The sequence below is a fragment of the Prunus mume genome, linkage group LG7 (assembly GCF_029339155.1).
Source record: "Prunus mume cultivar Tortuosa linkage group LG7, ASM2933915v1, whole genome shotgun sequence".
Classification (NCBI taxonomy): Eukaryota; Viridiplantae; Streptophyta; class Magnoliopsida; order Rosales; family Rosaceae; genus Prunus; species Prunus mume.
In genome coordinates, this window is record NC_142704.1 from 17,081,917 (window position 1) to 17,220,688 (window position 138,772).

The 138,772-nt window shown below is 36.3% G+C and overlaps 17 protein-coding genes, 1 long non-coding RNA gene, 1 other non-coding gene and 2 pseudogenes across 31 annotated transcripts; 8 read left to right on the top strand and 13 right to left on the bottom strand.

Annotated features, from left to right (window-relative positions):
* Positions 1-9,355: 9,355 nt before the first annotated feature.
* On the bottom strand, positions 9,356-13,403 carry LOC103337019 (transcription factor IIIB). 2 transcript variants are annotated; one of them, XM_089041992.1, is made up of 5 exons: positions 13,236-13,403; positions 12,861-13,037; positions 11,151-11,261; positions 10,452-10,693; positions 9,356-9,814 (listed from the first exon to the last, which is right to left on the bottom strand). In XM_089041992.1, the coding sequence occupies exons 2-4, from the start codon at positions 12,975-12,977 to the stop codon at positions 10,460-10,462; spliced, it is 462 nt and encodes a 153-aa protein (XP_088898118.1). In that variant the 5' UTR covers positions 12,978-13,037; positions 13,236-13,403; the 3' UTR covers positions 9,356-9,814; positions 10,452-10,459. The 2 variants fall into 2 exon arrangements, with proteins under 2 accessions (XP_088898118.1, XP_008238377.1); XM_008240155.3 differs by having other exon boundaries at positions 9,356-9,822; positions 13,236-13,401.
* A 935-nt stretch (positions 13,404-14,338) lies between these two features.
* On the bottom strand, positions 14,339-17,320 carry LOC103337020 (bax inhibitor 1). The gene is made up of 6 exons (XM_008240158.2): positions 17,039-17,320; positions 15,754-15,897; positions 15,549-15,640; positions 15,074-15,260; positions 14,787-14,942; positions 14,339-14,654 (listed from the first exon to the last, which is right to left on the bottom strand). Exons 1-6 carry the CDS (start codon positions 17,153-17,155, stop codon positions 14,604-14,606), a joined length of 747 nt encoding a protein of 248 aa, XP_008238380.2. The 5' UTR covers positions 17,156-17,320; the 3' UTR covers positions 14,339-14,603.
* A 2,195-nt stretch (positions 17,321-19,515) lies between these two features.
* LOC103337095 (Protein kinase superfamily protein) lies at positions 19,516-25,490 on the bottom strand. Its single transcript, XM_089042003.1, has 15 exons — positions 25,008-25,490; positions 24,862-24,911; positions 23,697-24,461; positions 23,529-23,595; positions 23,376-23,438; positions 22,894-22,957; positions 22,710-22,803; positions 22,545-22,628; positions 22,371-22,460; positions 22,219-22,246; positions 21,362-21,886; positions 21,193-21,254; positions 20,677-20,786; positions 20,495-20,582; positions 19,516-20,014 (listed from the first exon to the last, which is right to left on the bottom strand). Exons 1-15 carry the CDS (start codon positions 25,390-25,392, stop codon positions 19,778-19,780), a joined length of 2,712 nt encoding a protein of 903 aa, XP_088898129.1. The 5' UTR covers positions 25,393-25,490; the 3' UTR covers positions 19,516-19,777.
* Positions 25,491-27,030: 1,540 nt separating this feature from the next.
* Positions 27,031-31,432, bottom strand: LOC103337021 (Plant VAMP (vesicle-associated membrane protein) family protein). Of its 4 annotated transcripts, none has more exons than XM_008240159.3 (8): positions 31,147-31,432; positions 30,763-30,905; positions 29,316-29,386; positions 29,101-29,182; positions 28,654-28,769; positions 28,420-28,551; positions 27,853-27,927; positions 27,031-27,339 (listed from the first exon to the last, which is right to left on the bottom strand). In XM_008240159.3, exons 2-8 carry the CDS (start codon positions 30,821-30,823, stop codon positions 27,205-27,207), a joined length of 672 nt encoding a protein of 223 aa, XP_008238381.1. In that variant the 5' UTR covers positions 30,824-30,905; positions 31,147-31,432; the 3' UTR covers positions 27,031-27,204. The 4 variants fall into 4 exon arrangements, with proteins under 4 accessions (XP_008238381.1, XP_008238382.1, XP_088897477.1 ...); XM_008240160.3 differs by having other exon boundaries at positions 31,131-31,431; XM_089041351.1 differs by having other exon boundaries at positions 30,685-30,905; positions 31,147-31,287.
* A 4,175-nt stretch (positions 31,433-35,607) lies between these two features.
* On the bottom strand, positions 35,608-37,731 carry LOC103337022 (large ribosomal subunit protein bL19c). Its single transcript, XM_008240161.2, has 5 exons — positions 37,566-37,731; positions 37,128-37,472; positions 36,694-36,780; positions 36,471-36,604; positions 35,608-35,834 (listed from the first exon to the last, which is right to left on the bottom strand). The coding sequence occupies exons 1-5, from the start codon at positions 37,587-37,589 to the stop codon at positions 35,726-35,728; spliced, it is 699 nt and encodes a 232-aa protein (XP_008238383.2). The 5' UTR covers positions 37,590-37,731; the 3' UTR covers positions 35,608-35,725.
* Positions 37,732-47,777: 10,046 nt separating this feature from the next.
* Positions 47,778-48,494, top strand: LOC148915618 (uncharacterized). The gene has a single exon (XM_089041965.1). The coding sequence runs from the start codon at positions 47,778-47,780 to the stop codon at positions 48,492-48,494; it is 717 nt and encodes a 238-aa protein (XP_088898091.1).
* Positions 48,495-49,984: 1,490 nt separating this feature from the next.
* On the top strand, positions 49,985-54,884 carry LOC103337023 (Transducin/WD40 repeat-like superfamily protein). 3 transcript variants are annotated; one of them, XM_008240162.3, is made up of 6 exons: positions 49,985-50,250; positions 50,401-50,499; positions 51,068-52,158; positions 52,230-52,491; positions 53,150-53,223; positions 54,197-54,884. In XM_008240162.3, exons 1-5 carry the CDS (start codon positions 50,232-50,234, stop codon positions 53,218-53,220), a joined length of 1,542 nt encoding a protein of 513 aa, XP_008238384.3. In that variant the 5' UTR covers positions 49,985-50,231; the 3' UTR covers positions 53,221-53,223; positions 54,197-54,884. The 3 variants fall into 3 exon arrangements, with proteins under 3 accessions (XP_008238384.3, XP_088897205.1, XP_088897206.1); XM_089041079.1 differs by having other exon boundaries at positions 49,993-50,250; positions 54,115-54,884; XM_089041080.1 differs by having other exon boundaries at positions 49,993-50,250; positions 54,237-54,884.
* Positions 54,885-55,778: 894 nt separating this feature from the next.
* G3PP4 (Major facilitator superfamily protein) lies at positions 55,779-58,431 on the top strand. Its single transcript, XM_008240163.3, has 3 exons — positions 55,779-56,956; positions 57,320-57,865; positions 58,245-58,431. Exons 1-3 carry the CDS (start codon positions 55,921-55,923, stop codon positions 58,280-58,282), a joined length of 1,620 nt encoding a protein of 539 aa, XP_008238385.2. The 5' UTR covers positions 55,779-55,920; the 3' UTR covers positions 58,283-58,431.
* A 4,470-nt stretch (positions 58,432-62,901) lies between these two features.
* On the top strand, positions 62,902-63,928 carry LOC148915619 (uncharacterized). Its single transcript, XM_089055631.1, has one exon. The coding sequence runs from the start codon at positions 63,024-63,026 to the stop codon at positions 63,627-63,629; it is 606 nt and encodes a 201-aa protein (XP_088911757.1). The 5' UTR covers positions 62,902-63,023; the 3' UTR covers positions 63,630-63,928.
* A 3,958-nt stretch (positions 63,929-67,886) lies between these two features.
* LOC103337027 (dynamin) lies at positions 67,887-72,133 on the bottom strand. 3 transcript variants are annotated; one of them, XM_008240165.3, is made up of 7 exons: positions 71,444-72,106; positions 70,576-70,664; positions 70,364-70,439; positions 69,615-69,664; positions 69,199-69,540; positions 68,705-68,743; positions 67,887-68,445 (listed from the first exon to the last, which is right to left on the bottom strand). In XM_008240165.3, exons 1-7 carry the CDS (start codon positions 71,619-71,621, stop codon positions 68,269-68,271), a joined length of 951 nt encoding a protein of 316 aa, XP_008238387.2. In that variant the 5' UTR covers positions 71,622-72,106; the 3' UTR covers positions 67,887-68,268. The 3 variants fall into 3 exon arrangements, with proteins under 3 accessions (XP_008238387.2, XP_008238388.2, XP_088897988.1); XM_008240166.2 differs by lacking the exon at positions 71,444-72,106 and adding an exon at positions 71,299-71,435; XM_089041862.1 differs by lacking the exons at positions 67,887-68,445; positions 68,705-68,743 and adding an exon at positions 68,942-69,090 and having other exon boundaries at positions 71,444-72,133.
* A 4,583-nt stretch (positions 72,134-76,716) lies between these two features.
* LOC103337028 (HXXXD-type acyl-transferase family protein) lies at positions 76,717-78,097 on the bottom strand. The gene is made up of 2 exons (XM_008240167.2): positions 77,598-78,097; positions 76,717-77,498 (listed from the first exon to the last, which is right to left on the bottom strand). The coding sequence occupies exons 1-2, from the start codon at positions 78,057-78,059 to the stop codon at positions 76,860-76,862; spliced, it is 1,101 nt and encodes a 366-aa protein (XP_008238389.2). The 5' UTR covers positions 78,060-78,097; the 3' UTR covers positions 76,717-76,859.
* A 7,388-nt stretch (positions 78,098-85,485) lies between these two features.
* On the bottom strand, positions 85,486-87,479 carry LOC103337029 (2-oxoglutarate-dependent dioxygenase 21, chloroplastic-like; annotated as a pseudogene). The gene is made up of 3 exons (XR_016122314.1): positions 87,215-87,479; positions 86,849-87,090; positions 85,486-86,257 (listed from the first exon to the last, which is right to left on the bottom strand). The product of XR_016122314.1 is annotated as a 2-oxoglutarate-dependent dioxygenase 21, chloroplastic-like (transcript).
* Positions 87,480-90,005: 2,526 nt separating this feature from the next.
* On the bottom strand, positions 90,006-91,450 carry LOC103337096 (uncharacterized). Of its 3 annotated transcripts, none has more exons than XR_016128474.1 (3): positions 91,394-91,450; positions 90,693-90,934; positions 90,006-90,602 (listed from the first exon to the last, which is right to left on the bottom strand). It is a non-coding gene; the product is annotated as an uncharacterized LOC103337096 (long non-coding RNA). The 3 variants fall into 3 exon arrangements; XR_016128473.1 differs by lacking the exon at positions 91,394-91,450 and adding an exon at positions 91,027-91,323; XR_016128472.1 differs by lacking the exon at positions 91,394-91,450 and adding an exon at positions 91,078-91,321.
* A 1,918-nt stretch (positions 91,451-93,368) lies between these two features.
* CTF2A (FAD/NAD(P)-binding oxidoreductase family protein) lies at positions 93,369-95,970 on the top strand. Its single transcript, XM_008240171.3, has 6 exons — positions 93,369-93,703; positions 94,189-94,335; positions 94,473-94,538; positions 94,648-94,810; positions 94,978-95,206; positions 95,323-95,970. The coding sequence occupies exons 1-6, from the start codon at positions 93,462-93,464 to the stop codon at positions 95,841-95,843; spliced, it is 1,368 nt and encodes a 455-aa protein (XP_008238393.2). The 5' UTR covers positions 93,369-93,461; the 3' UTR covers positions 95,844-95,970.
* Positions 95,971-96,006: 36 nt separating this feature from the next.
* LOC103337030 (uncharacterized) lies at positions 96,007-97,474 on the bottom strand. Its single transcript, XM_008240170.3, has 2 exons — positions 97,049-97,474; positions 96,007-96,358 (listed from the first exon to the last, which is right to left on the bottom strand). The coding sequence occupies exons 1-2, from the start codon at positions 97,305-97,307 to the stop codon at positions 96,336-96,338; spliced, it is 282 nt and encodes a 93-aa protein (XP_008238392.2). The 5' UTR covers positions 97,308-97,474; the 3' UTR covers positions 96,007-96,335.
* An 11,464-nt stretch (positions 97,475-108,938) lies between these two features.
* Positions 108,939-111,442, top strand: LOC107881602 (increased DNA methylation 1-like). The gene is made up of 5 exons (XM_016795732.2): positions 108,939-109,006; positions 110,143-110,229; positions 110,319-110,418; positions 110,520-110,720; positions 110,835-111,442. Exons 1-5 carry the CDS (start codon positions 108,984-108,986, stop codon positions 110,916-110,918), a joined length of 495 nt encoding a protein of 164 aa, XP_016651218.2. The 5' UTR covers positions 108,939-108,983; the 3' UTR covers positions 110,919-111,442.
* Positions 111,443-114,824: 3,382 nt separating this feature from the next.
* On the top strand, positions 114,825-116,899 carry RAB1C (RAB GTPase homolog 1C). Its single transcript, XM_008240173.3, has 8 exons — positions 114,825-115,017; positions 115,384-115,456; positions 115,575-115,622; positions 115,708-115,755; positions 115,944-116,015; positions 116,115-116,270; positions 116,357-116,460; positions 116,559-116,899. The coding sequence occupies exons 1-8, from the start codon at positions 115,004-115,006 to the stop codon at positions 116,650-116,652; spliced, it is 609 nt and encodes a 202-aa protein (XP_008238395.1). The 5' UTR covers positions 114,825-115,003; the 3' UTR covers positions 116,653-116,899.
* Positions 116,900-117,122: 223 nt separating this feature from the next.
* LOC103337033 (Tetratricopeptide repeat (TPR)-like superfamily protein) lies at positions 117,123-119,514 on the bottom strand. Its single transcript, XM_008240174.3, has one exon. It carries the CDS (start codon positions 119,383-119,385, stop codon positions 117,334-117,336), a length of 2,052 nt encoding a protein of 683 aa, XP_008238396.2. The 5' UTR covers positions 119,386-119,514; the 3' UTR covers positions 117,123-117,333.
* Positions 119,515-119,550: 36 nt separating this feature from the next.
* TRNAE-CUC (transfer RNA glutamic acid (anticodon CUC)) lies at positions 119,551-119,623 on the bottom strand. The gene has a single exon. It is a non-coding gene; the product is annotated as a tRNA-Glu (tRNA).
* Positions 119,624-123,477: 3,854 nt separating this feature from the next.
* Positions 123,478-126,543, bottom strand: LOC103337034 (Hyaluronan / mRNA binding family). 2 transcript variants are annotated; one of them, XM_008240176.3, is made up of 7 exons: positions 126,176-126,543; positions 125,096-125,408; positions 124,921-124,983; positions 124,674-124,806; positions 124,393-124,551; positions 124,255-124,311; positions 123,478-123,915 (listed from the first exon to the last, which is right to left on the bottom strand). In XM_008240176.3, the coding sequence occupies exons 1-7, from the start codon at positions 126,348-126,350 to the stop codon at positions 123,736-123,738; spliced, it is 1,080 nt and encodes a 359-aa protein (XP_008238398.1). In that variant the 5' UTR covers positions 126,351-126,543; the 3' UTR covers positions 123,478-123,735. The 2 variants fall into 2 exon arrangements, with proteins under 2 accessions (XP_008238398.1, XP_008238397.1); XM_008240175.3 differs by having other exon boundaries at positions 124,921-124,986.
* Positions 126,544-138,134: 11,591 nt separating this feature from the next.
* LOC148915620 (uncharacterized) overlaps positions 138,135-138,772 on the top strand; it is a 1,422-nt pseudogene continuing 784 nt past the window's right edge.

The following is a 138,772-nucleotide window of genomic DNA, read 5'->3' on the forward strand; positions in this document are numbered from 1 at the left end:
ATATATATATATATATAAACCAAAAATTCACATTTTCAAATTATGCCGGAATTTTTATTATTCCCAATATATAATGCTCATTTCATGCCCTAAACCAAACAAGCCACGTTTAAATGTTCTGCATTGGTGTAAGTGCTGTCATTAAGGAGAGATTTTGCATTAATTTTATGCACATTTGTACATCAAATCCTTTTTTTAAAGAGTTAACCATATTGCATTTCAGTGCCCAAATTCCTAATGGGGTTTCCCCACGTGTTTTCTAATGGAACTTAACGAATAGCCAAAGTTGGGCTACATTAAAATATACAGAAGATAATAGCTTGCAAGATCAACTCCAAAACAATACACAACACACACTTTCTTAACTTATCAAGAACAATTTGGCATGCTCAAGCACTTACGCAAAAGTGTAACGGCAAATGCTCTTAACAACTTTACTTACAAATTTATTATAATATGAATTTTAAACCTTAGAAAAAGGGTATAGCAAAATTTTGTTTCATTAAGTTTGGGTGAGAGTTGACAAAACTTGGATAATAACATTAATCAGATGTGCAAGAAGAGATCAGTTGGTGGGATCTCCTCAAATGTAGTGTTGTGAGCTAAATTATAGTGACAAAGGAAAGTCCATATACTATTAGCTGGTTAGATGTATCTTGCAGCCTTGTTTTTTGGCTTCACTGTAGTCATTTTTATTAATCTTGTGTCATTGTTTTATAATACCTACATTTAATATCTTACAGTTATTTTCATTAGAAATATATATAGATTTTTTTTAAAAAAAATTATAGATAATTATATTCAATAATTGGGCACAAAAACCAAATATCCATACAAAGATAGGATGCACAGTAAGGGTTAATCCAGATATAGGAGGATACACGGGCAACATCACACCGCTTGTATCTTCACTAATAGTCCTAAAAGAACAAATACATTTCAACGTAACTGTCACATTAGAAATATTTTTTAGTAATTAACTTACAATTCATTTTAGGGCATGTATATTGTCTTCAAAAGTTTAATTGTACTATCCTTTATAAAGAACTCATATTTAAATGAGAAGCGATAGTTATTTACACTGGTATATTTCTTACCATGTTGTGAGTTTACCCAATCCCCTTTCTTAGCTTTGGCAACAACAAAAAATGTTTTCACATGACCTCATTCATATTTTATTTATAAAAAATCATAATAGTTAAATACATAAATATTTGCTAAATGAAATAGGTAATCTTTTTCTAAAGCATCACAGTTAATTAAATAAAAAAATTTAGATATCGAAGATATTGCTAGATCAAATTTTCATATCTAAACATGTTGTTTGTGATTTAAAAGTGGGTTTTTTCAAATCCTTTATCACTTCTCTCACTTTCTCAACAACCAAACAATGACACAACCTTCAACCACATTTTACTCCCCATAAAAACACTTATGGTGCATTTGGATGGGGAAATAAACTTGGGATTTGGGCAAAAGTGAAAATTTCTAAATTGACATACACCAATTCATGTTTCGATAAAAAAGACATAGAAATGTAGACATTTCACGTGGAAAAAAAACATGGAATTTTAAGGTCATGAATCCCAACTTTAAATTATATCTAAATAGTTGTCATTTCTAAAATTTAAAGAGGGTGGAAGTTTTAAAATATTAAATTTCATGTTTAAATCATTAGCCAAACAAGAAACTTTACAAATTCTCACTCCTTTTAAAGATATTGCAAGTTTGATAGAAGTGGTTGGAGTTATTCAATTTCGTGATGTTTATCGTGAACAAAAATACTGTAGCTATAGCTAATGAATTAGCAAAGCGAGGGACATGATCATAGATCAAATCTTTGTATTTGGTATTCTAATTTTTTGTAATTAAAAAATATATAAATTATGCTAAAAAAAAGTTGGAATATTGATATATCAAACTACAAAAAGTGTTTTCATGCCTTAAATATAGAATTTATAAAATAAAATAAAAAATTAGCTTTCTGCTAGCTAGATAGTGGAAGCAAAGCCATTTGAGATACATTTTCTTACCTCCAATTGTATTAAAAAGATGCACTATATAAAGGGTTGTTCGTCAAGGAAATGATAGTCGATATTCTTACCAAAAAATATATATAGTAATATATTAAAGTACAAAAGTTGAATCTCTCTTCCGTGGGTATATGCCTACCCTTTTTTTAAAAAACTTTATTTCAAATAAAGAAGTTCCATTTCTAGTTTTGATTTTGTCGTTTATATTTTAGTAATTTTTTGGGTTACATTGGAGGAAAGAAACTCCACTGAGTTCGATGTGTGTTCGTATCTTTTTATTTTCAATAGGGAATAATAATTTTTCTTTATTTATATAAAACCCATGTAACTGTATCTCTATAACTATATAAAGTTCGTATAAAAAAAACTATATAATAATATAAAGTTAATATTTAGAGTGTGTAACTTTTTTTTTTGGGTCTAAGCATAGATTGGTCGGTTTGTGCAAAGTAAAATAGATATGATTCAAAATGTAAGTTTCAAAACATACACATTGACATGATCTTAAGTTAATCCATCAATGCAAAGGACCAATTAGTGTAGTGATTTGGAGCAATTGCTCTCCTCAAAAAAAGGTCTTGGATTGGAAGCTATTCTAACAAATGGAATTGGCTGCATTGTGTTAGTAAAGGAATCATTACATCGAAACTTCCAAAAGGATGAAGGATAAACTTATATGCATACGTATAGTACTGTGATGGGAGGAATGTATATAGAGTTTTGGTGTGGAAAGTGAAGAATATTACTAGGTATTTATGAAGAAAAAAAATCTGAAAAATCTTCTTTCTTTTTTTTCAAATTTGTTGTTATTTAAATTGGTTGCTGATGTCCAATGACTTCAACATTAAGTCATCTTGTCTTGGGCCTTGCCCAAACTGGTGGAGCCCATTACTTGCCCTGGCAAGCCTTTGCCTAAGGAGCCACTTGCCCGGACTAGCCCCTCCCGCTGGAAATGCTTTAATATCCATATAATGTGTTTGAGTTTAGTCTATGGTACCTCTCAACAGGAAAGTTCCTTAAAAAACAAGTTTAACCTATCTGTTAGTGATTTGAACCTCTACATTTTTCCCCCAATAGCAAAAGTTTCTGCATCCACCAGTGGTCCCAGGTAAATAAATAAATATCCGAAGTTTAAAAATTTCACTTTTGAATTTTGATTGAAATCTAATTTCCTCGTACGTTTTTTATTTATTATAATAAATGTAGGTATAAAACTATTAGGTAAAAGACCTGTGCGCACTAGAAGCCGACCTACTTTTTTTTATCTTTTCCTTTTCCCAGAACTAAAACCAGTAAGGAAGTATCTTTTTACTGTTTCAATCAAGTGGGCTCGTGACTCAAACTGATAGCTTTAGGGTTCAAAGTCCACACACACAGCGGTCGCTGGCTCACTCATGCATGAGTGCTTTTACGCTATCCACTGCTAATCCCGAAAGATATGGCACGTGGCAGGTGATAATTGGTTTAGGAGGACTAATTTTTCTGAGATATTGAGCCACTAGATGCCAACCCACCCCCTTCAGATGACTAAAGGCCCCATTGATAGCGCCTGGTTGCATCATGGTTCATGCCAGTCCACACCTACCCATGAGCATGGGCAACCCCAAACTCCATAGTTTATTCAAAGTAATAATGTTTGTTTAAATTAATGCAACTATATAACAACTGGTGGTCAGGTATAGATAGATATAATTAATTAATAAGTTGCGTTTGGATTTGTCACTAATGCTAGAGTGATCGACTTCTAATCGTTGATGCATGTAAAGTTCTTATCATACCATATTAATGACCGGAAGTCCTCTACATGCTCATGAGAATTTGCTCTTAGCATTAACTACCCAAGCCTAGTGCATGTTTACTTATTATAAATAAGAGAAGTCATGAATCAGGAAATTTATAAAGAGGGGAATTTAAAGAATTGAAATCAGATCAACTACTCCCCTTAGCTAATACAATTCATGGTTTTGAAGGTATGAGTTACAAATTTTAATGTGGAACTCAAATAATTTTTTATTCATTATGTGTTAGTGAACACGGGAAACATGAATTGAACTAAATCAAATACTCATTCATAATAAATAAACATGTTATGAATAGAAAATTATGGTTTTGTTTAGCTATGGACCGAACACTAGAACAAGAAAGGTTCAATGAAACTTTAAGCACTTTATGGAAAAGAAAAAGAGGTTATATTTGGTCAATATTGTTTGTATATATTGAAGGGTTAGGAAAAATTATACGTCTAATAACTGTCAAGAGCAAAATGCAAATTCAAAATGTGCCGTCTTTATCAATAGTGTAGAGAAGCCTAAAGTAAATTTATGTATGCCTTTGATGACTTCATCATCCATTCTTGATTTTTTTTTCCATATGGAGGGTCAAAGACTCAAAGCTAGCTTTTTTATTTTTTAAAGCATCTCCAATTAATATGTTAAATTGCCACATGGACATGAAATGACAAAAATTGAAGGTTAAAGTTGCTCCAATCGAGTAGTTAAATTCTACATGAATTTAAAGACTAGAAGAGATATATCAAAAATAATATATCAAATATTTTTTTAATATTTTTTTAGTCATGAACCCCACTATCATTTACTATCCTTTAAAACTTTATACATCATATAGGCTCCATTTGCTTTTAAAAATAAAAAAATAAAAAAATGACATTTGGCGTTTCGGGTGGAGTTAATTTTTTTCTTCAAAGTGTCAAATTGCCACATAAACCATCAAATTCAAATTTAACATTTTGCATTTAACATCTCCCTTGAAGTTGCTCTTAAATGCAAAATTTTGACATAATGTTTTATGATTTTTATCTGAATTTGAACCCAACCTTCTACCAAAAATATGAGGCCTAGGATTCTAGAATTTGCAAAATCACTGAAAACCTGGCTTCAATTATTACACCAGGGGTTAGATTTCCTTGATCAGCTCTTTGCCTTTTCTATAGGTCTATTTGCATTTTCTTTCCTCCTCTCTACGTCTGGCCCTGGTTTCATGTTCTGCAATTTTACTACTTTGAGAAAAATTAAATCAATCATTTATTATTTATACTTTATATTTTATTATTATTTATTATTTCATACAAAGGACCTCACCAGTCATGAAAATCTCAAAATTGTACAAAATATAATTTATAACTCTATCATTGAATAGCACGTATATGTGGGGTTGAGTTTCACTTGTCTTTGACGCTGTCTTTGTTGTCATACTTAAGAAAAATTCCAAGAAGAACAATCTTTGTTGGAAAATACTTACCTCCTTATAAGGTAAGTAGAAGTTCTACATTCCTGTCAATAGCATTGTGACATGTGTGCAGAAGTTTTTGTTTTTGTATTTTTGATGAATTATTTTTGCATATGTGTCAAACTGTGATTCACAGGAAGGAGGAGTATCTCCTTATCGTTAAGTAGCATCCATCTTTGTTGGCCTTTTATGCAATGTGATCTTTGTGTTAATTAAGAAAAATTCTTAAAGATTTGGTCTAGCTTTTTAAGGAAATATTTTATTTTTCTTTTGAGGTAATGCGGGCGAGTACTCTATGTTTTTTTTTTGTCCATGTTGTTGCTTAAATATGAAATTAGTTTCGCCAATAGGGTATAACTCAGTAGAAAAGAGTATTGACTTGCATATCAGTAGATTTGAAAAGGGATTAAACTTCTATTTTAATTTATACTATGAAAAAAGTTTTGAATTCTTTTTAGAAATTTGTTATGATTGTAGAAAGGTCAATATCAAAGAGACCCAATTTTAATTTTGTACAAGCCCACTACTATGTTGTAAAGAGGCCCAAACAATTTTTATTTTGAAAAGACCTGCTTTATTGTATTGTACCCATCATTTTCACAAGTCAAAGTAAATTGAGTGTTTCCAGTTCATTCAACCCAACATTTCTCTTTTTTACCTCAATATTTCTCTTATTATTCCTTGGAAAAGAAATTAAAGTGAAGTTTTAGTGGTGATGAGAGAGTGCGTGTTCCTTTAGAGATTGTGAAAAAATGACATGATTTGATTGGTCATTCTTACCACGCATTATGGTGAGGTGGCAGGAGATCTCCATTTCGTGGGAGTATATATAAAATAGAACATTATTATATAGAGGCTTCCAAGAAGGATGTGCGTATTATAATGAAATTAAGGCTTAATTGTAGTAATGGTCTCTGAATTATACCGTAGTTATATTTTCATACCTCAGTTCTAAAAATAATTGTAGAGGTCCAAGGGAGGAGAAGCAATCAAGTTGTCTTTTTTTTCCTTTTCTTTATTTAGTTTTAGTTTTATTTAATTATTTTTTGTTATTTCGTTTTTATAAATATTTGGAATGAATTTCCAAGTTTACCTATGGATTTAACGGAAAAATAGATAGACTTGATGAAAATGACCAGTAGTGCAACACGATACATAATTGAGAGACCTCTGCAACTAATTTTGGAGTTGAGGGATGAAAATTTAACTATGGATATAGTTTAGGGACCATTGCTACAATAAAGCCTTACATTAATGATATTTTCTTTATGAGATATGATCTAATGATAATTTAGGTTTTTTTTTTTTTTTTTCAAATATTGTTCATGCAAAAAATCAGATAAATCATAATTGCTTTAGCCATTTATTGTTCACATTTCTTATTTCAAATTTTATCTAACGAATTGTGTTTTTTTTACTAACCTTACAACTTCTGTTTTTTTTTTTTTTCAAAAATAACCTTAAAGAATGACCTAAAATATAAATGATTAAAATCGTTGAAATATATTGTGGAGGTAGCCTAGGAAGGATGTGTGCAATAAGAGTATCCTTAACATAGAAAAACTACTTACATAGAACTAATAGATCTTTTTTATGACCCTTATTTTCCACAAAAAACTTCAGATAACAAAGTGAAACACGGACCGAAAGCATAATTTTTCACAAAGTATCAAAACCATTCTATCCTTTCTATTCGTAGGAGGATTAATTATGCTATGCTAATCTTCCATTGAATTTATAATTCATATAAAAGAAAAATAAAGAGGGAAAAGATTTATGAAATAATATATTTACACTTTTCCAAGAGAATACATACAGACAATATAGCAATTTATATAATAATCGATGAAAATCAAACAAGTTCTAAATGTTTTTTTAATACAAGCGATAGTCTAAACTATAAGCCGAGGGGATTTCTCACATATACCACGGTGCCATGATGATTTGAACTTAAGATCATTAATCTACAAGTTAATGCTCTTTTCATTGAATTAGACCCCATTGGCAATAGTTCCTAACCTTTCGAATAAGTTCAAACTGAATACATACAAGATCAAGCTAAACATCCATTAGCCCCAAATGCGTGGTGATTAAGTCAGATCACAATGGCCCTGCTTATTAAAAAAATATATGAGTATGATCACTAGAATAATAAAATAAAATAAAAAGTAAAAAGGATGGTGGGCTCTTATCAGGATTTGCAGATTGATGAGACGCATGGTATATGGGGACAAAGCATATATTAGGATTGCAATCTTTCACAAAGAAATGGATCTTCCTGGCTTTAGAATCAATGCACAAATCTGGAAATTAGGAAGCCCCTTGTTTTGGACAGTCCTAATTCGAATACATTTTGGGAAAGAAAGAAAAGCCAAGCCAACAATTTCATATTTTTGCTACTTTTTGCACAATTTAGCTACCGCTAAAAAGCAGAAAAGTTACATGCATGCAATGGAACATTGATAGTAGCAAAGATCCCTAGCCCTCGGTGAATATTTGAGTGCGTGAACTTATCAAATCTTTGTTCAGATCGAGGCATCAAACGACATACACACAAAACAAACGTATAGAGAAGTATAAGAATCTTTTTTTATCGAGTCATCGAAAGAAGCATAATCTACAAACCAAACCTATAGAGAAGTATAAGAACCTTTTATATCGTAAAATAAAACCCTTGTAGGATTGCGGACCAAAATAATATTTACTTAAATGTTGTAGACATGTATGCAAAAATAGTTACCGGCCATATTTCAACAATCCCAACCTTTGAATGGTGATGAATACAAGGTATGAAAAGGATGAGTGGGATTGTTTTTGGAGTAAATACGATTTGGTATGACTTTAAACGAAAGTGACGGATTCATACCCCTTCTTTATCTAGCTAAGTTTTCCTCCAATTTCATACAATACGTCGTTTCCATAAAGCTCCTAAGCATGAGCTATTCTTTATTTTCAGTACTACGCAAAAATATAAACAATTACAAATGGATATATTTGTAATTTTCTTAATCCAAAAAAAAAAAAAAAGGGTTGGTTGTAACTTGTAAACTATATGGTATGTGTGGCACTAATCACCAAGTAATATTAGTTAAACCCAAATGTTGTCAAAGGAAAAAACTTCAAATTAATATGAGGGACCCCATCTGCTTATTTGAATGGCATTTGGGATGGATCCAATCCAACACCCAATAGGATAAAAACATGATGATGATGTACCCCTTCACTTACATGTTGGACAAAGTCCAGTGAAGAGACTCCATCAAATTCAATTGATAAGACTTCTCCTGGATACTTAGTGCAGGGGATGTAATTATTATTTTATCTTACTTTTGAAAGATGAAATACATATTGAATAATTAAATTGCTTCTGGAGTTGGCCTTTTGTGTTGAATGTGGATAATCTTTACATAAATTAAATTGACTTTATCAATTATGATGATGGTGCACAGTAGCACCAAGGCCAACAATACCAAATAAAGTTTGGTAAATAGCCTTGGTCTTCGTTCTTTGAAAGAGTCTTGACTCAGTGAAAAAGCGTCTTTAACTTAATGGAGAACTTAATGAAAAAACGTCTTAACTTACAGATCAATTGTCTCAGTTTGAACTTTTATGAAATCTTTTGTAATGTGTAGGTGATAAACCCCTCTCCCGCTATCACTTGTATTCAAAAAAGAAATATAGTACTTTGCCAGTAAGGGAAAAATAATAATCTTCGACATTATTAACTGGAGGTCTCTATTAACTGTGAGCTTAGCAGAAGGTGGTCGACAAAATATGTATAACAGGGCCTTGGAGCTTTCATAGTGGTGGACAAAATATGTATACGAATAATTTTTGGTTTGTTACGCCATCTCCAGTAATGGAGAGCTAAACATAGTCCACCCACAAAATATAACTCACTATTTATAGTTTTTTAAGAAATAGTAATGGGCAACATTTTTATCGTCTCCAACAGTAGAGGGCTAAATCGTAGCTCTCTCAATATTTTATTAATTTGTAGTATATTCTTTAAATATATTGGTTAATTTAATTAACAAATAAACATCAACCCAAAAACAATAACTAAAACATTAATCTAAAAACAACAACTAAAACATTAATTTAAAAACAAGAACAATACATTTATTTAAATAAAAAAACAAAAAAAAAAACAAAAAAAGGATGAAAAGGAAGCATGAAAAGAACGTAGAAAATTAAATTAAATTTAGGATTTTTTGGAAGAACAAAAAAGCTAGAGCTTGTTGGAGATAGCTTCTATGGTAAGGGCTTTATTTATGGCCCTTAGGTATGATCCTATCTCTTAACTGTTGAATCAGGCTAACTAATTTGATCCAACGATTAAGAGATAGGGCCTCATCTAAGGCCATATATAAGGCCCTCTCACTATAGAATTCTTGTACGTTGGGCATGAGCATATGTGTAGTGGGTCTTGGAAGAAAACACCAAGGCTCTGTTTTGCCTATAAAGCTGCAAACTCCAGCAGAGCCCGTTTCCCTGTTGGTTCAACGCAGCTCACCAACCCCTGCCTTAGTTGACTTTTGTCCTTTCAAAATGAAGGTTGAGTAGAAAACATGTGAGCCCAAATAGAAAGAAGAAAATGGACAATGTATTGGAACCACAGCTTACATTCACCCAAACCAAGGTAAATTCCTTTGTTTTTTGTTTTTTTTTGGACAGAATGATACTTCATTAAAAGACCCAAAGCACAGGTCAAGCAGAAAATACAGAAGCAACAATAAACAGGAAGATTACAAAACACCCTCAGCTTAGTGGAATAAGAAGCAACTCTTCCAAACAAACAAATTACAAAACAGGCAAATTCCTTCATTCATTTATAGTTATGTCAACAATGCACATCGTTAGGGCCAACACAAAGACAAGGCAAGGTAAGGTAAGATAAGTGCTCGTAAAATGTGGCGGGGCGAAGTAAACAATCAAATACTTCATAGCCAAGTCAATGCAGTAGAACTTGTAGTACACTAAAGGCGAAGTAAACAATCAAATACTTCATAGCCAATTCAATGCAGTAGAACTTGTAGTACACTAAGCACTTCTTTTTATATTCATATCAAAGCACGGTTAATGAAACAGCCAAAACTGATAATGCTCTTACAGGAATAATCCAGGAATAATCCTAAAGCTACATTATTACTTATTAAAAAATCATCTCACCTAAGCTTTCATGGGGGCGGTGGCAGATGTTGGGTCTTGGGTCTTGAGTCTTGGTTCTTCTGGTTTGTTTCCAAATTTTGTGCTGCTGCTGTTTTCTCCGCTTCAGCTTTCTCAAGCAAAGCCTGTTGATGCATGGCTTTCATCATCTCCTTCATTGTCCTCTCCTCTCCTTCAAGTTGTGTTTTCATTATCATCTCAGCCTCTTTGTCAATCGGCTTGAAGTACTCGTCAATAGCAGCTTCCTTCATGTAAAGAAACTTTGATACATTAGTAAATACAAAGACATAAAAATAAATTAAATTGACACAACACAACAATTCATATTGCAGCCATTAGTCTGATTAAACTAAACAGTAAGGGCAATATGGGGCACTTTTATTTTTTTTGATACCGTGTGATATTTCTGTGAATATTCATTCATTTGTTTGACACTTGTTATTCTTGGTGTTAGAAATTTTCAGCAGGTTTAATTCTTTCCTTGTAGAAAGGTGGTAAAAATGCCAGATAGATGCAGTTGGCTGGTTGAGTAATCCTCAAATTTGAAAATGGATATGTGTCGTTATCATGAGAGAGAGAGAGAGAGAGAGAGAGAGAGAGAGAGAGAGAGCATATATCCCAAAACTCCCACTTATGCTAATTTGAATCACAGTAAGTAAAATTTTTGAAGTTCTACTTATTGAGCACCACAATAAAACCCACCGTTTCTTCCAGCTTCCTATTTAAAGTTTTCATCTCCTCAACCATACGACGAACCTCCGACAAAATTGTTTGCTCAGGGATCTTTCTTATGGCTAACTTCCGCTCATTTGCCTGGAGAGAGAGAGAGAGAGAGAGAGAGAGAGTCAATCACTTTTAATAAAGGAAATGGGAAAAAGAAACCAGTACTCAAAGTATTAAGGCAAGGAATACCACAGATCATGTGTAAATCCTGTTAACTATAGGTAGTGAATTGGTAAAACCGAATAAGATAAAAGCAACTTGCCAGAGAAATGAAGATACGAATCAAAGTCAGTATCCATTACCAGCTATTTCAAGCTTATCAATGTAAGACATCCAAATATAAGCTACTGCATGCTGCTTTTGCATCTATTGCATGTATTTGAAAGCTCAAAAAGAAAAGAAAAATCATTCTGTTGCTGAAAGTAATCAAGTTGCCTTTGAATAATTGATGAGACAAACACTTTCTTCAATTGCATTCCAACTTACTCAGAATCATTCAACATGAAAGAGTTGGATTTTCCTAGTTGGTGTACAGAATAGTGTTCCATTTGCTCCTCTATGATTAAAATCCCCCTCATTATGCTGTAACATTTTCTTACACCAAGACGCAGACAGTAGAGAAGGCAACTAGAGAGTTAAAAAAAGGAAGCAGGATCAATGAGTCAAGGGAGCAGTTTATACAATTAAACAAATTCTGATAGAAACATTTTGGGGTGAATTTTTCTTGTCTGTCTCTCACCCCATCCTTCTGATGGCAACATTGAGGACATACAAGCCCTTGGAGAAGTTCTCAGGGTTCGTGAAAGTACTTGAACAAGGCAAGCCTATGATGCGATTCCCATATGAAATAATGCCTATGCATTTTCACTTTCGTCATTAACCTCTACATTTAAGAGTTCTTTGACACCGCTAAAGTTAGTCTATCTTATTAAACACTGTCCAGAATAAGAAGCCAAGAACACTCCCTGCCGCGCCAACCCCCTTAAAAGCACTAATAGTAAACTAATACAAAAAAATGGTGGCACTATTTCAGAAAATAAAGAAGTTTAAATGAAGAAAACCACATCACGCATGCATTCCCATGATATAACAAGATAACAGCAGGTACATAAAAAATCTGGCATGTCACCATCTACACTTGTCCAACACAGTTTTGAATACGTACGAAATGCATCTGCAATAATTGTCTCAAGAAATGATCACTGTATTGGGTGCATCAAATATAGAACTGATCTAATAAGGACCTATGCTTAAGGCCTAAGGTAAGTACGTGACTGTCAGCCATTTACAGACGGCTGAGATGCATGCTCATTCCATTATCTGGTTGCCAAAAAAGAAAAATAAAAGATCAGGCAAATGCCCATTCTCCAAAATGATAAAACCAATTCCACTCCCTACCAACTTTCAACTCTTCCTGCTCTATCCTCTCACTCTCTCCACATTCCATTCTTATTTTAAGCGATCATCAACAATACTAAAAACAGAAGCGAACAATACGAACTTTAACTAAAATTTGCACAAAGATTAACATCGTCATTCATCTCAGGCTAACACTGTGTCCATCATTTCATGCCACTATTGAACAAAAACTGCATTTCTCCAAAAGCACCTAACTTTTGACTAACAAGAGCAACAAAATATTAAAACGATGAACTTTAAAAAGAGAAATAGGAAAAAGAAAAGGCTAACCTCTTTCAGACGCTTTTCAACCTCCAACCGAAACGATCGGATTCTCCGTTCTTCGTAGCCCGAAAGAACCCTCGCATAGAATAGAGCTTTCCTTCCAAATTCAATCAGCTTGTTCATTCTTTCTCACGTTCTCATCCACCTTGAAACGCTTCGATTTCAGCTAAAACGCTCCGTTTTCTACCAAATCAGATTATAGTATTCTCAGCAGCCAACCGAGGATAAATTGAGAATTAGAAAAGTACTTTTCGAATCAGAGAAAACACAAAAACAGGCTTGGAAATTCAATTGGACAACTAGAACTTAAAACCCTGGAATTCCGATCCCTAAGAAGTAAGGAGTGTGTGCGAGAGTGAGTGTGGCGTGAAGTTTTCTTACCTCTACACGCGGGAACAATCAACAATGGCTTGCTTCGATGGAAATGTTGGCTGCTTGAGCCGGTTGGGGCTGGGATTGACAGTGAACCGAGTGGGGCTTTGTTTGGCCGTCTATGGAAAGATGTTCTGCTGTGGATTGTATCACGTATCAGCGCTATGCAGATCGGGGTTGGGTAGGCATGTATATCCAAACAACTCCTTTTAATTTTCGGGAGTTTTCATTTTAATAGATTGGTCATATTTTGAAGGCAAAACTTATTATAGTTTGTTTTTTTTCCAAATTATTCATTAGTTTACTAATCTATTAGTCTCTCCGCAAGTGATTTCGTGCCTACAAATGGCTTTTTTTAAAAAAATTTAAATTTATTTTAGAATTAAAAAAAAAATATGTAATTATGTTCAATAAAAATAAGATTCATTAAATGAATTTTCTTTTAATTTTAATTTTTTTAATATGAAAAAGCTGTGAGAGGCTTTTAAAAATAATAATAATTTATTTTAGAATTAAAAAAGAGAATGAGTAGTTGTGTTTTTATAAAAATAAAATCCTTGATTTGATTTTTCCTTTTAATTTTAATTTTTTTAAAATATAAAAAAATATATAAAATTATTATATTATTCTCATTTAATTAATAATTTCAATTCTTAATATTTACATTAATTAAGAATATTTTCTAATATTTTAAATGTTTTATCATTTTTAACTTTTGCTTATTTAATAATTATTCCCATTTTTACCTTTTATTAACAAATGATAATTAACAAAAGATCCAATAATATAGTAATTGCTCTAATGTGATTTAGAGCAATTGCACTCTCCAGTCCAACTTAAGTAACCCAATGTAGCCCATCTCATTACAAAAAGTCCTCAAATAGAAAACAAAAACTAATGGTAGTCAATGAAATTTTGTAAGTTCTAATATTTAATAATTAAGTAAAGGCATATTCCCTCCATTTATATTGAAGATTATTTTATTGAGCTGTATCTTTTCTTTTGGGTCAGAATTTTATTGAGCTGTATATTACCATATCATTTGGTAAATAAGTTCCTAATCCCGTTGCATGAATTTCTTCTCCGGAAATGGGAGATAGCAAAAGTAAAAATAGGAAAAGAAAGACAAGAAAATGTCATCCAAATTCCAAAACATGTTTTCAAAGTAACATATCAACAAGAACTAGACAACACTATCAGTCTACTACCACCTCCCACAAAAGAGTAGGGGGAATATATCTCAAAACAGTTTGTTTTAAAGGTCAGATATGGAAAACTCTATAGACAAAGTGATTTGATTTTTTTTGCATTGCATTCATTGCGTTGTTACTGGAGGAGAAGATGGATCAACCCTTTTCATCATTGGCCTGCAAATGCTCAATCCCTCCTCTTCTTCTTCTTCTCATTCTTCTCAAGTGAGTTCTTCAACTGCATAAAACAAAGAAAATTTAGCATCTCAGAAGCAACAGTCTAGTCTAATATATGATTACGAACAAGTCTGGTCTAATATATGATTACGAACAAGAAGTCCAGGCTAATAAAACACTTAGGAAAACTTACCATGATGATGAGTACGCGCACAAAAACAGCAATGAAGTCACTGAAAAGGGTCATGGCATGCTTCACATAGTCCAGGTCACCATTGTGTGCCTTCTCAATCATTTCTTGCGTGTCAACTACCATGTACCCCACGAAAATCAGAAGCCCGAAGTACAACTGCAATTCAATGAAACACAACAGCCTAAGTTAAAATGCAAATAGCTCCCCTCATTTCAGCTTTAACGAACCAGAGTAAAAGATGACATTGCCATTTTGTTCCTATTACTAACTGATAAATAATTCCTCACCTCAAACTTATACATAGCTGCTGAACCCCCAAAGATAGAAGAAGCAAATTGCAACCAGAGTAGCATGGACAGTCCAGAAGAAACCAAGCCCCCCAGGTAAAGGTATTCTCTGCGCTTTGCCAACATGGCTGCTGCTGAGAAACAACCAAAGGCCAGAGCAGTTCCCCCAAATGCACTGATCAGGACACTGGCCCAAAGGGAAAAAAAAAAGAAAAAGAAAAGAAAAAGTCAGCATGCTGTTCAAGTCTAATTGGCCAAACAGAGAACACAATGCATTCCCTGGAGGGGAAAAGGAAGCAGTTATGAAACCTAAACATGTTATTGCAAATCACTTAAGGTATATAAATACATATACCGCACATGACGGGAAAAGAAGGAACTGCTGCAGTTGAAAGAGACCTAAGTTCCATAATTTATCGTGTAGTCTCATGTTTACTGAACTTGAAAGCTAACACTTAATAACAGGAATATGTACCTTGGATTAATCGAAATGGCCAGATCAATCAAAGGACCAAGAGTAGCTCCCTCAAGGAGACCAGCAGCCATAAGTAGAGAAACCCTCTTTTTCTGCTCAACAAATACACAACAATTCAATACAGGAAAATACATTACAACAGCTGGGACAACACAACATACATATGGGTGCATAATCTAAAGAATGATCTTTCAATAAACTCTACCTCTTCATAATGAGGGGTGGCGAGTACCCAGATCATACATCCTAAGCAGCCAAGTAAAGTTACAAGGCCTCCAATGTTCCATAGGATATGCAGGTAAGCTCCAGCAGCTGAAGCGATGAGAGTACAGCATAAGGTGAGGTAGACCTGCAAAATTAAGAAATTAAACAGTAAATCAATCGTCACAGAACCCTTAGTTTGAACCCGGAAATCACATGAGCCAACCCACAACTACATCAATCGAGGTTCAACCAAGATTAAGCAAAAACATAACAAGAACAAACCACTCAACCAGAAAATTCAGCAAAGAAAGTTAAATTAAGAAAAAAGATATAGAAATTCACACTTCTTACTCTGTTATCCGAGTAGCCAATGAAATCAAAAAAGCCAAGAAAAGAGAGACGGGAGATAGAAACAAGAAAGACGAGAGAGAGGTGTTCTTTCTGATTTATCGTCCATCTCCTCCATCTCTTCTCCGTAAATTTTTTAATTCCCCTCTTTCTTTAAATTAAAAAGGAAAAAAATTACAAACAGACTATGACAACATTCACTAATTGCAACAACACCACAACAGCATATGAATCTATCCATTTCTCTTCCTTTCTTTTGATTTTCTTTTTTTTAAACATCAAAATTCTCGGTAACCAAAACAAATGAAAATCCACTGAGAGTTTTAAGATACAGAGAATTGAACATAAACGAAGCCCTAAATATCAAAACCAATACATCCAGCACGATTTTTTTGGCAAAAAAATTATCATCAAGAAAAACGAAACGAAGGCGGACAAAAACCCGAGCAACTCTCACACCTTGCGAAATACGTTAATTACTCAGTCTAATACACAAAACGGGCAAGAAATTGATCAAAATGAACAAGATCATAAGCAAATTCTCTCTTCTTCCTAAATTTTCCCGGTAGCCAAACAAAGCCTAAAACGATAGTACAATTCACTTCCGAGGAATAGTGTTCGCGAAATACGTAAATTGCCGAGCATAATACACAAAACAGACAAGAAAATGATCAAAATGAACAAAATCAGAATCAAATTCTCTCTTCTTCCTAAATTTTCCCGCTAACCAAACAAAGCCTAAAACGAGAGTAAAATTCACTTCCGAGAAATAATGTTCGCGAAATACGTAAATTGCCGAGTAGAATACACAAAACAGACAAGAAAATGATCAAAATGAACAAAATCTTAATAAAATTCTCTATTCATCCTAAATTTTCCCGGTAACCAAACAAAGCCTAAAACGAGAGTGAAATTCACTTCCGAGAACGAGCGTTCACCAGCTTGAGATGATTCTGAACAACAGGAGAGATCTGACGGAAGTTCTTGAGAGACTCGAAGTTCCAGCGGTTTCTTGAAGACGTTTGGGAATCGAAGAATGATGTGAACGCGTCCATATTGCTTCGTTACAAGAAAATGCGAGAGAATTTGCTGAGAAAGTGAAAACTGAAAAGGGGTTGTGAGGTGGGATCTGGAATTTATAGGGGCCGAAGGTCTTCGGTTTCGTGGAAACTTCTAGCTGTTTTATGATTTTTTTTTTTTTGGGGTCAAGAAGCTGTTTTGTGATTTTATTACCGAAATGAGACTAATTAATGGAGAATGGACTCATTTACCTTTTTACCCTTGTGGTATTGTGATGAGATCCAGAAACTTTTGCCCCGGAGTCGGATCCGAAAACTTGGCGACTCTTTGCAATGTAGTTTTTTTTTCCTTAATTTTAATTTTAACTTTAAAATAAAGAATTAAAGAGATATTAATTTGTGTTTAATTTCTCAATCCATATACTTAGATATGATTTTTTTTTTCAAGGAAGTCTCGACGGTATATGGGAGAACTTTATTAATCAATAACTAACAAAATAAAGGAGAGGATTTAAAGCCTGACTCCTATTATAAGCATCTAAGAAAAGTGCATCTAGTATAATATCTGATGATTCCTTAAATCACTCTACTTATACTTGATACGATTTATAATCATAATTTATTTGTATTAGTATTATGCACAAAATTTGAGTTTAAATGATGTAGCATGTGCACATCATGAATATTTAATAAATCAATTTTTAGTTTGGATTATGATTATTTAATTAATTTATTTTAGGAGAAAAATAAAATAAAAAACTTTGCAGCTTTAGTTTTCATAAAATAAAAACCTCGCAACTAGCTCTAAACTGTCAAACTTATCGTCATCCAATCATATTTTTTATTTATAACATTGTGTGTTTACGTTAATGATCATTACTATGCAGAGATCAAAATGTGTCAATAACACTTCATCCAAGCACCATATAACAATTTTTTTCTTATAAAAACATAAAATAATATCATGTTAACATCACCTTAATTTTGGCATTTTCTTAACGTTTTCATTGCACATATCTTATTGATTACATTATATTATATAAAATTTGTGTTCTTTTATGACTTTAAGAAATGGAATAAAGTATATACTTTTCTTTTTGTTTTCAAGTAATAAAGATGGGGAATTTTAAGGAGGCCAGTAATATGTTGTATTTTAATATTTTCGAAAAGATCATTTAGGATAGTGACAAGAACCATGGGTTTGGGTTTTCGGGTCAGGTGAATGCCATCTTAGCAATTACATGCCTCATATAGGGGCATTTAGGGAAATAAGAACAGATGGTTCTGGAGGGTTCTCGTTTGGCGGTTGACTGATTTTTAGGCAACTTGAATTGATATCGCTTTCTCACTAAGCAAAATTATCAAACAAACAATTGGAAAATTCTACTGTAATCCAAAAGCCCCCGTGAAAGGGTACACAAGCTGACACGTCCTCTCGCCAATTAAACCTTGCCGCATCAGCAACTTGACATGTATTGTTCTCATTTGTCCAAGTTCATGTTCAATTTCGTTTGTTTTTTTCATTTTTATTTTCTTTACCATAAAACAAATATCTATAGAAACCAAAAAAAAAAAAAAAAAAAAAAGAAGAAGTAAACTCTGCCTTTTCTAAAAACAAAGTGACGATGTTTGACGTCTCAAAAATTCCGTTAGTTGTTGACATGGCTCTTATGTGGCAAAAAAAATTAGAGGAGTTACGAAGAAGTTACACAATTGATTTTGACAAAGTTATTGACGGACTTAATAATGGGGATCTAAGTTATGATAAAAAAAACTATATGAAGGAAACAAAGTGGATTACAACTTTCGGAGGACAATGTAAGAAACATGTTATGAAACTAGTATAATTAATTCTTGTTTTCTTATGGAACTCTGACCCCATATTCCCCTTATTTAAGAAAAAAAAAATTTCAATGTAAAATATTAATATTAAAACTTAAAAATTTTAAAAATGAAAAGATATTTAATCATATACCAATTCTTAGCACTAATATCATAGATAAACCCTACACCATTTAATTTTTATAAACAAACCAAAAAAAAAAAAAACTTAAAAAATGACAGTTTACCCTATTAAATTTAATTTTGATTATTAAATTACTTTGATGCTCTATTGAGTGTTTTGGGCCTTTTTATGAGGTTTTAGGGTTGGGTTTGTTTCAAAAAATCAATGGCAATTTTGTAATTTAAAAAAAATTAAAAGCTTTTTTGTTATGTTGTAAATGAGCTTTAGGTGTGTTTCTAAAATCTATTTTATTTATGGTTTTATTTATTTATTTATAATTTGGCTCCTATATTAGGTATAATAATGAATCTCCCAAAAAAAAGGAAACAAGAGTCTATGTCCAACAATAATTATCTATGAATACGAATAGGGAAAAAAAAAAAAAAACCTATTTCATGTACATAATTTTCTGATTTTTATATTATAGAATCCAAATGGGTATGTTTTAGAAGGTATAGAAAGAATAAAGTAAAAGTGCACCAGACAACAAGGCTGCAACTATACAACATTTTTAATCAGTGCAAATTAACAAAGACATTAGGAGCGGGAGATTATGGTACAACTTTGTCTAAAAGGCTAAAACCCTAATGAGATTTATTAGCCCTAATGATGTTTTATCCATGTGAAAGAGGAACCTTTTCTTGAGTTCCAAGTTATAACACCTGCCTCTGGAGCCTTTGCTTTCTCAGCACTTCATGGCATGGGGCAAAAAATTCATGTCTAAGGGCTTCCTCTGCACTTACCCTAACCCTAGGGTTCACTGTCAAGCATTTATCCACTAGATCGAAAAGGGGTCTAGGGATTTCCTTAAAGAAGTCTGGTCTCTTTGTGCTCCTTCTACACCAATCCTGTAGTTTAATAGATGGCAAAGACTCTGTACTATAGAGGTCCTGTGACAACATAATACCTCACAATTCAATCTATGTGCATATTAAAATATCATGGCCAAATTGCACGAATCATTCGTGTGGTGTGGGTCATATGTCAATGTTATTCTTGTGGTGGAAATTTTTCAATAATATTCTTAAGGTTGAGCCCGTTACCAGTCTCAGTCCAATTCAAAATTTCCATCCAATTGTGCGTATTTTACCTCAAATGCTTGGGTAAAAAAGTCCTTTCAAGAAATGGACACCCATTTTTTTACCCTTAAGTCAAGCTTGAAACGACCTTTTTATCCTTACACGCGACAGGCACATCGGTAAAATTAGACGGATATTTCGATTTGGACCTTGGTAACAAGTTTAAGCACAAGGATATTATTCAAAGTTTTCTCATCACATGAGTAACATTGAAGTGGACCTACACAAGGATGATTCGTGCAATTTAGCCAAATATCATTTACTAGATCAAAGTTATGGAATGATCAATACCGCTGGAAATGAAGATTCACGGTCGTGTAGCTTGGCAACTTCCCATAATTCTTCACTGCCCCTCAACTTTGCTATGTCCTTTATGTTCCTGATAATGACCATATGGTTGGCAAGACGAAATGTGAGAATAAAGAATCTGAAGAGTAAACATAAACCTTTTGGATCAAAGCAAGGATATTTACTGTTCAGGATCTCCAAAAAAGGGTGTTCTGCCAATTATTAAGTAGAGTAATGTGACCCCAACAGACCAGATATCAACCTTGGGGCCTTGATGTGGGGATCTCAAGAGAACCTGCATAGACCACACATCCAAACAAAGGATCATGACCAAATATAAAAATATGAGTCAAGAAACGAAGAACATAATACATGCTATAATGTTAGGAGTGAACTTAAAAGACTAATTTCTGTGCTTGGCTGCAACAATCTTCAGAAAGTTTTAACTTTGAGTTACATGAATAATGATATTTTGCAAGCAACAAACTGCATCTCTCTTTAATCCTCAGATTCTCACCATTCATGGCTGTCACACTCACAAGTAATATGTTGGTTACTACTTGGCGAATCAGTATAACTCCGATCATACAGGAAATTGAAACAACTTTATGGAGTGTAAACCAGCACCAAATTGAGATATAGGGATTAAAAGTAAGATAATTATATAAAACTAAAAGTTAACAATAGTTATGAATCCTCACCTCTGGAGCCCGGAAGCCTTTAGTTCCAGCACAAGGACCTTCTTTCTTCTGCTTTCCACCCCCTAAGATAAAAAATAAAAAATAAAAAAAAATAAAAAAATCTTGGCAAACACAAGTAAAGAAATTTGCTGGTCAAACCACATTGTCCAAATCACAAGAAGGAACAAACCTCTGTTTCTAATCAAGCCTGCACCACCTATATCATTGCCAGTTGAGTGCAGAGGCATAGGAGTGATATAGAAAAGCTTGCCATCCTCATTTCCAGGAGGGGCGGGAACCCTCTTTCTCATAGGAGCTGAAACACCTGATGCTTCATGATTTGGACTCTGCCTTGCTTCCTGTACTAGGCTGATGAGCTCTTTCCTTCCTTGGCATGGCAAAGGTTCCCTCAGCCTTTCTGCTGGAGGAGTCCTGGCACTTGTCACATCCTTTGCTGACGTTATGCCTGAGCCATCTGCACCTTGACTTTTCATAACACTCCAACTACCTGAATCATTATAGGCCTTCACTTGACTGAAAGCCTTCTTTTTCAAGTCCTTCGGACCAAAAGTGGGTTTGAGACCTTTTTTGGTCTCTCCATTGGCCTTTATTGAAGATTTAACAGTTGACATCCTAACCGTGGTTCGAGGAATAGATTTCGCATTGGTAAGTTTCTCATCAAGGCTGTTTACATCATATCCAACTTTTGATTTGCCTGTGAAATATTGGTTTCGTCATTTCCCAATCTTTTTATTTCATAATAGTAAGACCAAAAAATTCAGACAAAGCCATTTAGCATTTATAGGGAGAAACTATTATTATTGTTGTTTAATTTTTTTTTATTCTCCAAGTATATTGGTCTGCAATGAGAGAGGATTTGAACAAAGAAAGTTTACTGAAAAAAACAAAAAAATTGTACCTAGGCGAGCAATAGATTGAACTAAAATATCATGCAATACTTATTAACACTAATCAGTATCACAACAAAACCGAGGTTCAATAACTAAAATCAGAAAATCCAGTGAGACAGAAGAGATGAAAACTTACCACTTGTTCCATACTTCTGATGCAAATCCTGTCAAACATAGAAAAAAAAAACCAGTCATGGACTAACAAATTGCAATATGTTAAAAAAAAGATAAATAAATGAGTGAAACAGTCTAAAAAGAAAATAAAAAACTGGGACAAGTATAACCAACCGTGGCAAGATTGAAATCAATGAGGTAACCCTTGCTGGCCTTACAAGAGAAAAGGAAGTTACCAGGTTTAACATCTCTGTGCACTATACCCTGTGAATGTTGAAACAAATATTTTAGAACCTTTTATGAGATGCTCTTGAATCCTAATATAATATACATAGCACATAGGCCTACCTGTTTATGAAGGCTTGCCAGCGCTTTAAACAAGCAATACCCATACCATTGGAGATGAAAAACATCTATCTCTTTCTTTAAAACCTAAAGGTAAAATCAACATTAAATAAAAGGCTCAAAAGGAAGAGAAGAAAAAAGGAAGCTAGAGAAATGTCCAATAATCACCTCAGGCCTATCATGCTCAACGTGCTGCAATACAAAGCAATTTGAATTTCCATTCGTGATACAGCCTTCATATTTTATCACGAAGTTTTTGCCCCTAAATTACAAAATTCACTGGGATGTAAAATTTCACCACTTCGTGTCTCTAAAGCACAAAATTTCTTTAAGTGAAACTTAAAACACTTACCCAAACCTTTCCAGCATCCTTAACTCATTGTTAACATGATGCTTATGAGCATTAGCATGCGGGCCTGCAGAGCCGTTAAAGCAATATGAGATCAGGAACTTCATTTTGGGTTCAACTCAAAGGGGTTCGAGTAACACAATTCATAATTTACAGAGTTGCATTCTACCTAAAAATATAAGGAAACTAGTCTACGCATGTTTATATTGACAGGACAGTTTAAGCCCAAATGGTTCCCGACTTATGCCAATTAAAATATTAAGCAAAAAATTATCAATAATAAACCAAGACCTTAGTTACATTCTATCCATGACAACAAAGTTTTAGATTTTAGTTTTCGTTCATTAACTTTTTATAGGTAGAAGGTAGCACATATTTACATTGCACAGGTAAGTAGATTTGGTCATCAGAAGAGGCAACAGTCTGACCCTGACATAAAATTCTTTTATAGGACAGCTGACAAATAAAAATTATGTGTTACTTACATTTAATAGCAACCTTTGTCCCGTCATTCTTGCTTTGTGCCCTGTAAACAGTGCCATAACCTCCTACCAGTTTGGGAAACAAACAAAATCCACAATGACAAACAGGTTGATGGGGATGTGAAAAATCCAATATATAATCAAAGCTTTACATACCTGAACCTTCTTCTTCGTCTACAATGTAAGATTCAAAAATAGGAAGTTCTTTTTTCTCTGGTTGATCCTACAAAGCGTCACATGCTTAATAAATATAAGATTGTCAATTAAAGCATACTTGCACACATTGAAACTTATAGGCATTAATTATTCATATGTGTAGCATACCTTAGGAGAAATAGAGTTATGGCGTCTCTTTCTTTCATTAATATGCTTGTCATCATAATTCTGCTTTGATTTCTGTGCCATGCTGATTGGCTTTTGATATATTTTCTGGTGCTGGTTCTCTTTTGGAGTGGCAACAGCCTGATCATGCTCTAAGTAGTGTGATTGCAGTCTTGGAGCCATCTTATCCTTGTGAATGGCCTTGATTTTGGCAGAGGGCTTCAACAATTGCTTTCGAGCAGCAGAGAATTCAGTAGCCGGACATATGGTAGAGCTCTCATGTCTTGTTGTTTGATTTTTATTCGAAGGCATCATATCTTTACAATTTGCATTTTTCAGTCTGGAGTCACTTTCAGGCAGCATATCAGAAAGAGCAGTACATGGCTGAAATAAATTTCCTATTTCTCCATTACGGCTGGAAGGATCTACTAACAACTGTTCGTCCTCACCTCCCACAATTCTTTCATCTTCAACAATTCTAAGATTTGTAACTTTACATCTGCCAATAATATTCACATCCACCTCTGCTGATATATTGCTTTGTTCAACTTTCTCTAGGAAATTTGTTCCCGTGCAGTCTAACTCATGTAAGTTAGCTCCTTTGTAAAGGACCAAAGCATCGGACATGCTAATGGGATTAGCTGGTTCTGCATCAGCTTGACATGCCATTATTGTTTTGTTAACATTCGTTTGCACAATTATATTCGGTCTCATTTCATCTAACATGTTTATGTTTCTGCTGACGTAGTCAGTCATGCGGCAATGTATCTGCAAAACTGACTTGATTTAAAAGCTGTCCAGAAAAGTGATTTGTTTGGTTGCACTTCACTTATACAACACAAAAATGCTTTTGAAATGAAATAGAGAAACCTCGAGGGGGTAGTATTCAAAGAAAAGGGAATATATGAAAAATGCCAAGTGTACATTTCTAAGTCTCAGAAAACAAATAGGTATCTTAGGATGTCAAATTCCATGATCAATTTATTTTACAAACTAAATAAATGAGATAAAGGGAACCCCCAAAATTAACAGAGATCAAATTTGCTTTAAAACCTAACATTAAGTCCAACATTTCTGGTTTGAACACTAATATTGAAGAATAAAACATCAGAAAAAGCAACCAAATTTATAGAACAACAAACTCTATACAACTTTAATTCAATCATACCTTGGGAGCACTATATCCAACTGATTTCGGCGCTCCAATTTCGTCATTCACTGCAATTCATCACCACAATCACCAACCAAACAAATTAAATCCCCCAAATAAAAACAGAACCATAAAAAAAAAATTCTTTTTGAAGCAAACATTACAATTTCCAAAATCCACAATCAATCTCCGCTTGGCCAGAGGCCCGAATCCGCAATCCACAACGAACCGCTTTCGCTTCCCCAAGTAGCTTCTCAGTGCATCACCAGCACCGCCACACGAAACGGACTCGACGAAAGCTTCAAAGGAAGCCAGAGACGGCGTGACGCAGAGAGATTCCGATAAGGCGAGAGGCGAGCCGGGAACGGAGCAGAGGTATTGGACCAGGCGAGGCGACGCCGGGAACAGCGTGCATCGGGAGGCGAGCTCGGAGAGGTGAGTTGGGCGGCCTAGTGACAAGAGGAGGGCCAGGAGGTGCCAGGCCTTCTCTGAGTCGGAGATGGCTGTGGCAACGAGAGCTGAGTCGGTGGGGCGAGTCGCCATTTCCATCTCTGATGAGAATTGGATCGGAGAGAGAGATAGATAGAAGAGGGGGAAAAGAGAAGCGCCAATTTCGCACGTGTAGGGTTTGAGATTCACCTGACGAGTTCCCGCCAAATGTTTCCCCTCTCTTTTTTTCTTAAAAAAGAATTTGAAAGCATAAAATATGTGGATGAGGTTTGGGCCTGTCAAGTTCAAATGAGTTTTGCGGCCCAGGTCCAGATTCAGATGGTGAGATCTAATATATGGCCCTTAGTTGAGACCTTATTTCTAAACTATTGGATCAAACTGGTTAATCGTTGGATCAAATTAGTTAGCTTAATTCAATAATTAAGAGATAGGGTCTCATCAAGGACCATATATAAGGCCCTCGCTATAAAATTCATGTTGCTTTGATTTGAGCCTTCAAAAGGTAAGTACAACGCGTTAGCCGCTCCTGTACACATCATCGAACTCAGGCATAAAAAGATGAGCATGCTGTTTTGGTCAATTGGCTTAATCCACATCTACTAATTTAGTATAACTTTGCAGTAGTTCATGTTGTTAATCACTATAATTATTCATCGGGTACAATGATTGTTTGAAATTTCAATCATATCTCGACATTTATGTTTTTATCGTGTACGGATATTAGATGTAATATTTTTCCAAAAATCTCATTTGGTACGTTGTACTTACATGTCGTTTATAAAAATTTTCAATGTCGATAAATTGTTGATATTGTCATTAATATTTTTCTGATATTTTCTTGTAATACATTGTACATGAATTTCTTTGGAATTCGATATCAACATTTTTGTTGATATTTTTGTATTTTCATACCGCAATATATTTTCTTTAGAAAAATGCTAGGAAAATCAAATTTATAGACGAGACCAACTTGTATACGCCACCAATCTAATAGCATTTACTCTTCCGTTTAACATTGATATTTAATTGCGAGAGAAGTTGGTGGAAAGTTTCCTTCCAAAAGTCTATGGTACTGAATTGACCTCTCTTGTAGATGTATATAACAAAGCTCCATATATAAGATAAGAATAAGACACATACACAAGCATGCTTGACTCTCCAAATACCATTAATGACCAACTTAAATCCTCTTAACTCAGTCTGAATTTCTAGCAACGGAGTGTTAGTTGAATTGACCCACGCTTTTGGTGTGCTCTCAAATAATCCTGAGTTCAAATCTCAATGATACCCTTGTGTGTGAATTTTCCCATTCCCCTTCCTAACTTTAGCCAAAAAACCTGAATATGAATTTTCGTTGAATTTTTGCTTGAATTACTTCCTTCAAGCCTTCACTGGTATTAGCCCCCACTATTTCCACGCCCAACTTCGAATTACCCTCATAAATTTGAGGGCATTGTAAAACTAGAAAGGAATAGGCCATTCGCGTGGGTGCACGATGCTTTATCAGCCAGTGAGGTGTGTGTGGCCTATGCGGGTCGCACTGACTCTCACACTAGAAAGCTTCATGCACCCTCGCGAAACTGATGCTAGATAGGACCCCTCAAAGTAGACGAGGTGCTTTCAAGCTGCAAACGAATTTGCCAGACGGGAAGCAGCTCCCCAGAAATGTCAGAAATGTTGCACCATTTAAAATTTGAATATAATAGAATTCGTAGGCACAGTAAGGATAGAACAAGATGGTGAAATAGAAACATATTCAATAAATCAACTAATCACGATGCAAATTTGCAACAATCATCATCAATATACAAAAAAAGGAAGTTAAGTAAACTTTCCATCAAACAGAAGATAAAGAAATTATACAATGAATTTGTCAAGAAAATATTTCCTGATGTCCTGAATAAACGTCAATCATTCTGTAGATGGTGAAGATAATGAAAGGTTCAAGAGGAAGCCAACCATGAGTCCAATGAGTCCCACAAAAATTGCAAAGGTGAAGGAGAAGCCTGGGTCCCCTTTCCGAAATCTTCGCCTCTTCAGTATATCCTGTGGTGAAAAAAAAAAAAAAAAACCAGAGAATGTCAGTTGGTGAGAGATGTAAGAAGTTAGTGCATCCACAACGGAGGCTCTAAATGCCCTGTTGAAAATAGGAAAAAAAGAACAGTCGAACTCCCAATACAGAGGAGAGTATGTTATTTCAGATACCAAGTCCTTAACTTCTAGTAATGTTGTAATGTTGTACTGTTCTGTCATTTAATTAGCCACAAAAAACTCCCATTCAATTTTTTCCAGAAACTCCTGAGGTCACCTAATAAAAGTCCTTTTCTTCCTGCTTTATATGGTGGTGACAAATTTTTCTGAATGTTGGATTACATATGTGTATAGCTAATTGTGGATCCTTACATCCAAGATTATAACATTTCCATGGTAAGGATTAAAGCACTAACTTTAAATATCAGAAAAAGAGCAAACGATCTAGGATAAGCTAATTAAGTTAACTACTTGAGTCTTTTTGTATGTGTGAGTGTAGAGAAAGCAGAAGAACAACCATACACTGACCAGTTCCTGTTGAAGTTGCTGTGTTTGTCTAACAGCTGCATCTCTTTCATCCTTCAGGCGCTGGAAAGCCTGATTCTACATGTAAAAGAAATATCAAAGAGTAAGAACATGACAAGAATTCAAATATACAATGAATTACTGTAATGAGCCTACCAAGACATGTTATAATGGACTTTTACAAGTTTTCAGTATGCATGAAAGAAGGAAAACTAAACAAATGGAAACACACCGCTGGGTTCTGGCAATTGGAGTCTCTTCCTAGAATCCTTTTGTTATCTTATTATGATTCTAAATACACGTTCAAATAGTACACATGATTTCTATCTAAATCACTCGCTATATTCATAGACCACTATTAATCAAAGTCCCAAACTGGTGTTTCTAATTACGCATTCTATTGCAGAATGTAACACACAATACATTCTTGGATCAAGTTTGTGAAGTAGTGGAATGAATAACTACCCTCAGAAAACCAGAACTATAACATGCACAAGCATGATTGCATTGTTACACAAAAAGACAAACACGTTCTAGAAAACACCACAAGGAAAGTAAAACAACACTCACAGAATTAGTATCAAGACCGCGCATGGAGCTCCTTAAAGCTTCATCTTCTGAGTTTCCTTGAGCTAAACCAGGAGTCATATACACAACTCTAAGCTTGCACTCCTCTAATGCCCTTCCACTTTCCTTGGTGAACTGGATGAAACATTAAAGTGCTTTTCCAATGTCATTGTTATTTCAAAATGATAAATTAAGCAAGTCAAACAGAGAGAATAGTGCCCAATTTAAAACTCTTACAGTATCTTGCGGGAGGTCATCAACATCAGTATTTGGAGGCACTGTTGTACTCTGTAGGAGAAATTTATCTTTGCACTGCATATCTGGAGGATATTCTCGTTGGGCTTGAAGGGTGACTGCAGACCCAGCAGTTAGTTGGAAGCCATTATTACAAAAGCTTTTAAAGAAATAAGGGAGAATATAATAAAACTAATAGAGAATGTACAAACAATTACATTCTTATGATTGGCCAAAGCCAGAGAGTACAGCTCTTAGATTCAAAACTTGCCATTTGAAAATAAATATATTGCCTAAGAATCCACAAATCACCACTAGCTAATTTGCTCATTAAAAAGTAAGATAAAGCACCGGGAGATAGGACGGCTCAAAAGTTTCGTACAATTGAGGTGGTGATAATAAGATTAGAACAATAAAAATGAAAATTTGTAATAACGTAATGAGTAGCACCTCTGATGACACATGAGTCCCAAGCCTGTATAACACCAGTGTTGGGTCGTACAAAGTACTTCTTAGGTGAAGTGGTTTTAACCTAGAAAAAAGAGAATTAAAAAGAAAATGAAAATTGGAACAAGAACATGCACTAGCAATTTCCAGATTGGACAAAAGAAAAATACACGCTCAGCAACAAAAATCATAAATACATTCACCAACAGAATTGGTACCTTAAAAGCAACATGGTGTTCTGTGTTGTTGACAACTTTTAGATCACAAAAGCTTTGCTTCTCCAGCTCAACTGAACAATGAATGTCATAATTATAAGTCCAGTAGTACTTTATCTAACGATATTATACACGGAAAGAAGAAACTTTTAAGCCAGACTTTGAAAAGAACCTGACTGGATGTGGCACTACAATCAAAATCATGTGATGACCCAATGTGTTTATCAGATTACACCCCTATTAGTCAGAATTCTTTGAATTTTAACCATTCCAAAGACCAACCAGAGAAGTGTTGGCACCAATTATCATATGCATTTGGTGTAGGTATAAGCATGTCTTTTCTCTACATATACATGCACACGCAAAAGATAAGTTTGAAAACTCGGGTCAAGCAAATGGGTTCATGTTGTCCAATGCTAGCACTAGTAATTCAAGTTGTTTATAGTGTATTCATCACAATGTGTATTTACACTTGTTTTTAACAATTCCCTACTCAGCTATTCTTATATGGCTTCCAAATTTAACAAGAACTCTTAGTGATATAATCACTAGTTGCCATTACATATATTACCTATTCTGAATAACTACACCATAGCCCAGAGACCTAAAGGAGTACAACTGCTAAGGCGACCATGGAGTCCAGAGACTTGAGGGAGTAATCCCACTCTTTATACATAGTAACCTTCAAAAGCTTTCTATAAGCAAGAGAAACAAATACCCAATAAACCAAGATTCCCACCAAAATCTAGGTTGTATCGTGGAGGTGATATAAAGCCATTCAGCAATTATTAATAAAATTTCACTTAGCTTAAAGAGCGTGGATGTGAATTAAGAAAAGGTTACCAAGTGGAGCTCAAAAACCTAAACGATACAAATCCAGAGGCCCTGGAGTACCCAACAAGAGAAGCAAAATAAAATTAAATACAAAAGAACGAGTGTCTGATTTGAAGTCATAAACACATCTATATTATAGCAGTTAAACTAATCCTCCCTCAACTTTGAACTTAATACACGTTTGACTTCAATATGTTTCGTATGCAATCATCTTTGATCACATTCCACCTTGCCTTGGCACCCACCCCCATCAATATAAGACAATCATTTCAACCACATATCTACCATCAATATAAGATATAAGAAATTATATGTGGCCTAATTAGCTTTGCTTCTAGATCATAAACCTTGCTGAGCTATTAAACTAGTCGAATAATTTAATTTGAACTTCAAAAAAAAAAGTAACAATGATGGTTTCTTCCCTTCAATTCACTAAAAACAAAAAATCATTATCAAAGAAATTCCTACTTTTCCTTGACTATCCTCAAATTCTCCAAAAAACAATCTCTATAATCATTTTTCAAGAACAATTTCGCACCATAATTCAACTGCATCCCCTTTTGGTTACCCAAAGCCTGTGTGTGCAAAGAGATAAGGGGAGAGAGAGAGAGAATACATTGGAATTTGAGCTCATCCGGAACAACAGAGATCATCTGATTACCACCACCAGCACTCATGATGGCCCACCGCCAAAGATGCAACAATTTCCTTTCTTTTCTTTTTCTTTTTTCCCAAAAATTCACCAAACAATCTCAAACCCTGCCATTCACATTACCAGAACAAACCCTAGCTCAGAAAAACGTAGAGATAGAAACACAGAATTAACGCCTCTGCTAGTACATGACTCACAAAGAGAGAGAGAGAGAGAGAGAGAGAGAGAGAAGAAGAAGAAGAAGAGAGAAGGTGCAAATTAATTGAATTGTGAAAGAAAATGTGTTTGTGTTCGTGAGAGAAAGAAAGAGAGAAATTGAATTGGAGACTAACACATGGTAGAACGTACGTAGAGGAGGAGGTACGGATTGCTCGGTCCAATTGCCAACCTTCTCTGCTTCGAAGATTCAGCCACCAAGATCGGGTTCGGGTCCGAGCGATCTTCAAGACCAACCGAAGAAGAAAGAAACCACACTCCACCTCCTAATTTAAGCTTCGAATTTCAACGAGAGGGACAGAGGTGGAGAGAGAGAGAGAGAGAGAGAGAGAGAGAGAGAGACAGAGAGTGAAGGACATGTGTCAGTAGGAAGGAAGTGGTGACGCCCGCTTCAAAAGTGAGAGAGACGACGACGCTGAGAGGGAGAGGACAGGCAGGAGAAGCTTTTTAGTGAGGGAGTGCGCAGCATAACCTGTCTCTACCTGGATGTGGGACCCTCTGACGTGTCACTCAAAATGATAAAAATGGTGGGTTGACGTGTCACTTAATTTAAGGTCGGACCAAAAATCTACAAGAAAAGAAGACAAAAATCTATCCCGCCAACATCATATATTGAATGCGAATGCAAATGCGAATGGGGTAGTAGCTCATTGGTAGGAAAAAACTTAGGTGTTATCGAATATGGATATTTAGTCATATATTTATTCTTAGTATTAAAATTATAAATAAATTTTATATTATTTAATTTTTATAAAAAAAAAAATGACAGCTGACTCTATTAAATTTAATTTTGATTATTAAATTATTTTGATGCCATTTTAATTGTTTTGGGTTTTTTTTATGAGGTTTTGGGGTTGAGTTTGTTTTAAGAAATCAATGACAGTTTTGTAATTTAAAATAAGTTAAAAACCTTTTTGTTATGTTGTAAATGAGTTTTAGGTGTGTTTTAAAGTCCATTTCATATAAGTTTTTTTATTTATAATTTGGGCTTCTATAATAATGAATCTCCCTACAGAATAACACAATTTTATTATTTTCAGTTAATAATATTATGTCACGTGAAAAAGTTATTATGTATGTCATAATGTTATTGAGAGTAATGCTACACTTACCATATTTTTATCCCACATTTCTATACCACATATGTGACATGTCTATATTATATGCCACATCAATTAAATTAATGAAGTGTATTTTAATTAAGACAATTAGAAAAACAAATACTAGAATAAATCATAAAAGAAAAGAAAATATTAAATAATTTTAATTGACGTGGCATACCTCAAACATAAGATGGTATAAGGATGTATACAAATGTGGTAAGAGTAGCATTATTTTATTATTAATTGGGAGTAATAAAACAATAGTATCCCATTTCATGCAAGTGATTCTTTATTGGTAAAACCGTTGGTATGCAAGTTAGTGAATTGCGGTTGAATCTCCTATTGCATTGTGTATGTCTGAATACCCTTCCCCCTTATTAAATATGGTGAAAAAAAAATATTGATGTTGAATGCACACCGTCTTAATTTGTCGAATTTTTTTACTTTGATTCATGTGATTTCCATTAGTAATTAGACTTACTTAGTTTGATAGTCATCTTAATTTAACGAGACATTCAAATTTTCGTCCAATTACATGATGAAGTAAGCACGTGTGCCTCTCATGATGAGGTATTTTCGGCAAACTTTAAATTTATCTTTAAATTGCGATAGATATCAAACTACACAAATCAAATCACCAAAATTTAAATCACATGAATCAAAATGGAAAAATCTTGTTAAAAATAACTAAATTGAAACTTATTTAGTCATTTAATTACTATCAACACGATTTGTAATAGGTGATGCTTCTACTTTATCTTAATTATTTTTTTAGTTTTGCTCGTGGGTTAAATGTCTCTATACCTTGAAGTTTCAGATAAAAAGTTGGGTTGTCCCTTGTATGCAAAACAATTTCTACCATCTGAGTGTAATTAAAGCGTAGGTAAGGTAGGAAACTGATAACCCTTTTGGACCTATTCTGACCTTATTATTATTATTATTTTAAAATCAGGTAAATGCTTACCTTCTATTGTTGATAAGAGAAGAGAACAAATTAAACACGAATATAAAAGAATTATAAAATTTATCATGGAAATAGGGCAAATTCACATTTACGTATAATAATACTTTACTATTGATCGATCACAAAAGTTCAACAAGAATAAACAATAAATAACAAGTGGTTGTGCCATAAAAAATGAGTGCCCTAGTTGCCTGTACTGGGGAAGAAAAATGAAAAAGAAAAAAAAAACCTGTATTGTTACGATTGATTTTAAAAAACGCGCATTTTAGTGAGTTTTTCAAATGTGTACGAGAACAGTATATTTGAATGAATCTTTTATACGCACGTGTATAATACAGGAAAATGCTTTATTTTATTATAATTTTGAAGATTAGTGATGAAATGATTCTTAAGGTAAGGGAGATTGGTATAATTTATTGAGTACTTTTTTTTTTCTTTCCCTAATATGTATTGTACCTAACTTATATGAAAATGACACTCCAGATTGTGAAGCGATTTAATTTCTTGTCTTGGAAGACAACCAAAAAACAACAGTAGGCTGATCTAATCTAATCAGCTGACAAGAATCAATATAGTAATGCATGTGTTTGTAGCTATATAAGGAAAGAATCAGAAACTAATTGACCAGTGCAGAATCATAAACCAATAATGCGGCTCAACAAATATATTTACCAAATGATACTGTTGTATACATCTAACTGTTTTACATGTTAGAAATAAGCCAAATTTGAATAAATAACACATGTGACAGATACAAATTTATTAGTGTGGTAATGCTTGTTATAATATACGTGGGCTTTTATAATGAGGGGGCTATGTTGAGGGGTTCAATCTGACTGTTAAGGACCCTCTCATTATAACACCTCATTACAATATCTCTGATATAAGTACTATTATGATATACGCATTTGGTGGCCTAAACAAGACATAAATTTCTAACCAATATAACAGGAGACGGGACTCATTAAATTGGACAGTAGTCGTACTTTTAAAACAAAACAACTCTAAATCTCTAACCATTAGTTTAAATCCCTAAGCCCTAACTTTGAAAATAACTCAAAATTTAGCTCAAAGTTGGGAATTTAAGAGGAGAAATTGACAATTCCCTTGTTTGGCAACTTAAGCGTAGAATTTATTAAATGAAGCGCAGAAAAAATCGTGGAAATTGGGACATCAAATTCCCGAGTTTAATTTTGACCAAAATATGTGTCATTTCACAATTTTCATAGTGCCATTTACAAAATTCGACATACATAAATCCAAACACTGAAATCTTCAATTGTCATAAATTGAAATCATAGAAATCTAAATTTCATTATTTTAGAATTCTATGCAATCTTCAATTCCTTCATCCAAACGGAGGATAAGGGTTTGTTTGGTTCAGGGTTTATGAGATTGGGAATTAGTTTGAAATTTCATTCCCATGTTTGGTACGCGCAATCTTGGGAGTGCAATTTAGAACTCATGGATATGAACTCCCATGTAGGGGGAATTTCATACACTTGGCTGAGATTGAGAATTTTTTCCCCTCACTTGGAAAAACATTCAATGTAAAATTTTATGACTAACATACCCCTGTTCTATTTTTAAAATACCATGTTTTACCCTTAAAAAACCCTTTGTATTTCTCTCTTTTTAATAAAAAAGTTAAGGGAGTCTGAAAACTGAACAATTTTTCAATCCTAATACTGCACAAACCAAACATGGGTATGAGATAAATGTCATTTCCTGTTCCTCATTTCCCAACGGTTCCAAATATGAGAATGAACATCCACTATTCCTATGTCAATTAGATTAGATGTGGGAAGTTCATTTCCAAGAAGTTCAATCCGCGAACCAAACGGGCCTTAAGTGTGAGACTTTATGGGACATTATCCAAAGCCCAATTCAGTATTGCCCAGGGTGATCCACCAATTTTGGGCTTGTAAACACCTCCAGAAATCTCTCTAAGGCAATATTTTTATTTTATTTTATAGGAATCATTTCATCCCAACCTATATAAAATATACAAATTTATAAATAAACCCAATCCTATACATGTATTTATAAAAAAATCCAAGCACTATTTAAACATAGGAACACACCCAAAATCAACCCCAAAGTCAACTTTTTGGGTGTGTTTATAAATGGGTTTTGAGTGTGTAATAATGGGTTTTGGGTGTGTTTATATGTTTCAATAGTGCTTGGGTTTTTTTATAATTTCAACCCCCATTTTGGGTGTTTTAGTGAAACTCCCTATAAAATATGAAGTTATAATGCTTCCCATGATTAAACAGAAAGAATGAAGCAACTTCCTGGTGAAATGATGCTTTACCATGAAATTTGGGAACCCTGCCCTAAAAAATGATATAAAGTTCCGGGGGGGTTTTGTTTACCTAATAGGGAAAGAAATCCCTCGGGGAAGGAAACATAAAATACAAGCATTACTGGAAGCTTGATGTCGCAGTTGTTGGAATTTTTTTTTTCCTAATTAATTATGAACTGAAACAACAGAAAAGAAGAAAAAAATATAGATACAACAAAAAATTGGAGAGAACTGATACGCCTATCAGATTAATGGATTCCAGGGTACATATAGTTCTTACAATGTGAGTATTCCGGGGACTCCTCTGACAGTGAAAACAACCAAACAAGGTACTATTTCTCATTTGAAAGTTGAGAACCTTGGAAGCTTGTCTCTCAAATAGTACAGCCTTGCCCTCCTAACCTTCCTGTGGCTCAGTACCTTTAGCTCCTTAATGTTTGGTGAGTACCTGAAATAATGAGTAAAGAAGATATCAAATATTCTTTGCCTTTCAAACTTGAAGGAAGGCTTTAGGGGGAGAAATAACCAGTAAGCTTAAGGACTTTAATTGGAGCCTGAGCATCATTATCAAAAATCAAACACAGTAAGAAAACTGAATTCTACACATTCTGCTGGAGAATTTTCTTTTCCCGTTTCTTTTACTAAATACGAAATACAATAAAAATAAACCATTTTGGGGTGGTTGTGGATGGGAGGAATCCAATCACACAATTAGTGTAAGTTTGCTTGCTCAACATCATCCCAGCTCATACATGCTTCTATAATGCTTTTATCATCTATATAAATGTTAAAAGAAACAATGCATCGAATTACAAATATAGAACAAGTTGTTTACATTTCGAAGAATGCAATATGTTTGCAATGTATCCTAGACTTAAGAAAGTCCTAATAAATAACCATGGGTGAATATTAATATCTCAGATAGATTCTCCATGTTAAGTTCATCAGAGTCATGTCATCAGAATCAAGGGAATCACATAAAGCCCAACTATTTATTTGTGAAGGGTTATTGAACCACAACATGATAAATATATATGTTCTAGCAAAATCAAGCTGAACTAGTAATACACAAAAGAAAACTTACAGTGGGAACACAATCTCAACCCCTATTCCAGCAATAATCCTCCGAATGCGAATGGTTGTGTGAATGCCAGCATTTTGTCTTGAAATGACAATGCCTTTATAAACAGACAACCTACGCTTATTTTCAGGAACTTCCTGTAAGTCACACAGAAAAAGAATCACAAAAGATTCACTTCCGAATGGTATTAAAATCTGCAAGAGAAAGTTAGCAGAAACACTATTACCAGTTTGATTTGCACAACGTCTCCAGTTCTAATGTCCGGAACTGGCCTTTCTTGCACTGCTGCCTCAACTGCCCTCTTGTTTAATATCTAACCAAGCAGAAGAATTCTGATCAAAATTAAATTTCAATTTTAACAATCACTTATCATAGGATTGAATGACGAAAAAACAAGTGACAAGCAAATTAAGAAAGGTTTATTTCAGCTTAAGTCAGAGTAGCCTGTTTAATCCTACATTCCAGCTCAGATAAGCCAGTGAAAAATGCATATTTTGACATCCCACTTTATTTATTTATGTATTTTCTGAAACTACATTCCTAGTAATCTTCTGAGAGAGAACAGAACTCAACACAACTTTGATGTCATTCTTATTTCCTGCATTTTCTCACCAGCCAAACAAGGCTTAGGCAGCAAAAGAGAGAAAAGAAATAACGTACCCCCATTATGTCTCCAAGCTTAACCCGAGACTTTCTGGGCGTCTTCGGCTCTTCAGGCTCAGACTCCACAACTGGTCCAGCTTCAGCTTCTACGATGGCCTCCGAGGCCTCTTCACTTCCAACTGCTTCAGCTTCACCTTCAGTGCTCGAATCTGCTCTCACAACAAAGTCCAGTCTCGACATTGCAGCGACGATGGGACAGAAGCTGGACCCAAATGAGCTCGACGAAACCCTAGAGAGCGAGACCCGGGCGGAATTAGAAGAAGAACGACGAGAGAAGGAAGCGGAAAACCCAAGCATTACCGGCGGGTGATGGGTAGGGTTTCTTGGCATTGTTATCAGAGCCTGCAAACCACAAATTCATCAATTTTCACTCCAGACATTGCTAAAACACACACACAAACACACGCAACATACGCGTTGAGACAGAGAGAATACCTGAGGCAGGGCTTTGGAGGCCATGATTTGGGAATTAGGGTTCTGGGAAATGAAGATTGAGAGAGAGAGTAGAGGTAATGGAAGTGTGGATGGATGATGGATGATGGATGATGGATTGGTGGATAGGACGACGACAGAGGTAGCCTCATCTGTTTTATCTTTTTCTCACGTGCGCACGTGATACAATCATGCCCTTATCTTAGCTTGTACATGGCGAGGTCTTCGCTAGGATTCGATTCAGATGAGTCAAGTATGAAGGACATAAAACGGGTGTGGAGATGGGTATAGGGAATTTTTTGGGTATGATGTTTGGGGAAAGACGGGAATGGTATTTTAATCCTCAACCTGAATTATATATATATAAATATACAAATTTATAAATAAACCCAATAATAGACATGTATTTATAAAAAAATCAAACACTATTTAAACATAGAAATACACCCAAAATCAACAATTGTATATTTTTTGGGTGTGTTTATAAATGAGTTTTGAGTGTGTGTAATGATGTGTTTTGGGTGTGTTTATAAAGTGTTTTGGGTGTTGAGTTTTTTTTTATAATTTTAGTCCTTATTTTGGGTGTTTTAGTGAAACTCTCATATAAATATGGAGAAATTATAGAATAATCTGATATCATGCGTCAATGATACTTCCATTCAAAATTTGCCACGTGTATTCTTTTTATAAGAAATTAAACTTTTTGTTCTAGCTAGATTTGAAACTCCAATTTTACCCTTTAAAATAAAATTAAAACAATTGATAGAAATACATGGAAAGTGAAAACAACCCTTTACCATCGCGATGCCGCCATCATCCGCCGCCCCCTCTCTGTCTTTCCATTACAAGATGTTCATTTAAATGTCACAGTAGGGTTTAGGGTTTACTCGACAGATCCCACAACGAAGGCATAAAGCCTCACATAAGTACCTGAAAGGCACACCAATACACCACAAAGTCGAGAAGGAAAGGAAAATTCCTCACGAAATCCAGAAAACAGCAGGTGCTTCTTCTTGGGTTCAATATTTCTTTATTGGAGCAAATTGTCAAACACATAGTGTGCCACTTGCATATAAGCTAGGTTGAAAGCTTCAAATTTCGAATCCCAAAGTTCCAAGCCCATCTTCCTTCCTCTTGACCAACAAAACAAAAGGAGAAAGGTTGTCTGGTTTGGTTTGGGATGCCGCTCGGCCGCGGGAAACAGAGGGCCAGGAGTCCTAGGAGGCTCACACGAAAAAGCCGCAAAGGACTCACAATGAAATTTATACACTAGAGGGAGGGGAGGGGAGGTTCAAAGCCAAGATTGGAAAGGGAAGAGCTTATATATGGAGATGAGATGAATCTAGGGCTGTTTGAGGTTGCAAGGAAGAAAAAAAAGGGTTGATGGTATCGGGTGGGAAACAGAGGCTGCGGATGAAGGGAAAGGATATGGGTGGTTGCGGGATTGAGTAAATTGCCATGCACGTTGTAAACAAATTGAAATGGAATTTGGGTCTTCTTCACCTTATAGTTTGTGGAAGAAAAGGGCTTGCTTTGGCACAATTGGAGAAAAGGGCAATGATAAGATGTGATCTGATTGCAAATATACAGAGACAAAGGAATGGAATAAGACGAAGGGGCGGCAGCCATGGGAGGTAGAGCGACGGCAGAGGATTGAGTGCGAGCGATTGTTGCTGGGACAATTTCTCTGCTAACTATTTTTAATTTCAAAGGGTAAAATTGGAGTTTCAAATCTAGCTAGAACAAAAAGTTTAATTTCTTATAAAAAGAATACACGTGGCAAATTTTGAATGGAAGTATCACCAGCTGACGTGGTGATAACCGTACTATTCTATAATTTCTCATAAATATGCTATTAAAGTGATTGTATTGACTAAGTTTTATATTTTATATTATTATATTATATATTTATATAATAATATAATTTATATAATTTATACAAATCTTAAGCCACGTTACTTCCAGTCCATATATAAACATTCTTATATTTTCTTATAAGTATATATATTCATTATTTTGCCTTAAAACTTTTTTTCTTCTTCAACGAAGTAGTTATATATTTATTTTTTCTTTTGTAATGGGGTGGGTCGGAGAATCTATTCCCCAACGAAGGTGGGGATGGGAATCCCCGATATGAATATTGTGGGTATGAAGGTGAGGATGGAGGAAAAAAGCTTAACGGGGATGGGGATGAGAATGGCATACCCACCCCAATTCGACCAATTACCATCCCTAGCTCGTAGTTCACCATGTTGTAGTCATTTATAAATTATATCGACGCATATTTTGTCACACCTTTATTCTCAACATGCCGCAATATTTATTTAATGTGTTGTTGTTATTCATATTCAGAAGTTTATTAGAAATTTCTTCTAGGGAACTTCTTCTAAATTCATCCTCTCTCTTGGAAAACAATTTGTAACCCCAAAAATTTGGAGGTTTAGGTCTATGTAATTAAATTTTTGTTAATAATGCCTTTCTAGCCAAATTAGCTTGGAAACTAATTAAGACTAAATGTAGTCCATGACTATAATTTTATCCTTTCAAAATATTAATTTTTTAAAGAATAGTGTAAGGCTAAATTTTTCTCTCTCCATACATGACTATATTTTAGGGCCTTCCGTATTTTATTATTATTTTAAAAAAAATATATGGTACAACGCTCATACATTCCATTATTATGTATTGTTTTAACCAATTGTCATAGTCGGTAGCTTTTTTTAAGCAAAAGAAGGTGCAAAGAAAATGAATTTGCAATGATCGGAGCTATCCAATAAAGATGAACCATAGAAGACAGAGAAGTAGGAGAAAGTGGTTTGACAACATTGAACCACTCCAAAGCATACTGAAAAATGAATTGATGCAGTTCACTAGGCATGACACAATTCTGCTCACACACACCTTTTTATCTCCATTTCCATGTAAACCACAATCATATAATAAAAACCAACGGCCAAGGCAAACCATTATATTCCTTCCTTTTAGCTTGCAAATTTCTTAACAACCATTCTTCGAAAGCCATCCTATCAGGGATAAACCTATCCTTAACTCGAAAACCATTCCAAATGGCCAGAGAGAGAGAGAGAGAGAGAGAGAGAGAGAGAGAGAGAGACAATCCTTAAATATGTGACCAATATTTTCCATAGGATAAGCACATCTAGGGCATGAAGAATTCTGAGTGACTCCTCTTTTCTTCATTTGTACATTAGTAAGTAACTTTTGATGGCAAAGAATCCGAAGGAAAATTTTAACCTTGGGAGGGAGGAGCAAATTCCAAATAAACTGCCAATCCCATTTAGCTACAACCTCATTTAGAAGAAAAGAGCTATATGTTGACTTAACAGAAAATGAACCATTAGGCATGAACTGCCAAATACATCTATCCACCTCACTGCTAGGAAAACCAACATGAACATTGAAAATCAACTAAATAATATGATCATGGAGACATTCTCTTAAACAATTTAGATCCCAGACCAATCCTCCAAAAAATCACCAACATTCAATTGATGCATTTCCTTAGAGAGATCAATGAGAGCATAATGAAACAAAGGGCCAAAGTCATCAAAATAATATTTTTAAAGTTTGAAAAAGCTTTTTGGAGAATGAGAGAAGATGATGAAGGCCCATATATTTCTTGGTTTGGTGAAGATGAACCGGATCTTGAAGATGGGGTGGTTATGTCTCATTACTCTAAAAAAAGGGAAGTGTCACCAACTAATGAGAATTGGAACAATGCTCGTCCCTTTGTGAATTTTTTAAAAGTATTTTATGATACTACATTGAAGATGAGTGTCACTTTGCATCCCGCTTCCCACACCACATTTCATTACTTGATTGCAATGGAAGAAGAAATTAAGGACTTGTTGATGGAAGATGAGGAAATATTAAGTGAAACCCAAACCTCCAAGGTTTTGAAGGACATGACACTTAACATGAAGATGAAATTTAAAAAGTATTGGGGTGACCTTGATGAATTGAACCAAATTTTGATGGTTGCTCTTGTTCTTGACCATCGATACAAATTGGGGAACTTGGAGTTTATCTTGAAGAGCTTGTTTGAAAATCCGGAAGATGCAGTTAAGAAGAAGAATGAGATCAAAGAGATTTTAAATAAGCTTTATGAGGAGTATGCCATGCCACCACCACCACCACCACCACCATCCACTTAAAATAGTAGTTATTATTATAGTGATACTACTACCATGAACACAAGTAGTAGCGTAATCCGAATGGGAAAGGAACGAAGGCAAATGACTGAAAATTGAAGAAAAGAGACTCAAGCAAATGATGTTGTGATATTGAAGCATGAGATTGATAGGTACATCACTGACCCTATTGAAGATGTAGTTGACGAATTCAATGTTTTGAAGTGGTGGAAATTGAATGGGGTTAAGTATCTGGGTTTGGCACTTATTGCAAAGGATGTGATTGCTATCCCGGTATCAACGGTGACTTCGGAATCATGCTTTAGCACGGGTGGTTAGGTAGTTAATTCATTTCGTGCTTCTTTGACTCCTAAGATTATGGAGGCCTTAATTTGCTTTCAAAATCGGTTAAGGTCGGATGCCATATCCTCTTTACAATATGAGCCAACAATTCAAGAGATGAAGTTCTATGAATCTATTGAATTAGGTATTTCTTTGTAATTTTATGTGCTTTATAAATGCATTATATAATTTATATGTTTGACTAATGTTTTAATGAGTTTATGTTTTTTTATGTAGATATTATGAGTTCAGCCACACCTACCAAGTATGCTCCATTTACTTTTCAATGTTAAAAGGAATTTAATGAAGTTGGATTGAATTTGGGTTGTAATTTATTTTGGAACTTATTTTGCTGAAGTTAGATCGAATTTGGGTTGTAATTTATATGTTGCTGAAGTTGGATTGAATTTGGATTGTTATTTATATTTTGCTGAAGTTTGATTCATTTTGATGTGTTAAAAACTTGTTTGAAGTTCAAATTTGGGTTAAGTAAGTAATATAATAACATTTTGGGCAGGTCTGTAAAAAAATTATATAATAAAATTTTGGGCTTAGGCCCAAACCGAAAACCGCAAGAATCGAATTGGAATTGGACAAGTTCGGGTTGGTTCGGATTTACCTATGGATTTTTAGCAAAACGGATCCAAATCGAACCGGTCTTCATTTTCTGTTCAGGTTCTATTTTTTGGAGAAAACCAGTCCAAACTGGACCATGCCCATCCCTACTCCAAACTCTATAAATACTCACCCATTTCTCAAATAATCTACCAAAAATATTTTTTTTTTCTATTTCTCAATTTATTTTTCCTTTGTCAATTTCATCAATCTCCTTTCATTCTTGTTGAAGATGTCCACAAAATCTATTTGAGTACCATTGGTTGTTAAACACATAATCTTCTTCATTCTTTTTCATATGAATTCAAACTTTCAATGGATAATTGTGGCAAGACCATCTTTTCCTTTATGTTTGATGATGATTCAGATTATGAGGAACATCATCAGAGAGTGATACAACCCATTGTCCACCATACTTCACTAGAGAATGAAGCCGATTACCTCCCCAAACATGGTGGGTTGGTAGTGGGTCGTGAATACAAGAACTGTGAGAGGGAAGATCTCCATCGCAATCTCATGTCCGACTACTTCGTTGAAAGACCAAAGTTTAATACTGAGGACTTTTGTAGGCAGTTCTGAATGCGGAAAGAGTTGTTTTACCGCATCTTGAAAGATGTTATCAACCACGAGTCATACTTTCACTAGAAAAAAGACAGGCTCGGCCGACAAGGGCTATCCCATAAGCAGAAGTTAACCGTTGTCTTTCGTTTGACGTGAGTGAAGAGTACTGTAGATTGAGTTAAAGCACAACTCTTTAATTACTATGTAAGTTTTCTTCCACTGTTGAAGCCGTGTATGGATAATGGTACCTCAGGTCTCCAAATCCAGCTGACTTTTATAGGCTCTTGCACAAAGTGAGCCGTCGAGGCTTCCTAAGCATTTTACGAAGTCTTGACTACATGCACTGGGAATGGAAGAATTGGCCATTTGCTTGGGCAAGCCAGTTTAGCGGTCACAAAAAAGAAAAAGAAAAAAAAGGCCACTGTTGTGCTAAAGGTTGTGGCCCCATACAATGATATCAAAATTTTGGCTCATTCCCCATTATTCAATGATGTGGTGCATCGAGTGGCTCCTCATGTTGAATATATTGTCATTGGAAATCAATGTCATTTGGGCTACTATTTGGCAAATAAGACCCCTATTGGGCTACTTTGGTGAAGACCATATCTTCTCCTAATAACCCAAATAAGAGATTTTTTACACAAATGCAAGAATCATAAATGAAGGATGTTGAAAGAGCATTTATAATAGGCTTGATGGGCTATTGTTTGGGGTCTTGCACTTACGTGGTGCAAGGATAACCTTGACTTAATCATGATGATGTGTATAATTTTGCACAACATGATTGTGGAGGATGAGTATGAATATGTTGAAGAGGAATATGATGATGATGATATGTGTCGGCAACGATCCAGGAGGGCCAGAGCAAGACAATATGAGATAGAGGCAATCATTACATATGAGTACCACCAAGATATGCGGACTCTCTATGATTATATGATTCGTCATAGTAGAGTTCGATCCCCACATGTGCATCAGAGTCTCCGACATGATTTCATCAATTACCTTTAGAGGAGTTTTGGAGATAGTGAATAAGGTAGACAATTGTTTTAATCCTCCTTTTGTGTTTTAATTATGTTGTGTGTTTTCTATTGGAATAAAATTATATTTGTGAAATTTCAAATTTTTTTTTAAATATTTTATGAAGTTATTTAAAAATTGTTTGGGCCAAAATTCTACACACCCAGCCCAGGACCTGTCAAACCACGAGAATAAACTTGGGCTTTTAGAGAGAAGAAATCAACCCAAGCCCAAGTCTGATTTCTTAGGTTACTAAGAATAGACCCAAGATTGGAAGAAAGCCCAGTACATGTGATTTGCTCGGCCCACAGTCCCAAAACTCAACCTGGACTTGGCATGATCAAATGAAGAGAGAAAAGCCCAAAATAGAAACAAACCCACGTGACTTTCTGACTTTGAAAAGTCAGCAATTTCAGCTGGGTTGATAATGAGTTAATGAAAGCAGGTCCTAAACAGGCAAAATTCTCCAGCCGTTTTAGTCGAAAGAAGATCAAAATCCATTTTCTATATTCAGAGAAATTTCTACTCCAGAGCAGGCACCATTTCCAAGAGATAAACATGCTGTATTTTCTAAAAAGATAAGTAGGAAGCAGAGAGTTGTTCATCTAGAAGATCAAACTAACCATCACGGCAGATTGTACTCTTACAAAGAGCAGTTTAAAAAAATGAAGAAGGATAAGGTTTTCTTTCAAGAAAAGCAAGGAAGTGATTGCCTTAGAACTGACTGTTGATAGTTTATTTGCCAGAATAGATAACTTCCCTTTTTCTTTGACTTTAAAAAAATAAAAGATCTTGTTTTTAAGAAAATCTGCCGCCCATTTTAAAGATTAAAAAATCTCACTCCTGCATTTCCTATAAATATGAGAGAAGTTGAACAGATCAAGAGGCAGCCAAAAAATAAATCAAAAAACAAAAATTCAAAATAATCATTTGATCTCAAAAACCTTCAAAACATTGAAGTAACCAAAAGCTCATTGAGCCACAAGAAACAAGTCAGCTATAACCCAGAATCTCTAAACTTCAGTTTTGTTTCAGAGAAATAGTCATTCAAAGCGAGATCTCTCTCGTTACAAATTTGGTTCAGCATAAGCTAAGTCAAGCAGAGTTCGAGTTTTACAAATATGAAAACCTCAACAAATTTATGGAGAGCCCGATTAAGCGAGCAGTACTACGATGCAGTTCCTCGGTAATCATCAAGTCCGGCCACTTATGCCCTTTCCAAACCGAAAAGATCCCAATCGCGATTCAAAAAGCCTTCGGGGCTTGAAATAGATTAAAGCTCGCCAAACTCGAATGTTGGTATCGATTTACTGATTGAAACTTGACAATTGAAGGTGTTGTGATCCGATCCATCACGAAATGTCCAATCCAGGATCGAAGCATTTATCCAGGTAGAAATTGAAGTCCAAAAGCTCTTTTTGTCTTTTTAGAGTTGGTCTTCCTTTTGAGCTTTGTAAAGGCGATTCGCCCAAAACAGTTCATTTTCCTATCATTTGTTCTGCTAGAACTACTAGTTTTGTACTGTAAAAAATTGTGAAGTCCTCACTAGCCTGAGGCAAGAAAAGAACTTACTTGGGAGATATTCCTCACCCAAATTCACAATCGTTTGTTTAGAAATCAGTAAATTGGGGCGCAAATTATCTATTTTTAAGAAGTCTGCTAGGATTTTCATTGCTAGCAGTGGCATGCTCGCATACCAAAAAAGTTGATTTGTTGATCAGTCAATGGTTTTCAAGATAATGGGGAACTTTATCATACTATCCAGGGGCGGTCCTACCCTAAGGGCAGGGTAGGCACTTGCCTACTCAACTTTTGGCCAAATAAAAAATTACCCAATACTTAATACCATAAAATATCTTCTACCTACTCAACAAAAACAAAAGCCCGTTTACTCAACTTTTGACCAAATAAAAAATTACCTAATACTTGATACTATAAAATATCTTCTGCCTACTCAACAAAAACAAAAGCCCAGCCCAAAAGCAATATCAGCTCCTCTGCTCCAGCCGACATTCCCCTACCCCATGGGCCATGCCCACTTATATTATACATGAAAAAAAACAGAGGAGCACAACAAACCCTATTGCTATCAAGTGACGTTCCCCACTTCTTTTCCCCTTGAACAAATTGGCTGGCTGCAACCTAACGGTCCCTACTCTTCTCTCCTTAGCAGCAAGATCTTCTTAGCAGCTTCTTCTCTTTTCTTGGCAACAAGTATTTCTCATTCTCTCCTATTTAATTATCTGCTCTTTTTGGGGTTTTCCTAAAATACATGTATGATGTATGCATCTTAATTTTAATTTTAATTTGAAATTGAGTATTCTAGGGTTTAATTATAAATTAATTATAATTTGGGGATTTTGTTGAAATTAATTAGGTCTATGAAATTAAGTATTGCCTCCTCTTTGTTGAGATGTTTGATTTGATGGTTGGTATTATTGAGAAGTTTGATTTGTTGTTAGTATGTTATTGTTTGATTAAAGACATTGATGCTATTATGAGAATTTGTTTGATTTTTAATTGTGATGTTTGATTAAATAGGTTATCTTTCATTATGTCGGATCACAATCGGAACCCTAAGAAAACAAAGAATTTGTTCTCTTTTTTTAAGAAAAAGAATGATGGCTCATCATCTAGTACAATGCCTCCCCTTTGTGATGAGCAAAATCTTCTCGGCTCTCCCATTTTCGAGCCTCAAGTTGAAAGAGTTGAGACCCAAAGAGTTGATAGTGGTCAAGATTTTAATATCAATTATCTTGAGCGTGATCCAGGATTACATATTCAAATATGCCAATATTCGGTGAATGAACAAGATAATGTGCGAAAATGATATATTATTTTAGGACCATGTCAACCGGAGTTAGAAGATTATCCAAGCCATTTAGAAGGGCGAGACTTACGTCGATTTAATAAAACGTGGTTTAGTAAATTCTCTTGGCTTGAGTATTCAATTACTAAAGATATGGCATTTTGTTTTCCTTGCTTCCTATTTGACATGAATCACTCACATGCAACCTTTACTATTCATGGATTTCAAAATTGGAAGAGAATTGGTGGCAATCAATGTGTATCTCAACGTCATGTAGACAAGCTAAATTCACCACATCATCTTGCTATGCAAAAATGGGTTAGCTTAAAAAACTCATCTCTTCATATTGAAACAGTGGTAGATAAGCAATCAAAGCAACAAGTGATGGACAATCGGTTGCGACTTACAACTACAATAGAGGGCATTAGGTATCTAGTAAATCAAGCAATGGCTTTTCGAGGTCACGATGAATCCGTTGACTCATCTAACTGGGGAAATTTCATTGAAATCTTAAAGTCTTTTGCAAGAATGAATATAGAAGTTGAGAAGGTTGTCCTAAATAATGCTCCTCATAATGCTCAGTATATTACTCATGACATACAAAAACAGATCTAGCATATTTTTGCTACCAAGGTGAAGAAGAAAATTTGTAGCGAACTTGGGAAGAACAAATATTGTATTCTTGTTGATAAATCACTTGATGAATTAGGTAAGGAACAAATGGCTATTATTCTAAGATTTGTTGATTGTGATGGATTTATTCGTGAACGCTTTTTCGATATTGTGAGTGTTGTAGACACTAATGCCTTAACTCTTAAACAAGAAATATGCAAAGTGCTTGATAATAACGGCATTCTAGTGAAAAACATGTGTGGCCAATGGTATAATGGTGCTAGTAATATGCGTGGTTCATGGAATGGATTACAAGTATTGTTTCTTCAAGATTGTCCATATGCATATTATGTGCATTGCTTTGCTCATCGCTTGCAATTAGCGTTAAATGGTGCGGCTAAAGATGTGAAGGTTGTATGGAGATTTTTTTCAATGTTGACTAACATTGTGAATTTTGTTAGTGCTTCTGCTAAGCGCCGTAATGAGTTAAATCTAATTCGAAAAGCCGAACACAAAGAGTTGTTGGATTCTAGGGAACTTGAGACAGGTAGAGGACTTAATCAATGTCGTAGTTTGAAACGAGCTAGAGCCACTCGTTGGGGATCTCACTATGCTTTTATTACAAGTTTAATGAGTTTGTTTAAAGAGACTAAAATACTTCTTCAGGAAATCAGTGATTATGGACCTAATCAACAATTTCGTGGCGATGCAGAAAGTAATTATATTGCTATGATGTCTTTTGAGTTTGTGTTTGCATTGCCTTTGATGGATAAAATTATGGGATTGACCAACTTTCTTTGTCAAGTGTTTCAGAGAAAAGCTTAAGATATTGTAAGTGCTTTAAACTTTGTTGAAAACACAAAATCACAGTTCCAAGATATGAGGGTACATGGTTGGGATGATTTATTCATGAGTGTGGTATCATTTTGTGAACAACATGGCATTGATGTTCCTGATATAAGTGCTCGTTATATGATGGGCACATGTCATTCTTGTCAACAAAAAGATTTTATTACAATTGAACATTACTATCACTTTGATGTATTTAATGATGTGATAGATTGCATGTTGAGGAAGTTAAATGACAGATTTCCAGAGTAAACAGTTGAACTTCTTATTCTTAACTCAACATTGGATCCTCGTAATTCCTTCAAATTATTCAATATTGGGCATCTATGTAAACTTGTTGAGAAATTCTATCATGCTGACTTCAGTTCAAGTGATTTGAAAGCTTTAGAAATTGAGTTGAAGTATTTTCAAAATGATATGCATCGCCTTCCCTGCTTTAAGGACCTCACCACTCTTCCTCAGTTATGTCAACAATTGGTGGAAACAACTTTGGCAAAAAACTACCATTTGCTTTACATGTTGATTCAGTTGGTGATGACTCTTTCTGTTTCTACAGTAACAACAGAATGAGCTTTTTCATGTATAAGAATTATTAAGAATAGAGTTCGGAGCACCATAACTGATGAATTTCTTGCTGATTGCATGATTCTCCACATTGAAAGAGTTTTGCTAATAATATCGATAATGAAGAGATAATTGAGGAATTTAAGATTTCTAAGCCTCATAGGGTAAAGTTTTAGATTAAAATAGTTTAGTTTTGTGTTGCATTGCATTTACTTCTTGTTTTTTTGTTAAGCTTTTATTTATGTATAAATATGCATATTTAAGGGTAAGGCTCATTACGTCCCCCCTGACTAGGTGTATCTTTTAATTTTTATGAATAAAATTCACTCGTACCGTCTAGTTTTTAAAGTAAGTTTCGCCTACTTGACTTTTGAATCCTGGATCCGCCACTGCTACCATCACAGGAACAAATCCAAAACGGGTGAACAAAAATATTAAATGAAGAAAAATTATCCATGAAAAAAAAATTAGACTTATATTATTCTTAAACAATTTAATAAAGTTGCAGAGTCTGGAGGGTTGGGAAAAAACAATTTGAGTACAGAGCAAAATCTAAATAATTACTTTTTGAAGAATAATACTAGTCTTACCACATTTTTTATACCACATGATGTGGCGGCTGATGTGTGCATACCACATCATGTAAAATATTAGTTTCTGTTTTTCTAATTTTTTTTATTAAAATACACTTCATTAATTTAATTGATATAACATATGATATAGACATGCTATATTATGTGGTATAGAAATATGGGATAATAATGTGATAAGTGTAGCATTACTCATTTTTTAAAGGAGAAAATTTGGATTTATGACTAAATGGGTTGGAGAACTCTTTACCAAGGGCATTTTTGGGAATTTAATGTTTTACTGTCCATCCAACCAAAATCCTTTCCACTTTTTAGGTTGAAATTATTTCATCAACCAACTCCATCCAGCCGCTCATTCCTCTTTCAAAAACAAACGCATCCTACTCATCCTGCAGTCGACGGCCTTGTCTCCTGATTAAGGTGCACTCCTTAATCCTACTGCACGCTTCTTCTTTCAAAATCTCCACCAAGTCCCAGATCTCCAACCGACCCGACCCGACCGGAGGAGGGCATCTTGACCCGGCAGAGGAGGACCTGGTTGTGTAAACTCATAAAGGCGATGAACGCTTCGATAATCGGTAAGCCTCTCTTTCTTTCTCGCTCTCCAGAGTTCACTTTTAATTGAAAGATTTGCCTTTTCTTTTTCTTTTTCCTTGAATGGGTTTTGGAACAAAGTAAAAAAATAAGTGTGTAATTAATTAATTAATTGTAATTCGTATTTTGTGAAGACCCATTGCAAGGAGATTTCCCAGAAGTGATAGAGGAGTATTTGGAGCATGGGGTTATGAAATGCATCGCCTTTAATCGCCGTGGTACCCTTCTTGCTGGTAAAGTTTCTACCTTTCTGCATCCCCTTCGTATTTTTTTTAAAACTTTTTTCATTAGAATGTAAGTGCTTTGGGCAATGTGGCAATGTGGGTATTTCAAAAAATCTGATTTTCTGTTTGTATTCTTTTAGTTTTGTCCTGCTGTTTGTGGGTTCGTTTTTGTTTAAGAAATGGCTTATTCATAAATAAGAAGAAGGCTGTAACTTTGGTTGCACATTGGGTGGAGAAACACCATTGTCAGTTTATACGCCGCTCACTTCTTCTTCTTCGTCCACAATTTGTACTTTTGAAACGAATATAAGGAGTTGAATCCACAATTTGTGACAAAGTAGAATTGCTAGCTATCCAATTTAAGGATCAAGCGGATGCATTATGGAACCAGAATTTCTTTAGGTGTTGATGCCTTTTAGTGTCAAATTTTGTAGGCTGTAATTTCAGGAAATCTTCAAATTAAATTTATTCTTTGCATTCATTACATTCCTCTTGGCATTTGGTGCACTCAAATCTTTACGGAAGATATTCCAACTATTCTGCTGTGCTGATGCTTCATTTTGATATTCTTGATCAGCTGGGTGCTCTGATGGAAATTGCGTCATATGGGATTTTGAGACCAGGGGTATTGCTAAGGAGCTTCGTGATAAAGACTGTGTTGCTGCCATAACTAGTGTATGTTGGTCAAAGTATGGCCATCGCATTCTCGTGTCTGCTGCTGACAAGTCGTTGACACTATGGGATGTTGTCAGTGGTGAGAAAATCACTAGAACGATACTCCAACAAACCCCTCTACAAGCTCGGCTACATCCTGGTTCCTCTACTCCATCTCTCTGCTTGGCATGCCCCCTCTCATCTGCTCCCATCATTGTTGACTTGAATGCAGGAAGCACAACTGTTCTTCCAGTTTCCATTCCTGACGTTAACCCAGGACTTGCCCCTTCGTCACGGAACAAAATTTCTGATGGCACTCCTCCTTTTTCTCCTACTGCCGCTTGCTTTAATAAGTATGGGGATCTGGTTTATGCGGGGAACTCGAAAGGTGAAATACTTTTAATAGATTACAAAAGTGTCCAAGTGCGTGCCATGGTTCCTGTTTCTGGAGGTTCTGTGATTAAGAACATAGTGTTTAGCAGGAATGGACAGTATCTGCTTACAAATTCAAACGATAGAACAATCAGGATCTATGAGAACCTTCTCCCCTCGAAAGATGGACTTAAAGCCCTAGGTGACCTAAATGTGACCCATGATGGGATTGATGATAGTGTTGAGAAGTTGAAAGCAGTTGGATCGAAATGCTTAACCCTTTTCCGTGAGTTCCAAGATGCCATCACAAAGATGCATTGGAAAGCACCTTGTTTCAGTGGTGATGGTGAGTGGGTGATTGGCGGTTCTGCAAGCAAAGGAGAACACAAGATTTACATATGGGATAGGGCTGGGCATCTTGTGAAAATTCTGGAAGGGCCAAAGGAAGCCTTGATAGATTTAGTATGGCATCCTGTTCACCCCATTGTTGTCTCTGTTTCACTGACTGGTTTGGTTTATATCTGGGCCAAAGATTACACTGAGAACTGGAGTGCATTTGCTCCTGATTTCAAAGAGCTTGAGGAAAATGAGGAATACGTAGAAAGAGAAGATGAATTTGATCTGATCCCTGAAACTGAAAAGGTGAGAAGAAATTAAAATCTGGGCAGATTTTTTGTTTATTTATGTTGTGTAATATAAAATTATTTTTTCAGGTGAAAGAATCTGATGTTAATGAAGATGATGAAGTTGATATTGTGACAGTGGAGAAGGATTCAGCTTTCAGTGATTCAGATATGTCACAGGAGGAGCTATGCTTTTTACCTGCAATTCCTTATCCTGATGTTCCTGAGCAGCAAGATAAGTGCATAGAAAGTTCATCGAAGTTGGTGGATAGCAATAATTCTGGCTCCCCTATTTCAGAAGAGGGCCGACCAAATGGACGTACAAATAATCATGCATCAAGTCCACTTGAAGGTAAGCTTATGCATTGCATGCATATTTGTGTTTTTTGAGTTTGGTTTTTTTCAATGGCTTAAATTCAAATTCACAACCCCACAACTCACTCTTTTCTTTTAGTTTTCTGTAAAAAAAAAAAAAGCAATTTTTTTAATGAATATGTGAAACAGTACAATGAAGCTAAACCAGTAGTGCGTCTATCAGGCATAAAATTAACATGCCAATAGGGTGATAACAAACACTAACATTTGGGTTTCACCTTTAAATAATAGATGGTCAAGATTCTTGCGTCCGTTTTTCTCATCACACACAAATGAGGTAACAACCAACATTACACGCAAATGAGGTAACAACCAAAATTAGGCCTTCTCCTTTGAATAATATCACTAAATCAAACCCCACTAGTCAGCTTAATCTATGAGGTTTTGGCGTTGCTTAAAAAAAGAAGCAAAACACTGAGTTCAAAACTCTGATCTTGAGTTTGAAACCCTTGATTACTAATGTGATCCTGTCAACCGAACATATAAAGCTCTCGTGATGATTTAACTACACATTGAGCTTGTAATTTGATTTTAACTGTTCTTTTTTCTCCCGTGTTTTATCGGATAAATTGGCTCTTATCCAACAATATATGTCTCGTGTTTTCCTCCCATATATTTATGTGTCTCTTTTACAGAGGATGCTGGTGCGACACGGTTGAAAAGAAAACGGAAGCCTTCTGAGAAGGGGATGGAGTTTCAGGCTTAGAAGGTAAGGAAACCCTTTAAAATCTTCTGTTAGATCATCATAACTTGAACATAAGCCTGTAGTCAGGGTTGTTGTAATAATATTCGTGGGGATGATGTAACCAGTAGATTATAGGTTGTTAAAATTTTCTTTTGTATTTTTCTATTTTCTTCAAAGTTAATTACAATCATGTCATTATGAAATTAGGATCTGGTTAAAAGATTTCTAAATTGTAAACCAAAATATATTGGACAACTTTTCTTTTTTGACTCATCAAGTACTAGAATTTTTTCTTTTGGATGCATCAGTGGTTTCTGGGGTACTTAATTTTCATTCAAAATTTCTACATCTTAACAAGTTTTTGTGGATTCCATAAATTTTTATGATATATTCACCATTCTACTACTTGTTTATGTAAATCCAGACTAAAGATGTTTTCTTAAATCTGGACTGCCGCTATATCTAACAATAAAATTTTAACCTAGACGATGGTGCATCACTGCTGTCATCGCTTTTCTTTCTTTCAAAAAATAAAAATAAAACCTTGCTTACTGTATGAACTTCATTTGAAACTATATGTGCTGGTATTCTAATTTTCATAGATTTGGTTCTGCCATCTGTGTTAGTGATTGTTAGTTTTCTCAAATTTCTGCACACCATGAACTTCATGGTAAGTGGTGAAACTCTTTGTTTACAATCTTCATGCTTACTCTTTTAACAGTAAAGCTTTTCTGGTTCTATAGGGTTCTAAATTGTTTGTATCTTGATAGTGTGGATTGTAACCCAAAGAAAAAAAAAACATTTGAGTAGATTTTAGCAACATATAGGAAGAACAAGACCTGGGAAAAAAAATTAAGCAACACAAAAAGTTCCAATTATAGATAGGGTCCTTATTGTGGTATTGTACCTTGACAGGTGGCACTTTTATTTATATATCCTTCCCAAAGGAAAGGGACCTGTGTTTTATTGGTGTCTGTCTTATTTTTATGTTCTGCAGTCTTCAACAACAGCAAAATGACCACAATTAATGTTACAAGGTATGACAATCTCTTGCATCTCCAAACTTGGTACCTATTACAGTGGCAAGGACAAAATGTTGTGATGACTCACGGGCCAAGCATTACATTGCTCCAGCAAATCAATGTTGAATTCAATCAACTGGCGCTCTCGAGTATTCTGCTCTCTCTTTCCACCGATTGGCACCTCGCTCTGTTTTACAGGGAATTTTAAGCTCCCATGAATATAGTACTTTTTGGAACAAGCATAGTGCCAGGGAAGAGGCTCAGTCTCAGAGTTACTTGTGCCGTGGTACTGCGATTACTTGGACCAGAAGCTTATGAGCTCTTTTGTTCCAAAGAAAATGTCAAGCATACCTGTATCTTCACCTCCGTAGCACCCCGTGGACAAATTCCTATTTGGAAAAGTCGATTCGGATTTTGAGCTTTGCAGGCATTTTCTTACAGAATTTAGGGTGATTAGAAGAGCTCTAGATTATTTTTGTGTATGTTGTATGATTAAATCATCTGTGTTTGACAAAGCAGCTTACATAAGCTTAGTTCAGTAAAAATGACCAAATTTGATCTTCATAGTATGGGTGTATTTCCATTAGGGTTTAGGGTTTTATCTATCGTATCCTTGTACATAAGCTTAGTTCAGTAAATAATTCGCCAATTTGTTGGAGTTTATTTTGGTTTGGTTTTCAATTAGGTCTCTCTGCCTTAATGACCCACATGCGCCTAGTTTGACTAATTGATGGATTCTTTAATCATTTCTTATTAGAAAAATGCTAGGCTTATTATATTTTTATACTACGTTGTGTACCACCTTTGCAATAGAGATGAGTCCTCATTATATTAGTGGGCTCCATCTCCATTAGAAATTTGGTATAAAAATGTGGTAAGTCTAACATTACCTTTCTTATTAATCGTCTTTGTGTAAGTCAATGAGATAAAACATTTCTGATTTGTTTATACGATTTGAATAATATGGATTGCTCAGTGTTAATAGCATTTGCGTGCACGTCAATGGACTTAAGTTTAAAATCCAAAACACTTCCCCTACCCATTCCAATCTTTGACACAAAAATGCAAAAAAATTGAATTGCTATTTGAAGGGTTTTTTTTTAAATATTTTTTTTAATAAAAACACCCATACTCTTTTCTTTTTTTTTTGGGTCGAATTTAACCCATACTCTTCGATATGTGTGTCTGTAACAACGAAGTTGGCAGAGTGCCGTACTCTGCTGCGACGTTCTGTATCTGCAGTTTTGTTTTTGTACGCATGCGTGATTACGCACACACTATTCGATAAGCGATCATCCAACGTTGCACAATTGTCAACATGGTAAATAGCGTGGCGCCAAAGCACAGTAGAACGAGTTCGAATACTCACGCTTCGCCACGTATACTCCCTCTTGCTCATGCTCTGTCCCCCGTCCTGTACGCTTTCCCTCTGATCCTCTCGACGATGCAAACCAGTGAAATTTTGGCTCTTAATAGCTTTCACCATGGTTCTTCAATTCAATAAGATCACGTTTTCTCTCTCTGAACCTTCGTTCTGATATTTCGAAGTATGAAATTTGCGATTTTGCATTGTGGGTTTTCTTGGATTTGAAAGATGAATGTGATATGAAGGTGGTGGCGCAGGGTTTGTGAAAGGAAATTTTTGTTCCCTTTGGTTTTGGTTTTGGTTTTTTCTTGCTTTTTGTGGGGTTTTGACAGGATGTCTCATAGTTCTGATACAAGGAGAGAAATCCCACCTGGGATTTTGCTTATTAGAAGCATTAGAGGCAAAGATTGGAGTCTTTCTACATATAGATATGTGATTTTGCTTGTTACTTTCATAGCTTATGCATGTTACCATGCTTCAAGAAAACCCAGTAGTATAGTGAAAAGTGTTTTGTATCCTGATCCCAACAAAGGCACAGGCTTAGGCTTGGACCCCTTGTTTGGCAGGGTTTTTGTTAAGGAAGAGTTTGGAGGAAATGGGAATTATAGGTTGAAAGAGAAAGGTTGGGCTCCGTTTAATGGAACCGACGGGACGTCGAAGTTGGGAGAGATTGATGTTGCATTTCTTGCATGTTACTCTTTGGGAATGTATGCTGCTGGGCATTTGGGAGATACATTGGACCTCCGGTTGTTCTTGACAGCCGGGATGATTGGGAGTGGCATTTTTGTTGCACTATTTGGGATGGGATACTTCTGGAATGTTCATGTGTTTGGTTTTTATCTTGGGATGCAAATGGTTGCTGGGTTATTCCAAGCAACTGGGTGGCCTTCGGTTGTTGCTGTGATTGGTAATTGGTTTGGAAAAGGGAAGAGGGGTTTGATTATGGGTATATGGAATGCACATACTTCCATTGGGAATATTAGTGGCTCACTTCTTGCTGCTAGTGTTCTGGACTATGGGTGGGGTTGGTGTTTTATAGTTCCAGGTGCTTTTATTGCAGTGGGAGGTGTAATGGTTTTCTTCTTCTTGGCTCCATATCCTGAGGACATTGGATTTTCTTTCCCACAAGGTTCACCTTCTGATTTGGAGGCAAACCCTAAGGACGAAGAAGCTAATGTAAGAAAAGAAACTACAGAGGAAGATGAAACACAAACTATTAACCGAGCTGGGTCTGTGAGCAGGACAAGTGTTGGGCTTCTTGAAGCTTGTCTAATACCAGGAGTTATACCCTTTGCGCTGTGCCTCTTCTTCTCAAAGCTTGTGGCCTACACGTTTCTGTACTGGCTGCCATTTTACTTAAGTCAGACAGGTAATTTATCCCTCATAGATTTTATAGACAATCTTGATTGACTGGTATGATTTAAAACTGTAAGATTTTGAAATGCTGTCTGGATTGCCAGATAGCTTCAGCTTTTTTCTTTACTATTTAATTTAGAATAAGAAGATTCAAGACATTGCAAGTACTATCGGTTGTGTGTCCAATTGTCTGTTCGAAACTTGCTTGAATTGAATGTCATTGTCCTCCATAAGTGTTGTTCTTTTCCATACATTGCTATTGGCAATTGATCACTTCCAGGCAACACCAGTCACATCTTGTTTTTTGAGGTATTATTTAAAATCTTCATGCATCTAATATAAGGTTCCCATCTTGTTCTCTCTTTTGCTTTTGCAGAAATAGGAGGAGAATATGTTTCTGTAAAATCTGCTGGAAACCTCTCCACTTTGTTCGATGTAGGGGGCATAGTTGGTGGAATCCTTGCTGGCTACATATCTGATAAACTTAATGCTCGAGCGACCACAGCAGCCAGCTTCATGTGTGCTGCAATTCCAGCAATGCTTTTATATCGCAGATATGGCAGTATTTCACACAATATCAACATTGTGCTTATGATGGTTGCTGGCTTGTTTATTAATGGGCCCTATGCACTTATCACCACTGCGGTATCTGCAGACCTTGGTACGCACAGTTCGCTTAGAGGGGATTCTCGAGCACTGGCAACAGTTACTGCCATAATTGATGGTACTGGATCAGTTGGTGCAGCTTTTGGCCCTCTTCTTACTGGTTTCCTTTCAACAAAGGGATGGGATGCAGTATTTGTGATGTTAATGATTTGTGCTCTTATTGCGGCACTTCTTTTATCACGTTTGGTTATGGCTGAAATTGCTGAGAAGACTTGCAAACAAGTTCCTGTATCCGGTGGGCGACAAAGTTCCGGAGGTAATACTTATTGTATTGTTCGCTTTATAAACAACTTCCTTCCCACCTCATCTCCAGCCACACTGATGATACAAACGTCTGGATGGTCAGTGTAACCAATTCTATCTATTTTCAAAAACCTTATTTTGAGAAATGGACCAGATCATGATTATTACAAAAAAAAACTTTTTGACTCTAGATAATCTCTTAGTAACCTTAGAGTTTTAATGGTATTTAGCGGTAAGAGTCTCTTAAATGATAGAACCATCCTGGTCAGTGGGGATAGTGTTCAACAAGTAGTGGATTACAATGATAAATAATTTTCAGTTCACAGAACAAAATTTTCACTATTTGGATGACAATGCTGATTTTAAACTACTGGTATTCTTTTCTTCTGCAGCTCCTGCATCCCAACCACTTCTAAGTGATCGACGATGATACTAAGGGATGCCCTCAAGAAGCTTCATCATATGCCGGAAATCATGAAAAACAAGCTTCATTATGTTGATAAATTCAAGCACAACTTGTAGGTGATAATTTGTGGTCTTGAGAAACAAATTTCTTTGGCCATATTACAAAACGAAACATAAGCATCAGTTTACGTCAAAGCTGAAAGGCTTCAGAAGTAGAGCTTTTTAAGCACCCATTTTGGTGTTCATTTTCTGTAATATATGCAAAATAATAAGCAGTTTTAGATTTTGCTTACTTTGGGTAATTGCTGTCCAATCTGGGTGAATTTTGTTTACAGATAATGCTGAAGATAGAATTCAATGTTTTCCATATTTTCTTTGAACTTAGCCTTCTGGGTGACAATCCTTTATTTAGCTTTTAGAAACCAAACTTGGCGGCAGTGATGCTGTTTGGTTTTCTGTCAAGCTCAAAGCATTTATATTTGTAGGGTTAAAACTTTGCTTTTTATACCAGTCAACATTTTCTTCAAGCTCAATTGTCATTTCTACATATTAATTGAGGTTTGGAAGTAATTGTTTGACAAACCTCATTAACTCCTTCTATTGAGTTCTTTTTTATGTTTTTTTTTTGTTGGGAATACAAGCGATGTCTAAATTACAAGGAGGAAGGATTTTTCACACACACTACTAAGGTGCCATGAGGGTTCGAACATGAAACCGTTGGTTTGCAAGTCAATGTCTCTTTTCCTTGGCTAGACCCCGTTGACTCATTTTGATGTTTAAGTAACAAGTAAGTTGCTGTTGAAAATTGACTGTAAAAAAGTTGTTAATTGTGTTACACTTTCAGAGTGATAATGAAAACAAATAGTAATGGGATTAACAATCATGGATCAATTCCCATAAGTCAAGTCAATTGAAAACTTACCTCCCACATTTACTCTGAGAGTTTTTGATACTTTACTAAATAAAACAAAAAGAAGAGAACAGAAAAGAGAACTAATGTTTACTGAATTAATTTGCAAGCTGTGAAACTAAACGAACACTTTAATAGCAATCATGGAACTTAAAAAAGAAAGAACTTCTGCAATAAAATCACATAAGTAAAGCTTAGCTCTGTTTAGGAGACTGAAACTTTATTAAAAATCTAAAGATGGGGGCATAAAAAACCAGACAGAGCTCAATCACGATTAATCATATCGTTTTCTGTGGCAAGTAATATTCCTCTTCTTCCCCTTTCAATTCATGAATATGTTCTCTAATCTGTGGTCCTACCATTTTGATGACACCTCATAAAAATGCTACAAACCCTACATTTGGCTCAAAATAATGGGCAGCATAAAAGTTCTTATTCCAACCCAAAGACAAGAGATATAAGCATATCTTTGTTCACCCAAAAAAATTCTTAGGATGGTGAAGATACTGTGAAATGCAGATAAATATACAATCTCTAAGTGCAGATGCTCGGGATTATGTCTATGATGTCGATATTGCAGATGCTGTCAATATTGTCGACTTTCTACAGTAATAGTTCCTGTTTGAGAACACTCTTGTAGCTTCTATTGAAGAAATTTTTTAACTTTCCCCTAAATTTGAACAATTAATATTGGCCGTCGTCGGAAAGTTGGGTGTGCCATAATAAAAATCTAAAAACAAGATGCCATTTGTGGGGCCTAGTAGCTACTAGCTAGGACTTGATTTGGTGTAAAGTTTTGTGTTGGATCTTGTCTTAGTCAAGTAAAGCATTTTAGTGCTCTTTCATATGCCAAATAGTTAAAGAGTATTTCACTCATATCCCGTGCCCGTAGGCTGTAGCAATAGAGAAACCATGTCCTTTTGAAAGCTTCATCTCAGACATAGCCATCAATCCCTATCATGAATGTTGGAGATTAAAATAAATAAATAAACAAATCATCCCCTTTTTTCCATCATTGTATACAATTATTGGTTTTTAAAAATCATTATTTTATAAACTTAACTATGTAGACATTATCCCATCTTTCACAAATAGTAATCTTTATAAAACTTTACATGAATAAGGAAATTTGCATCTTCGTGGGGATGTGCCAAATCCAAGTTACCAAAAAAAACGTTACGATGAAGTGGAGACATGTCGCCATGCAGACTGTGTGAGGTCATGCAATTGTCTACTTATTACCGGTTGGCATGCCTCTCACAGTATGTCGTCACTTTCTTCTTATTAAGAAGAAAAGAGAAAACTATATTATATATTTTAATTTACTTCAAGATTGCTAGATTCAAGCTCATGTTGATCATGTACATGAATAAACGGGACGATGACTGTTCTTGATAGAAAGTAGATAAAATGTCAGGATGAAGGCATGGAATTGTTTTGCAGGCTGCAGTGCTTTCCTTTTCTATCCACTCACTCCTTGCAAAGAGCTAAGGCTAGATATCCATCGAATTTCCATATATGCAAATCAAAATCCAAAGCACAAATTTTAATTTTTCCTCAACACCTCCACATGAAAATTTCATTTGGAAATTTTATACCATTGTCTAGTTAAAACATAATATACTAAGATGGCAAATATTTTATGTTAACTGAACAGTAACTATGGCGCATTGGCACATCGCAAGAAAGTCCCCACTCAATTTTTTCTACGGTTGACAACACAAACAAACACAGGACACATGCTGGCTAGCTGCATTGCATCCCCAGGGTCTATGGCCATTAGAATCTGATGACTGAGGCCTTGGGGCAAAAATTGTGGCCACATATCACTGTACTTGCATCCTCCTTCTCCAGCTTTCTTAGCACAACATTGTCAAAACTAGAGCAAAGGTAGAACAAGTGGACTGGTATGGGTGTAAAGGTGACTATGCTCTCATGGTAATCATTGAAAAGCAAACTTTACAAACATGTGAATATTATATATACACAAATAAACTTATTTGTTGAATACCTTTGTAGGGCTCACCACATGTTGTTTTTTAATGATCCGAACAGTCAAATTTTTAGATATTCCTTCAAATATCATATTTGCAAAAAATCACTTGAAGCCAAAAAATTTTGATCACTCAATTAGATTATTGTTAGTTTTAGTCTTTTCTTGAAACACCGTGTTTATCTATTTTGTTGCTAGCAATTAGATACCTTGGCAATTTTCAATTTTTCTGATTTTTGCAAAGATGGCCTATGAATGAAGACTTGAAAAATAGATGGTTTGCATTGTCAAAAATAATTCGTAAGGTACCCTAAATGGTGTCCCTCAATAGAAGGGGACTCTATATAATGAAATGTTGAGTAATGCTATCTTGTCACATACTTCCGTCATGAAATCGTAAAACCTAATACATTTTTATATGAATCGACGATCTTAATTAATTCATAATCTGACAACATAATCACTGGCAAAACACTATGGGCTACAACCCATTGAGGTTTTTGGGGAAAAAAATAAAACTTATATTTTGACTTGTTTTATATATGACTTAGCATGTATTAACTTATTAAGGTTCAAAAAAGTCCAATTCTTTATAAATTTAGTTGTAGGGCAACAATAAAAATAGGTACACTTTCAATTCTAGTTGAAAATATTTTTATTTTGAAAATATATTTTTTGGTTGCATTTATTATATTTTGTTTATATAATTTAATGTATACTTTTATTTCTAAAAAGATTATAAAAACTGTAAGTAAAAGAATAAAGATTTCCGTAGAAAAATTCATGGTTCTGCCCCTTCTGCATAATATCTACTTCAAGACTACATATCAGAACAGAAAAAGAAAACTGATGAAGCAATTAATGATTTATTATATGCCTGAATGAATACTTGCAAGCTCATTGATGTGAGTTATACCAAAATGTAGGGTTCCTCAAATTATTGTATGTTGGTGGCTGCTTTTGTCACTGTGATTCCCGTGCAAGTTTGGTGGGACAAAGTTACCCAGAAAGTCTCTGTGGTGTGTGCCCATAACACAATGCGCAAGACGAAGTCCCCAAATGACTTTTATAATTTACAGAGTCCCCAACAACAAGTGAGTGGACACATTAAAAAGAAAGAAAAAGAAAAAGAAAAATTATACAATCAATCAATGTCCACCACAATTTTGCGCAGCTTCCTCTCTGTCTCTCTTTATTCTGTGATGGGAAATTGCTTTTGGGACGGGTTGGTTCATGGCAGTTTCATGCTTTTAAGTTAATGTCTGTGGGAAAATAAAATATTTTCTTGTTGGGTAAATGATGCATGCCAAAGTCATACACCTATATGTTGATAATGAACACATAGGTCCATTCTTTTGCTGTGCAAATTTTGTATCGATATAGTCTCGCTATCATAAAGACAGTCCATCCTTTAATAATGAACGAATATCATGTCTGAAAAAGAATTGATATTTTTAATAAAATATCGCTACATTTACGATTATAGTTATAATCTCATTAATATCTCTATATTTACTATTAGAATTCGACTCTCGTCATCTCTTATTTTGTAAACTAGTGTTATCAAAATAATTTGTACAATATTGACAAAACCAAAAAAGGTCATTCTCAATGCATAGGTGTCAACCAGCTGCCCTTGTGCTATGAAATTCCAAGCACTCAAATGTTTGCCACAATAAAGATTCTGTACTCCTTTACTCTACAGAGTCTATATATCAACCTCACCTCTCCAACCCCTATTCCTCACATAATTCTCACTCTCTCTCTCTCTCTCTCTCTCTCTCTCACTCACTCACTGTGTCTCAGCTCTTGCGCTATCCAACCTTATTTTCCGTTTCTGTGGCACTCCAGTTTCACAGAGCCATGGCTCTCACACGTGCCATGCTCACCCTCACAATGTTACTAGCTCTTGTAGCATTATCCATGGCTCAAGGCCCAGCCTCGGCACCAAAATATTTTACCCCCTCCAAGCCAAAGCCGCCGCCGACCGCCGCCCCACCGATGACCACTGCCTCTCCACCGACATATATGGCGGCACCACCTCCATCAACCACCGCATCGCCGCCACCTAGTACCGTTGGAGCTACTCCTCCCACCACCTCAGCCACCCCACCAACCACCGCAACGCCCCCGTCCACGGTGGCTACACCACCAACTGCTGCCACCCCACCTATGGAACCAAGTAGCCCAACAAGCCCAGGCCCAACCAGCCCAAGCCCAACAAGCCCAGGCCCAACCAGCCCAAGCCCAACAAGCCCAGGCCCAGTAAGCCCAGGCCCAGTAAGTCCAGGCCCAGAAAGTAACACACCACCTGCACCAGCTGTACCGGGACCCGGCTCACCTCCAGGATCCTCCATTGCACAGACACCAGCCCCAGTCGCATCCAGTCCAGACTCAGGTGCTTTTGTTCATGGGATTAGCATGGCCTTGGTGGCATTCTTGGGTGGAGTTGCGCTAGTCCTTGCTTAGAACACAGGCTGTCCTTTGAAATTAATTTATGTAGATTTAGATTAATTAGTATATCTGTGTATTCTTTGTTTTCCTAAAATTTATTGTTACCCTTCTTCTTTTCTTTTTTAAATTTTCTTTTGGGTTTGGGTTGGTTTTGTTGATGGTTTTTGGTAGCTCCATTGTGATTTATGAGAGGAGGGTGCAGGGTGCAGGGTGTTTGGACACATTTGTTGGATCTACTTAATAGCTCTTCTTTTGTTGCATTTTCATGATGACTAGTCGAATAATAAGAGAGATCCATGATTCTTGTTTGTGTTTCCTAAGTTTTAATTAACTCTACATTTATAAATCCGGTTATACATACATAATTCCGATTCACAGTCTAACAATATAACATATTTAATTAATAGTTGGATTCACGATCTAACGAAAAAAACATTAATTTTAATCTTGTGTTGCCACACAATACTAAGCAGGCTTTAGAATCTAATCCAAGTTTACCCAAATCATTCTTCTTCCTATGTATTTTATTTTTATCATTATTAAGGGTTTTTTTTTTTTTCATGTCACAAAAAGATGTTTTTGGACTCCTGGCTCTAGTAGTTGGATGGATATCATGGATTCTTATTGAATTGTAATGTATCTTTTGCATAAGACCATTTGATACATACACTGATACACATAATCATACACAAACTGTGAGATAAAGGTGCATGGGAGAATATACCAAACAGCTTTAAAAAAACTCAACCAATTAATTACAAAAGGAAAAAAAAAAGGAGGAAAAAGAAAAAGATATTTTAGATGCCCTAGTAAAAAGGGTAGTTGGCTTGCTGGAATTGGTAGATGGAGAAGTGATGAATTGGTGCAAATGGTGTCATTGTTGTGTAGTGGAATTGGTGGGGAAGGAATGAGGGAGGAAAAGTTTTTATTTTTATTATTTTTCCATATTTTTTTTCTTGGGTTTCTTGAGGGAGGAAAAGGGTTAGGTGGTAGGATTATGTGGAAGAAATGGGATGGTGAAATGCTTTTGGGGATAGGACTTTGGATTATTATTTTTCAATTTTTGTTATTGTGGGTTAGAAGGGTTAAAGGAGAATGGGCCTCCGGTGATGAAAGCACAGGGAATGAATGGTTATTGAAGGTGGGGCTAAGTATGCATGTGACATAAGAACATGAATTGGAAAGTGATGTGCACATGGTTTTTTAGCCCCACAAACATGAGAGAGAGAGAGAGAGAGAGAGAGAGAGAGAGAGAGAGAGAGAGAGTTTCCCAGTTCTAGCTCACATGGCTTGTAAATCGATTCAATACAGCTTGATGTTGTACTGTTTTGGGATTTAGTTGTTGTGCATTTTGGTGTATTTATGGAAAATAATTGCCTTTTTCTCTGTAGGAACTCTTATTTTTTTGTCAATCCGAGTTTGATATGTGTGTAGAAATTTTTCTTTTTGTGCTTTTTATGAATTATTTTTGCATATGTATTAAACTGTAATTTGCAGAAAGTTGGAAAATGCCTCCTTCCCAAGCAATGTCCTTTCATCAATACAACTTAAGATCATGTGTCTAGTTCATCTCTTCTTAAGAATTTGAGGTTCTATTGGGACCTCAAAATTCCGACCTAGAGACTCCAAATCCTAAATTTAAACCATAGCTCGAAACCTCAAATATGATTAGATCTTGTGTTTGAATTCCCAATATAAATATAAATATATATATATATATATACAGAGGGTTAAATACGATTTTGGATCACTAGGTTGTACTTTCACGATTGAAAACACAATTCAATTTGGTCTATTGTGGATTTTCCAAAGTGTAATATATATATATATATATATGGTTAAATACATTTTGTTTCATCTTGTGTTTTCCAAAGTTAAGTGCAATTTTTATTTTTATTTTTTTAGGAAGTAGGTTCAATATTCTTCCTCTAACTCAATGAGTTAGGGTATGTTGTGCTATTAAGGTTTAATAAATTGGGGGAAAACTTGGGTTCAAATCAAAATTGTGAGGTATAAGGTCACAGATTGGATGCTATATTGAAGCCTGAATCAATTGAGCGAGAACCGTATTGTGACTTTGGATGGCAAGGAGATGTAATGAAGGTGATATAGCACCAAAATATATTGTTAAGTTGTTGATTTCATTTTAATTTGGTTTGGCTTTTTTATTTTTCCTTACATACATCACAATTTTGATTTCAACCCAAGATTTACCTCAATTTGTTAATAAAATGTTTATAAATTGTAAAATTTGAAAAACACAGTAACCAATTTGGCTAAATTTTTTTTCTCAGTTACCAAATTGAATTTTCGCGTAAAACCCAATCACCAAAAAAGACCCAAAAAAAACCTTGTATTGTTCATTACATTAATAATTTCAATTTTTTCCAACCAAACAATAGAATCACGTTCATTCCATTCCCATTCTTCTATATTCTATACCAACCAAACACCACCTTATTTCTGCAATTGGATTATGGGAAGTACTCGTCATGTTGGAGATGTTAATTTATATAAGTCACAAGGAAAGGATGCGTTCCATGCTTTGGTGATTAGATTCTTAAAGCAAATATGAGTTGTGTCGTTTCATGAGAAAGAAAAATTATTAAGCATTGGATACCATTTGAAAAAGCCAACACTCAAGATTCATCCTTTGCCTTTTTCTAGCTATGATGAAAATAACACCAAAACCAATCGTTCTCTCTAAAAGCCTTTAGAAAACCATGTCAAGCTAAACATGCATGGTTTGATTTGGGACCCGGTGTTGCTCCTCACTAAGGTACAAACCAACGTCTCCTTCTTCCTCCTCTTGTTTGGGACACATTAGCATGGAACCCATGACTAATAGGCCTGTTTTCATGGAACCTAAGGAGCTTATTTTTGCTTTGAACATACATGTTCTTAACTTTGTCAAATTGAAACGTTAAAACTTTTCCAAATGAAACTAGTATGAGCTTGATCCTCTACATTGATGTCACATAGTGCATGTGACAACGCAAAGGTGAGCCTTATGCTAAGTTGCCGTTCACTTATTATATATACTAATCTCTCAATTCGCGCTTATGGACGTGTCAATAGGTTTATTTTATTCATATCGATATAGAATTTTTGTTAAACATAGACTCTTGTTATTATTTTTATAATTATTTTCACTTTAATAGACTATGGTTTACGCATGTCCTGTGTGGATGGATGATGCCACAAAGCTCGTACGGTGAGACAGACAGCACTTAATGTTGTGGCATTTTCAATGTTGATGGGTTTTACTTAGTTGGACAGCAGGGCAAGACCCCACATCAAATAAAGGTCCTCAATGCAATTTTTTTTTGGTCAAAAGAAAATTTTCATTGCCAAGTAAAGAGCATCCAACTCTGCCACATAGGAGCTCAATTTCGTAAGTCGGTAAAAGAAAAGCAGGTGTTTAATGCATTTACATTTAAATTAGGGATTACATTTACAGAGCTGAATTATGTGACTGGATAAGATTTATAATCCTAGTTAAATATTTGATGGCTTAAAAACAATATCGATTGAAAAATATCTAATTTTACTGAGTTTAAATGTAGTAAGATTATAAATCCCGTCAAAATATTAGATTAAGTTGAATTGAATTATGTCTGCTAGGCCATGCAATAGTATATTTTAGTTAATTCAGTCCCTTAATTATGAATAGTACCAAATGCAGGATTGGATTAATGTTATCTTCTCTAATCCAGTGTACCTCCAATCCAATTCCAGTCCCCAAACATGGCCATAGGGATATCTCATGGTTTCTGCTCAAAACAGCCAAACCTTCAAAGAGACATTTGGAGGCTTTAGGCTTGGCTACTCTGAATCATATGACAACAGTCAATAAGCAAGAAACCAGTAATGGTAGGAGAGAGTTTCAAACCACTTTCGTTAATCACTTTATTATGACTAATTATTAATTGAGTAACGTAACACACCCAGTTTTTTTCAACCAAAAGTTCAAAAGTAATCAGAATGTTTTCCAAGCCGAATGTCTTGTGCTTAAAACATTTGAACTTGTTCAACATTGCACGTGAGCACTTGTGCTTAGGTTGGGCATGTGTGAATGATGTGTTGCATAAATCTCTCTTTAAAATTCATGGAAAAACTCCATACTTGTCGATCACATTACCCTGTCATTTACATGTCGGGACCGCGCAGAAAATGAAACCAGCAATATGAATAAATCAGAGATAATACAGTGACATGATCTGCTAAATTTGGATTTTGGAAACCAGCAACATGGATAAAAATTACCAGCACTGAAAATGAAAGCTGAACTCAATTTAACAAGAAATGCACTCTGCTGTGCCTTACAAACATGTTAAATGTAAAGGAAGATGTAAAGAATAAAGGTATCTGAAAACAAGAAGGTTGATTTACCCCAGAAGTTTAACCAGTGCACCTCAACGGGTTTGTATATGTAATGCTTACCTTGTTGAATACATTTCTTTGTAAGGTAACTTGGACTCTACCTGTATCTCTTTAATTAGTTTGTCACCCATTGAACCCAGCTCATGCTCCTTACATGGTTGGGTAACCAAGCCATGAAGGTCCAAACTCCAGTCAAGGGGTATCGCCGTATCAGTTAATGTCGTTCTTTTGGTCAAGGCACTTGAACTCTAACAGAATCATTATACCTCATCTATTTTTTTCTCTGTTTTCTTCGACACTCAAAACAATCTGTACATGGAGATTTGTTTTTACTTGAAAAACTTGCTTGCAGCTTGCTAGGTGGTATTTTCAGGTCTTCCACTAGTACATGGCGAAGCTTCTCGTTTTCCTCCATGAGCTCTTCAATGACTTGCTGGTGTTTCAATATCTGATGCATAGGCAATTTCAATTTGACAATTCTAAGTATAAAAAAGAGAGAAAGGATATTAACATGACTTGAGCCCTCTTAAAGAATGCTTTCCATAAATTTAGACTTTTCCAGTGGTTACTGATATTTTACCAGGCAATATCATCATATCAAACATGTATCTAAGATCAATTTCTTAAAAACAAGGAAAACAAAATAAACACAACCAAAAATTTGCATGAAAATAAACTGGTAGCTATGAGCCGATATTAAACATTACCATCTGAAGCATTTTGTTCTCCAACCTCAAGCGTCCAGCCTACACAGGTAAAACCAAAAATTAGATAATCACAGAAAAGATTAGATAATGAGGGATCAGCCAGCCCACCCACCCACCAACATGAGAATCATGGGTTCAGTTGAACTTCCCATGAAATGGATAAATGCAGTTCCACACTTTTGAACATCCTTTTTAAGTAAAAAAAGAACCACCCATTGCTAGTAGGCAGACAAGTAATTCCCCAAGCGTTTAGATATATTGACTAAGAACTTTACAGTAATCACTGCTGCAAGTGATTATAGTTGGAATCAAAACAAACTACTGCAAACACCTCCCCAAAGAAAATGAAGCAGAAAATTAGAAGACAAACATGCCCCCTGGCTCTCCTGTAAGATTGGAACAAGTTACTTTAGAATGCAATCTTCGTATCACACATTTTCATAACAATTTTATATGGTTCTTTGACAAATAATCATGTTCCATCTGTCACATACCGCTTCATTTGGTTCACTTTCCTCTCCTTTCAGAACTGGATTCTGAAGAAAACTGCTGAGAACTTTTTCTGTTCGACTGCCAAAAGGTGTATCAACTGGAGAGCCTTTTGATGTAAAATTTTCATAGCCTGAAGCAGTACCAGTATTCCCATATCCAGGTAAACCTTGAGATTTATAGTCTGGTGGCTTTGTAGACAACTGCATGTTACTTTCCATTGGATTTTGGCTTGATGGATCATTTACAATGCCTATGGCCCTTTGCAAAGAACTTGGGATGGCACCTTGACCAATGGCTAAATTGGGAGCAACTCCAAACTTCACCATCATCTTTGTGATCCCTTGCTAGAGAATATAGAGTTAATGAATCAGTAGACTGTAACAAGCAACAACTCATGACAAGAGAAACTAATACTCACTACAAGATGAAATTGAATTTGATGTAACACCCCCGGCTTCACAGCAAGGCCTGCAATTGGAAATCAACAATTCAGCTATCACAAACGAATATTGTTAAAATGCACGAATTACAGAGCACTGATGTATTATCTTATTGCATGAGGTCAAAGGATATAATGCCGATTGGATTTTATAAAGAAGACTGTGCAATGTACATTTTGGAACAATGTCATGAAGTCACTATTCAAATAATTGCAACCATAAAAATCTAAACAGAAGAATCTGTTCTTGTTGAAACGTGAAAACTGTTCTGTTATGACTCCAGAAATCTGCACCCCTGATCAAATTCCTTCCACAGGACAAAGAGTTTGAACAGTGCAAGACTCCCAAATGTAAAATATGTACTGTTATCAAGAATGCACATAAACAACTACATAGGCTGAAGGGCTGTTGAATGCCAGATAGCCTGCCCAAGAAAATCAGCTAAAACTTTCTTTCACATGCATGAAATTGCACTACTTAAATAAAACATGAATCCCTTCTACAACTCATCAATATATAGTGATAAATCTGTTTGCATCACCAAATATTCTGATTATAAATTAGGCAAGACATATCATACAGAACATGAAAAACCAAGCACCAGCTGTCACAACGCATTTCACCAGGAACTAGTCAACATTAGTCTCCATAATAGTGCATCAGAAAATGCAAATATATGAAACAAAACGTACTATTGAATTCCCTAGAAACGCATAACATGACATACCAACTCCAAAACCATGGCCAATACCAACTCCACATCCAATGCCTGCTTCAATGTTCTTTGCTCCCAGCTTCCTCAACTGAAGAATGATAAATGGGAATAAGAGCTTGAGGAAGTCTTTGAGTGTTAGTAATCATTTTATCTTCCTCTTTTCATGACAATGACAATGATACTCACAAAACTGAAAAATGAAAAGAAGAAGATATTTGACTTACAGAGTTATTTACATGTCTGCTAACGCCAGATAATGCATCAGTAGCACCTCGTGTGGCACCCATGACTTGATTTAGTACTGGTATTGCACCTGGTGTACATAATTTAAATCAATAAGTGGGTTAACTAATATCTGCTACAACCATAACAACCATAGAAGAGAAATTTGATAGTATTGTTGTCAATAGCATCTCCACTTGAAAAGATACAAAGTTGCACAACTTAAACGCTCATCACTTATCAATCATTCAAATACTGAATTGCATGGATCAAGATATTTTTGCAAAATAGAATTGTCTCTTGCCACCCTATTCCTTTCTCTAGATTTAAGTCTTTGAAAACATATGTGCTGAAAGCATGCTTGAAAATAACTGATATCTAAAGGTATCAGCTGACAGACAATCCATCGCTTGAGAATGGACACTGCTCATGAATACACATTGATTAAGATAACAATGCACAAACTTCAGATTCAGAACAACCAAATTCTAACTTCACAAACATTACACGCATATTAGCAACAAATCAAATTCAAAATCCGAACCAACCAACCATCCGTGCAGTTGCTGTAAATTCTTAGAATAAAAAGGTTCCTACTAAAACGATATACCAAAAATTCAAAATGGCAGCTTTATCCCATTTCCTACATTTTCTCAGCAACCAAACAGACCCAAGTTCCAAAAACAAACAACAAAGGCAATGACAGAGAAAATGAAAAGCAATACATGGTTTCTTAGCAACTTGTGTCTGATGGGTTTCAGCATTTTTGGGTTTGAAGAGCTTCCCCAAGTCCATCTTCCACATAAAATTAGACTATAGACAGAGAAAGCTGTGGAAGAAAAAGAGATAGTTCAATAGACAGAGCGGTACCTAGATTTATGGGGCGACCAACACCGATACCAACACCGCAGCCTATGCCAAAGCCTGTAAATACTTGACCCACTTTCAAAGTAAACGGATTCTCTATTCGGATTACCCCACTTGGCCTTCTCTCATTGGCCACCACCAAGCCACTCTTGCTACTACTATTGCTGCTGCTGGCCTCCATTTCTGAACAAGCTTCTCCCTCTTTTCAAAAGCCAAAAGCTTAAAGCTTAACTCTCTCTCTCTCTCTCTCTCTCTCTAAAAGCCCAACCCTCACACTTCTCTCTCACTCCCCCTGAAATTTCCTACCTTGCTCGCTTGCTCTAAACCGCAAATCTAAAACATTAGGTACAAGGCAAAGTGATGAGCCATACTTCTCTGCTAACCAAAAATTGTGTAAACTTAGGCCGGCAATCGGCCACCCGCTAGAAACATGCCCACTTCAACCTAGGAAGTGTTGTTCAAAGTCTTGACATGCTTAAATTACCAAGTTACTCTGAGCTTTGCGGACAATCAGTAATGGATGGATTTAAATTTCTTTGATGGATCCGTGCAGTCGTTTCATAGGATTCTGACTGCGGAGGGGAGGAGTGTTGTGGTACATAAGAAGCGAGGTAACCGAGTATCGAATAAACAGGTAGCTGTTGTTACCAAAAAATAAAAATAAACAGGTAGCTCTCTATGGGCTTGAAAAGGTGAAGCAAGTCCACAGGATCCTTGGATTGGTCTGAAGTGTATTGCTCACAAGTTGCCCAAGTCCGAAAGTATGAACAATACAATACATACGCTATCCGAGGCATCTACTTTTTTTTTTTTTTGGGTTACATGGCGGGGCAAGCCCCAGGAGAAAAGAAATTAACGAAGAACGCTTTGAGGCGAAGCCCGACTTAAGCTATCATCATGCAAAATATGCCCTAGAGAAGAAGGCATATCATCAAAACTATGCCAACCCAAAGACAATTTGTGACCCATAGCAGCAAGGTGATCACCAGATGTGTATGGAATATGTTTGTAGCATGTTAGAGTCTTGATAAAAATAAATAAGGTTTAAAGTGGGCCTAAGTGAAAAATAAATCGATGCATCATTTGGTGGGCAAAACGTAATAAAGAAATTTGGTGCGACGGACATAATTTGGTCTCACCAATTTTTAGCATAAACTAGCATCGAAAAGCAAACTTTTGGAAATGGGCTGCAACGTAAAGCATCTATCAAAACAGGTTGGTCCACGAAGTAATCAGTTTTGGTTGGTCAATTTAATCGATCATTTTCGATGACATGGAAGCATGAGAAGTGCGAAGAAACTATGGTGACTAACAACAAGGAGAGAGTAAAAGATGATCTTGAGGAGTTGATGCGATGAGTGGATTGTGATAATAAATTGTATTTAGTTTCTGTAAAAGGTAGAGCTGTGCTGTCAACCTATTTTGTTGTGTTATTTGATTTTCAGTTGAAGCAAAAAATTTATTTATTTTTAATATACATTGTTTGTTTAAAATTTATCCTACCACTAAGTTTTCCTCTGGCACCTCTTCCGTTTTTCCGAGAGCGTGATATTATAGTGTCTGAGTTTTATACTATACTTTACGTTTTCAATAGGGCATGACGCTATTACGTCTCTATTTTGAAGCATAACAATGTGTTGAAGTTTTTTGGCTCACCATGACGCAGGATAAGGAAGAGGAACCAAAGGTTGCAAGAGGAGCAGCGAGAGGAGAAGAAGAAGTCATGGAAAGGAGTGGTAGTGTGCCGGTAACCAGTCGCTTTATACAAAGAGCTAAGATTGTGTCTTCAACTCCATGTGACTGGTCGTCCTGACGATCGGTTGGCATGTGAACAGTGTCGCACGTGATTTCAACATTTTGGTGTGTTTGACTTGGGTTTTCTATTATTTTTGGGGTTTTTTAGCCTAATTTAATAGGATTTTGGTTTACTATTCCTAGTTAACTTGTAGCAAAAGTTATATGCATCATAAATAGGACTTTCAGGGCTCGATTACTAAGAAGAGAGAGACACAAGGGAATTCAAGGGTGCTTTCAAAAGCATCAAAGGGTGAGAGAAAAAAGAGTTATGCCCGTTTAGTTCACAGAACGAATTTGAGGGGAAATCATTTCCTATGTCATTTCCCAATGGATGGGAAATGAATCTTTCATTTCCCACGTTTGGTAATCATGGGAAATAAAGATATCACTTTATTTCATTTCCCATGTTTTTTTTGAGTTGAAATGAAAAACAAAGTTTGTATAAATTTTCAATTATACTCATATTAAATCAAATAAAAAAATAAAGCATTTAATGATATATTGTAATTCTAAATTGTTAATGAGGAGAAAATGGTCATGAAAAATGTTTATTTAATATTGGCTCATTTTCCCAAACTTTTCCATGAGGAGGGAAAACAAAACCCAAGTTGGGAGAATGGCTTCACTTTCCCCCTTACTGTCCCATGGGACATGCAACGATTTCCTATGCCTGGACTTACCAAACATAGGAAAGTAATTGATTTCCCATCCCCAAGTCTCATTTTCCATAAACCAAATGAGGCTTTAGGGTTCTTGTGAGAACTAAGGGGGTTTAAGTAGTAACCAAAATTGTTCTTACATACTAGTGAATTTCTCTAGTGGATCACCAAAAGGACGTAGGCATAAGGCCTAGCCTCTATAAATCTTTGTGTTATTGTGTGTTTGCTTTCTCTATTCGGTGTGGGTGTGTGTTTTATTGGCTGTGTGATGTTGCATAGTATATCAACGACAAAGTCTTGGAGTGTTTCCGCACAACAAGTGGTATCTAAGCCTAGTTCGGCAGCGGGTATTGGTTTATGCCCAAGTGCCCTTACAATTTTAAGAGCGGCAGTGTTTTGATAATGACAAGCAACAAGAAGACAACACAACTGATGTCTAGTGTGAAGGTTTAGTTGAAGTTGTTCACCGACAATGAGAACTTTATGCTTTGGCAAAGGAGGATGAAGTACGTCCTTAAGCAGCCGGGTCTCTATGTAGTCTTGGCAGGCAAAGAAAAGAAGCATAACACTATGACGGATGTGGAGTGGGACAACCTAGACGAGCTTGCTAAAGGGTCCATAGAACAACATCTCACAAATGAAGTGTTGTGTAATGTGATAAAAGACACTGTGAAGTATACAAGGGAGAAACTCGAAGAGATATTTGAGTCAAAATCGTTGTCCAACAAGCTCTTCTTGAAGGAAGAGTTTCACTTTTTAAAGATGGAGGAAGACGCAAGTATGATGGAGCATGTCAGCACCTTTAATAGGTGTATTGTGGATTTGCAAAGAATGGATGAGGTTTATAAGTTGGATGATAAGACCGTGATATTTTTGACATTTCTGCCTCTGTCTTATAAGCACTTTCGCATGACGCTTATGTTCGGCAAGGAAACTCTAAAGTATGAAGACTTAATGCAAGACATCTTGACACATCACAGGATAGTTCCACGTTCTGGTGATGGCTCTCAAGGTGAAGGCCTCGTGGCGAGGACCGGAGGGCGTGGTCATTCAAGCAAGCGTAGGGGCAAGTCAAGCAATGGTGAAAATTCTAGATTTGAGGACAATAAAGAGTGCTTGAAGTGTGGATTAAAGGACCATTGGAAGTGGAATTATCAAATATGATGTGGGAGAAGGAAGAGGAACCAAAGGCTGCAAAGTGAGCAGCGAGATGAGAAGAATAAGGCTAAGAAATGGGCAATAGCGTGCCAGCGACCGGTCACCATTGGACAGGCCACCGGTCACCGTTGGACAGGTGACTAGTCCCTTTATATCGAGAGCTCAGGTTGTCTCTTCAACTCCATGCAACCGGTCGCCCAATCTTGATGATCGATCGCCACGTGAACAGTGCCGCACGTGATTTTGAAGTTTTGGGGTGTTTGACTTGGTTTTCCTATTATTTTATTTAATAGGGTTTTGGTTTACTATTCCTAGTTAACTTGTAGTAAAAGTCTTATGCATTATAAATAGGAATTTCAGGGCTAGGTTAATAAGAAGAGAGAGACACAAGGGAATTCAAGAGGGAATTTAATGGTGTTTTCCAGAGCATCAAAGGGTTTGAGCAAATGGTGAGAGAAAAGAGAGCTAGGGTTCTTGTGAGAGCTAAGGGGGTTTAAGTTGTGTTGGATATCTAGTTGTATGGATATGGCTATGGTAAGACGAAAGATGCTTCAAGACACATATAAATACACTATCTTTTGGACTTTATTTGACCCCACAACTTGTGTGCAGAGGAGTTGAGTAAATAAGCCATGTGGATACAATGAAGCCTTAGCTTATAGCTATGTGGATACAAGGATGCTCAAGAATATCTAGGAGTTAATATTGCAGGATATAACTTCTAGATGGTTTGCTTTTAGAGAATTAGATGGAGAAGAGCATTGGTTGAATTGTATATCCCTTTGGCAGAGAACCCTCCTCTATTTATAGAGGAGTTTGTGTCTCTAATGAATTCGTGTTATTCAAATTCAGAAATCCATGTAACTCTTGGATTGCACCTCTTTATCAAAAGGTACCACTTCAATGAGAACACATCTTTTCATGTTAGAGTGTGTTTTTATTTTTGAAATATGTATATGAAGTGTTTCTAAAGAGCAAGCAAACATTGCCTCACATGGTGTAGATATAGAGATCACAATTATTGAGAGTGAAGTTGTACGTTTAACGTCATGAGATGATATAATTTCACTTATACGGCCATAAGATGGTAATGTACGGAGGATGATCATGTTGACATCCAACCTGATATGTATATACAGAGATTTGAGTAAGCATTGTGGAATTCTGAGAGTGAAGAGTTAAGATGATGTGCTGACGAAAGAGAGAACCATGGCACTTTGCTCCACAAGTTTTCTGTGAGATAGTTAAAGAGCCCTTGCTGTTACTAAATGCAAAGTTGCTCAATTGGGAGACTTGCATCTTCAGGCATGGCTCAATAATTAAATAACCATGGCCCATTATCGAATTAACTTCAATAGGAGAAAGATTTCCATAAGACGGGAATAGCACTACATACGTGATAACACTTTTATGTGGCGTAACATTATTGTCCGGAAATAGCAAACCAATGCTATCCTCCCATTGCAACTAAGTTTTACGCCATTAATAGAAAGCTGCCCTTTTAATTACTTTGCTCATTGATTCATCAAATATGACTGGTCACAGACACGGAGGGATAGTATTAATTTTCTTACCCCACTACCCAACAACTTAGCAAGTACAAAAGGACCAATTTGCTTGTTAAAATATCATTTAGGATGCAGCTCAATTTTGTTTCTGATATACCATAAAAAACACATGCACTTTTTATATCTTTGGATCTCATTGCACTAAATCATACATGAATTTTGATGGATTAAATTAAATAGAGACACATTTCTTAGATAGAAACACAAATTTGACAGAAACTGTGATTTTGAAGACTGCTAGAATTCATCCTGATAAGGAATTGTGACAATCACTTTCACTTCATCAGGGCAACCCTTTTGATCAGCTGATGGCATTGCCAAGACGAGTCCACCGGAAACGAATCCGATCCAATACGAAACAAGAGCAGGCTTTTTCCCTTTGCGAAATTCGACATCATTTGTGCCAAAATCATCCCAGATTGCTGCTGCAATTTCACTCTGAAGGCCTGATTTCGGCTTAATAAGTCCATCTTTTGGAAAGTTCTCAACCTTGATTGAATTGCAGGACCTGGTCTTCAAAAACAAGGACCACTTGGGAGCCATTTTGGTACCAAACTTGCGCTCTGCTTCTTCAACACAAAATTGAAATGCATAATCATTCTCCGAATTCACATGCTCCCCCGGGATAGTGAAAATCATAGTTTGGCTAGACTTTTTGCTAGTATTTGAGCTAAATATGCTAGTGGGGGAGCTATCAGTACATTTTTTAGTGTTAGGGAAATAATACATTGGTGCTGCAGGTAGATCATCTTTTGAAAGCATATTGTTGTGGATGTCAGCCCATTTCTTGATGAAGTTTTCCTTCAACAAAATGTCTGCCAGAAGAAGGCTGCAGCTAATTCCTATTGAGCATCCTCCACCCTGGAAATTGGTCACCTAAGAAACACAAAAGTATTATAAATAAATAAATAAAAGAGCTTGATCCATAAATTCAACACCGAGGTCCTACATATGATTTCTTACTTAATTAATTACCTGAACATAAACAAGTGGAGAGAACTGAGGATTTTGTTCATCAATATCTTTCCAAAACACAAGCTCAGCTTCTGCATCCTTTCTGCCTCTGCTGCCCCTAAAATCAAGAAACTCAGACAAGGAAGTTGGGATCCTTGTCTCAAGAAGTCTAATGCCACTGTCATTTGACACAATCTCCAATTCATCTCCTTCTCGAAACCGACCAGCTAATATTGGTTGCTCCAACAAGGCCCTTGCCAGTGACTCCTTGAGCCATCCAACATGAAACCAACGAGCATCATCTTGGCTTGCCTTTGCGTGGTAAAGAAGGATGTGCAGGCAATGCCTGAATATTCCCGAACCGATAGGGTCTGCCGTCAACACTTGGCGTGCTTGTCGTGGCTCCGTTATTCTCAACGGTGTCACAGTCTGCACAGATTCCATGTGTATTTCTGGGATAAGCTCACCTTTGGACATTGCCATCTTGCACAAAAGGGAATGGAGTTACTACTCTCATATATATATATATATATATTACAAAATATGCTTATTGCTTTTTATCATAAATATTCTCTTTTTCGTCAAACAGTTTGTCACCATGTGATGCTAAATTCTAAATATAAACCATTTTAGGGCAAAGATACCCTTTATAAGTCTTCAAATAAGTCTTCAAATAAGTCTTGGTATACTTTAGTCTTGGAATGAGACAGCCTCCACTCTCTCTAAACTTTTCGAAACCGTGAATATAAACCATTCCAAATCACGAAAAATAATAAATACGTATGATTGCGGTAGCGTAATTAATAATGCGTTAGATATTTAGGGAGACAAAGTTTGTTTCACAATTAATGGAAAGAATTGCATAACTATTTCAAGAATGGACAAGTCATGCATTCTCAATGCATTCAACTTGCGAAATGTATGACTTTTTATGCAGCTGAGTTAGACGCGCAGGTGGTGGGTATGCTCCACCGTCGTCATCACATAAATATATGGTTAGTTGATACCATTTTTCGTTTTCTAATAAATGCACCGTTCATATAACGCGATCAATCAAAACAATTATTAATTGAGCCTAAAAATCCGATTATAGTAGGGCAAATTACCCTCTCCAAGCTGGTCTAGCCCCTCTTGTTTTGGCTGTGTCATTCAAGGCAAAATGACAAAGGCTAGGACCATACAAGTTAATGACAAATGTGAAATGGGCATAGTGTTACGTATCCCTAGCACATGTTGGGTTTAGCATTTATATTTGTGTTAATGGTTGTACACGTATTATACATATACATATTTCTTCGTACAATTGACAGTTGATAGATGAAAACATTTGTGTTTGTTGATTTTGGTTTGAAGATGCTGTTGGGATTCAACATCTTTATGAGAAATAAATCTCTGTACGAGTGAAAAAAAAAAATTTACAAGATGATGATTACAGATCATCAAATATAGGCACAATAATGTGTATATATATGTATCTATAGATTCTATACATATTTTATGGTGTAGCAGAAAATAGGCCCAAAACATACTTGTGATGAGGTATTTAAAAACAATAAAGTTGTAAGGCTTATTTGTTGACATGCAGCTTGTGGTTTCCAAATAATCTCAGTTTGCCCCTGACGTTTCAAATGACTCAATTTCCCCCTGAACTTCTATTACGTGACCAAGGTTGCCCCATTCCATTAGTTTTTAGATCAAACCGTTAAATCAGCTGACTTGGCATGAGTATTTTGATAAATTTAACTATTTAAAATTCAAAATAAATATAAAAAATGTTTGAAATTATTTAAAATAGAGTTAAGATAAAAATATCTCCTTTTTTTCTCCCTCAATCATCAGCCCCCACCACTTTCTCCCTAATCTCAACCAACCCCAGCAACCACCTTTCCCATCCCCATTCCTCTGTCAAAATAAAGGTACCCAAAAAACTTAGCAACCTTCCTACTCTCTATCTCTCTCTCTCTGCCAAAAAATCTGCTCTCCACTACTAACAATTCACCCTATGTCTTTCTCCTCTCAATTCTCTCTCTTTCTTTGGCAGCCACCAACGGAGATCTGGACTGCCACATATGCGAAATCTGACGTCAATTTAGTGATTTTATTTGTGAGTTTTGAACCTTTTGACAATTGGGGGGAGGGGGTTGAAGAGAGAGAGAGAGAGAGAGAGAGAGAGAGAGAGAGAAGGTGGGGTGGGTTTTTTCTGGGTGTGGGTTGGTTGGGTAGTTGGGCTGGTTGAGATGAGGGAGAAGGTGGTGGGAGTTGACGATTAGGGATTAAAAAAAGGACATTTTTATCTTTATTTTTTAATAACCTATTTTAACTAATTTCAAGCATTTTTTATATTTAATTTGAATCTTTTAATTTTTAATAGTTAAATTTACCAAAATACCCATGCCACTTCAACTGATTTAACTGTTTTTATCTGAAAACTAACAGAATGGGGTAACCTTGGTCACATAATGGAAGTCAAGGGAGAGATTGAGTCATTTGAAATATTAGAGGGCAAACTGAGACTATTTGAAAATCATATGGGCATTTAAATAAACCAAGTTGTAATGCATCAAGTACTTGTATAAATAAACACAATGATTTCCGACCCTCTCCCTAAATTGTCAGTGGGAATCTTCAAGAATCATAATGTGTCATCGTTTTATAAGGTGACCATGAGGAGATAAAACTGTCATGTTTTAACAAATCATAAAGGCTTTTTATATTGAAGCATAAAGCAGCTATAAAAAGGAATAAGGTTGCCTAGTTTTTTTATTAGGTATAAGCCTAAGGGCTTCTAATAATGGAGTATTATGATGGTAACCCAGGGTGGACGCACAGAGGGACAAACAGGGTAAGGCGACCCCATGACAGTTGGAAAAATAAGGGTGAAGTTCTCATGCTACCCCATGCTTGCTGGAGTGCGACCCTAAGGCGCGCACACCATCTATTCGACGAAATGAGCGAGAGGGACCTTGTGCTGCTGCCTTGTACAGCGCAGGCGAGGCTGTCTTTTTTTTAAAAATGCCTAGCCAAAACAACCTTATTTTGGTCTAGGCGTGTTTATTTATTTATTTATTTATTTTATATAAAATTACCTGGCTTCAAAACGGCGTCATTTTGAGCCAGATTAAAAGAAAAAGAAAAAAAAGGAAGAACCAGCATCCTTACTCGACTCCAGCAGCCTCCAAATCCCCAAAACCCAATTTCTTTCACATTTTCCCTCTCCTCTCTCAAACCCCAATCCTTAACCTCCAGACAGCCCTTGCCGCTGCGGCCCTACCACCTCTCATAAATTCAAGTGAGTAGGACTCCTACATAATCATTTTTAGTGTTAATTTTTCTTTAAAAAATTTAGAGGCTTTTACACTCATGTCCCTCGAATTAGTCACAAATCTCACTGGCTTTCTTACATCGTCAGACAAGAATATATTCTTCTGATCCATTGGCAAATCGAAGAATTTTGACAATGAGCCAAGAGCATTTTCAGTGACTTCTTTGTTTATCCTGTGATTGATAACCTACAAGTACAAGGATACATACATACATGAGTTACAACAATAATAAAATTTATTTATTAATATAAATAAAAAGCAACCTGAAATTAACATGTAATTCTATCATGTTTGGTACCTGCAGCGTGAATACTTTTGACCACAAGAGGCTTCGTATGAGAGTCATGGTGCAGCTGAGTAACGTCAATGGTGGTTACTTGTGAAGAATGTAAAATTGGCACCAAAGAATTTATCTCTTCTTCCTCCTGCAAGTAGAAGCTAGCACAGAGAGAGAGAGAGAGAGAGGCATGCATACCTACCTTACAGTTTGTGTAAGGTGTCTGTGTTTCTAATTTGGGTTTAATTTTCGTATTCTTTGGAGTGCTAGCTTCAAAGCACCAGAGAGAAGCAACGTTGTAGTATGAGTTTTCCAAATGTCAATAGAGCATCAAAGAAATATCGGCAACATACCAAGTGCTAGTACTAGCACACGTATCAAAAACTCTTCTTAGAAATAAAATTACTCCAACGCTAAAAAGCTACTACTTATAGCATAAGTGCTCAAGCGCTAACTAATTAGTGAGTCAATATGACGCTAGTTACTTGTTTGACCCCATATGATATGATTTCATAATATGAACTGTTTATTAGACATCATTTAGCAATTATATCTCCGTTCAAATTTAGTAAAAAATGAAACAGCTTGGATCATGAAATTATATTATGGAGTAGGACCCCATTGAATGATTAGTGTGCCATATTACGTAACTAATAGCGCTTAAGCGTTGGTGTTATGGTTCCCAAAGAATTAAGCTCTAGTATATACCTTTACATCAAGTTTGCAGCTTTACTATAACATATCAAAGGGCAAGGAAAACATAAATTTTTATTCAAATCTTAAGGCCCTCTGTTCTTTAGAGGAGTGATGTTTGAAAAATTCATGTAAGCTAGTTGCCCTGTATCTTTTGGGTTGCTCTTCATCAACCAGCTCCATTGCAGGCTCCACTAGTATCTCTCCCATGGTTAGGCTTAGAAAGCTGGCTATCGAGGCCCTACTCGTTTGAGGACTTGGAGTCACTCTATGGAAAATACCCTTGTGCAATCTATTCTGAGCACTTAAATATGATTTCCTACTAAGACCTTAAGGGTACCCTTTGTTGCTGGGACAATCTTCCAAACATTATTGTCTGTGAAGTCCAAATATATTATGATGTTGCCCAAGTTTTGGACTCGACCCGAAATCAATTGGTCAAAGAAGTTGGTCACTTAAAGTTCATACTGTAAAGGAAATGGTTGGAACATTGCATAGTTTTCATGTCTAACCTCTAAGTGTTCTTCTACATTTCATGGCATTTATATAGCTTATTGCTTTGTATGGAAACAGCATAATCTCAAATCCATTCATATAGTTAAATTACTATACTTTTATACCAGCTTGTGTACCATCTTTCTAGTAGAGGTGGAGCCCACCAATACAATGGGTCTCACGCTCTATTAGAGAGATGATACACAAGTTGATATCTAAAGTTGATCTCCTTAATGTCATTGACGTTTGCCAGCTTTTGTCTTGTTAGAGAAAAAAAGCTCCCAACCCTAGGCCCCCTATCTTTTAGCACCGCCAGAGAAGTGGTCACCGACCCTTCTCCCCTCCTTTTCTTGCCTCCTTGCTCCTCCTTTCCTCCTATCCTCCCTTCCCCCATTCTCCTCCCTCTTTTTGGTTCTTTTTTCTGTTTTTTTCAGCTTTTTCTCCATCTTCTCCCCTTTTCCTTTTTCTCTGGTTTCCTCTCCCCCTCTCTCCTTCATCCCCCTTCCTCTCCTCCCTTCTCTGTTGTTTTTTTTTTAATTTTGCTTTTGCTTTCTGTTCTTTTACTCCCATCTCCTTCTTTTTAATTTCTTTTTTGATTTTCTCCTTTACCCCTTTTTTTTTTCCCTATCTTCTACTCCCTCTTCCATTCCCCCTCCCCTAAAATTTATCCTCCACGGGTTGCTGCTTTGTTTTTGCAGAGCGAGTTCCTTTTCGTTCTTCTTTTTTTGTTTCCTTTTTCCTTTTATTTAAGTTTAATTTGTTTCGTCTTTTAGGCCGTGAAGGCTTTGGTTTTATTTTTCTGGTGTTCTTTACAGGTTTTTGCAATGCATTTTCTCTCCTCAGTGTTGGAGGCTGCGTCACATCGGTTGGTCTTAACCACTATCATCGGCTCCTTGACTCCACGGATGTTTCTTCCGTTGTCTATCCTTGGTGGCACTGTTGGAGTTTGGGATGCCCTTAAAGTGCAAATCACACTTATTGCTTGGATTATGGTAGCGCTACTCCTACTTGGTGTAGCTTTGGTGGCTTGCCCACCACCATTTTCTGTTGGTTACTGGTTTCTCCTTGGTGGTTGTTGGCTTGCTATAGTGGCGCGGCTTGTGACTGTATGGGCTTTTGCTTTTTTTGGGTTTTCTGTCGTTATGTGGGCCCTTCGCCTCTATGTGGGCTTAATGTCTTTATGTATGCTTTATGCATTTTGTTAGTTTTATTTGTAGTGGGCTATGTCTGTTTGGATTGCATTTTGTGTGAACTCAATTATTTGAGTTCATTTTGATGTAATATGGCGTTTGACCTTCTATTTAATGAAAGAAGATTTCGTCCCAAAAAAAAATAATAATAAAAAAAATGGTCTCCTTAGCATTTTCCTTAAAAGTATAGTAATTTGGAATTTTATATATCTTTCATTTTTTCTTTTTCTTCTTCTTCCCCCCAGGTTGAATTTTAAATTTTTTCAGTTTTCTTTTTAATTTTTGTTAATTTTTGTTAATTCTTAATGAGTGAAATGGGTCGTGTCTTGTCATTCGTTATTATAATGAGTCATGTTCTTATTTGGTATTTTCCACTCATTAACTTAACAGCTCGTGTCGTGTCAACTTGTTAAGAAAAACAGGTTGACACAAAAACAGCAAACACTTGTTTGCCAAGTTAGTATATATAAAATTCAAAGAGTCAATCAATCTTCTGGGGTTACGATTAATTATTTTTCGTTTCTAACCTCTAAGTCCCACTGGCCGTTCTTCTACCTTTCATAGCATCTATATAGCTTATTGCTTTGTATGGAAACAGCATAATCTCAAATCCATTCACAACGAAGAGCTAAATACTCTTCCTAGTTCCTCAATCCATCTTTATTAGGCTGATCAAAACTATAGAGAAAATGGCAGCTTAAAGGGCCTAACATGTCAAAACATTAGGCCCAAACTATTGCCCAGACGGAAATCAAACAATACAATGGACCCAACATCTCTTAGGCCCAAACAACAAACTTCCAAAATGACAACATTGGTATTAGATTAAGCGGAAAGGCTATAATAAGGGCTTAAAGTGAGGAGGTTATTTGAGGAGGTCAAATCTCACCATTAACAAATGTAAAGAAATTATGGGACTTAAATATTTTAAATGTTTTGACGGTCGGATCGGTCTCCTCAAATAACCTCCTCACTTTAACTCCTCATTGTAGAAGCTCCCTAGATTAAGTGCTTGTTTATAGTAGACGCCGGTTAGGCGAGTTAGTCAAGGCGGTTTGTCTGCAAAGTTGCATTTAAAGTTTGAGTCACCTTCTTCGCAAATTAGATTAATTTAGAATAATTTTAGACTATTGTTTGTATTTAAAAAAGTACTTGATTATATCTAACACTTTCATATTCACTATCAATAAATAAAGTTTAGCACAATACAGAAAACAAATAAAACAATGCCACATTAGTTGGTATCTAATGGTTTACAAATTTTTTTTTTTCGTTCCTAAATCATGCATTTCATAGCATTATTATTGATCACAGAGACTATTCGAGTTTCATTAATTCCAATTGGAGGAACACCAATAGAAGCCATATGCCGCTTTTATTTTTTGTACAACAAAGTAGTAGAAGATGACGATACATTTGTTAGAGTTTGAGTGGGAGAAGAGTTTCCTACACTCTTTATAAGAGTAGAGATATTTCACTATAATAAACATCATTGGGTTTTTTTGAAGTGGGCTTTGAAATTGTTGGCCTTATTTAAATTAATTATATAATTTTATATATTTAAGTTTTGAATTTCAGATAACTTCAATTAGTTTGAATTTCAAAATTCAGACATATATGTTTGAACAGATATGTCCAAGGGGTGTCTTAGCTTATTTAAATAGCCAAACGTACAGAGAAGAAAACTAACTTTGAAACCCAATACATCTCACACAACACTGAAAAACCATTGAGAGTATCCATATTGTAGTTCGCCAGATACCAAAATTCAAGTGCTAGAATTTTGGTTTTGATACCACAAGCACAAGAGTGGGGGCGAAATACTGTCTAAGGGCATAGCAAATCTACTAGCCTCTATCATCTTTGCAAGATAGTATTTCTGATTTAATACAAACTGTTGTATTTGTAATTTTTCTGTTGTTATATATTGATTCAATCAAAAGCCTTATATACACATATATATATATATATTCTGTTATATTATACAACTTACCGATTGTTTTCCAACAACATTTTGAAACAACTTGTTAGAGGAAGAACTCTACAACATAGAGATGGAAGCACATAGCCATCGAACTTTATGAAGGAATCTACATAACATAATGCTAATGTTATAGTTCAGAAACATAAATACGTTATTCAGATCTTCAGGCTCTCAATGTAGGACTTATCTGCTTTGGAGGAGAGAAACTTGATATACTCTTCTAAGCTACTTGCCCTGTATCTTTTGGGTGCTCTTCATCGACAAGCTCCATGGCAGGCTCCACCATCTCTGCCATGGGAAAGCTAAGACAGCTGCCTATGGAGACCCTACTCTTTTGAGCGTTTGAAGTCACCCTGTGGAACACACTCTTGTACAATCCATTGCTGAGGACCTCAAGATGGTTCCCTATTAGGACCTTAAGGGTACCGCCTGCTGCCGGGACAGACTTCCAAGCATTGTTGTCATTGGAATCCATGATCTCAAGGCCTGACATACTTTCAAGAAGGATGGTGATGATGGTGTGGTCTGTATGTGATGCTAGTCCAAGTATGTTGCTTGATGGGGAGCATTGTCGGTATTTATTACCTACTATCATGTGCATGCCTTTCTCAAGACTGCTCCTCGAGTAGGTTGGAGGCAAGCCTAAGCTCTCCACTATGGCCCCCATTATTTCAAGGCTTAATCTCCTTACCTCAATTGCATACTTTCCCAAGTTTTCTCTAGACAAAAACATCATATTAAAATTGTCAGATCGCATTAAAAAAAACAAAGTATATAGTGGAACAATTATTAAAACCTAATTCATAAAATATGTATAAACAGTAGCTATTTTCTTTTTCTTTTTTAAAATCAAGTCTTTTCAACCATGTCCTCTGAGCTAAGGACAAATCAGACTTTCTATCGCTATATGGAGGGAATGTGCAGAATGATGGTGGCTTGCAAGGCAGTTTAGAGCTTAATAAGTCCCTCTCCCGAGGTTAAATACAATTACAATATTGGGGATTGAAGAATTATGAGTATAATGATAGGGGGCACAAACTACAACTGATCCAGCTAAGAAGGATTTTAATTAATTATCTGATTTGTCTTTTTCTTTTTCTTTTGGAGAAATAATATTAAGGGAGCAGGGTTCGAAAACAAGACCTCGAGACCTCTAATTTATCTTTAATTGCCTTAAATTAGCCGTCGATGCACATAGATCTCAACACACTAGAAAGGGGTAAAGCCGGTGCATGCCAAGGGAGGGGTTATTCATATACAATTTACAAAGTAAAGAAAAAATAGAAAAAAGTGATAGAAGTAGGGATTACCTGAAATCTGTGGGATTATGAGGCCATGAGCCAATCCAATCTTCAATAGGGTAAGCATAAAGCTTGATGAGCTCTCTCGAAACCCTACTCACGTTGTCTACTCGAAACGCCTCTAATCTTACTGGCTTCTTTACATCATTTGACAAGAATATTATTTTTTGATCCATTGGCAAATCGAAGAATTTGGACAATGAGCCAAGAGCATTTTCAGTGACTTCTGTGCTTATTCCATGATTGACAACCTACAAGTACAAGGATATACACAACAAATATATTGTACATGATCGTAACGACAATAAAACAGTATTTTTTTTTTTTTTTGACTAATTAACAACAAAGTTATTGCGTACCAAACCCAAAAATCACCTGAAAAAATCCCCTTTTTTGGCAAGCATCGTGAATACTTTTGAGCACAAGAGGCTTCGTATGAGAGTCATGGTGCAGTTGAGAAACGTCGATGGTGGTTACTTGTGAAGGATGTAAAGTTGATACCAAAGAATTCATCTCTTCCTCTGTAAGTAGAAGCTAGTTGAGAAGAGAAGAGGGAGAGAGGTACTATAAAGATAAGAGGAAAGGCAGTTCACGTGTGACAGTTTTTGGGACAACATGTACTCTACTAAAAGCCTTGCATGCCATACCTATATGTCATTGTACAACACTAGAGTGAAGTGATTGATTAGTATTGATAGGTAACAACCTATCTGTAGACATGGAAATTTTGGTGAATTAAATTCCACTAAGTAAGAAAATAATTAGGGTTTGATTGATTAAATTGTGGGCTCCATAATTTACTCATGTGGCATATGACTCATCAAAATTGGACTAATTGTCAAAGGTGAATCAATTGAAGATAATTTGGTTAAATTGCCAAATTATTGGAATTGATTTTCTTAAATCCAATCAGAATTCCACAAAGGAAGGTTTTAAAGAGGGAAAGTTATTTAGGTCAAACATCCTGCAGGAGTCTATAAATAGGAGGCCTCAAGATGAAAGAAAAAAAGGAGAAGGGCTTAGACAAAAAAAATATTCAGAAGAAACAGAAAACTCTCTGCATTCTTGACCCCACTTTGGAAGAGCCACCAAGCACAACAAATACGTGTCGGTTCCTCCCTCCTAGAAAAATCCCAAACACCAAACAAGCTTCGTGCTACCCGTTTGATCAAGATCAAGTTTCTACGACCCTTGTATCAAACACAATTTTTCTTTAAACACTTTGGAGATCGAATCAGAGGATTCAATACGGAGATTGTAACTCTAAATTTCATCAATACAAATATTATTTTGTACACTTGTTATTGTTTCATTTGTCACAGAAAATTCGTGTTTATCATCTACATTGTCCATATGTGATCACAGAATTGTTAAAACCTAAATTTTTTTCATAGCCATTATCAAATATGAAAAATGAACGATTTTGTGTGTATGGCCAAAGTTAGAAATAGTGAGAGGGGAAACTCACACACACGCGTACCGTAGAAATTTGAATTCAGGACCACTTAGGTGGATAATTGTACTTATTTTGACATGTATCATTTTTGCATTAATTCACAGGCTGTAAAGTGGTGCCGTGTACATTTGGTGGGTTACCTATTCTTTCATTTTCCTGGAATAAGGATATTCCCCTTTTCAGTTGTCTCAGCAATGATAGATCAGAATGAATGACATTGAGAAAAGCGCATTTGAATGTCTAATTTGTGTTTAATTTTCATATTATTTGGAGTGCTACAACTACAAGGAAGTCTGATGTATATGTAACACATTTGTCATCGTTTGAATTTCAGCATCAGAGAGAAGAAATTTCGTATGGTGGGTTTTGTAAACCTCATGATCCGAACAGTTTATTGATCATCATTCAACCGTTTTTTTTGCCAAAATTTAGCCTACCCGGAAATCATTTAGTCATTTGATTTTCTTATTGCAATTATTTTCATATTGTTCATGAAAAATATTGTATTTGTATATTTCTTCGATCACAGTTACAAAACTGAACTTTTTTTTTTTGGGTTGAATTTTTTTATTTGTATGTGAGGGTAGCCCGAGTATGCTGCTTTGCTTGTTAGCTAGCTTCTATCGGGAGCATTGAGGGTAGGTGTTACCTACTAAACGTGCATTAGCTCAATACTGTTTCTCAAGTAGGATGGAAGCCTATGCTCAGTGCCTAGCCTCCTTACCTCCTATGCATACTTCCCTACATTATCTCTAGCAAAAAACAACAAATTTCCAAATTGATATTCGGAATTAAAATTTATATATGACGATCGATGTTCTTATTATCACGCACAATAATTTCTTCAAGTTCGAATTCGCCGATGCAGAACATGAAAAGAAAGGTTCATGCAAAAACATCTCACTAACATTAATACATTACATTACATGCTCTCTATGTTTATTCAGATCTTCAGGCTCTCTATGTAGGACTTTTCTGCTTTGGTGGAGATATATACTCATCTAAGCTACTTGCCCGCTTTGGGGTGCTCTTCATCAACAAGCTCCATGACAGGCTCCACCATCTCTTCCATGGGAAGGCTAAGAAAGCTGCCTATAGAAACCCTACTAATTTGATCGCTTGGAGTGACCCTGTGGAAAACACTCCTGTACAATCCATTGCTGAGGACCTCAAGATGGTTCCCTACGAGGACCTTAAGGGTACCCTCAATTTCCGGGACAGACTTCCAAGCATTGTTGTCGGCAAAATACATGATCTCGAGGCCTGACATGCTTTCAAGAAGGATTGTGATGATCGTGTGGTCTGTATATGTGATGCAATTCCGAGTATATTGCTTGATGGGGAGCATTGTGGGTATCTGTTACCTACTATCATGTGCATGTCTTGCTCAAGACTAGGGGTGGTTGCAGTTCGATAACCGCGAATTTTTGTCCAAACCGCAAACCGATCGACTATTTGCAGGTATGGTGATTTTTGAAACCTAGCGGTTTAAAACTGCAAGTTCTTTTTGTGTCATAAAAATCCAATCTTCCACATTTTAGGCCTAATTTTGATGCTTCTTTTGAAGCCTTTTGAGTTCAAGCATACTTTAACCCAAAAATATAAATTCACAACCTCAACTTCTCAAGCATATATAAATTCACAACCTCCTCAACTTCTCAAACATTCACAACCTCCTCAACTTCTCAAACATTCACAACCTAAAGAAAATTAAAGTTACAATTCCAAGCATTCTAATTAAAGTTAAACTTCTCAAGCATTCACAACCTCAACTTCTCAAGCATTCCAATTCTAAATCCTTTAAAGTTACAAACCAAAAGAAAAATGCAATGCAAAATGAATTAAAGTTACAACCCAAAGAAAAAATCTAATTCAAAGTTAATTAAGTTACAAACTAAAAGGAAAATGCAATGCACCAATGTTACAAACTCAAGTGTTGGTGGTGGTGAGTGGATTTGAAGGACCCCGTTGTGTTGTTTGAGCACCAATGCTATCTACAAAATGCAATTTTGTTTTAAATATAGTCGTGGTTTGCGGTAACCACAAGTTTTGAAAATCAAATACAACAACCGCAACCGCAAATACGGTTCGGTTCTTCATACCGCAAATGCGGTTCGGTTTTCAGCGATTGCGGTTCCATTGCGGTAAATTATCGATTGATTTTTGCGGTTTTTCGGTCTAAAATATCACCCCTACTCAAGACTGCTCCTCAAGTAGGTTGGACTGAGGCCTAAGCTCTCCATTATGGCCCCCATTATTTCAAGGAATAATCTATTGACCTCCATTGCATACTTTCCCAAGTTTTCTCTGGACAAATACATCAAATTAAATTTCTCCTAACTCCAAATAAATTTCAATTAATTTACCAACTTATCTGACAAAATAAGTTCAATTTACCTGAAATTCATGGGATTATGAGGCCATGAACCAATCCAATCGTCAATAGGGTAGGCATAAATCTTGATGAACTCCCTTGAAACGCCATCCAAGTTGTCTATTGGGAAAGTCCCAAATCTTACTGGCTTGTTTGCATCATCTGACAAGAATATTGTCTTCTGATCTTTTGGCAAATCGAAGAACTTTGACAATGAGCCAAGAGCATTTTCAGTGACTTCTTTGCTTACTCCTTGATTCTTAACCTACAACAAAAGGCACATATTTATATAAATGTTGTAAGTACATTACATAACGTCCACGACTAATATACAGAGCAATCTGAAATTATTGTTACCTGAAGCCCATTTTTTGGCAAGCATCGTGAATAGTTTTGATCACAACAGACCTTGTATGAGAGTCATGATGCAGCTGAGTAACGTCAATGGTGGTCACTTGTGATTGTGAAGGATGTAAAACTGGGAAGAGAGAGAGAGAGAGAGAGAGAGAGAGTGCGTGTGCACTGGCGGACCCAAGAATTTTTTAGAGAAGGGGCAATATTCGATTGAAGATTACTAGTAATGTTTCATAACTTTATAATTAAAAAATACAGAGAGAGCCACATCAAAAAAACTAATTATTATAAATAAAACATATTATAAATAAAATATAAATAAAACACCAGAAGAAAAAAAGACCAAAAAGGGGAGAAAAAAAACATAGACCTTGAGATTTGGGTCTGTTGGCTTCTTCAATTCAATTTAGGACTCTCTTTATATTAAGGGGAATACTAGCAACCTTCTCTCTAACCTTCTCCTTTGGACCTTCTCCCTTTTCCTCATGACATGTGTCACTTTCCTTCACTTAAAACGATGTAACTAATGCATCAAACAAACTAACATTTGTTTTCCAAGTTTACCCTTATTAAATGTTTTGTCATTCAATTTGTTCAAAAATAATTGTACAACTCTCTTACCATATGTAAACAATTAAATAATAAAAAATGTCAGTTAAAAAAAAATGTCTATCTTTTTCAGAGATAAAAATTCTATTTTTTTAAACACAAAAGAATGACCTAAAAATACACTCAATAGAAAGATCACATTTTTATACAAAAAAACGACTTCCTTCAAAAGGAAGTTCATTAATTGCATTTTTTTATACTACTAAATAAAGTTAAAGAGAATTTTCAGTGACAACTATATATATATATAACCCCAAATAATCAGATTCCATAGGAAGTTCATAGTTTTATTTATATTTTTTATATCCCTTGCTGCCTTTGGAGTTTGATTATTTGAAAAAAAAAATTCCTAAAATTCTGGCATACCAAATTTTAGATTAAACCAATGTCTCTTCTTACTTCCTTTGGAATCTTTCAGACAACAAAAAATAAAAGTAACTTTTTTTCTTATTTAATTTTTAAGTCTTATTTGAATGTCTCATTGCCTTTAGAGTTTTTTTTTTTAATAATAAAAAAAGGTTTTTTCTTAATTAATTTTTAACAAGGTAGTAAGAAGTTTGTAAAAAAATTTTTTTGGATAAATTAAAGAAAATAGTAAAATTAATATATTTAATAAGGGTAAAATTAGAAAACTAATGATGGCTTGTTTGATACATTAATTACATTATTTTAAGTGTAAGGAAATGGACACATGTCATGAAGAAAGTGGAGAATGTCCAAAAGAGAAGGTTGAAGAGAAGGTTGCTAGCATTCCCCTTATATTAAATTATTTATAATATTAATTGTACTTTGGCAGTGGGTTCCTATCCGCAAAATATAAGGCTTTATCCCTATTTTTTTTTCATTGCCCTGGTCCAAAATGAGTCGTTTTGGCCAGGGACTTTTTATAAAAAAGCATGCGGCTATGCTGCCAGCAACAGCCCACCAACAACGCAACACCACAACAAACAAAAAGCAATTTCGCATAGGCATTTCTTCGAGCAGATTGTGGGCACTTTCATGGCAGAGCTGAGGGGCAAATTCCACAACCTCCAGAGCTCTTTCCGGCGAGAGGTATTCACCTCCTTGCGCCTCTGTAGGTCTGCCTATGCGGGTGTGTGTGTTTTGAAAAGTTACCTATAATTAATCAGTTTATCAGAAGAAAAAAAAAAAAAACACAGTTACCTAATTGTAGTGTAAAGACAAAGGGGCAGTTCACAAATCTCATGTGCACATGGATTGTGGTTTGGTAATACCAAACAAAAAGAAACTAAAATGGCCCAACAAACTAAGCCCACAAGAAAAAGAAGGGCAGCCCCGAATCAATAACACGGTGTCAGCACAAAACAACAACAATTAAAAATGAACTTGTAATTGTCACTTCGAAAAGAACACTACTTCTTTATTGCAAATCATAGTTTGACACAGACAAAAATAATTTATCAAAAACACAAAAAAAAAAATCTCAACATACATATCAAACTGTGATTAACATGAAAGGAACTTCTAATGAAGGATACAAGTATTTTCCCTTCGAAAAAGTCATTATCAACTTTTTGTACTGCAATTTATCCCCTTTTTCCTTTAAATAAAAGAATACAAGATGACTTTATTGGGGTGTGAAAATATTTCATCTTGCTTTGGAGATGTATGTGTACAAGCCGAAACCAGGCCCAAAACCCATAAGATATGTTTTCCCGGGTAAAATCTGATCCAAATACCACTAGCCCATTTCATCATAGCCACTAATTTTCCATGGCTAATTGGCTGACCAACACCCTCTCTCTCTCTCTCTCTCTCTCAGAGCACAAAACTCTACAATGTTGTTGCATAAACACAACTGACCAACCATGGCTACAGTGTCTATGTCCCTGGTCTTTCAAAACCCACTTATTTCACCATACCATTCTAAAACTAGGCCACTTCCTTGCAACCAATCTAATTGCTTTCAAGCTCCAACCAGTACCAGAACCAAACCCACTTCTTCTTTTTCAACCATCCGAGCTCAATCTGGTACGGCTGCTCGCAAGGAGGATATTGTCATAGTTGGCGCTGGAATTGCTGGTCTTGCCACTGCACTCTCTCTTCACAGGTTGTTTAATTTGAACATGGTCATTTCTCAGACGTTTTGAATATTTACCACCCATGTTACTGACTTTTTCTTTTACCTGGTGTTAATCATTATGAACGGTAAAACTGGTCGTTTGACATGTTGTCATAACTTGCCTTGGTCAAATCATGGTTTGTTGGCAGATTTTCCGTGCATTTCAATAAGAAAAATCCCTTGAATTATGGTCTAAATTGATAAGAGAATATTCAATATTGTATGTACTGGACAAGATGTATTATAGAACATTTAAAAGAGATCTTGCTCATTGGAAAATGACCTTGATTTGCAAACTAATGGTTTTAAGTTCGAACCCCCATGACATCTTGATTGTGTGTGTATGAGAAAACCTATATTCCTCTTGTAATTTAGACTATCGCTTACATTAAATAAATAAATAAATAAAAGCATAATAACGTATGCTTTTTAGAGCAAAAGAACTCTAAATATCTATTAATTTTGATTAACAGGCTTGGAGTTGGGTCCTTAGTGCTTGAGCAAGCAGAATCACTTCGTACTGGTGGAACTTCACTCACCCTTTTCAAAAATGGGTGGCGAGTTTTGGATGCAATTGGAGTTGGAAATGATCTCAGAACCCAATTTCTTGAAATTCAAGGGTATATATGTTATTGTTTCTTTCTTTATGCTTAATCTTACAACTAAAATTATAAGTTTTGGACACCATGTTAAAAGCTCTGCATTGTGAAAAGCTACCCAATTTCCTCTGATCTGGTTCATGCAATCAGCTGTGCAGGATGGTGGTAAAGACAGAAGATGGAAGGGAGCTACGCTCCTTCAAGTTCAAAGATGAAGATGAAAGGTAATGAACTTACTCATGATCTTTCCGTGTTTTCTGAGAACATGCAATTCTTTTCTTTCTTTTTACTCAATCATGCACTCAAGTTTTGTTACTAAGTTTCACGGCACAGCCAAGAGGTGCGTCCTGTGGAGAGGGGAATACTGCTGGAGACTCTTGCCAATCAACTGCCAGAGGGCGCAGTTCGGTTCTCTTCAAAGCTGGCGAAGATTCAAAAAACTGAAAATGGAGAAACTTTGTTGGACCTAGTAGATGGTACTCAGCTATCTGCAAAGGTTATCCTTAATCTACTTTCTGAATTTTCTGTCGATCTTTCTCTAGGCAGATGGCTCAATCTTGTTATGTGTCACATCAGTTGGTATTAAACTATCACATTACAGATAATAGTTCATGCATGTAGTACCACTCGTTCTCATTTTCTCGTCTTGATGAATTCCAACAGATTGTAATCGGATGTGATGGGATTCGGTCTCCTATAGCTAAGTGGATGGGTTTTCCTGAGCCCAAGTATGTTGGTCATTGTGCTTTTCGTGGCCTTGCATATTACCCTGGTGGGCAGCCATTTGAACCAAAACTGAATCAAATCTATGGAAGGGGCCAACGTGCAGGATTTCTTCCAGTTTCTCCAACAAAAGTCTACTGGTTTGTCTGCTTCAACAGACAATCTCCAGGTAAATTTCTAAATTTCAAGTCTCCTAAGCCTAAGACTTGTTATGCATGAGTTAAATATAAAACATCAAAAAGGATCTGTAGCTATTTTTTACAACGGTAGGGCATCTTATTGCAGGTCCAAAAATTACTGATCCGTCTGTGTTAAAGAAGCAAGCTACAGAACTAGTCAGAGACTGGCCTTCAGACCTAGTGAACATCATAGACAATACCCCGGATGACTTGATCATTCGAACACCACTCGTAGACCGGTGGCTGTGGCCGAACATCAGCCCTCCAGTTTCAGCAGGAAGTGTTGTGCTGGTAGGAGATGCATGGCATCCAATGACCCCTAATCTTGGTCAAGGTGCTTGTTGTGCTCTTGAAGATGCAGTAGTTCTAGCAAGAAAGCTTGCAGGTGCTATCAAGTCACGACCAGATGCCATTGGAGATGCTCTCAGCTCATATGGAAGTGAGAGATGGCCTCGCATCTTTCCGCTAACGGTTCGTGCAAATCTTGTAGGGTCACTCTTGCAGTGGGAGAACCCTGTTGTGTGTTCTGTTCGGAACAATGTCATCTTCCCCAAGCTTGTTAGGTTAGGACCATTGTTGGAGCATACAAATTTTGAATGTGAGCCTCTACAAGCTCCAGTTGTGTAATGTTGGGAGCAATGTCAGCATCCCCTAAACTAATTAGGTTAGAAAGAGTGGGGAGAAAGATGCTTGAAAGGATCTTACCATACTAATTGTATATTCCACATTATACTGTCTATAAGTTGTTTCCAAATGAGTAGGCACAAACAAAAGAAATAAATCACAATGCTAAGAACCAATACAATTCTGCAATTCCCAAATGAATACCAATTTAATAGCTTGTTTCTGATTATGATATAAATTTCAACGAAGCTTCGATGCATATGTGCAATCAAGGTGTCTAATAAGACGGAACTAGGTCTACATTATATCACATTCATATAAATTGCTTACAAGAATTTCTCGAGTAAGAGGGAGCCTGCTAGTTTTTCTTCTCCAATAGTCTTGTGGGTCTAGTGATGCATAAATTATGAATTCAGATTAAATTCCTCCATCTCTTGTTTAATGGAAAGCTGCTCCTCCACCAACACTCAGTATTGCCCTCAATCTCGATAATCTTCATTCTAGAAAAAGGTGAATCACTGAAATAGAAGCAACCAATTAACAAAAAAACCTCCAAACACGAATTATCCTAAACTACAAGCATCCCGCATTGTTGCCTGCACTTCGGATATACCGAGAAAGGAATACCCGCCACGGTTTATAAGATAGGAGGCAGTGGAAGCAAAATGTTATCCAAAGACAAGGCTGGAAATAACATTTTTCAAAGATATGCCTTAACACTAGAAAGCGTTCACAAGAAAACCCGTTCTTCAGCTTTTCAGGATACTAAAACATTGTGCATATAAAACCACATGAAGAGACACAAGTGTGGCCCAAGCAAACAAAATAGTTTCAATCATGAAGCTGACTGATAAAGCCAAAATTGCAGTTTATAACTGCCTCAACAGTACAAGCTATGGCACCACAGCAGAAAATAAATACGAAAACATGTGATCATTCTAAAGTTGTAATCTTTAACCAAAAGCAAGCAAACTACTAATCCATTTCCTTTATAATCGGTTAAATTTTCTCTTAGATGACTTCACTCAATCAAATTGTCACCAGACTTTACAAGTAAAATCCATCAAATTGTACTGAATATGAAAACAAAACAAAATCCCAATCACAACCCATAAAGGCAAATACTTATATGAGTTGTTCACTGTCAGATTCAATGGAAAATAACAATCTTTGAGACAAATGGGCAAGTGGGTACTGTTGTATTGTACCTGGATTGGAAAAGAACCAGAGGATGATGGCGCAGAGGACGAGCAAGAGAGGTATGATGTGAATGGCGTTCTCTGCGGACCTGATACGATGCCGTTCCTTCTTCGCGACATGAGAGAGGGGATCGTATGTGGGTAGATGTAGATGCTGGTCTGAAGAGTCGTCTGTGGTTGGTTTGAAGGTTGAAGGTGGCGGTGAAGTTGATGAGGAGGTCACAACCAAGTCTTCTGAGACTCTGGAAGCACTTGCGGATCTGTGCATCTTTGAGTTATCAGAATCTTGGTCGTGATTGGAACAGAAGATGGTTTCGATTCTACTTCATTGCTCTCTGGATGGGTCAACAACAATAAGACGCCTTTCTTGAATCTTGACTACTCAAAATAAAATAAAAAAGAGAGATTTCCTGTGTTTTGTGACGAAAATAGTTTGCTATTTCTTTAAGGGCTTTTAAGACCATCTCCAACCATTGACAAATTTTGATAGGTAGAAATTGAGAAATCTCAAATTCGCGCCTCTAAATGTTTGTGGCCCAAAAACAATTTGGTTCAGTTATTACCAACCGCTGGGTGCTCTATTTCGTTGTTAAAATGTTATTTTCTTTAATGGAGTTTTTTTATAATTTAAACACATAATTGTGTTGTACTCAAGTGAAAATCTATTACACGAATGTTGAAAAAAAATAATGTCAAAAAATGGAAAAAAAAATTTAGAGGTTGTGGACTTAAAATATAAAATAAAATGAAATTGTAATAACAAAACATGGATAAAAACAATTTGCGTTATTACCATGTTGGATCTTTAATGGAGTTTTTTTATTCAATTTGTGCTCTTAACATAAAATGAAAAAATGGGAGGAAAAATTAAAATAAAATGAAATAATAACAAAACATGTTTTGGAAGAGTGACATCCATAAATGTTACGTTTAAAATGGGCTAGTATAACATTTTTTTTCCTTCCGCTCCAACCGGAAGGGGAAAACTTTAATTGTTTGAACTAATTAGACAATTTAAGGCTTGAAGTGGATTTTTAAATCATTTTTATTATAAATACATAGATGGTGTGTTTATGAATCAGGAATTGAATTCTATTTATGGAGGATTCTTGCGTTTACTTTATATCAAAGAATTAAAAAGTAAGTGGAGTCCACACAAAATTAGGAATTGAATTCTTGAACCGCTATAAAGTGATGAATAAAGTCTTCGTTGCCTTTTTTTTTTTTTTTTTTTCTGAGTTAGCAAGAAATAAGCTCAAAGCATCCGGAAGAAGAATCAAGTCCTAAGGGGAGTACTCTATTGTTCTTCCAATGACTGCTTGTTTTGTGTTAATATTTCCGGCAACTTTGAACATGGGTGAAGATGATTTGCTTATGTTGAATAGAGATTGTAGGAGCTTGGCATAAGAGCTTGGAGTGTAGGAGCTAAAGACCCACAATTTGGCAAATGAGAATTAATGCATTTGCTTGGCTTGATGTTGGATATGCTTGAGTTTGGGAATGATGGTTTTATTGTTTGAGGCTTTGACTTTGGTGGTTTGATTGTTTGCCTGTGATGGTTGCTAGGATGCGTATAGTAGTCAAATAAAGGGGGTTTCAAAGAGCATAGCTGAGGATAGAAAAGCTTAAGACTTTAAAGGCTATGGTGTTTGTGGCTATGATTCTAGAGAGATTTATGAGTTCTATAGGTGGGAGGATGAAGGAGTTGCTTGGACTTATGCTTGAGGTGAGGCTTTATAGAAAAGATTAAGTATTTTAAGGATGAGTAAGTATGAGACATGGTTGTGATGACTACTGAGATTTTTGGAGCAGTCAAGAGAATAGGTTGATGGCTACTGAGATGCTTGCAGTAGCCCCATAGAAGTTTTCAGCCAAGAGGAGAGGGGTGATAGCCAAGGGAAGAGGTCGATGGTTGGTTGGGAAACTTGCAACTGCTATGAGAAGAGGGGTTCTCATGGTTGCTGAGAGGTTTCCAGCGACCAAGAGAAGTTGGTTTCTCCTTGGGTCATGTGTTCTAATTTATAGAAGGCAAAGGCTTTTCCTTTATTTCCAATGGGTAAAAGAAAGCGATGAAATCATCCTATTTCCAACGTGTAAAAGGGAGCATTGAGACATTCTTATATCCAACATGTAAAGCTAGATATCGGAAAATGATTATTTCCTATGGAGAAAAGGAAGTATCAGAATTGACTTGTTTCCAGTGGGTAACAGAGAGTGATTGAAGAATATCTCATTTGTACACCCACATTGGAGAACTTCAAGTAATGAGTTTGGACTTTGGTGCTACCAAGTAGGCCCAAAATCTCCATTATCCAAGAGCTTATGTGGTCTTGTGAACCTTTTATAACCATCAACACCACAACCCCTCGTGCAAGCCCGTAAACCACATAACTTGGGTTCATGTAAGTTTGGTAGGTGTTTGACATAAGAAAAATGTATTAGCCTTGCATTGAGTTATTTGGCAATGTGCTTGGAATGCTTGGGCATGTGTTAGAGTGGCTTGGGCTTTTGTGACCGAGCTTAGTGACATATCAAATTTAAAGGAATATGTTTTTTGGCATGGCAATGATGCTACTAGAATTTGTATAAAAGCTTACATACATATTTATTTTGTCAAACTAGTTCCCAAAAAATATAATTGGAATTAATACAAGACCTATTTATCCTTTATTTCGTACGTCATATTGGGTTTTAAATGCTTTTGGACTTGTCATGACTTTTTGGGCCTCAAAAAAATTGTTTCGTCATTGCTCTAATGTTTGTTGTACTTCATCACGTTTTTCTCCCTCTTCTTTAGAATCTTTTTTATTATGTTGTAGAAATTTTGTGAATTAATATTTATTGGTATCTGTTGCTGAAATACAAGTTGTGATGTGTAAGTCTCATATTGAAGAAGACAATAATGATCTACAGTTCAAATATAGGTTGTACACTCCTAAGTGTATCGAGACCTGTTAAACTAAAATCCCATACTTAGAGGTCCATAGGGGCCTAAACCCAAGGTATTGGACGTAGATTATACACGCTAGGGAAAAACCAAAAGATCCATGAATATTTCATCAAAAGCAATATCATTATTAAGGTCCAGTATTGAATGCAATAATAAGTCATTATTTGGCTTCCATTTTACTTAATACTTTCCATATAAATGGTCAGCGGCAGGTACACAACATCAAATTATTTTCCCTTTTATCCAATATTTTTCATATAAAATTCACTATAAATGGTAACTAGTTTAGATTATGCATGTTAGGATAAAACCAATATGCATGAATATTTCATAAACTGCAATGTCATTAAACACAATATTGAACGCCAATGCCATAATATGTCATTCTATCTTTTCTTACCAATACTTTCCATGTAAAATTCAATATAAATATTTCCCTTCAAAAAGAAATTCAATATGAATGTTAACCAACTTAGATTCTAAAACCAATTATTTTCCCTTCTACCAAATAATTCCCATTTAAAAATCACTATAAATGATAATGCAAGCTAGCAAAAAATTACAATGCATCAACATTTCAAGTAGCAACTATTTTGCTATCTCTGACTAGAAATACTATGCCAGTGTGCCACGTGAAAGTGTTGTCATGCGTGTCAAAACGTTATTGATCGAAAATAACAAAATAATGTTATCCCCGTTTCATGTAAGTCTTTCTCGTCATTAAGGCATCCATTCTATCTTTTCCATTACCAATACTTTCCATATAAGATTCAGATAAATAGTATCTGGAAAGAACAACCAACTCTTTTTTCCTTTTACCCGGTACTTTCCATAGAAAGTTCAATGTAAATAGCAACCAATTATGTTTTACAAGTTATGGAAAAACCAAGATGCATGAACACTTAATCAAAAGCAATGTCATGAAGGCCCAATATCGAATGGCATAAAAAGTCGTTCTTTGATTTCCCATTTTGCCTAGTACTTTCCATATAAAATTCCAAATAGATGGTGAGTGGTAGGTACACCAAATTATTTTCCTTTTATCCAATATTTTATATATATCACTATAAATGGTAACTATTTTTTTCTACAAGTTAGGGCAAAACCAAGATGCATGAGAATCTCATTAACTACAATGTCATTATCTTTTCTTACCATTACTTTCCATATAAAATTAAATATAAATATTTCTCTCCAAAAGAAATCCAATATAATTGTAAACCAACTTAGATTCTAAATCCAATTATTTTCCCTTTTACCAAATGATTCCCATATAAAAATCACCATCAATCGTATGCAAAGCCTATGCATGAACATTTTGTACAACACAATGTCATTAAGGCAAACGATTCTATCTTTTCCATTTTACCAATACTTTCCGTATTAGATTTTATCTTTGAGATAACAATTTATGTGTGACATCGTAATTTAATTCCTTATATTTCATCTCACTTGCTTTTAACTGAACTTGTCCCCTTTTTTTTTTCATCATACTTATTGTATTAGTTGAAACGTAATCGTCATTACAGCTTCTCGTACATTCTATTTGTGTTAGTTTACGTAAAGAAATAAAATAATAATAATAAGAATCGCATGCATGTTGAAAAAACATAAGCAAATTGATGACGAGACCTAACTCATAATCTTTTGTAGATATGTTTGGATCTACTTTTAATACTCACTATTTAGATTTTGGCACTCCAAACTAAGTATTTAAATTTTTAAACGTTCGCTACGGGATTTACATAAGCTAAACTGAGAGTACCAAAATTGCTTCCACTTCTATATATATAGCCCATGCAAAAATCTCAACCTCATTCCCACTTCCATTATAATCTTCTGCTCAATCACAGTATTCATCCATATTGTGTGTACTTTTGTCGGGGGAGAGTTTAAACTAAACGAGGTTTTGTATGGAGGGGAGGCCAAAAGACAGATTCAACACCTACAACATGAATGGAAGAAAGTCCAAGGAGAAACTTTTGGTTCAAAATCAGACTTCATTGAGTTTTTATCGGATCCTTGATTTACCAGAAAAAGGTATTACTTACTTTTGACATCAACGTTAATTATCTTTGTATTAATTTTGTATGTGATCACGATGATTATTCCAGTGACAATATTCTTTTAACATGTTTTTCTTTTTCGAATTACAAAAGCAGGAACATTGTTGAACCAAAACAATGGTGTACAAGCTCAGAGATAGAAAGAACAAGCTGGTATATCAAAGTAACTGGAGCAGTTCAGTGTTTTCGAGTGATGAAACATGTAGTTTCTGATAATGATGATCCTGATGATGTTGCTCAAACGGCTGAAGTGGGGGCTATAACCTCAACTGGGAATTTGGAATTGATAAGGCCAAAACGGGGTTGCTCTCGAAAGAATACAAAGTGCAAGAGTAAAAACACTAGCTCGATTTTGCTGGATTGTGAACCAAACAAAGACTTTCAAAGATAAAAGAACAATATTGTGTAATTTATTGCATTTGTGTATAATGACATCGTGGTTGTATTACATTAGTGTAATTTAGGGCTATTCATGTTTTATGTTGTGCTCGTGTTGGTCCATTAAATATCAAATAGCCAACGGGGTTTAGTCTAGTGAAAAAGGCATTAACTTGCAGACCAATTATTTTAAGTTTGAACTCCCACGACGCATTGTCAGTGTATATGAGAAAACCTCATTCATAATTTCACTTGTATAAAAAATAATAATAATAATAAAAGCCAAGTGCTATGGCCTACACAACCTAGGACCCATTCGTTCTAGTGGCATGCGTTAAACAACTCCAGCTCAAGAACCTGTTTTTCTTATCTCACTTTATTACTAGTTTTAGTTATTAAATATTAAATTATTTTTGTTTGATAATATGAATTGTCGAGAAAAATTGAAAAGGAGCACGGTCAATGTTATATTACGAGTCATTCCTTTAAGCGCATTTTGTGCATGAGCCATTCTAGCTAATACAACCAGACAAATTTAAGCAAAACACAAATGAAAATATAGTTTAGGTAGGATTAAATTTCGTATTAGGCAATTTTGAAACAAATGTCATGCACAACATTCTTGGTTGTGGGACTCGTTTGAGACTGCTTCTCTAAGAAATACTTCTATTCAAAAGCACTAAAGCGTTTTTATTATAAAAACATTGATATTTTCATAAGAAATTGAAGTGTTTCCTAGAAAACCACTTAGGAGCAAGGACTAAAATATCGATAATATCGACGAAATATCGAGGATACGGGTCTTGGATATTTTAGAACATATTCATACACATATCTTATAATTATCAATAATATCGGAAAATATTGACGTCGATAATTTCTCTTACACTTCAGCAACATTTGGCTAAAATATCACTATAATATCGATAATATCGAGATGATAAAGACAGTGAAAATTTTGAAGAGTTATTTACACTAACACCCCCTAAGGTTTCTTGTGTTTTCACAAATCCCCTAAGGTCTCAAAAATTATACGAACACCTCTTGAGATTTCAATTTGTTTTACAAAACCCCTTTTCATTGATTGTTTTCCAAAAATTGATGATTTCATAAAAACAAACTTATGCAAATGACAAAATTAACATCAATGAAGTATATGCAATCTAATCTCAAACGCCAACTTTGTCATTTTGAGAATTTTTTTGTATAAAATCATGAGTCTTTGAATGAAAAATTAATGAAAAGGAGTTTTGTGAAAATAATTTAAAACATCAGGGGGTGTTCTTGTAATTTCTAAAACCTTAAGGAATTTTGTGAAAAAACTGAAACTTCTGGGGGTGTTAATGTAAATAATTTGAATATGAACCTTATAGGAATTCTATGTGGTACTAAGTCACTCATGTATCTTACCATGCAATATATAAAGTGTAAAATATTATACTAAATCATTATAAATAAATGATTATGGTGTGTTTAATCTTCTTTTATTAATTACTACATATTTTCTACACTCACAATATTTGTCAACTCGCTATATAATCAACTTAAATTAGTTAAACCCATCATGCAATGCAATTCCTTCACTTTTTGGTGATAAAGTGATAATTGACTAAAACATCCTCCAAAGTTTCAAGAAAATTTTCCAAGTTTTTCTTACATGTTCCATGATTTTTATTCATTTTTTATCGAAAATCAATAATTTTCCGATATTTACATCGAAATTTCTGTGTTTTTGGACCACTAATATTTCCGAAACCATCGATATTTTAGACCTTGCTTAGGAGTGCTTTTCTAGAAAATGCTTCTTCAGAAAGTGCTTCTATGACCTAGAAGCACTTTTAAATTTTGCTGCCAAACGATGTCAAAAACACTTTTAGTTATTAGAAAGTGCTTTAGTCCTTACAGAAGCACTCCCAAACATACCTACTCTCTTTATCTTAGTTGTATTATATCTTTGTTTAATTTACATTATAGGTTATTCTGTTTACCCGTTAACTAAGAAATTTTCCTTCAAATAATTTGTCCCTTTCATGTTTGTGATAGCACATTTGCTTCAACAAAGTTAAGTTCATAAATTTAAAACAGCAAACCTCCTCCATTTTATATATAGATAAGAAAGAGTGGTGTAATTCATCATGCAATTTTGCCGCTCTAACATATGTTCACAAATTACCAAAGTCCTTTTAAGCATCAAGACACTTCGCCTTTGGAAGCATGGAGTATGAAATCGCACTGTGTAAGGGGATTTCCTATGGGTATGAAATTGCACCTGACTTATGGGTATGAACTTCCTATGTGAGGGGAATTTCATACTCTTTGCTCTCTCTCTCTCTCTCTCTCTCTCTCTCTCTCTCTCACATCACTTGAGAAAGCATTTAATACACTTTTTTTGGACTAAACAACCCATTTTTAATTTAATAACTTTAAATATAAAAAATAAAGGGTATTATGGGAAAAGTAAATAATTTTTCATTCCTAACACAACATAAACCAAACATGAGAATGTGAGAAATTGACACTTCCTGGTCTTCATTTCCCAACATTTCCAAATATGGGAATAAACATATTTCATTCCCATTTCCTGAGATTATACATGGGAGTTCATTCCTAAGAAGTTCATTCCGCAAACCAAACAGACCCTTAGTGAGATAAGGTTTCAGCAGTTATATTGCTGACCAATGTCTTGCTACTCCGTGCCATCATAATTTTGTCACTTTTATATACCTGTAGCCGTTTCAATAGCTCCTCTAGTACCTTGCCTACCTACTACCACACTAAGTGCAGTTTACCTTGTTTGTTCAGTGCTTACTTTCATCAAGCTTCAAATCTTAGGATTTATCGAATCGCATGATCCTTGCTATCGGCGCTTGATAACGGAAGAAAAGCGAGAAGGATAGCATTGGGGATCTAGAGTGACGATTTCTCAAAAGATATTCAAGGTAATTCTTTCTGCCTGGTTACATTTTGCGATACAAATCTTCTAAGAACTATATGATTAATTATTCCCTAGTTTGGCTAGATCTTGAATTTTGATTTACACAATACACATATCACATAAGTAGTGACTCGTTAAGGTAAAAAGAATTCTCTTTATACTCATTTTCTATGTGATCTTGAAGATTATTCAACTGGCGAGATTTTCTTAACACATTTCTTGTTAGTTAAATCATAAATTAATTTTTCATTTATTTTTTCTTCTGAAAATGACACCCAATTAATTTGTTATATAGTTCATTTAATTGGTATAATTTGAAAATAATTTATTGTTGAAAATATGCTTTTACTTTCATCTTAATAAATTAACCATCAAAATTAATTATTAGATTTTTGGTGTATAAATATAAATATTCTTTGGGTTCACACCAATATTTTTTTTTTCTTTCAACTTTTGGGTTTTCAGCATGGCAAGTGGAAGTGCATTCTCCACATGCATGTGCATATGGATTAGATTGACCTGTATCCACTTTCAGATCTCATTCGGTTTGAAGTTAGATTAAAATGTGGATCCATTTTTTTATCTTTTTTTAACTTGAATTTGTATGGGCAATTAAACAATTTATTCTCCATAAAAATTTAAAATGCTCCTGTTGATGAGGAATTCTTCAAATAATTTTATTTTAGGGTCCCCTATGATTTTTTTAACAACTCAAACTGTCTATTTTTCAAGTTTTCATCCTTGCAAAAAATCATGCAAATTGAAAATTATTAAAGCATCTAGTTGGGAGTAACAAAATATAGAGGAACACAATTCTTCAAGAAAAGACTTATAATAACAACCATATAATTGAGTGATCAAATGGTTTCGAATTCAAGTGAATTTTTTTGTAGAAATGATTTTTGATTAAATATATAAAAAATAGATGGTTCGGATCATTGAAATACAAGGCGTGGTGGACCCTACAAAGGTGTCTCTCAAATAAGAATTTGAGGAATCCCTCTACTAAAGCTATATATATAAAAACGTATAGTAAATATAAAAATGAATCAGTTGTATATCATATTAAGTTGGATTGGATTAGTCTTTATTTATATTTGAATTGTTAAGTTAATGGGTTAATAGATTGAAATGAAGGTGGGATCTAGAACCGGATTGTAACTTGAATGGAGGATTGCTTACACACTGATGTAATCTTTAAGCAGAGCTTTAACTACTATATATAAGAGGAGCTTAAACGGACCAGTCCTTTCTCACTTTTCAGTTACTGAAATTTACCACTTAAAAGCTAGCTGTTAAGATTTGTGCTAATTCAATTACAAATGTGGCAACTGTGAATGAAAATTGAGGAGAAAATGGCGTCAAATAATAAGAATGGAAACAAATCAAAATGAACCTGCATGTTATGATTATCTATACATATATTTGCTTCATTGTTACTTTCTTAACTTTTTTTTCTTTTTCTTTTTTCCAGATCAACAAAACTACAAAGCAGGAATATTGTTGGACCAAGACAATGGCTTACGAACTCAGAGATAGAAAGAACAAGCAGCAGGTATATCAAAGTAACTGGAGCAGTTCAGTGTTTTCGAGTGACGAAACAGATAGTTCTGATCCTGAGTATACAAGGAGGCCCCCAAGAAGGCAAGCAAAGAACTACAACCTCAGTATTGCTCAAATGGCTGAAGCGGGGCCAGCTACAACCTCAGCTGGGAATTTGGAATCAGTAAGGCCAAAACGGGGTCGTCCTCGAAAGACTACCAAGCCTAGGAGGCAAACAAGAGCTCGATTTTCATATAGCAACCCTGCTGGATCGTCAAACCAGACAAAGAATCTCAAAGATAGCAGAACTATATTGTCATGGTTGATTGACCTCCATATAGTTGAGGATAACGCAGCAGTCTTTTATAACAATGAGATAATGCTGAAGGGGACAATAAAAAGGGCTGGAATTTTGTGCACTTGTTGTGAACAAATGTTTACAGTGTGGAATTTCGAGGTTCATGCTAAAAGCGAAATAAGAAGGCCGTACGAATATATTTTGGTCGAGAGCAATGGAAACTCCCTCCTCCAATGCCTGATGGATGCATGGGAGTGCCACATTGAATCTGCGCCACAATTTGGATTCCATCGTAGCAGGCCCGGAACAGCACCAGCAGACCAGAATGACGATTCGTGTATGATATGCGCAGATGGAGGGGATTTAATGTGCTGTGACAAATGTCCTTCCGCGTTCCACACTTCATGCATGAACATGGAGGTGAGAATTCTTGCAATTTTATGCTTTGTTAAGTAACTCAACTTCGTAAAACATTTCTTCAACTTTTGAACTGCAGAGAGTTCCCGAAGGAGAATGGGGATGTTCCTACTGTGTCTGCATACATTGTGGACTTGTACGTGGGAAGTTCCTTACATGTTCAGTATGTGAGAAGAAATGTATGCTTCTTCATTTCTAAATGAATGTCATATTAGAAGTTTCTTAGGGGGCGTTTGGTATCCTATTCAAATAGGGAAGTCAAAAACTTTGATTTTTCTTAGAAATGAGGAGTTTTTAAATCTATTTTTATAATTCAAAAACTTGTTTGGTATGTAACTTGAAAACTGTTTTCAAATCTTAAAAATTTGAGAACTTGTGGATTGTTAGAAAAAAAACTGAAAAAACAGATATTTTTTGTTTTTAATAATTGGGGTGTTTTTCAGTTGTTCATGAGTTTGAGTTTTTTAAAAATAGGGCTACCAAACAAGTTTTCTTTGTTTTGGACTCAAATTATGTTTTTGAGTTTAAAAGGTTGGATTCAAGTTGAATATCAAACAGGCCCTTGGCTTTTGGATATTTGCTCCAATTTGAATCTTTCAAAATAGGGACAAAATTTATAGCATGTGAGAAGAAATGTATTGCTAAAATATCAGTAACCTTTGTGTAGTTCATTGGAGTTGCCCTGCGCCAAATGAAATCGATCTCAATCTCTCAACTTCATCATTTTGTAGTAAGAGCTGCAGCGAGGTACATACTTTAGTACATTTTACTTACACAGAGAATTAATCGTTTTTATCAATTTTTTTTTTTTGTGGTTCAAAAATGTTGACATAAATGAACTTTTGTAATAGATTTTTGAGAAATTGGAGCCGATAGTTGGGACCAAGAATGATTTAGACAATGGATATTCTTGGAGACTTCTCAAGAGAGAAGATATAAACTTAAGTGGCCTTACTGAAAATTTGCACAAAAAATTAGAATGCAATTCCAAGATCGCAGTGGCAGGGGTCTTGATGCACCACTGCTTTGAGAACATCATCGACAGATTCACTGGAACAAATGTTGTTCAGAGTGTAATACACAGTCAGGAGTAAGCACAAAGTTCTTAATCAGCTAATTTCTTTTGGGTTTTTTTTTTCTTCAAGTTATTGAACGATGAAAAAGATGTTGATTTGGTAGCTTAAATTTGAAAGCCCATTTGGTTGGTTTTAAGTAAGCCCATGAGGCCCATTTGTTCTGGTGGCTTAAGGTTTCGAGTCATCCACAATCACCTATATATACATCATCTTCTCACTGTGTTTAGTGTGCCTCCACATTTTAGTAAGAGAGAAAACTCTCTCTTTTGTTTTGGTAGGTGAATGGAGTGGGACTTACAACATTTGTAAGTGAAGAAAATCTTCTTTTTGTTTTGTGAGAGAAAAATACATTTTTTCTCTTTTGTTTGAGCTACTTCAGATCTAGTTTTGTTCTCTAATTTGAAGTTTATTCTTGACTTTGTGGGAGTGATTTGAGTGATTTTTTATTTATTTTTGGTTTGAGCTACTTCAGATCTGGTTTTGTTCTCAGATCTGCACTTTGTTATTGACTCATCTGTGTGGGAGTGATTTTGGTTTTTTTTTCTTTCCCTTTTTTGTTCGAGCTACTTCAGATCTGGCTTTGTTCTTTAATATGAACTTTGTTCTTGACTCATATTTGTGGGAGCGATTTGAGTGATTTTTTTCCGTTTTTGGTTTGAGCTACTTCATATCTGGTTTTGTTCTCAGATCTGAACTTTGTTATTAACTCATCTGTGTAGGAGTGATTTTGATTTTTTTTTTCTTTTCCCTTTTTTGTTTGAGCTACTTCATATTTAGTTTTGTTCTCTAATCTGAACTTTGTTCTTGACTCATCTTTGTGAGAGTGATTTGAGTGATTTTTTACCGTTTTTGGTTTAAGATACTTCAGATCTGGTTTTGTTCTCAGATATGAACTTTGTTATTGACTGATCTGTGTGGGAGTGATTTTGGTTTTTTTTTTCTTTTCCCATTTTTGTTTGAGCTACTTCAGATCTGGTTTTGTTCTCTAATATGAACTTTGTTCTTGACTCATCTTTGTGGGAGTGATTTGAGTGATTTTTTTACATTTTTGGTTTGACCTACTTCAGATCTGGTTTTATTCTCATATATGAACTTTGTTATTGACTCATCTGTGTGGAGTGATTTCGGTTTTTTTTTTCTTTCCCTTTTTTGTTTGAGCTATTTCAGATCTGGTTTTGTTTTCTTATTTAAACTTTGTCCTTGACTCATATGTGTGGGAGTGATTTGGGTGAATTTGGGATTCTTGTTTGTGAGAGTTAGACGTACTCCTCTATAATCTCCTTTTGTTAGTAGTGAAATTTCCTTACCCTTTGTGAACTGCACAAAGGCTACAAAATCAAACTACTATAAACATACATGTGTTGTTGATTTATTTGTGTCATATTTTGCCTTTGTATGACTAAATTGAAAATTGTTTGTAAAAAATCATTTTTTTTTTCAGGTCAAATTTGGGTCGGTTAAATTTTAGAGGTTTTTATACTGCCATCTTAGAGAAGGACGATGAAATCATCTCTGCAGCATCTATAAGGTAAAGGTCATGTGTGTGTCATAAAAGTTTAATAGGAAGATGAATAGGAGCATTATTCTTTACTTGCTTATCACACTATGCTTTTGCAGAATACATGGAAGAGAGATGGCAGAGATGCCATTTGTGGGAACCGAATCGAAGTGGAGGGGACAAGGATTTCTTCGAAAATTTCTAGTAGCTATTGAATCTGTAAGTTGTTGCATAAGTAGATATATAATAGTTCCTTACATGGTGATTGTCATTAGCCTAGTTTTTTTTAAGCAATCCTCATACAATGATTTATTTTTCAGGCCCTTCACTTCTTAAATGTGGAAAATCTGATCATTCCAGCTTCAATAGAAATAGTTGGAATGTGGACTCAAAAATTTAAATTTTCCCACATTGAAAGTGCCATGATCAAAACAATAATCTCCTCAAACACATTGATGTTTCCGAAGGCTGTCAGGCTACAGAAAAGCTTGTGGCAGATGATGCGGAAGCAGACAATGCAGGTCTCTCTCTCTCTCTCTCTCATAAATACACAATATTTTTCCTGCTTATATACATGTGCTTAGCGAGTACTAATTCATTTCATCTTATAACTGTTTCTCCATTTTCCTTTGCAGCTATGGAGGTTACTGAAGTTCAGAACAATGAGCAAAATGAGGTCCAACAAAATAGAGATGAAAGACCGCCTTTCATTGATATAAATCTGGACCCTTCAGAAGAGGCTATTGATGCATAATGCCAAGGATATGATGTCAGAAAGGTTCAACTACTGAAAGGTTCAACTACTATGGCATGGGAACCAGTTCTAATTAGACTCCAAAATATACTGAAAGGTTTAGAACTTCCTGTTAAATGCGCCAAGTAAACAATACCTGGACTGCACATCATCTTCTGGTGTTATTAAAGTCATTGTTCTAACTAAGTTTACAAAGAAAATGGCATGCGAATGTAGAAAGCAAGGGGTTAGATATAGTGTTCTCTTTTTCTTTTTCTTCATCTCCTCTGCATTAGGATTTAGAAGTGCCTCAATTTTGTAACAAAAGCTTAGGATCTAGAAGTGCCTCAATGCTTGTAACAAAAGTGATGTCCTGTGTATTAGGATTTAGAAGTGCCTCAATGCTTGTAACAAAAGTGATGCCCTGTGTATTAGGATTTAGAAGTGCCTCAATGATTGTAACAAAAGCGATGTTCTTTGTTAAATGTATATAGTTTTATTTTATCTTCATATATTTGTTCATGCTTGCTCCTCTTCCTTTATAATCAATTTTCTTATTACAATTATGAAAATAATTATATTATGCTATGTCAAGCTTAAGCTACTCAAATTTTTAAGTTTTCCGTAAACTTTTAAGTTCCTTTGTCCACGTCATAAATTTTAAAGGAAACTAGTTGTAAATAGTAGCCCCATTTCTTGTCCAATAAATATGAAATGTAGGGATCTAGGGCCATTAATCTTTGCTTTGGGCTTGGAGCCACAAAACTCACCAAAAAGAGAGAGTAAAACCTCTATGGGTAATTGTGCCATTTCACCAATCTATTTATCTATGTATGTAATATTCATGCATCTTGGTTAGCATGAATCCAAATTAATTGTACTTACCTTTATATTGAATTCTATATGGAAAACGTGAGGTAAACGGAAAAATAATTTGTTGCACCTTACTAGTTAAGAAATATGATTAATATTATATGGAAATTATTATGTATAAAAAGAAAAATAATCTTTTCCATTAACCTAATATCTTCTATATAAAACTCAATATAAATGGGTGCAACTAATTTGGATTTTGGGGGGCTATAGAGTAAACCCAAGATACATGAATATTTCATATCTCAAACTTATCATGCAAAACAATAAAGTTCATACTATAAGTTTGGTTTTCATTTATTTTTTTTCAAGTGTTTTTAGGAGTGATAGTTTTGAATTTATACCCAGTTAGCTGTTGGTTTTGTCTTTGATGTAATTGAACTAGATTCAAGGCAACTATGACAATAAAAAGGGGTTATAAAAAAGTTATTTTTTAGAGTGATTCTCTCCAGATCGTTTCAGCTCTTTGGAGTGCTTGTATTAATAGATCCGTAATGGGACATGTGGTGGAGGATGCAAAGAATCTGATGGCTGAGGTTACTCGGGGAGGTTTTTACTCATGTCCACCATACTACTAATAAGATGGCTCCTTCTACAGTCTTTGTCCTTTGTTCTCTCTTTTTTCCCGTTAGGTAACAAATTTATATCTCCTTTTATTCAATGTTAAACAAAATGTAGTACTCCTAGTATTTTTCATAATAAAAATAAATTGTCCAACTATTTGATGTGAACAAAAATAGAAAAAGATGAACATATTCAATTGGTTGACATCACTTCTGAATTTTGATGACATACCAAAATATCTACCATATCATAAAAAACTGAATTTTGATGAACATATTCTTTCATTAAAAAAACTGGATCACTCTAGGAACGAGTGAAGTAGATGATAGTTTTCTTCCACGAAATGCACGATTGTGAGGGAGTCTCAAAAGTGGTCTTATATTCTTTCATGTAAACTTTTAACTTCCCTAATATCTCACATTTACTTCTTTCTTGTTCTTACTTAATGCCTATTGCATAATGCTGTTGCTTGTAATGATATTATAAAGGGGAGGATCATGAGGTAAAGTGTATAAAATAAGGATCCTACAGCATACTTCCGTTTGCAACAATATATAAAATGTAAAATCACACAATACATGTAAACATTAAATAGTGAACTTTATATGTCAAGTTATAGCACAATTAGTATGACAAGAAATATTTTCCCCTTTTTTATATATATAAAAAAAAAAAAAAAGTTTATGAGGAGATTGGCTACTCTCACCACTGGTGCCAAGACATACCCACAATCTCGAGTCGAAAAAATTTATGCATGACACCCAACTACCAGCAGCAAGAAAAGAACTTTCTTTTTTTTTTTAATTGAGAGGAAAATGAATTTTCACGCGCATTTTAGGCCTTGGGGAGTAAGTAACTAGGAAACCAAAGGCTTTCGTCTCTTGCCTGCCCTCTACTTTTTGTCCCAACTTTGGTCAATCTTTATGCACCCTGACGAAGCAACTAGGAAACCTCTAGTTTCAGGCTTTCAGAATTTTCAAAATAAATGAACTGGCTTCTCTCTTCCATAGCGTGCGAACACCAATTTGGTTTACGTCCTTGAAAAAGACTTAAATGCCCCCCATATTGCTCTTAAATTATTTTTCGTGCTGACTGTTTCTTTTCTTTTTTAATTCGAAGGGCAAAATCATTTTGCCCAAAAAAAAGGGTAGAATCATTATCTATATTAAAAACAAAATTGTTTGGCGCTGGCTTTATAAGGTGATATGATGAGGAGGTAGGTGTCCTTACATGTCACGCCATGTCATTACATTAAGTGCTCTTAATGAGGTATAAGACGATTAAGCAAAGGGTAATGAAATTCAATACCCTATAACCTAAGACTATGTGCATTAGGTTAGTGTTATTCAACCAAGGTTGGGGCGAACAAGGAAAAATTAGCATAAGTCGTCCGCAGAAAACTCATAATCGTGTTCGAATAATAAGTGAAATTTATGAAACTAAGACATATTTCTTATTACAAAGAATCTATTTCTTTCTACTTGAAAAAGAAAAAAGGTATCTTAACATATCATTATTATACCGGGTCATGCTAGGGAGACCAATTTTAGATACCAACTTGTGTACCAACTCTAATAGAGGTGGAGCCCACAAATACAATGAGTCCCACGCTTTATTAGAGAGTTGGTATCTAAAGTTGGTCTTCCTAGCATTTTCCTTATTATACCCTCAACCCATTCCACGGTGTTTCCTGTGAGCATGATTTTGTGGCCTTGGTTAACGCCTTTATTAAATAGCAAGGTGATTGGGAAGTAGTGCAATACACACGAAGATAAAAAGACTATCCAATGAAGATGGGCAATAATGGACCTTGACGCATTTGCCACACATTTTTTTTTTTTTTTTTACAAATTGTTTCTTAAACTTTAGTATCTTTTATTTGGGCATATAAATATATAAGTAATTTTTGGGTATAATAGGCATATTCCCACATAATGTTATTAAATTCAACAATGTAATAATACGATTATACTAATATATCAACCATGTCGTTCATCCATATTTTAATATGTGAATTAGTAATACAACGTGATAATGTGATCATCACACTAAAATTTTTCTTCAAATATATAAAATGCAAGTGCTAAATATCAAAATTTTGGTGTTCTCACCCAAATTAGGACAAAGTTTACCTACATTTTTTGTACTTGTACTCGACTTATGACCCAAATCGCATATTTTAAACAAAATTAACAATGTAATTTTGGAGTTAAGATTTAGAAATTAAAATTTTATATTAGAAATTGATTAAACAAAAACCTAATTATAATTTTTTTAAAACAATAATATATTATATTTTAATACATCACAACGCTAATCAAACATGAAAATTATGAAAATGCCCTTAGGTAAAATCGATCAGAAAGAGGACACGTGGCGGAATATAGTCCCTGTTACTACGTCACAGGCACTATACACAAAATTCCGACATTATAGGGTGCTTTTATAATACAATACAAACAATCACCTTCTTCATTCCCTCCTCGGTTTCTCCTTCTTCTTCTTCACAATCTCCACTTCGTCTTCTTCTTGCCTCCCTCTGTCTCTCTGGCAAAGATCTTACTTCTCGCTGCAATTTCTCGCCGGAACAAGCATATCTATCCAATTTCTCGCGATTCATTCTGAGTCCCAGCCATGAATCCCGAATAGTAAGTTCAATCCGATGATTCTTCTAATTATATTTTTTATTCCGCCGATTGAATTTGATTGTATATGCGGTGCGATGATTTTAGAACCGCAATTATATTGTAGGCTGTAATTTAAATTTAATTTAGTTTAATTTTCTGCTTTTTTTTTTGTTTGAATTGAGGGCTTTTGAGTATAGATCTAGATGCCTGGCAATCAGATCCGTTGAAATTTTCTCTTAGATTCATAATTTATGTGAATTTTAGGGCTCGTAATTTGAAAGAATTCATACCCGAAGTGGTTGGATCGGTGCTGTTTATGTTTGATTTTGATTACTGTATAGAGTATAGTAATTCCGATCAGTTAATTATGCTGTGAATTTTATGCAGTGACTATTTGTTCAAGCTTTTGTTGATTGGAGATTCTGGTGTCGGCAAGTCATGTCTACTTCTGCGGTTTGCTGTAAGTGGGAGACAATTAGGCATCGAATTCTTCATTTTTTTTTTCTCAGTATTTGTGAGTCATGAAGATAATTGAGATTTGGGGTTCCTGATTGATGTATTTTGTTTTTGCAAACCAGGATGATTCATACTTGGATAGCTACATCAGCACAATTGGAGTTGACTTTGTGAGCATTTCTTGCGCTGGGTTTCTACACCGTCGTTTCATTTGATAAACTCTCACTAATATGTGATCTCTATTGTGTATTTTAGAAAATTCGCACTGTGGAGCAGGATGGGAAGACTATCAAACTCCAAATTGTGAGTATATATGAATTGGCTTACTAGTTTTTTGCGTGGTAGATTGAGATCCGTTCTAGTAAAGCTGTGTGGATGTAGTTGGTAGCTCGTTTGAACTAGTTCACATGAATTTTTAAACATGTAAACCTGTCGCATCTTGCCTTTTTCTGTTCTTAATTGCTAATTGATGTTGCTTTTGGGATGTGCAGTGGGACACTGCTGGCCAAGAACGTTTTAGGACAATCACTAGCAGCTACTACCGCGGGGCTCATGGAATCATTGTAAATGTGTTGTTCCCTATTTATTTGTTGTGCCTGTTATTTTTCCTGAGTTTTCCTCTTGATTAAGATATAAGTCTCATGCCCTTGGGTTTCTTGCAGGTTGTTTATGATGTCACAGACCAAGAGAGCTTTAACAATGTTAAGCAATGGTTGAATGAAATCGACCGATATGCAAGTGAAAATGTGAACAAGCTTCTAGTGGGAAACAAGTGCGATCTCACGGCAAATAAAGTTGTGTCTTACGAGACAGCTAAGGTGAATATTGATGAGCCTGTTCTAGGTTTTTTGCATTGTATATCTTGGAGATGCAAAGTATAATGATGGAATTTGTTTCTTTTTAGGCATTTGCTGATGAAATCGGAATCCCTTTCATGGAAACCAGTGCTAAGAATTCCACTAATGTGGAGCAAGCCTTCATGGCCATGGCTGCTGAGATCAAGAACAGGTACTTTCTTGCATTTGTGTTTTTGTGTCATTGTATGGTAATAATTGCACCATTCTAGATGATCAGCTTCTCACACATGTTTTGAATTTTATCTGCAGGATGGCAAGCCAACCGATGAACAATGCCAGGCCTCCAACAGTGCAGATTCGGGGACAGCCTGTCAACCAAAAGTCTGGTTGCTGCTCTTCTTAGATGGGGAAAAATAATTGTTGGGGGGCAATGATGTTTATCGGTGTTGTTCTTCGTGGCATGTAAAACTAGTTGTTTTATCTTAACGCTTTGATATGAAGATGATTGTTGGTCACGTTCTTTTGTTGTCGGTTATCAGCTCAGCACTTTGTTAAAGATTCCATTCTTTTCAATGTATTTGTTTTCAAAAACTTTGTACAAATTAGGAATACTGGTGAATAGCAGTATTTGCCTTGTTCTGTTCCGCTAATTCTTGTCAGATGCAGGATGTCCTATTCCACTGTTTCAACCACTACTGTGCGGTGGATATAAGTTTAGTAGGTCATTGAATAATTTGGGATCTATCTTCATTCTCGCCTCTGTTGTTTACAAAATATTTTATATGCCATAATGAATTCTTAAAAAGTGCTTCCAGGGAAAGCACTGATTTGCATGCTTCCTAGCTAGCCAGGCATGAAGTGGCCCTCCCACTCTTTTAAAACCTTTTTAATACTTGTGGAAAATATGATACCATACCCAAAAAAAAATTACACAGTATAGTGTTGGCTCCCCATTTAAGATGATTAATCTATTTACACTTAAGTTTAGATTTTGGCCCCTTTCCCCTAAATCTAAGAATCGCAGCTCCACCACTGATCGGAACACTGCCGGGAAAGTTTTGAGTGGAGATCGTGTTTTGCATATTCACCAGTAATCTCCACAAGAACAAACCCCACCTTTGAAATGATGGAACCTTGTAGTATCTCTAACAATGATTTCCCTTTTCTCAATAGCTGATATGTACTTGGTAGCATGATGGCAATCCCCACAAACTCTCAAGTTTTTGAAAATGCGAATCGGGGTCCCTACCGGCACTTTTTTAAGCCCGAAAGCAATTGCTAGTTTTTCACTGTGCCATAACAGAAGCTGCTGTTTCTGCTCTTCTCCAACATCATGTAAGGCAAAATTAAGATCTGGAACGTAGCCTGCCAACTTCATTTTTCGATCCAGTTCAAACAGTTTTTCATGTATAGATGCCAATTCTGGGTGAGCCCTGTCACCTGATCTGAATTCATGCACCACACTATTCACCTCAATCCAACTGTACCCTGGTGTCTTCACTACCCGGTTTTTTTTCATCGATTGCCTTACCTTCGCAACATGGTCCCATCTGTTGGTTGCAGCATAAACATTAGCAAGTTGAACATAACCAGCTGCACTCGTTGGATCAAGATCAAGCAATTTCTTGGCAGCAAACTCAGCTAGCTCTAAGTTCTTGTGGATCCGGCAGGCACCCAAAAGAGTTCCAAATATGGCAGAATGTGGTTCGAACGGCATTTCCTTTATCAAATTCGCAGCTTCAACTAGCCTACCAGCTCGACCAAGAAGGTCTACCATACACGTATAGTGGTCCGGCTTAGCTGCAACTCCATAATCCCTTGCCATTGAATTAAAATACTGTACTCCAAGATCTACCAACCCTGCATGGTTGCAAGCCATTAAGACTGCCACAAATGTGATCCAATCTGGCTTTGCTCCCTCATTCCTCATCCGGTCAAACAAATCGAGAGCTTTGAGACCTGCTCCATGTTGAGCATAACCAGCAATCATAGCATTCCAAGTAACAACGTCTTTTCGTGCCATCTCAATAAACAACTTCCAAGCATCCCCCAAATTCCCACACTTACAATACATGCTAACCAAAGAGGTCGCTGCAGTTGTATCATTATATAATTCAAATTTATAAATCAGCTGATGTACCTGCTTACCCATCTGCAATGCAGAGAGGTTACTGCAACCCAGTAGAACACTACACAAACTTGACGGGTTCGGTCTAACCCCATATCCGATCATTGACCTAAAAAGCTTTAAACCCTCTTCAGCTTGACAATTTTCAACATAACCAGAAATCATAGTATTCCAAGTTACTAAATTTTTCATAGGCATCTCTCTGAATAATTTTTCGGCTAATTCAATCTTCCCAAACTTCATGTACCCCGTAACCATAGCAGTCCATGCCACGACACTCTTAACCGGTGCCACCTCAAACAACTCCACGGCCATGTCCAAATCCCCACATTTCACATAACCCGAAATCATTGCACTCCATGAGACACTATTCTTCTCTGGCATCACCAAAAATAACTCATGTGCTTCTCTCATCTTCCCATTTTGAGCAAACCCTGATAACATAGTATTCCAAGAAGCCGTGTCCTTGACAGGCATCTTGCGAAAGAATTCCAAAGCAGCATCAACATCAAAATTGTGTAAATAACAAGCCAACATAATATTATATGAACAAGAGTCTGGTTCAGGACATTTCTCAAACACCTCGCAGGCTTCTTTCATCTTCCCAGGCATTTTCGCATACCCGGATAAAATTGAATTCCAAGTAACTGTTGTCCTAACTGTCATCTTTTCAAACACCCTACGAGCAGAATCTAAATCCCCGGCTCGAATATAACTTGTGATCAACTTATTTGACTTAATGATATTGCCAAATTCACGTTGATCAAACGGTTTAGATTCATTGCAAAATTGAGTGGGTGTGCTCTTCAATGCCATGTTACCGGTGGAAACCAAGTGAGTTTCTTGTTGTAGGCGAGAGGGAAAGTTGACGGGAACGGCTTCTCTGTTTTGATTGGCATATGGGGTTTGGATTGTGAAGGAGGAGAGGGCAGAGTTTTGGTGTGTGGAATGTGGGAAAATTTTAAGCACCGATGTTGGTGGTTTTCTTGTATTTCTAAGATTTGTCATGGATGGTGGAGAGAAAAGCAAAAATTCAATTTGTTACAGCTTCTCCAAGATTTTAAGCTGAGCATGATTTCATATGCAAGAAGTTGAATTTCTAGTTCTCCGAGTTGATGCTTTGATTTAGAAGAGAGAAGAGAGAGGAAAAACAAAACAAAAAAATATTAGAAATTCCGTTGCCGGGACTTGAACCCGGGTCTTTCGGGTGAGAGCCGAATATCCTGACCAACTAGACTACAACGGATTTGTGTTAATTTTGTAATGCCTTTTTTATTTAACAAATACATTATGTAGGAAACTAAAACTTAAATGTTAAGATGACAAAAAATCTTGCTCCAACAGCTTTATCTATATCATATATTCCTCAAACTATCACATAAAAATGAGATCTTAATAGATAATTAGATAATAATATTTATCAATAATTAAATTATCGTAGGTGTAATTTTATGTTACATTCAATGAATCGGTGCGTTGTTTTATCAAGGGTTGGATTTTGTTTTATTAATCTTTTAATTCAATGGCTAAAAACTGCAATATACCGGTGAAAGAGAAAGAGAAAGACAAAGAGAATCATACATATATAGATTACATCGATACGTTGAATGTATTAAATAAGTACTGCTTGCCAGCAACTACAACGTATTAGCCAATTACAGCTTATTATCATATTGCGTGTGCCTTAGCATACATGTGCCCAATATTGGGTCAACTATGTTTCCAAAAGTACCAATATTTAAGAGCTTGATTAATACTCGAAAAGGTTGGAACTATCAAAACTCAAAACAAAATCATGTGACAAATAAGCTTTGTTTGCCTCATTCAAATCTTGGAGTTGGACTTATGGGGCAATTTCTTAATAAAAATGATAGAATTGTACCATTCTTAACTAGTGTTTGTTGCTTCTTGGTGTTCACTTGATTTCTATCAAAACCAAACAAAAGGCCGAAATAAGAAGTAAACAATATTTATTATTTTGGCTTCCTCCAACATTTCTATGCATAAGGATGTGTGTCATTTTCGTGTGGAAATAAAGGCCCCCTATGTATTGGCTAATTACTCAACACATATTAAGATTAAAGTTCGTGCAAAAATCATACTTTATTGTTAAAGAGTTTGGGCATTGAACGATTCGTTCAGTTTGGAATTTCACATTTGATTTCACTTCAGTATTCGGCATTTAGTATAAAAAAGGAAATGACACAAATTATTCATTTCAATTACACGCCATGCGAGAATTGTGATTAGTAGCAAAACTGTGAATCATATAATAAGGGCTTATTTATTGAAATACGTCAATGATTTTCAAATAGTCTCAATTTGCCCCCTAACGTTTTAAACGACCCAATCTTCCGATGAACTTCCATTTCATGACCAAGGTTATCCCATTTCATTAGTTTTCTGATATAAAATGGTTAAATCAGCTGACGTGACATGCGTAATTTTAAAATAAATATTTTATCTTTGAAGAAATTATTTTACATGTTTAAAAATAAATTAACTTTTTTAAAATTTAAAATAAAATAAAACTTAAAAACCCAGCAGCCCCTTCCAACCCCTTTCTCTTCCCGATCGTTGCTACTCGCCACAGCAGTCGGTCTTGGCATCAACGTCGACCACTATCCTCCATCCTCCACGTCACCTTCCCCACCATCTTCATCGGCATCGTCTCTGTCCTTCTCACTAGCTCTCTCCTCCATTCCCTGTTCTCTCTCTAATCACTCCTCCTCTATCATCATCATCACCCACACATCCCTTCCTCTTTTCCTCTTCAATCACTCATCCTTCATCACCCACGCACTAGGTATTGATTTCTCTCTCTTTTATTTTTAATTTTATTGAGTAATTGAATGGGGAGTTCTAGATTTTTTGGGAATGGTGGACTTCGGGTTGGCTTCAGTTATGTGGAAGAAAAGAGTTCAGTTTTGGATTGGCCTAGGTGTTCAGAGGGAAAAAAAAACTTACTTGTAACGGAGATAGCACTATTTTGCTATCTTCAGCTAGTAACATAATAACACGTGGAAAAAATATCTAACATGTTAACTCCTCAAAATATCATAGTGAGCCGAGCCCATCACAAGTCACCACGTGGCCATAACTCGTCTCGACGAACTAGGCACCGACCCGACCAAAGCGATGAAGGTTTCCAATGTTTTAAATGATGAACGGTAAGTCAGCCCTCGGGCAGAACAGCTACCAAGCCGACCATTGTAAAGCTGTGTGTGACCTGAAGTACTCAAGCAAAACCTGACTAGATACTTGTCAGATCAGTCACTCTATCTGCCTAGTAAAACAGCCTGGCAAGTGAGGGGATCATTTAATACACCTCTCATTCAAGGCCAGGTGTCGCCATACCTTTCATTCTCCATTCTTATACGGTGATGATGGGAAGGGATCATTTAATACACCTCCCATCCTCATTCACCTGTCACCTCGCCACCAAATCCCTGTCCCATAAGCATGGTAGCCATTTAATGACGCTCAGGCATGGGATAAGGGAAAAAGATCTCCTCGAAATATCTTGGTCTTTACCCTTATAAATACCCCTCACCAAACCCTACATACTTTATCTTCATCCTGGGACCTTACCTAATTTCACCATCAAAAGGGGCACTTCCAGGATTACCCCCAGTTCGCTCTAAGTGTGCAGATTCTCCACGGGATACATCCTAGTCCTCAGAGGAACGACACGTCGCCTGGAGAAGGATACTTGGTTTACATAACATGTCATATGTTATTGGCCGGGAATAACAAAAAATGTTATCCCCATTACATGTCGTTAGGAGGGGCTGCTCGGTGTTGTTGAAAATTTATTCCTTGTTTATTTTTATTTTATATATTTTTAACATTTTAATTAATTTCAAGTATTTTTTATTTTTTAATAGTTAAATTTAGAAAATTATCCATCCCATATCAGCTGATTTAACAATTTTTATCTAAAAATTAATAAAATAGGGCAACTTTGGTCATGGAATGAAAGTTCTGAGGGGAGATTAATTCATTCAAAACGTCAGGCAAACTGGCATTTCAATAAATATCAAGATCAGGAATCGTCATTCGTCAGGCCTAAATATCAAGAATGAAAATCTTATATTCATCTTTCGGTTTGCAATACAATAAATAAGTGGATTTTTAAATCAAATACTGCAGGAAACATTTGATGCTATGTAGTGTTTTAAATAAATAAAAAGTACTAGAGACTACCAGAAAATGAAAATGAAAATTTGATCTCCCATAAATTATCCTTTTGCAAACCAAACACTTACAAGTCGACTACCAGAAAATGAAAATTTCATTGCTTCGGCAAAACTTGTTGAATCTCATTCAGAGTTAAATATGCACTAGATTGACCCTAGGTATACCATTAACAAAAGGGAGATTCACTATTATACCTAATATAGGAGCTCAAATTATATAAAAATACCATATATGAAATAGACTTTAGAAACATACCCAAAACTCATTTACAACATAACAAAAAGTCTTTTAACTTCTTTTAAATTACAAAACTATCATTAATTTCTTAAAACAAACCCAATTCAAAACCCTCATAAAAAAGCCCAAAACACTCAATAAGCCATCAAAATAATTTAATAATCAAAATTAAATTCAATAGGGCCAGCTATCATTTTTGAAGTTTTTTTTTATGAGTTTGTTTATAAAAATTAAATGGTGTAATGTTTATTTATAAATTTAGTGCTAAGAATGAGTATATGACTAAATATCTCTTAACAAAACTGTAAATTCCCGTATTGATCTTAGATCACAAACCATCTAATTCTTAGTCAAGTGGAAGGGCAAGGTACTCGAAAGTGCTTCCGGAAAAAGAACTTCGAACTGTAAGTGCAAGTTAAAGCACATTTATGGTATAAAGCACTTTTAAAATTTTTTGCAGTTCCAGAGGTAATCTCAAAAGAGAACCTGTTAGCAGTTAAGAGGACTAGTCATTTTTGGATCAAAACAGCCGGAAATACTAGTTACATAACACTCACCTAGTTGATGCCATTTGAGGCTTTGACAAGCAGGCAATCAACGCATCCTTCGCTCTTTTAAGGAAAAAAAACAAATAAACAATCCTTCTGACAAGACTTACAAATATTTAAAGACTAAAGAAAGACTAATTAATAATCAAGTAAAGCCAACAGTAGAATTCAAAAACACTTGACTCTGTTCCAACCTATTCCAACTCAAAACTGATGCATGATTCGTTTGTCAAGTCATAAAAATTTACACTCCAAAAAAGCATAGATAATCAAAATAGTTCTTAATATTCCTGTGGACAGCCTGCCACTCACTAATGATATCACATAAAACCCACATGGATTAAATGGATAGAGCTGGAAGAAGTGGAGACTATCATTTACCACCCAGAGTCGGGAACTGCCCAGGGTCTTCAATGGAGGGTGCTGCACTGCCTGAGTAACCTCCGGGTCCACCACCGTATCCACCTCGTGGACCACGGCCACGGCCTCGACCACGACCACCATAGTACCTCTCCCCTTCAGCTGGCTTCAGAAACTCATTTATGCTAACAGACTGCACAAAAATATGAATCACTCAGTCGAACAATCTCATCTCATCATAACATGCAGGATTAATAGAAATCCAAGAAATTATATCAGTTTAAATTATTACAAAACCAGAAGAGGTTACTCCGAAAATAAGATAAATAAAAAAGATAACCAAGTACTGAGGAAGCATTAAAAGTTTCAGGACAAAGCAAGTGTAAGAGAACTAATATGTCCAAATTGACACAACGAAAAATGGATTGACTCTCCAATACCATTAAAATGAAAGCAGTAATCACCATTTAAAAATTCACTATAACCAAAGAAAAAGGTTAAAGATAAATCAGGTATACAAAGAAAAGGCAACCTTCTTGGCTCTCTCTTCTTTCTCAGCCGCCTCTTTGCGCTTATCCTTTTCAGAACCCTGACAATCAATGGCAAAGTAATTATACTAGCAAAATAAAATGAAATAGGATTAGTACATTCAAAGTGTGTCAGGACTCACCAGTTTGATAAAGATGTCATTGTTTTCCTTCTTGTTTGAAAGCTGCTGCATGGACTTCAAGTCTTTGTCCAAATCAACCTTTCTTTCCTCAGTCTTCAATGCAAGCAGAGCCTTCCTCTTCTCTTCAAGCACCTTCTCATACTCTTCTAAAGTCATCTCCTATAATAATGTGAAACAATGACATCATTTTATGTAAGGATGAGCAGAAAATCCAATCTCATCAGTTAACTACATGGTATCCGGAAAAATCACAGTAATTATGTGAAAACAATATAATTCACCTTCTCCTCCAGCTCCTTCTCTTCCGACTCATTCACAGTATTCTCCTTGTTGGCATCAGCAGCCTCATTCTCTCCCAATTGCTTCTCAGCACCAACATTCTTCTCAATTTCAGTTCCAGGCTCTTCAGTCTCCCTTAATATAGCAAAAAAGTGTATATCAGTAAGCCTTATACCAGATAATGATAAATAAATGTGTCACAAAGTTCAAGACTGAAAATCAAAGAGGGATTAGAACATAATTACTTACTGAGCAATGTCATCGGTGGGTGTTCCCCAATTCCCACGACCAGCCCCATCACGTTTAAACTCACTTCTGATATTACAAATATTATCAATAACAGAAAGAAAACAGGAAGATTCCAGTGGTGAAAGCACATGAATATAAGGTGAATTAAATAACAATAAGACTGAAGACTACTAACCCATGTCCTGTACCACTGCGACGATCAAATACCCTCCGAGGGCGTTCCCCTTCTGCATCGTCCCCATTGTTAAAACCACCACGACGCCCACCACGGAAGGAACCACGAGGCCCACCGTAGCCACCACGTCTTTCAGAAGGTTTCCCTGTATCTCCCTCTTCTGGTGCTCTGTACCCACCATAAACACCATTAGTGTTCTCATTGCTGATTGGATCTCGAGGAAATCCACCACCACCTCCACCACGTCCACGGCCAAACCCGCGTCCACCACCACGGCCCCCTCCACGGCCAGTTTCATACTTCCCTTCCCTCACTGCACATGATAACACCGGTTGTTTGATACACATATTATATACAACATAAAATGTATAACATAACTTATGAGAAGACCAGAAAATCATACCAGCACCTTGACCAACCATCTTTCATTGACAAGAAAATTACATCAACATTATATATTGAAAATCTTATAAGTACTAAACTTCTGAATGTCTAATCATTAGAGATTAACATTATATATATATATATATTTAAATTTCATCAACATTATATATCTAGTTCAAATATGAAAGCTGACACATCTAGAGCATGAACTCTCCACAGATTTATTAGATTTCTTTTCACCAGTTCCACTGATTCAATCTCATTTGGTTCATGAATTACTGGAATTTAAAAAAGAAAAAAGAAAAAAAAAGCTCTGATAGTGCATACGTATCATTCAGTTCCAAAAATAGATATCAAATTGTATAACCCAAAAAACCAAACTGTAAGAATATGCACCACCACACACAGTGAACACTTAACACCAAATCTGACCAAATATACTCAATAGTAGTACCAAATACACCAAAAAGCAATAACTTATCCAAATAACATCTTCCAACTTCAACACAAAACATAATGAATAAACAGCAAGTCATAAAGATTTTCTTGACGGTACCCAACCAAGAAATGAAACTCAGACAACAGATACAATGATGCCCAAATTTTCATTTTCATTTCCAGAAAACCCAACAGGTATTTCAGCAGACAAAATCAAGAAATGAACTGTAGAAGCAAAGAAATGAATCGAAAACTCACCAGCTTGAGTAGGAGGAAGTGGCTTGGAAGGAAGCTTAGCGGGCTGAGCAGGTTGGGCCTGCTGGGGCTTCTTGGGCTGAGGCGGAGGCAGCTTCTGCCGCTGAGCAGCGAGAAGTTGACTTGGGTCCTCGTTGTCGTCATCACCCAAGAGATCGAAAGGGTTCGCGGTTGCCATTTCTGCAGCTCCGAAAAGTCCGATTCAATACCCTAGAAATACACCGACTTTGAAAAGCAACCACGAAACCCTTCACAGATTATTCGACGCCATGAATCAGAGATTGGTGGGAGTTGGGTTTAGAGTACGTTTGGGGGCAGAGAAAATTGCAGAGAAAGTTTTGTGAAAGTGTTGCTGTTGTGGCTACTGAAAACCCTAACCAATGCGGCACAGAGAAATATAAGAATGACAAAACCTGATCTTAAAAACCCTAATGGGGATTGTTAGAGTGCGGCAGGGTGTATTATAAGCCGCGTGTGATGGGAAGTTGCCTTGTTTGGGTGCTTGGGGAATTTGGACATACTGGAGATGAGGCAAATGAAGAAAGGGCCCAATGGCAATGACCAGCGTCCACTTTCAACATTTGTAGAAATTTCATGGACTTGAGTTGGTTTGGAGCGGTGTTGATGGGCGGATCAATCCAACCTAAGGATATTGTCATTTACGCCTTAATCTGGTTTAATCTGGTTTAGGGTTCAACCTTGCACAAATTTCATCTTTGGGTTCAAATGGTCAAAGCATAAATTACCAACAAAAATAAATGGTCAAAGCATAAGCGAGTATCGGGATACTTCTCTTCCTAAAATTGAAAATTCAACTCATACTTTGATGTTGATTAAAACATATAATCACGAATATCATCTCACATTTCATTCAAATCTAATTTAAAAATATATGTAAACTGTTGTCATCTAGTAATTGTGTCATATAAGTTATATCTTTTTTCTGTCATTTACAACTTGTGATTTTACAATATATATAGTTTTAAAAAGAAATGTTTTATTCGTGCTTGCTACTAGTTCCTTCAAACATATATGTGTTTGGGCCAAAAATTGACACATCCAGTGAAAAGAAGGAAGCCCAAAACTGTAAGAGTCAGCCATCAGAGCAATGATTTGGGCCTCATGCCCAAACATAATAGGAAGAGGACTCAGAAGAGGAACAATCCCGTGGCAACCTCAGGGATAAAAAGTCGAATGACAACTTTTGGGATAAAAAGTCAAGAATGGCGGATAAAGTCAAGAATGGCAATGCCATGGAAGAAGTGATTGAAGAGTTCATGACATCAAGTTGATTAAGAAGGCGAAGATCAAATCCCTCTTATATTTGTATATTCAGAGATTTTTCTTCTCTTCTCGGAGAAGGTAATTCTCCCAAAAAGATAAGCAAGTTACAATCTCGAGAGAGGATAAGCGAGAAAGCGGTGTCAGGAAAGGAATCAAACTCACCATCACGGGTAAAATATCACAAGGCGGATGAAAAGCAGTGATCGCCTATCCGAGAGCCTATCTGCAAAAGAAGAAGAAGAGGAAAAGGGGAAAATATCTTTGCCGCCCAATAAAAAAACACAATCACCCTACTCAGGAGAAGAAACAGTTTACTATAAATACAAGAAGGAGTGAACAGGGTAGAGGACACTCAAAAAACCAAAAAATCAATCAAAAAAAAAACTCAAAATGATCACTTGATCTCAAAAAACCTTCAAAACACTGAAGCAACCAAAGCTCACTGAGCCAAGACACTCACAAACAAACAACTCAACCAGAAGCTCACTTGAATTCCAAGTGAAAACCAGCTTTAGATTAGAATTCCCAAGGTTCAGACTTAGAAAATAAGTCATTCAAAACGAAGTTTCTCTCGTTACAAGCTTGAGCTTTTCCCAAACGTGAAAACCTCAACAAATTTCACAGTGCATCTCTAGCCCACAAGTCCTCGAGAATAGCCATACGCCTTACAGATGAAGAAGCGCGATTCGCCCACTCAGAAGCTTCACACAAGCTTAAAGTACATTGAAGCTCTGCCAGAATCAACCTTTGGTATCGATTTAAAGTTGAAGCTTAGCAATCAGAGTTGTCAACATTCGATCCCAAGCATTTCCGATTCCGGCCGGACATTCCAGTCGGCCCGAGCGAGCCTCCCATCCAGCGAAAATGGAGTTCAAGCGTATCTTCATCTCTCTAGCATGAGTATTTATTGTTATAGTTTTGTAAAAGCGATTACGCCTAAAAACAATTTAAATTCCATTAGTTACGCCTAAAGCAGTTTAAATTCCATCAACCATTCGGCGAGAACAACCTCTTTATCTTGAGATAAATTGTTAAAGTCCTCACCATCGAGGCAAGAAAAGAACTTACTTGGGAGATATTCCTCACCCAAATTCACAATCGTTTGTTTGCAGAAATCAGTAACTTGGGGCGCAAGTTATCTATTCTAAACTAAGTCTGCTAGAATTTTATTACTAGCGTGGCACGCCACACACCAAAGAAAGGCGACTTGTTGACGGTCTATGGTTCTCAAGCGTGGGAACTTTGCCCTTCCATCACAGGAGTAAACGCAAAGCGGGCAAACAATTTGCACGCCAGTGGGACTTCTCGGTATACATTGTTCTTTACCACCATGAATACTGGAAGCTCTAGCCAGAACCCACACCACGACATGGAAATAAACCAAGTGGCCTCGGGGAAGGATTGGAATCGGAAGAAAGTGATGCGGCATTCAACACTGCAGCGGCACAGAAGCGGGAGGTCGGGCCGGCTCGAAGGATGAACGTCGAGGAATCGTGTTACGACAAGAGGTCACAACACAAAGGAGCCAAGAGACCTTAAATAATATGGCGACCATGATGCAATGGCGGTCAGCAGCAATTCAGGGAAGGATCGGGAGGTCGCCATGGCGAATTCCCAATCGATGAGGTGGTCCAACAACTAGACCTTCCCTATGGTCCCCACCAGGATTGGCATGGCCATGTCAAGAGAATCCTCTCGGTGCACATGTAGCCGGGATACTGAGCGAGGAGAAATCCAGGTGGACACGGGGAAGTGGTTGTTCTGTCCAAGAACGTGTGGCCCCAATACGGCGAAGTTCTGCGCGAGACAAGTCCCGCATAAATCGGCGAACCACAACTTGTTCGCGGCAAGCGTACAAGACCTCCCTATGGCAGTGCTGAATAGCAGGCAATATTACCTTACAGGCCCGGAAGGATGGACCCGATCCATTCCCTCCACTGCAAGAGGAAGGAGAGGTAGAGGGGAAACTATCCTTATGCCAATAACGAAGCAGGCAGGGGGCAAGCGGAGGAACCACCCAGACTGGAAGAGCGGAGGAGCACAGGGGAAGAAGTTCGCCTAGACCATATAGGCGAACCACGATTTGCTCGGCCCGAACAAGGATTTGCTCGGTCGAGCAGGACAAAACCCTCTCCCGTTAATGCTCTAAATGGCGTGGGGCATTGCAGAGGATGATTAGGGAAATGATGGAGCTGAAGCCGGGAGGGGGGAAAGGCCCACCTATAGGAAGCCATATCCACCTTATATCGATCAGATACCCTTGTCCCCAGGTTTTAAAGTACCAAACTTCACTTTATTCAACGGAGAGGATCCTCATGCTTCATCAGTTGAGCATGTAGGCAGATTTTCCACCCAATGCATAGCCATAGAGAATAACCCACTGTTAAAGCTAAGACTTTTTGGGAACTCTCTCTCTGGACAAGCTTTCACTTGGTACACTAACCTGCCAGCAAATTCTATTCAGGACTTGGGAGCAAATGGAGAGCGTCTTCCATGACTACTATTACAGATTGACCAGAAGTCACCATCGGTGACCTTCCGCTCTCAAGCAGTGAAGATGAACCTGCCCAAGACTTTATAAACAGGTTCAGGAAGCTCAAAATGAAGTGCCGAATCCCCATCGAAGAAAGACACTTCATCCAAATGGCTCAGGCTGCCCTCAAAATTTCTTTGAGGAAAAGATTTGATGGGATGTTGTTTGGAGATCTGGCAGAACTGGCGGATAAAGCACCAAGTACGAGGAATTGCTCAGAGAGGAACAGCAGAGGAGAAACTCTTCCAAAGGCACGTATTACAAATCCCCTTCTTCCTCAATACATATGATTGAAGTGGAGTCAGAAGAAGATGCAGAGGAGTCGGAGGAGAGAGAGGTTGCAGTTGCGGAAATGGCAAAATTAAAGCATCCCATCAGTTGTAAAACCCTTACAAAGCCTCCAAGGGATCAAAAGCCGCCACCATTCACAGGAGGGTTCGTTCCAAACAAACCCATGCAGAATAAGTATATTCTTTCGATCTGACCAAAGTAGATGCTTTGTTTGATGAAATGTTGCTCTGAAAGCAATAGAGACGCCTCACAGAATGCCCAAACCAGAAGAACTCAAGGGCAGACAGTATTGCAGATGGCACAATTCTTGGAATCATTCCACCAATAGTTGTGTTGTTTTCAGAGATGTTATACAGGAAGGAATAACAGGAAGGTGAAGCTAGCGAGAAAAACCTCCATCCGTCACCACAGATCCTTTTCCCCATACAGTTAACATGGTCAACCTAAATTGGCCATAACGAAAGAAGGACGAATATAGAGGATGACTCGGTAGAAGCGAGAATAGTTTCAAAGGAGACTATGGAAAGACCAAAAGCAACCATTTCAATTGGAATAGTGTTCTGCGGTGTAAGTGTGGTGGTGAAGTAATCTGAAAAGCGAGGATCGCCCACTCCAAGTGTTTTTGGCCGGATTGGAACCACGCCCGAGATAAGGCGACAGAGAAACTACCTAGTCTGTCCAATCCAGAAGAATGACTAAGCGGCCCAAGGAAGAAAAATCAATAAGAGTGCCCGAGTGATAAACCTTTGGCGCCATCATTGAAGGCGGGTGGTATTCAGCCGGGAAAAGTGGCGGACCAACAATGGAGCCGACGGAACCCAAAGGAGGAGGTTGAGACGATCGCACATTCCTCAACAGAGAAAACGCATACAGTGCTTCCAGGCCAATGCCCAAAAAGGAAAGGGCGAAATATTTCCCAGACAGAACAAGCAATCTCTCAACCACGAAGTTGAAAGAAGCGAGAATCCTCAAAGAAACCTTCTATCCATTACGCCTCCGCCTCGGAAAATCTACTTAAAACTCCCCGACCAGGAAAAACCGATCCTATTCGGAAGAAGGGCAAGTAGGTGGGTTGAGGAATATGAAGAGGAGCATGGATTATGAACCATCTACAGATGACGAGAATCGCTCCTCGGAAGAAGAACTAGGAGAATGGGCGGAGGAGTATGAAGGAGAGCGATGGATTATGACGGAGAATTGGATCGAGCGGGGCCTTGGTGCGAGGTGGAGGACTTGTTAAGTCTTGACCTAGGCATCAATATGGTGTTCATTACGCGAGAAAAGTTACAGGCGAGAAGGAAAGAGCACTGCAGGCGAGGCGTATTTTCTCAAGAAAGTTTTGAATGCGAGGTTGGCGAAGCGGAAGAAGGGCGAGCGACAAGCAGGCAGTCCCAGGAATGAACAACCCACAAGTTGGCTACAGTCACTTTGCTTCTCCAAACCAACCAAAGAAATGGCAAACCACCTCGGACCCTTGTTTATAACAGCAAACTTTGGGGTGTTCCTATTCCCAAAACTATGGTAGATGGAGGTGCAGACCATCAACCTTCGCCTCACAGAATCTTTGAGCAAAATGGGCGAACAGAAAAGGATTTAATTCCAAAACCAAAACATCACCAAAACCCTTGGGATCCTAGATGTGGATGTTTTAGTAGGAAGCAAGAAGCTGAAGGTTGCATTCTTTGTGGTAGAAACTACCTCTACCACTTACAATGCATTACTTGGCAGAGACTGGATTCACCAGAGTCTATGTGTTCCTTCCACTCTTCATCAACAGTTAGCTTTATGGAATGAAGAAGGCTACATGGAGATAATAGAGGCCGATCCACGGCCATTTCTACCTTCTGCCATGTGTTGTGAGGCAAGGTATTATCATGATGACCTTGGTCCTTTCACCTTCTTTGGAGTCAACCAGAACGGCCGCCCCCATGGTGTCACGGCCCAGAGGCTCATTGAAGAAGGCCTAACCAATTCCTTGGAGGATTGGAACAGACCTTTTGTTCTAAATTTCCATAGCACTAATGTCTAGTCCCAATCAACAAGAAAAGGATCGAGCCGCAACAATCCGGTCCATTATAAAAAGATTGTTGATATACTTGGGAGGAAAGAAAGTTTTGCAAATTGACCATCAATATGGCGAATTCACTCATGAAAGCACGGAAAGCCGGGAGGAAGAGGAACTACGGGAGGAAGCGCTAGATTTTGCACCAGCCCTTTGGATGACTCTGCGGTAGAAGATCCTTTGCGGAAATAGACTTAGGAGCAGGGGAGGATCCAAGGCCTACCTTTGTCGCGCACTATTGAAAGAGCCACTTAGAATGAACTCGTTGCACTTCGCAAGAGTTCAAAGATTGTTTTGCTTGGCATTATCATGAGATGCGAGGATTAGGCAGGTTGGTAGAGCACAAGCTGCCAATCAAAGAAGGATACCTTCCGGTCAAGCGAGGCGGAAGAAGGATGTCCATGGACACAGAATCGAAAGTCAAAGAAGAAATAGAAAGGCTGCTCAAGGCGGGATTCATCAGGCCTGCCATCTATCTTGATTGGCTAGCTAACATTGTACGATTCTAAAAGGAAAAGCGGGCGATCGAGAATCTGCGTGGATTACGAAACACGAATGAAGCCTCTCCCAAGGATGAGTACCTATGCCAATGGCGGACATGCTAGTAGATGGAGTGCTCACAACGGATGCTATCTTTTATGGATGGCAACGCAGTTACAATCGATCATGATGGCGAAGAAGATATCCACAAGACTGACCTTCATGTGTCCAGGGGCATATAGGTGCTTTTGAATACACTGTAATGCCTTTTGGCTTGAGAAATCACGAGGGCTACCTATCAAAGGGCAATAAATTCTTTTCCACGATATGATTGGACATTCCTGGAAGTTTATATTGATGATGTTGTGATTAAATCACCAGAGGAGGGAAACCACATGACAGATCTAAGAAGAGCATTCCTAAGAATGAGGCAACATAAACTGAAAATGAACCCAAAGAAGTGCGTTTTTGGAGTTCAAGCGGGAAATTTTCCTAGGATTCTTGGTCCACCAAAGAGGCATAGAGATCGACAAAAACAAAGCAAGATCCATCATAGAAGCTTTGCCACCTAGGAACAAGAAGGAATTGCAAAGTCTCTTAGGAAAAATTAATTTTTTGAGGAGATTTATATCCAATTCTGCAGGAAAGATCCAGCCTTTCTCTTCTTTGTTAAGATTAAAACAGGAACAAACCTTTAAGTGGGAAGAACAGCACCAACAAGCTTTTGAGGAAATCAAGCATTACCTCTCAAATCCACCAGATTCTGTCCCCACCAAGGAGAGGCAGACCACTCAAGCTCTATATATCTGCATCAGAAGTATCCATTGGAAGTTTATTGGTTCAGGATAACAAGGAAGGAAAGGAACAGGCGGTTTATTACCTAAGCAGAACTCGATGAAGTGGAAAGAAAATATTCTGCAATTGAAAGACTTTGCCTAGCCTTGTACTTCACTGCTGTAAAGCTCGACATTACATGCTGCCATACACCATCTATATCATTGCCAAAACAGATCTGATCAAATACATGCTAACAAGACCAATGCTAAGAGGCAGAATTGGAAAATGGACCTTGGCCTTGACAGAATTTGCCTTCAGATATGTTCCTCGAAAGCCGTCAAAGGACAAGCTGTGGCAGACTTCCTAGCAGATCATCCCGGAGAGGAGATTGAAAATATGGACTCTTTAGACATAGCAAATGCAGATCTATTGACCAGAGCTCACACCTGCCTCAACAATCCTATCTACTCAGTTCATCTTGCACCTTGGAAGTTATACTTTGATGGATCAAAAACTGATACAACTTCAGGGGCAGAATTGTCTTGGAAGAACCACTTGGAATCGAGACACTGCTACTCTTTCCAATTGGATTTCCAATGCACCAACAATAGGGCAGAATATGAGGTCTTAATCATTGGCTTAGAAATACTGGTAGAACTAGGAATCCAATCTGTGGAAATTCAGGAGATTCCATCTTGGTTTTAAAACAAATTGTTGGGAATACAAGTGCCTAAGCCTTTCTTTGGCTGTCTACTTGGTGGCAGCTAGGAATCTTCTGAGAATTGGATAAGCCACTTGGGAACATATCCCAAGGGAAGAAAATTCATGCCAAGGAATTGGCCCAGTGTGGCAACAGTGTACAAATGCCAGAAGACTATGTACAAAGAATCATCGGGTAGGAAAGAAAAGCCTACCATCTGTTCTGGCCAGGGGGATGGAGATAGATGTCAACTCTGCCACAATCACTGAAGATGATTGGAGAAATCCTATCATGACCTATCTACGATATCCAACTCTGCCCTCTGAAAAGAGAGTCAGAATCATGGCTTTAAACTACCTTATGTGGAATGAAGATTTGGTCCGAAAGAGCAAGGATGAGGTGCTTTTAAGGTGCCTCGGAAAGAAAGAATACATGAAAGTTATGGGGGAAACCCATGAAGGAATCTGTGGAGCACATCAAGGTGGGAGAAAAATGTGCTGGTTAATTAGGAGATATGGCTACTTCTGGCCAACCATGATGAAAGATTGCATTAACTATTCCAAGGGGTGTGAATCTTGTCAAAGACACGGCCCGATCCAGTGCTCCATCGGTTCCATGAATCGAGTGGTAAAACCATGGCCATTTAGAGGATGGGCAATGGATCTCATTGGTAAGATCTATCCGGCCAGCCCAGCGACTTTGCTTTATCATTGTTAAATCTACTACATCTCAAGAGATCATCACTTTCATAGAAGAGCAGATTATTCAAAAATTTGGCATCCCAGAATCAATCACAACTGATAGAGGATCCTCCTTCATATCCGGAGAAATGCTGGACATGGCAGAGGCATTCAAATTCAGACTGCTCCAATCCACTCCTTATTATGCCCAAGCCAATGGACAGGCGGAATCAAGCAACAAAGTGATCATCAACATTATCAGGAAAATGCTTGAGAAGAATCCAAAACAATGGCATGAGAAGGCAGAAACTCTGTGGGCATATAGAACTTCAAAAGAGAAGCGGCGGCATGACTCCTATGCGTTAACCTACGGTCATGATGCAATTCTGCCTATGGAGATAGCTGTTCAGTCCCTCAGAATTGCTCACCAACATGACTTAGTAGGAGAAAACTACTCCCGAGCTATCTTTGCTTTAGGCTGGAAGGATTGGATGCAGGCGAATAGACACTCTCAACAAACTCTGGCAGGAAAACAGGCTGTATCAAGGGCCTACAACAAGAGAGTCGAGGACAAGAGTTTTGAAGAAGGGAGATAGTGCAAGGCGATTCGCCTCGGAACCCATGTGGTGGTTATGGAAAATGGTCGCCTACATGGGAAGGCCCTTTCATAATCAATCGATCCTCGGAATGGGGGCATACAGGTTGCAGGATAGGGATGGAGAAGTTCATACGGCCCCAATCAATGGCAAATGGTTAAAAAAGTTTTATCCAACCATGTGGGATTCGCAGGCTGTACAAACAGACCCTGGGATAGACACAAGATTGCACTAAATCTTTTGATTCCTTTCAAAATTACCCTTTGTTTCTACTTCTGTCTTTAAGTTTGTTCTTTTGTTTCTACTTCTGTCTTTAAGTTTGTACTTTTGTTTCTATTTCTGTCTTTGAGTTTGTCCCTTTGTTGTACTTCTACTTTTTACATTAGGGAATTTGCATGCCAATTTAATAGCCATATCATTTAAGTCCAAACCGTTCCAAAGCGATTCAAACTTAAGGGGCATTGTTTAGGTCAAAATTGACACATCCAGTGAAAAGAAGGAAGCCCAAAAATCGAAGAGTCCGAAGGCTCATCGAGCAAACAAAGGTGATTTGGGCCTCAAGGCCCAAACATAATAGGAAGAGGAGTCCAGAAGAGGAACAATCCCACGTGGCAACCTCTGGGATAAAAAGTCAGCAATGGCAACAGGATAAAAAGTCGCAATGGCGGAAGTCAGCAATGGCAACTGCCATGGAAGAAGTGATTGAAGAGTTCATGACATCAAGTTGATTCTGAAGAACTGAAGATCAAATCCCTCTTATATTTGTATATTCAGAGATTTTTCTTATGTCTTCTCAGAGAAGGTAATTCTCCCAAGAAGATAAGCAAGTTACAATCTCGAGAGAGGATAAGAAGGAAAGCGGGAGCTGTCCAGAAAAGGAATCAAACTCACCATCACGGGTAAAATATCACAAGGGGCAGCTGAAAAACAAGGAAGTGATCACCTATTTGAGAGCCTATTTGGCAAAACTGAAGAAGAAGAGGAAAAGGGGGGAAAATATCTTTGCCGCCCAATAAAAAAACACAATCACCCTACTCCAGAGAAGAAACAGTTTACTATAAATACAAGAAGGAGTGAACAGGGTAGAGGACACTCAAAAAACCAAAAAATCAATCAAAAACAAAAACTCAAAATGATCACTTGATCTCAAAAAACCTTCAAAACACTGAAGCAACCAAAGCTCACTGAGCCAAGACACTCACAAACAAACAACTCAACCAGAAGCTCACTTGAATTCCAAGTGAAAACCAGCTTTAGATTAGAATTCCCAAGGTTCAGACTTAGAAAATAAGTCATTCAAAACGAAGTTTCTCTCGTTACAAGCTTGAGCTTTTCCCAAACGTGAAAACCTCAACAAATTTCACAGTGCAGTCTCTAGCCCACAAGTCCTCGAGAACAACCATACGCCTTACAGATGAAGAAGCGCGATTACGCCCACTCGAAGCTTCACACAAGCTTAAAGTACATTGAAGCTCTGCCAGAATCAACCTTTGGTATCGATTTAAAGTTGAAGCTTAGCAATCAGAGTTGTCAACATTCCAGTCCAGCCCAAGCATTTCCAGTCCGGCCGGGCGGTTCGATTCCAGGCCCGAGCCTCCCATCCAGAAATAGAGTTCCAAGCGTATCTTCATCTCTCTAGCATGAGTATTTATTGTTATAGTTTTGTAAAAGGCGATTACGCCTAAAAATAGTTTAAATTCCATTAGTTACGCCTAAAGCAGTTTAAATTCCATCAACCATTACGGCGAACAACCTCTTTATCTTGAGATAAATTGTTAAAGTCCTCACGATCTGAGGCAAGAAAAGAACTTACTTGGGAGATATTCCTCACCCAAATTCACAATCGTTTGTTTGCGAAATCAGTAACTTGGGCGCAAGTTATCTATTCTAAACTAAGTCTGCTAGAATTTTATTACTAGCGATGTGCACGCTCGCACACCAAAGAAAGCGACTTGTTGACGGTCTATGGTTCTCAAGGCGTGGGAACTTTGCCCTTCCATCACAGGAGTAAACGCAAAACGGGCAAACAATATGTATGCCAACCAAGTACAAATCAAATAAGCAACCAAAAAGAAAGGCAATCCAGAATATTTTGTTAATTTTTGATATTTCTTTTTTATCAACTAGAGGGGATTTGCATTTAGAGCCTCATTCAACTTTGCTACTTTTGTGAGATATTGAAGCAAATTAAAATGTTACACCAAATAAATTGTTGTTGTTTATGTTCATTCTTGAGAATATGCTATATGTATTGAAGCAAATTGTTGTAACCAATCATATGTATTTGATGCCCCTTATATTAAAGATGATCGCACAAAATAAGCAATCAATATTGCAAATTGATTCTTTGTTATTTGATTACTTGTTTTGTATTTGGTTAGTCGTAATGGCAGGAAATAGAATAGGAATGTCATGTACAGTTCTATTATAAAGCTGTAACTCTTGTTCTGTGAATAAACAATGAAATCAATTCTTCCACATTTGGTTTCTCTTGATGGTATTAGAGCAACGATCTGAATAAACCTAACCAAACACAAACATCACCCTAGCAACATAGCCATGGGTGACAACACCGAAAAGAAGTCAACCGACACAAGCATGCCTTCAAAGCCAAAATGGGAAAACCCCAACCACCCGCTCTACCTTCATCATACTTACCAACCCGGCGTAATCCTTGTCCCGCAGCCTTTGGTAGAAGATAACTACAGCACATGGGTTCAGTCCATGATCATGGCCTTAACGGTCAAGAACAAGCTTGACTTCGTTGATGGGTCAATCAAAGAACCAAGTGGGGATAAACCTGTTGAATTGCAGCAATGGAAGCGCTGCAACAATTTAGCCAAGACATGGCTATTGGGGTCGATGTCGAAGGAAATTGCTGGCAGCATCATTCACTGCAAAGACGCGAGCCAGATATGGCTTGATCTCCAAGAGAGATTTTCTCATGTGAATACCATTAAGCTTTTCCATATCGAGAATGAAATCCATTATTGCCTACAAGGCAGCATGACTGTGAGTTCCTATTTTACTAAACTTAAGAGCCTTTGGGATGAACGAGACGCGTTGTGCTCAATTCCGGCGTGTAGCTGCGGAACAACCAAGGAGATTGCTTCATACATAGAGACTCAGAAAATAATGAAATTTCTCATGGGTCTAAACGACTCATATGCCACTATTCGTAGTAACACACTCTTATT

Excerpts from the sequence above, each read along its gene's own strand:
- RAB1C (XM_008240173.3), top strand. Across the intron at positions 115,457-115,574 it reads GTCTACTTCTGCGGTTTGCT|GATGATTCATACTTGGATAG; the intron begins GTAAGTGGGAGA and ends TTTGCAAACCAG. Across the intron at positions 115,756-115,943 it reads AGACTATCAAACTCCAAATT|TGGGACACTGCTGGCCAAGA; the intron begins GTGAGTATATAT and ends TGGGATGTGCAG.
- LOC148915618 (XM_089041965.1), top strand. The coding sequence starts at position 47,778 with ATGGCTATTATTCTAAGATTTGTTGATTGTGATGGATTTATTCGTGAA.
- LOC103337022 (XM_008240161.2), bottom strand. The coding sequence starts at position 37,589 with ATGGCCTCCAAAGCCCTGCCTCAG. Across the intron at positions 36,605-36,693 it reads ACGTTGTGCAAATCAAACTG|GAAGTTCCTGAAAATAAGCG; the intron begins GTAATAGTGTTT and ends TGTGACTTACAG. Across the intron at positions 35,835-36,470 it reads GTTGAGATTGTGTTCCCACT|GTACTCACCAAACATTAAGG; the intron begins GTAAGTTTTCTT and ends TCATTATTTCAG.
- LOC103337030 (XM_008240170.3), bottom strand. The coding sequence starts at position 97,307 with ATGCACAGATCCGCAAGTGCTTCCAGAGTCTCAGAAGACTTGGTTGTG. Across the intron at positions 96,359-97,048 it reads CTGGTTCTTTTCCAATCCAG|TGATTCACCTTTTTCTAGAA; the intron begins GTACAATACAAC and ends CTTCTATTTCAG.
- LOC103337020 (XM_008240158.2), bottom strand. The coding sequence starts at position 17,155 with ATGGACGCGTTCACATCATTCTTCGATTCCCAAACGTCTTCAAGAAAC. Across the intron at positions 14,943-15,073 it reads CAGCTATGTATAAGTTTGAG|TTGTACTTCGGGCTTCTGAT; the intron begins GTGAGGAATTAT and ends ATTGAATTGCAG. Across the intron at positions 14,655-14,786 it reads TGCGCGTACTCATCATCATG|TTGAAGAACTCACTTGAGAA; the intron begins GTAAGTTTTCCT and ends TGTTTTATGCAG.
- LOC103337033 (XM_008240174.3), bottom strand. The coding sequence starts at position 119,385 with ATGACAAATCTTAGAAATACAAGAAAACCACCAACATCGGTGCTTAAA.
- LOC103337019 (XM_089041992.1), bottom strand. The coding sequence starts at position 12,977 with ATGAACAAGCTGATTGAATTTGGAAGGAAAGCTCTATTCTATGCGAGG. Across the intron at positions 11,262-12,860 it reads TTGAAAAGCGTCTGAAAGAG|GCAAATGAGCGGAAGTTAGC; the intron begins GTTAGCCTTTTC and ends CTCTCTCTCCAG. Across the intron at positions 10,694-11,150 it reads ATAGGAAGCTGGAAGAAACG|GAAGCTGCTATTGACGAGTA; the intron begins GTGGGTTTTATT and ends CTTTACATGAAG.
- LOC103337021 (XM_089041351.1), bottom strand. The coding sequence starts at position 30,823 with ATGAGTGCTGGTGGTGGTAATCAGATGATCTCTGTTGTTCCGGATGAG. Across the intron at positions 28,552-28,653 it reads ATGACCTCCCGCAAGATACT|TTCACCAAGGAAAGTGGAAG; the intron begins GTAAGAGTTTTA and ends TGTTTCATCCAG. Across the intron at positions 27,340-27,852 it reads AGCAACTTCAACAGGAACTG|GATATACTGAAGAGGCGAAG; the intron begins GTCAGTGTATGG and ends TTTTCACCACAG.
- LOC103337028 (XM_008240167.2), bottom strand. The coding sequence starts at position 78,059 with ATGGCAATGTCCAAAGGTGAGCTTATCCCAGAAATACACATGGAATCT. Across the intron at positions 77,499-77,597 it reads CTCCACTTGTTTATGTTCAG|GTGACCAATTTCCAGGGTGG; the intron begins GTAATTAATTAA and ends TGTGTTTCTTAG.
- G3PP4 (XM_008240163.3), top strand. The coding sequence starts at position 55,921 with ATGTCTCATAGTTCTGATACAAGGAGAGAAATCCCACCTGGGATTTTG. Across the intron at positions 56,957-57,319 it reads ATTTTACTTAAGTCAGACAG|AAATAGGAGGAGAATATGTT; the intron begins GTAATTTATCCC and ends TTGCTTTTGCAG. Across the intron at positions 57,866-58,244 it reads TGGGCGACAAAGTTCCGGAG|CTCCTGCATCCCAACCACTT; the intron begins GTAATACTTATT and ends TTTCTTCTGCAG.
- CTF2A (XM_008240171.3), top strand. The coding sequence starts at position 93,462 with ATGGCTACAGTGTCTATGTCCCTGGTCTTTCAAAACCCACTTATTTCA. Across the intron at positions 93,704-94,188 it reads ACTGCACTCTCTCTTCACAG|GCTTGGAGTTGGGTCCTTAG; the intron begins GTTGTTTAATTT and ends TTTGATTAACAG. Across the intron at positions 94,336-94,472 it reads CAATTTCTTGAAATTCAAGG|GATGGTGGTAAAGACAGAAG; the intron begins GTATATATGTTA and ends TCAGCTGTGCAG.
- LOC103337023 (XM_008240162.3), top strand. Across the intron at positions 50,500-51,067 it reads CCGTGGTACCCTTCTTGCTG|CTGGGTGCTCTGATGGAAAT; the intron begins GTAAAGTTTCTA and ends ATTCTTGATCAG. Across the intron at positions 52,159-52,229 it reads TGATCCCTGAAACTGAAAAG|GTGAAAGAATCTGATGTTAA; the intron begins GTGAGAAGAAAT and ends TTATTTTTTCAG.
- LOC103337027 (XM_008240165.3), bottom strand. The coding sequence starts at position 71,621 with ATGGAGGCCAGCAGCAGCAATAGTAGTAGCAAGAGTGGCTTGGTGGTG. Across the intron at positions 70,440-70,575 it reads GCAGACATGTAAATAACTCT|TTGAGGAAGCTGGGAGCAAA; the intron begins GTAAGTCAAATA and ends ATCATTCTTCAG. Across the intron at positions 69,665-70,363 it reads TGGCCATGGTTTTGGAGTTG|GCCTTGCTGTGAAGCCGGGG; the intron begins GTATGTCATGTT and ends TTCCAATTGCAG.
- LOC148915619 (XM_089055631.1), top strand. The coding sequence starts at position 63,024 with ATGGCTCTCACACGTGCCATGCTCACCCTCACAATGTTACTAGCTCTT.
- LOC103337034 (XM_008240175.3), bottom strand. The coding sequence starts at position 126,350 with ATGGCAACCGCGAACCCTTTCGATCTCTTGGGTGATGACGACAACGAG. Across the intron at positions 125,409-126,175 it reads ACTTCCTCCTACTCAAGCTG|TGAGGGAAGGGAAGTATGAA; the intron begins GTGAGTTTTCGA and ends TATCATGTGCAG. Across the intron at positions 124,807-124,920 it reads CCCACCGATGACATTGCTCA|GGAGACTGAAGAGCCTGGAA; the intron begins GTAAGTAATTAT and ends TGCTATATTAAG.
- LOC107881602 (XM_016795732.2), top strand. The coding sequence starts at position 108,984 with ATGGAGTGGGACTTACAACATTT. Across the intron at positions 110,230-110,318 it reads ATCTCTGCAGCATCTATAAG|AATACATGGAAGAGAGATGG; the intron begins GTAAAGGTCATG and ends ATGCTTTTGCAG. Across the intron at positions 110,419-110,519 it reads TTCTAGTAGCTATTGAATCT|GCCCTTCACTTCTTAAATGT; the intron begins GTAAGTTGTTGC and ends TTTATTTTTCAG.
- LOC103337095 (XM_089042003.1), bottom strand. The coding sequence starts at position 25,392 with ATGGAAATGGCGACTCGCCCCACCGACTCAGCTCTCGTTGCCACAGCC. Across the intron at positions 23,596-23,696 it reads ATAACTCTATTTCTCCTAAG|GATCAACCAGAGAAAAAAGA; the intron begins GTATGCTACACA and ends GACGCTTTGTAG. Across the intron at positions 22,629-22,709 it reads TTGAGCATGATAGGCCTGAG|GTTTTAAAGAAAGAGATAGA; the intron begins GTGATTATTGGA and ends TTTTACCTTTAG.